The 112,595-nt window shown below is 35.2% G+C and overlaps 1 protein-coding gene across 2 annotated transcripts; it reads right to left on the reverse strand.

The window, feature by feature from the left end:
• Positions 1-20,025: 20,025 nt before the first annotated feature.
• LOC101890997 (Kv channel-interacting protein 1) lies at positions 20,026-107,092 on the reverse strand. 2 transcript variants are annotated; one of them, XM_059123368.1, is made up of 6 exons: positions 106,293-107,092; positions 41,147-42,344; positions 28,012-28,081; positions 27,517-27,587; positions 27,234-27,428; positions 20,026-20,998 (listed from the first exon to the last, which is right to left on the reverse strand). In XM_059123368.1, exons 2-6 carry the CDS (start codon positions 41,300-41,302, stop codon positions 20,870-20,872), a joined length of 621 nt encoding a protein of 206 aa, XP_058979351.1. In that variant the 5' UTR covers positions 41,303-42,344; positions 106,293-107,092; the 3' UTR covers positions 20,026-20,869. The 2 variants fall into 2 exon arrangements, with proteins under 2 accessions (XP_058979351.1, XP_005180415.1); XM_005180358.4 differs by having other exon boundaries at positions 105,803-107,090.
• Between the last annotated feature and the right edge of the window lie 5,503 nt (positions 107,093-112,595).

Genomic DNA, 112,595 nt, shown 5'->3' on the forward strand with positions numbered 1-112,595 from the left:
GCTGAATTTCAAAAAGATATACCCAAAGACCGCCCTAATGTTTACAGCATTTAAAAAGTCAATAATAAGTGTCGTTCATAGATTTAACTGAAATTATACAAACAGAAGTAAAACAAAAGAAAAAAACACAAAATTGAAATAAAAAAAAACCTTAAACTCCTTCAAAACATTTCTCACAACAGAAAAGCATAAATTACAACCAAACTCCACTAAAAAACACACACACTCATTTGCATACATTAAAAAAAGAATAATACAAGTTTATAGAATCATAAATAAATTATGGGAGTACCAAAAGCAAAAAAAAAAGCCAATATTTATAGGAAAATCCACAAAAAAATAAATTAAAAAAAAAATAAACCAAAAAACAATAGCATAAAAAAACTTAAACATATTGATTCAGATCTAAAGTAGTTTCAATGTCATTGTCGAAATAAAAATTAAAAAAAAAAAAAAAACAAATAATAAACATAAAATATATTTGAACCGCAGCAAGAAAAAAACCACATAAGTCATATATAAATTCAGACAAATATACATACATTTAATCCACCACATATAATTCAGTTCTATTTGAATTGTGTGGTGGTGGCGATTGCTACCAGAAATAAATAAAAAAACCAACCATAAATAATTCATTATAAATTATATAATAGTGAAATTTATAAAAAAAGGAAATACAACTTCATTGTAATAATAAATGGCAACTGCAAAAAAAAGAACAAAAACAATGCAAATAAATGAAAACAAAAAACATAAAACCGAATGCAAAACGAAAACTTCTTGAAAAATTTATTAAAAATAAATTTAAAAATTAAAAAATAGAATTGTAGTTTAATTTCAATTCATTTTTGGAAATTCGTACTAGAACGGTACGAAAAGTATTAAAATACTACAGGGTTAGATAAAAAAACTGCAACCAAATTCAGACTGCTGTCTATCAATTCAATCCCGAGGCGTTCTATCAGTTATGCATAATAATATTTATATTATATATGCCTCTAACCAGAGCGTACCTTGATCATATATGCTGTGAACCGAACGATGGTGAACTATACTTGATCAGGTTGAAGTCAGGGGAAACTCTGATGGAAGACCGAAACAGTTCTGACGTACAAATCGATTGTCAGAATTGAGTATAGGGGCGAAAGACAAATCGCCCTCAGGATAGATTGTCCATTTAAAAAGTATGTAAAATAATCTTATCTGGTAAAGCGAATGATTTGAGGCCTTAGCGATACTCCATTCGGCAAATATTGAAAAATGAGCTCGGGGTAAAGCCATTGAAAAGCCATCCAAAAAATGCAAGGACTTACACCGCAACAGATAGAAAATAGACTCAAAAGAGCTATAGAGTTGCCTCGCTTGGCCGAAAGTGGTGAACTGCCGAATTTGGTTTTCTCCAATGAGAAAACATTCGATGTCCAGCAGTTTGTAAACAAACAAAATGATTGTGTTTACTTGTCAAAGAAGTCAGCTGTAAATGCGCACCTTCGGTTGGCCACCAGAGCTCAAGCGCTGGCCATGGTGATGGTGTGGGCCGCCATAACAGCCGATGATCGCTTTCCGCTCGTATTAATCGACCGTTGCATCAGAATAAATGCCGAATATTATCGCGAAAATATTCGGGAGGGTGTATTAAAGCCTTGGGCGCGCAAACATTTTGGCCGCAGAATTGGGCATTCCAACAGGACTCAGCACCATCGAATTCAGCACGCGCCACCCAAAAATGGCTACAAACTGAGGTTCCTCGCTTCATTTCCAGCGCACAATGGCCACCAAAATCTCCGGATACCAATCCGTTGGACTATTGTGTCTGGAGTATTTTGGAAATCAAGGTTGGCACTAAAAAATACCAAAGTGTCGATCACCTCAAGCAAGCGCTTCGCCGGGAATGGGCCGAAATACCGCACAGCAACATTCGGACAGCGTGTGACGGTTTCATTGGCCGTTTGAAGGCCATAATTCGTGCCAAAGGTGACCAATTCGAACAAATCTAAACTTATTCTAAAATTTGATGCTTTTTCCGAAATTTTTTGTTTTCATTCAAAAAAATTAAAAAAAATGTAAAAATTAAGGCGTTTTACTTTGTTGTAGTTTTTTATCTCACCCTGTAAATAAATATGATATAAATATAGCGACATCCAGGTTTGGACTATATTGGTTACTTCTTTCACATTATATGAGATATGTAATAGCTTTTAGAAAATTTTGAAATGAGCATGAGGTTCCAGATATAGTCTACTTCATCTAATACAGATAAAAATATTGATATGGGCAAAATTGCAAGAAAATCGAAGATATTAATCCAATTTTATGCGAAGTCATAAATTCCATATTCATCTCAGATTTTGGGCTGAGAGAAATATTTAGATAAAGCAAGTTATAAAGAATCGCTGCCGTGTTTCGCAAGTTATGACAGATAAAAGTATTGAAAATTGTGACCCTTTGTGCGTCACAACAGATGTTATCTTTGTATTCGTGAAATTTGAAGAGAGTTGTATGCTTATTTCGTTTTCTTTGAGCGTTTTTTTTTTTTTCAAAATCTTGAACCCTATGAATCCAGAAGAAATTGTTCGACATCTACCATTTTTCATTCAAAATGTTGACACTTTGGGGGGAAGTACCAGAATGAGTGGGCCGATATATCCAATCTTCACAGCAGATCTTGTCTTAGTAGAAAAAATGGCATGTGTGAAATATGAAGAGAACCGGATGCTTATATCTTATTTTATAATCGTTTTGGTTATTTCAAAATGTTGACCCTTTGTGGGGGAGGTACCAGAAGGAATTGTCCGATCTCTACCATCTTTATAACAGATCTTTTGTTGATAGAAATATTAAGATGTGCCAAGTCTGATTGGAATCGGATGTTAATTTTGCGATTTGTGAGCCTCTTGGATATTCTAAATTTTGACCATTTTTAGAAGAGGTACCCGAAGGAGTAGACCGATATTTTCCATCTTTACACCAGACCTTGGGTTGATAAAAATATTGTGATGTGTGTAATTTGAAGATAATCGGACTCTTAAATCGCATGTATAAAAGTTATAATTATTCCAAATTTTTAACCTTTGGCGGAGAGGTAATTGATGGAGTGGCACTGGTGCAAATATAAGGATTTGCAAAGCTGGAGAAAAATCGGATTATCCTTTCTCTTTCTGGGCAGAAAAATATATTTTTTTAAGGTCCACCCCTGTTGGTACTAGAGGGTTGCCCATATTCGACGGACCCATGTTTTTTTTTAAATCGAAGAAAAAAGTAAAAATTTGGCGGTTGGCAATGTTAATCATTTGATTTGTTCCAAGTAGATTTGTTTACATCAATTTTTGAATATGATATCTCTCAAATGGCCACCTCTGGCGTTGATGACGTATTGTGCCCTTTTTGCTGCATTTTCCATCGTTTTTGCCAACATTTCGGCCGGAATAGCGGCTATTTCTTCACGAATGTTGTCCTTGAGCTCTTCTACGGTCCTTGGCTTGTTAACGTAAACCTTTGACTTCAAATATCCCCACAAGAAGAAGTCAGGCGGCGTCAAATCGGGCGAACGCGGTGGCCAGTCCAAATCACCACTTTTCGACATCAAACGGCCCGGAAACAAATTCTTCAGCGCCGTCTTGTTGAAACCAGAACTGCCTCATACGCTTTCGACGAATAATTTGCATCACAAAATTGGTCATCATGTCGCGATAACGCTCCTGATTGATGGTAACAGCATGGCCATTTTCATTTTGGAAGAAAAACGGCCCAATGACCGTTTTCGCACTAACGCCGCACCAAACTGTGACTTTTTCGTCATGAAAAAATAGCTCGTCATCTTCGGCCATTTCGATGACACTTTGGGCCCATTCCAATCGACAAGGCTTGTCCGCAGGCAACATTCTTTGCGTCAATTGAATTTTGTACGGGAACAAATGCAAATCAATGCGAATAATCCGTTGTATAGTGGACCGAGCCATGCCCAACTGCTGAAAACGGGCGTTTTTGGGATGTTCTTGGGGACCTCTCAACACTGGCTCGTACGGCAGCGATATTCTCGGCCGATCGCCTTGGTCGACTTTTATATGGCCTCTTCGGATTAGAAAGAGCCTTACCAGTCGAAAATTTTGCGTATAAACGCTGAATGGTGTTCTTAGAAGGCGCACTTCTCACATTTTTTAATGTTTTAAAAGCACGTTGAGTTTTCACAATTGACTTCTTCTGTTGACTGTAAATTTCAACTATTTCAGAGCGCTCGCGTGGCGTGTATTGGTTCATGATAAAAATCTGCTTGGACTGACGCTTCAAACGCGGTATGTCATTAAGCGATGTGACATCTCTGTCAAAAGTTATGGCGTTGCCACATGGGTCCGTCGAATATGGGCAACCCTGTACCTCTGCAAAAGGTATTGCCCATCTCCGAACTCGATCTAAGTTTGACAATAATATTGCGATGTATCAAGTTTGGACCAAATCGGATACTCCCTTCGAGAGTTATCTTGCCGATCCAACCTGCCAGATCGATTCCAAATGTACTGAAACGGTTTTGGTCCAAAGAGACCTTAAGTCTAAAACCGTTATTTTGATGAGGCAAGTTTTGACTGTATCAAATGTTATATTCCCTCTTTAGCCATATGACTGAGGATATAAAAATAATATTGTACATTTTTTTTGTTGCAAAATGGTCTGGCTTAATCCTACTTTTGTTGTTTAAAAAAAAACAACGTTTGTTTATTAGTGGAGAACGATGGTAATGTTTGCCAGATAGTTTTAAGAGTACTAAGACGAACTGGTGGAACGAATCTAAAATTTTAAGGTGGACTATTCGCTGACAAAGTAGTGGGCACATTCAAGTTCTTACATAAAAAGACTACAGTCAACTCTCGTCTACTGTCTTTAACGTCCATATTAAGAGTAGGTTTTTCTTAGGACCTTCAATTTAAAATTAAGATATTTTTCTAATGGACTCTTAAGTTATAATATTTTACTGAAAATACTTACTTTTAAATCTCTTGAATTATAAAAAATCCGTTTCAAAGAGAAAAGCCTTGTGAAATATTTTTTTTTTACAATTTACGTTTTATTAAATGTATTTCTTCAATAATATCAATTACTTGTCTTTTTCATTGTTGTTTGTTTTGGTTTGGTTTTTATTTTATGATAATTTATGAAAAAAATAATTCTATAACAAATATTGTACATTACTCGTAATTCAATTCTTGTTTTGTGGTAATTTTTAGTTTTAAATATTTTTTTTTGTTTTATTATTTTTTTCGTTTTATTATTTTTCAATACGAGAGTCATTGTATTTGGAGTGTTTTGGTTGTTATTTTTCTTGTTATTTAGCTCATTCGTTTTTCTTTGAAGTTTTCAAATAAAAAAAATAACTAAAAAAAGTTTAATAAACGTTTAGATACTTAAAAATAGAAAATTGTAAAAAATCAGGTATTGTTTAGTTGAATGCCAAAAGCGCTGTTTTTTATTTATGTTTTGTAGCCCAGTGTTGTGGCAGCGGTGGTTGTTGTATTTTTTTAACTTTTTTGCTATGAAAAATAGTTTTCCATTACTTTTTTAGTTGTGGTGTGTTGTTGTGGTGGTTCAGAAGTGTTCGGAAAGGAAACTGATTATACGTTTTGTTTTTCATTTTATTTTTACTAAAGGTTTACAAAATATTTTAAGTATTTTATAGAAATATATAGTTTTAAAAAATATATTTGTTTTGAAATCACTAACCACAGTTTAGGTTTTTTTTTGTATTCATAATATTTTTTTTTTTCAAATTAAAAAATTAATGAAAAAAGTAAAGAAAATATAATAGTTTTTAAAGATTCTTCACAAAAGTTTAGGTTAGAATAAATTATGAAAATAACTCCGTACTTTTCTATATTTCTATGCGTGCAATAACCACTGGTGGTGCCTTAGATCCAAAGGAAACCTTAGGAAATGAAACATTTATCAATAAAAAAAATTATCAATTAATTAAAAATTTACACAAACTTGATGCAATTCTATTGCATTCATTTTCATTCGATATAACCCTTTAGTGTACATTTCTAAAACTTCACCCCCAAAAGAAGCTCTCCACCATTTTATGTCCTAGTAGTTAGTTAGCTAGAAGGCGTCATCAGGTCTAAAATATTTTAAATTGTCGTACGTTCAAAATGGACTCATAGATGTCCTCTTATATAAAATAAGGATCTCGGACCTCATAGGAATATACGATCTGCTGCTCGACAAACAAGGTTTTCCCACCGGATTTCAAAAGTCAGATATAATTTCAATAATTGCGATCACAATTTGTTCTTTGATAGCTGCCATAAATGGCATGCCCATTAATTGCACCACAAATCTTTTACTTCAGACCTCCGTAAGTAGTACAAAATTCATTGTATATTTTTAGGCAGTATTTGATGGAGAAATTTTTAACCTAAGATTTTTTCCAAATTCGGAAAAAAAAACTATGCAAAAGTTTTCGATTGTGATGTTGAATTCGGAATGAACTCGGAACAAAATTGTGTGATATTGCCCAAGATTGTGAAGGTTTTTCGAAAAAAAAAAAAACGGAAAGAACATTAGAGTTTCCCTACAAATTCGATTAGAACTCGCAAAAAAATCGGAAAATGTTTGTATGTTTGATACGAAATTCGCAACATTTTCGAACGGTAAGAATATTAAAAAAACTCGCCTTTCTGAAGATTGCCCGGGTATTTTTCTGGAGAAACGGTAGAAAATCCACACAACAAATCGAGCCCTCGGAATAAAATGTTAACTAGCTAGTTATGTTCCCATACTTTTTACACCCTACGTCACACTGTGGAACCGGCTATTTTGTCTTTGTACATTTGGCTATAAAATACAATAAGAAACATGATAGACCTATATATAGTTCTCTTGAGTAATCTGCATAGGACAACATTCATGTCCGTTATTGAGCGATTAAGATAAAACTTGGTAGAATTTAATTTTTTGGCCAAAGGACGAACCTTATCGAAATTGAGGACAATCTTTTCAACTTCTCAACTTATGGAAAATTTGATACTACATATTCAAAAACCTTACTGTCGGGTAGCAGCTTAAGTTATATTCATGGCAGAAGAATACGGGTAGATGCATCAACGCTTGAGAACATTGATATGTCACAAAATTTAAAGCGATTTTTCAGAAATAAGTAGATTTTCATATGTTTTCTTATACGACGACATTCGGAGGTTGTCAGAGGTGCATTTTTCAATAGTTTTAACGAATTTAACTAACTTTTTATTCAAAATTTTCCATTTCAAAATTGGTTTGACAGTTCATTGTCCCATTAGCTGTGCCGATGCGACTACCTGTATTCGTCTACCATGATTATATTTTCCCGTTGAAAATAGGGCTCACTAAGATAGGAAAAGTACTTATGTACTTTACTTATGTTTTTGTATCCTCCACTATACTATGGAGGGTATATTAATTTTGTCATTCCGTTTGTAACTCCTCGAAATACTCATGTCAGACTTAACAAAGTATATATAAAATTCTAAGACGATTTAGCCATGTCCGCCTGTCTGTCTGTCTGTTATAATCACGCTATCTCTCGAACGAATTGAGATAGAAATTTTGCACACATGTTTATTTTTTCAGTATGCAGGTTAAGTTCGTAAATGGGCCATATAGGTCCACGTTTTCATATGGCCCCTATATAAGGGTACCTCCCGATATTCGATATTTTGATGATTTTAGCGACATTATTCACCAGAATTGTTTTAAATTTGGTATTTGAAGTTTGAAGTGGATACTAAAGCCGAAGACAGAAAATTATCTGTGCAGGTCCACGTCTTCGTATAGCCCCCATATAACGGCACCTCCTGATATTCGGTATTTTGATGATTTTAGCGACGTTATTCACCAGAATTGTTTCAAATTTGATATTTGAAGTTCGTAATGAATACTACAGCCTGTGGCAGAAAATTATCTGTGCAGGTCCACGTCTTAATATAGCCCCCATATAAAGGTACATCCCTATTTTCGGTATTTTGATGATTTTAGCGACATTATTAACCTGAAATGTTTGAAATTTTGTATTTGAAGTTCGTAATTCGAACTAAAGTCTGTTACAGAAAATTGTGCATGCAGGTCCAGGTCTTCGTAGAGGGCCCATATATCAGTACCTCCTTATATTCGGTATTTTGACGAGTTTAGATACAATACCACCGAAATTGTTTGAGATGTCGTATTTGAAGTTCGTAATGGATGCTACAGCCTGCTGGTCCAGGCCTTCGCACAGCTCCGATATAACGGTACCTCCCTATATACGATTTCATGATTTTAGCTACATTATTAACCGTTTATTTCAAGTTTCGAATTTGAATATGGTAATGGCTTATGACAAACAATGCCTATGTAGGTCCTCGTTGTATAGACCCCAATATAACGGCTATATTCGGTGTTTTTAAAATTTTAACAGAATTTTTTAAGGATTTTATTTTTAGAACAGTGTGGCTTGTTTGTTCGGGATACCGTAGTATTTTGTTGTTGCAAAATGTTTAGGCTTTATCCCTTTATTGTTGTTTTTATAAAAACAACGTTTGTTTATTAGTGGAGAACGATGGTAATGTTTACCTGGGGGTAAGGCAGGGAATACCTAGGTTTCGGAAAGAGCCACCAATCCTCATCAGTTCCCTTGTTTTTTGTCTGGGATATTCTCCCCAGAAGTTATTTTAAAAATAACTTCTATGATAAAAAACATTTTTGTCATAGACAAACAACAAGGGAACTGATGAGGATTCGTGGCTCTTTCCGAAACCTAGGTATTCCCTGCCTTACCCCCTGGTAAACATTACCATCGTTCTCCACTAATAAACAAACGTTGTTTTTATAAAAACAACAATAAAGGGATAAAGCCTAAACATTTTGCAACAACAAGATTTTATTTTTTGAAATTTTCCAAATTCGTTCCATATGGTGGAGGGTATTCAAATTTCGACCCAGTCGAACTTACTGCTTTTTAACTTGTTCTCTCTCGACAGAAAAAATGATTATTTTTCTCTCTATCGAGAGAAGAAATCTTCTTTATTCACTCTCTCTCGAGAGAAAAAAAATATTTTTCGCTTTTTTCTCAGTGACTTCTTACTGAGTAAGTGTTAGTGAGAAAATAATAGTAGCGAACACATAATCTCATTTATTCTAACCTAACTTTTGTGACATAAATTACGTTTACATACAAATTTTTATCCGAATGAAACGTGATAAATAAGGAATTACAATAAATTTCACAAACATAAACTTTTATTGTGATTGATTAATCATCACGGTTAACCCCTTGAAAAATGTGTATGTAAACACGCTATTACTCGTATATTTCATGCATTTTCCTTTTATGGTTTATTGTTTCGTTTCGTTCTTTCTATACAAATTTTAAATTTCATACCAATTACTCGTTCGTTTGTGTTTTTCAGTTTCTTTTATTATTTCTTTTAATAATTATTATTAATTTTTTTTTAAATTACCAATTTTAGCTAACCTACACATTTATGATGTCTTTTGTTGTTAAGTTTGTTTTTTCTTTTCATTTTGTTAATTTTTTATTAAAGTAATTTGTTTTATTTTGTTGTCAATTTCATGTTGTCGTCTGTTGTTGTTTTTTTTTTTTTTGTTCTTGGGACTTATTTTGTTTATTATTTATAATTATTAAAAACTAAATTTTGATATTCAAATAGACCGGCTAACCAAAGGGAAGAAAGTCTGGCCCAATCATAAGATTTTTCAATGATGTTTGGATAATTTTAAAATTATTTAATTATGTTTGTTTTATTTGAAATTACGTGTATTTATTTTTTTTCTTCTTCTTCTAAATTACAAACTATACACCGAAAAAATACAAATAAAATTATCATTTTTCTTTCTATTTACCAAATTTTATTATTACTAAGAAACTAAAAATATTTTTTGTATGACTAAACCTATTGGAAGGCCTTTCCTCTTATGTGATAACTTTCGTTTTAAATTTGGTTTTTTTGTGTTTTTTGTTTGGTATTGGCTTTAGACACACATATGTATTAAAAAAAAAAGAAATTAAATCATTATTTTTTTCAATTTTTTTGTCTTATACATAAATCTAATAGATATCTACTGTTAGCCAATTAAATTAGTATCGTTTTCTTTTTTTTAATAATTAAATAGGAAGGAGTTTTCTTCTTTTTTCCTTAGTTAGTTATTTGTTAATCCATAAACTAAATATAAATTTGATTTATATCGATAAGAATTATAAAGTATTTTGTTGGGGGGGCTTTTTTATTAGTTTGATTTAATGGAAAAGAAAATTCTTTTAGAATAGTTAAGACTAGTTTGGAATAAAATTTGGAGTATTTTTTGTTGTTTTTTTTTTCTTTTTTAACTTCAGTAGAAGGAATAACAATAAAAATTTAAACGAGAAAAATAAATGAAAATTACAAAATAATTTAAAATCATATTAAAAATATTACTTAACAAGTTAAAAACTATCAGTCGATTTTGCCGACAGATATATACCCTCAGCCAATGTTCGAATATTTAAATATATTTTCACTTCTGTATTGATTATTCAAATTGTTGACCCTCTAAGGAGTAGGTTTCGAGGGAATAGGCCCATCGGATCTAAATAAATATGATATACAGGATAAGATGAAAAAACTGCAACCAACTTCAGGCTGCTGTCATTTCTAAGCCACTCGTCCGACAGATATTAAAATTATTCCAGTGACAGCTCAATATATTGTTTACAAGGGTACCAAAGCATTTTGGTTAGAATTTTCCAGAAAAAAAAGTTATTCGTGTTGGAATTTAAGCGTGATTTCTTTATATTTGGACGGAAACCCACAAGTGGCTATCGTTAGAGCACTCCAGCATTTAAATGTGAATAAATCTTTTGTGTCTCGTACCATGATACTGGTAGCCTGTAGCCCGACGTCAGGGAAGTGAACAGAAAAAAACAGCAACATCAGCAGAAATGGTTCGAAAAGTAAAGAAGCCACTTGATCGCAACCCCCGTCGCAGTGACCGAAAAATGGCTCGTGAGCTGAACATATCGCAATATTCCATTCGGCAAATATTGAAAAATGAGCGCGGGGTAAAGCCATTGAAAAGCCATCCAAAAAGTGCAAGAACTTACACCGCTACAGAAAGAAAATAGACTCCAAAGAGCTAAAGAGTTGCTTCGCTTGACTGAAAGTGGTGAACTGCCGAATTTGGTTTTCTCCGATGAGAAAATATTCGTTGTCCAGCAATTTGTAAACAAGCAAAATGATCGTGTTTAAAAAGGTCAGCTGAAAATGTGCACCTTCGGTTGGCCTCCAGAATTTAAGCGCTGGCCATGGCGATGGTGTGGGCCGCCATAACAGCCGATGCTCGCTCTCCGCGCGTATTAATCGATCGTGGCATCAGAGTAAATGACGAATATTATCCCGAAAATATTCGGGAGGGTGTATTAAAGCCTTGGGCATGCAAACATTTTGGCTGCAGACCTTGGACATTCCAACAGGACTCAGCACTATCGCACTCAGCACGCGCCACCCAAGAATGGTTACAAAATGAGGTTCCTCGCTTCATTTCCAGCGCACAATGGCCGCCAAAATCTCCGGATACCAATCCGTTGGACATTGTGTCTGGAGTATTTTGGAAAGCAAGGTTGGCACTAAAAACACCAAAGTGTCGATCACCTCAAGCAAGCTCTTCGCCGGGAATGGGCCAAAATACCGCAGAGCAACATTCGGGCAGCGAGTTACGGTTTTATTGGCCGTTCGTGCCAAAGGTGACCAATTCGAACAAATCTAAACTTATTCTAAAATTTAATGCTATTTCCGACCCTTTGTGGGCGAGATGCCATAAGGTGTGGACCGATATATTCCATCTTTACACCAGACCTTGGGTTAATAAAAATATTGTGATGGGAGGAATTTGAAGAGAATCGGATGCTTATTTCGAATTTTATAATCGTTTTGGTTATTGAAAACTTTGACCCTTTGTGGTGGAGGTACCCGAAGAAATGGTCCGATCTCCACCATATTTATAACAAATCTTGTGTGGATAGAAATATTGAGATGTACCAAGTCTGAATGGAAACGGATGTTAATTTTGCGTTTTATGAGCTTCATTGATATTCAAAATTTTCACCCTTTGTGGGCGAGATGCCATAAGGTGTGGACCGATATATTCCATCTTTACACCAGACCTTGGGTTAATAAAAATATTGTGATGGGAGGAATTTGAAGAGAACCGGATGCTTATTTCGAATTTTATAATCGTTTTGGTTATTCTAAACTTTGACCCTTTGTGGGGGAGGTACCTGAAGGAATGGTTCTCTCTATATCATATTTATAACAGTTCTTGTGTTCATGGAAATATTGAGATGATCCTTTGTGGGAATGGTACTTGATGGAGTGGATCGATATTGTCTATTTTCGCACCTGACCTAGCACTGATGCAAATATTAGTATTTGCAAAGTTGAAGCAAAAGCGGATTATCCTTTCTCTTCCTGTACAGTAAAATGTTTTTTATTTTTAATTTTTGGCCGTATCAAATAAAATATACCCCCTCTAGCCATATGGCTGAGGGTATAAAAATAATATTTAAAAAAAATTGAACTATACAAAGTATTAAAAATAATAATAACTAATATTTACATAAATACAATTTGTAAATAATATGTTTTTTTTTTGTTTCGGTTTCATTTCTTTGTCTTATACAACCACATAATAAATTTCACTTTTCTATCTCTAACATACCGTAGGATTTTGTAAAGTTGTGTATTTTGCATTTATTATTTTTTTTTGTATTTTTTTTTGTTTGTTTGTATAATATGTATGTTTATTGCTATATGGTGTTAATTTTCTCATTTATTACTGTATACAATGTTGGTTATTAAAAAAAACTTACAAAAATATAGTAAGGGAATAGGAAGAAAAATGATGAGAAATAAAATAAATTTCGATTAAATTGAAGAAACATTTTTTTTGTTATTTTTAAAATAAAAAATGTATACCAATTAAAAAAATAGAATTTTGATTTCATTAACAATTTTATATAATTATTACATGTGTTTTTCACCTTTCACCTTTTATGTTCTTAAAGCATTTTATTCTGTTCTATCTTTCATTGTTGTATTTGCTCTTTATCATATGTTTTTTGTTGTTTTGTAATTGACAGATAATAAATTTTCTTTCGTTTTGGAAAAAAAAAACAAATTATATAACCAATATATATAAAGAAAATTTATTATATTGAAATCATTGAGTTTTTTTATTGCCATGTTTTGAATTTATTGAAAATGGAAAAAAAACCTATTCATGGTGTCTATTATCCTATTATTTATTAGTGTACGTTGTTTTATTTCATAATTTATTGATTTAATAAAGTAATTCCATGTTCCTTTATTTAATTCCTGTTTAGTTTTTAGGTTGGGAAATTTCTTAGTTCTCTTCACAATTCCTATGGAAAAATTCAATTGCATTTAGGGGGCAATAAAGTATTGACTATGGAGATAAAAAGGAAATTTTGGTTTATACGGTTAATTTTTCTTGTTATGCCCTCCCCATTCTATGGAGGATATATTAACTTTGTCATTCCGTTTGTAAGTCCTCTTAATATTCATAATAGATCCTACAAAGTATATATATTCTGGATCAGCGTAAAACTCTAAGACGATCAAGCGATGTCCGGCTGTCTGTTGTAAATTTTGCATACGTGCATAGTTTACCAGTAGGCAGGTTAAGTTCGTAAATGGGTCATGTCGGTCCACGTTTTCGTATAGCGCCCATATAACAGTACCTCCCGATATTCGGTATTTTCATGATTTTAGCGACATTTTTTACCGGAATAATTTCAAATCTCGTATTTGAAGTTCGAAATGGATACTACAGCCTAAGAAAAAAAGTTATCTGTGCAGGTCCACGTCTTCGTATAACCCCCATAAAACGGTACCTCCCCATATTTGGTATTTTGATGATTTTAGCGACATTATTCACCGGAATTGTTTCAAATTTGGCATTTGAAGTTCGAAATGGTTACTACAGCCTAAGACAAAAAGTTGTCTGTGCAGGTCCACGTCTTCGTATAGCCCCCATATAACGGTACCCTGTGATATTCGGTGTTTTCATGAATTTAGCGACATTATTCACCGGAATTGTTTCAAATTTGATGTTTGAAGTTTGTAATGAATACTACAGCCTAAGGCAGCAAATTGTCTATACAGGTCCACGTCTTCATATAGGCCCCATATAACGGTACCTCCCAATATTCGGTATTTTGATGATTTTAGCGTTATTATTCACCGTAGAAGTTTCAAATTACGTATTCAGATTTCGTGATGGGAACTATAGTCTGTGATAGAAAATTGTCTATGCAGGTCCAGGTCTTCGTATAGGCCCCATATATCAGTACCTTCCTATATTCGGTATTTGGACGAGTTTAGGTACAATATCCACAGAAATCGTTTGAGATGTCGTATTTGAACTTCGTAATGGATGCTATAGCCTGTGACAGAAAATTGTCTATGCTGGTCCAGGTCTTCGCACAGCTCCAATTTAACGGCACCTCCTTATATACGATATTTTGATGATTTTAGCTAATTTTTTCACCGTTTATTTCAAGTTTCGAATTTGAATATGGTAATGGCTTATGCTAAACAATGCCTATGTAGGTGCACGTCGTACAGACCAGAATATAACGGCTATACTCGGTATTTTTCAGATGTTACCAGAATTTTTGGCGAATGTTATATTTTTCGAAAATTTCCAAATTCGTTGCAAATGGGGGAGGGTATTCAAAGTTCGGTCGGGCCGAACTTACTGCTTTTTTATTTGTTTAATTATGTCTTCAGTTTTTTTTTTTTTTTTTTTTTTGAAGTACCGATGATTTTGAAAAGTAATTGCCTTTTAAATTAAAGATATTATTAATAAAAAAAACTATTTAAATTAAAAATACAAGGTGGCGAAAAGTAATCCTCCTATCAGAAAATGCTATAAATTATACGATTGGTCCCAAATGTCTTACTTACAGCCAAAAAACAGGGGAAGTTTACTTTTGCTCCACCTTGTACATGCATATGTACTTGACCGATATTCCGGTATTGTTTGGCTGTAATTAAGACATTAGAGCCCAATCGTACAATTTGTAGTATAGGAGGATTTCATTCGCGCCTTGTATAAAAGTGTATGCCTAATTACAAAAAAAAAAAAGAAGAATTATATTAAGTATGGAAGGGCTGGACCCTCGGCTTAAAAATCTCCAAAATTTACAATTTTCGTTACGGACTCGCAGTCGACTTGATTGCATTTTCGACTTTTACCTTCAAAAAAACCGCCCACTTTCCGATAAATAAATTGTGTTTGTACAGGGTAAGATGAAAAAACTGCAATCAAATTCAGACTGCTGTCATTTCTAAGCCACTCGTCCGACAGCTGTTAATATTATTCTGGCGACAGCTCATTATATTGTTTACAAGAGTACAAAAATATTTTGGTGAAAATTTTCCAGAAAAAAAGTTATTCCCATCCGACATCAAGGAAGTGGACGGAAAAAAACAGCAACATCAGCAGAAATGGTTCGAAAAGTAAAAGAGTGACTTGATCGAAACCCGCGTCGCAGTGGCCGAAAAATGGCTCGTGGGCTGAACATATCGCAATATTCCATTCGGCAAATATTGAAAAATGAGCTCGAGGTAAAGCCATTGGAATTCTAAAGACTGCAATAACTTACCAAGATCAACAGAAAGAACATAGACTCAAAAGAGCCAAAGAGTTGCTTCGCTTGGCCGAAAGTGGTGAACTGACGAATTTGGTTTTCTCCGATGTGAAGACATTCGTTGTCCAGCAGTTTGTAAACAAACAAAATGATCGTGTTTACTTGCCAAAGAGGTAAGCTGAAAATGTGTACCTTCGGTTGGCCACCAGAACTCAAGCGCCGGCCATGGTGATGGTGTGGGCCGCCATAACAGCCGATGATCGCTCTCCGCTCGTATTAATCGACCGTGGCATCAGAATAAATGCCGAATATTATCCCGAAAATATTAAAGCCTTGGGCACGCAAACATTTTGGCCGCAGACCTTGAACATTCCAACAGGACTCAACACCATCGCACTCAGCACGCCCCCGCCAAGAATGCTTACAAAATGAGGTTCCTCGTTTCATTTCCAGAGCACAATGACCACCGAAATCTTCGGGTACCAATCCGTTGGACTATTGGTCTGGAGTATTTTGGAAAACAAGGTTGGCACTAAAAAATATCAAAGTGTCGATCATCTCAAACAAGTGCTTCGCCGGGAATGAGCCAAAATACCGCAGAGCAAGATTCGGACAGCGTGTGACGGTTTCATTGGCCGTTTGAAGGCCATAATTCGTGCCAAAGGTGACCAATTCGAACAAATATAAACTTTGAAAATTAAAAAAAAATTGATGCTATTTCCGACATATTTTGCTTTCATTCAATAAAATTTAAAAAAAAAATAAAAATTATGGCATTTGACATTGTGGCAGTTTTTTATCTCACCCTGTATGAGAAAGATTCTTAATGTGAGAAAATATCCTTTACAAGAAGTTCTTTCGATGATAAGGGTGTACCCCCTATAAAAAAAGAGGAGAAAGAAAAATGGGTCCTTACAATGCGAAAGGGCGTTTCTATAAAATGGGATATTTTCTGTAAGAAGGGGTACTTTCTAGAACAAGAGGTTTTTCTCAATAAGAAAATATATTTTCTGTAAGAAAAGGTCCTTTCAATAAGAAAGGAGCTTTGATATGAGAAAAGGTAATTTCTATAAATAAGGATAGTTCCTATAAGAAAAGGTCCTTTCAATGAGCAAATGCTCTTTACATGACAAAATCACTTTGTGTGAGAAAGGATCATTCCATCAGGTGGGGGTTCTCTTTATCCTTTTTATGGCCTTTTTTTCTATGAGAAAATGTACTCTCTGTGAGATAAGCATGGACCCTTTCCATAAGAAAGGTTCTTTTCTATAAGTTTCTGCCTTATTTGTGAATGATAGTCTCATTTCTTTAAGAAAGGGCACACTTTATTAAGAAATAGTAATTTAAACTGGTAAGTCTAAATGAATCTCCTCGTTTAAAACTTCACTAGGGAGGAGGCCAACCAAATGTGGACGAGCTGGAACGAACGATGGAAGGAACTAGTTCCGGGGACACTGGCCGTTTGTATGAAAAATCTGCGTATGAGTGATGTGAAATATATAAAATCACTCATACTTTTGGGAACTGGTGCACCGAACTATGAACTAAATTGACACAACTGTAATTGCGAAGATTGCCATGAATGAAAAGGTTTTATCCGAGGGGCAAAGGGGCAGCCTAGGGCTAATCAGAAGGGAGGCTGAGAATTCAAGGCAAGAGGATCCCCTAAAAGATCCACAGCCCTCCTTCTGCTTGATTGAAAACAGCAAAAAGTATCAGATCCCCTCTGGAGAAGAGGGTCGCGAAGGTTTCTACAAAAAACAAAAACCTACCGCCAGTCAGAGTTGCAGCTAAATCTGTATATGATGACGATAAGGAACCATAGACAGGAAGCCCCAGCGCATTAAAGGAGATTTGTTTGAAAAAATAGCATGGAACGAACTTTCATTTAAGGACAATTATCAGCATCGAAAATTTGTAGTCTAAATACTAAATACTGAACATATATCGAAAGTTTATCACAGATATGGTTTATATCTCCTGACAAACTGAATCGTGGAATTTAGTTGGCAAATTAATTTTAAACCTTCAAAAAACTTTAAAGTAGGAGGTGTCCTTTTATAAAAAAAACGAACCTATCTATAATAAATAGTTTCTTACTCAAACGGGTAAGAACAATCCCACATTTCTATATTGTCATCCTCTCTTCTTGCTATCTCCTAAAAAGGATCCTTACTATAAAACAGTGTTCTTTTTTAAAGATTAATTTTTATTAAAATGTGATTTCTATAAAAAGGTTCTTTATGCAGGGTGAGATGAAAATAACTACAACCAACTTCAGACTGCTGTTTTTTAGCAAGGGTAGAAAAGCATTTTCGGGAGAATTTTCCAGAAAAAAAGTTATTCGTGATGGAATTTAAGCTTGGTAGTGTGATTTCTTTATATTTGGCTGGAAAACCACAAGTGGCTATCATTAGAGCACTCCAGCATTAAAATGTTAATAAATTTTTTTGTGTATCGTGCCATCGCTTGTTAACGTGATACTGGTAGCATAGCCCGATGTCAAGGAAGTGGACGGAAGAAAACAGCAACATCAGCAGAAATGGTTCGAAAAGTAAAAGAGCGACTTGATCGAAACCCGCGCCGCCGTGGCCGAAAAATGGCTCGTGAGCTGAACATATCGCAATATTCCATTCGGCTCATATTGAAAAATTGGCTCGGGGTAAAGCCATTGAAAAGCCATTCAAAAAGTGCAAGGACTTACACCGCAACAGAAAAAAATAGGCTCAAAAGAGCCAACGAGTTGCTTCTCTTGGCCGAAAGTGGTGAATTACCGATTTTGGTTTTCTTCGATGAGAAAACATTCGTTGTCCAGCAGTTTGTAAACGAACAAAAGATCGTGCTTATTTGCCAAAGAGGTCAGCTGAAAATGTGCACCTTCAGGTTGGCCACCAGAACTCAGGCGCTGGCCATGGTGATGGTGTGGGCCGCCATAACAGCCGATGGTCGCTCTCCGCTCGTATTAATCGACCGTGGCATAATAATAAATGCCGAATATTATCGCGAAAATATTCTGGAGGGTGTATTAAAGCCTTGGGCACGCAAACATTTTGGCCACAGACCTTGAACATCCCAACAGGACTCAGCATCATCGCACTCAGCACGCGCCCGCCAAGAATGCTTACAAAATGAGGTTCCTCGCTTTATTTCCAACGCACAATAGCCACCAAAATTACGGGGTATCAATCCGTTGGACTATTGTGTCTGGAGTATTTTGGAAAACAGGGCTGACACTTAAAAATACCAAAACGTCGATCACCTCAATCAAGCGCTTCGCTGGGAATGGGCCAAAATATCGCAGAGCAAGATTCGGGCAGCGTGTGACTGTTTCATTTGCCGTTTGAAGGCCATAATTCGTGCCAAAGGTGACCAATTCGAACAAATCTAAGCTTATTCTAAAATTTGAGGCTATTTCCGACATTTTTTGCTTTCATTCAATAAAATTTTAAATAAATTTAAAAATTATGGCGTTTGACATTGTTGCAGTTTTTTTTATCTCACCCTGTATGAGAAAGATTCTTAATGTGAGAAAATATCCTTTATACAAGAAGTTCTTTCTATGATAAGGGTGTACCTTCTATAAAAAAGAGTAGAAAGAATAATGGGTCTTTACAATGTGAAAGGGCGTTTCTATAAAATGGGATATTTTCTGTAAGAAAGGGTACTTTCTAGAACAAAAGGTTGTTCTCGATAAGAAAATATATTTTCTGTAAGAAAAGGTCCTATCAATAAGAAAGGAGATTTGATATGAGAAAAGTTAATTTCTATAAATAAGGATAGTTCCTATAAGAAAAGGTCCTTTCAATAAGCAAATGCTCTTTACATGACAAAATCACTTTGTGTGAGAAAGGATCATTTCATCAGGTGGGAGTTCTCTTTATCCTTTTTATGGCCCTTTTTTCTATGAGAAAATGTACTCTCTATGAGATAAGCATGGACCCTTTCCATAAGAAAGGGTATTTTCTATAAGTTTCTCCCTTATTTGTGAATGATAGTCTCATTTCTTTAAGAAAGGGCACACTTTATTAAGAAATAGTAATTTATATAAGACAGGGTCCTTTATGCGAAATATGATTCCTTCTATAAGAGAGGGTAATTTTGATAAAAAGAGATCCATAAAAAAATAGTACTGTATTTAAAAAATTGTACTCTTTATAAAAGCGCATTTTATACGAAATGGCTCTGAGACATATTTTTTAGAAAAAAATCTTCAACAACACCCTTTCATATGGTAAGGGTTTTCTTGAGCGTAAATTAAATTTAAAAAAATATTTAAAAACAGCTAAAGAATCTCTCCCCACTCAATGCTTCATTTCCCTTATCTAAATAACAATTTGTTTTTTTTTTCTTTTTTTTATTTCAAAAATGATAAAATAATAATTGGTTTTTAATTTCTTTCTAATTCATGCAATCATTTCACTCTTGATTATCTTGTGTTGTCATTTTTATTTTATTATTTTGTTGTTGTATTAAATTGGTGGTTTTTGTTTTCGTATAGCTGCGCGTTAAGATGATGGCGCCCAACATCATCCTATTTGAACAGAAACAAATATTCTTCTCTATCTCTTTCTAACTTCGCTTCTAAGGTCAGTTTTTCTAATCGTCCTTAGAAATCTTTCTCATAAATCATTGGCTAATTGCATTTTTTTGGAATTGATAAAAGCCAAATTCCTTTGGGGGCAAATTTTTCTCTGTTGTCGGTTTCAATTTACGAATTTATGGCAGGATTAAATGTTGTTGTTTGAATTATTTTTTTTTACACTATTTTATACCAATTCTCGTAACGGGTTTGTTTTATTTTCTTTTTTGAAAACTAAAAATAAAATATTTTTTTAATAAAAAAATTAGGATCTAATTTGTCATATTTTGTTTTTCATTGTTTAACTGGTGTATGAGCTCTCTTTTTTGTGTTCTTGTTGTTGTTGTTTTTTCATTTTTTTTTACTAAATTTTTCAATATTTCTTTTGTTTTTTTTTTTTTTTTGGATTTTACTTACTTTAAGTAACAAGTTTTTATTTATTATTAAGGGGCATTGTTGTTATTCTTCATCTTCTTTAGAGTTGTTTCTTGAATAATTACTAATAAATTGTTGTTGTTGTTGTTGCTAAGTTTTTGTTGTCATTCTCCTTAAAGATCTATTAAAGAAACTGTATTGCGATTGTTTCGTATATCATAATCAGCAGCAGCCGGTCATCAAAGGTCATTGTCGAACATTTGCAGCGATCTTGTGACTAGATCATCCTTAAGGCATGCCTCCAGGAATTCCTCGATTGTTATAATGCCATCTTGATTTAGATCCAATTTTCGGAAGACTCGATCGACCTGAACGGGAAAAAAAGAGAAAAAATAAAGAAAATTATATACTGCGGGAGAAATTTCAGAAAGAAAATTGGTTCTACATTTCTTCCTTCATAGCAAAGTAACCTAAATGGGGTGAAAGAGTTCTCTCCCGTTCACACTTTCAAAATTTTCGGATTAGGATTAATCGGATTCCATGCATTTTAGGTATATAGAGTATTCGGTAATATTGGAAATAAAAATACGAGGAGTATTTTGGTCGGAGGTTTTAACGCTCGAGCGGGTCAACAAAGGGCTCTTTTTGGTCCTGTTTTTTAAATGTGGTTAAAAAAATCCCTTTAAACAGGATTGTAGCAAGTCAAAATGACCTACAAAATTTTTTTAGCATAAATTTCTACTATGGGTTTTACAAGACGTAAACAGTCTGAATCTTAGCTGAACGCCAGGAATTCATATATATTCAGAACATATTTTAGGATTTAAACCGTACTTTATGTGAATTTGTGTGAAAATCTCCGACATTGCGTCACTTCAGAAGAATGACGTCAAAGATAAAATTATTCCTAATCAAATTTCAAGAGAAGTCACCAAAGAACAGAAACCTCTATTTCAATAGTATATCAAAATATATTTTTGCGTCCATGTTCCCAAAAAACCACGAAAATATTCCTCATTTTTTAACCAATTTTTCTTCGGACTTTTTTCGAGTTGACGCCAGAAAGTAACATTTAATTTCGTTTTAGCTACAAAAAACCAAAGAAAGAAATATTCTACACAAGATTTCACTATAAATCTCGGAATAAATCATATATCTAAGATTAACAGTTTTTAAGAAAATTACATTCCAATTGTGTTTAAGTTTTTTACTGCTTATTCAACACGTTTCTATTCTATGTTAAAATCTTCCTTAATACATCATTTTTTGGGAAAGTGTCAAGAGAAGAAATATTCTAGATAAAATTTCACTAAAAGTTACTAAAGAGAAGAGATCTCTATTTTCAGTGTATATCCAAAAAATATTTGCATCAATGTTTCAAAAAAATCAAAAAAAAAAATCTTAATTTTTTGATAAATTTTTTCTCGAAATTCTTCTGGTACCTCCCCCACAATGGTCAACATTTTCAAAGAAAATAATTCACCTTACAGAAAGAGAAAAGATCAATCGATATTGTGGATAGGATATATCGGTTCACTCCTTCTGGTACCTCCATCATAATGGGTCAAAATTTTGAATAATTATGTCTCACATAAAATGCTAAATAACCATCCGATTCTCGTCAAATTTCACACAACCCAATATTTTTACTAACACAAGATCTATTACGAAGAGGGTAGATGTTAAGATGGTAGACCCACTGCTTTTGGAACCTCCCCCACAAAGGGTCAATTTGACATTACCTATATAAAAACCAATAAGTAAAAGTCAAAAGTCGGGCGGGGCCGACTATATGATACCCTACGCCACTATGCATATTTATTAGAGCTCCCGTAACAAAATAATTTATTTCAAGTAGATCATACCACCTATCAACATTTGGCTTTATATCAGCTATAGTTTGAAGAAGGATTATATTAAAACAAGTAAAAAAGCAGTAAGTTCGGCTTGGTCGAACTTTGAATGCCATCCACCATTTGGAATGAATTAGAAAATTTTCAAAAAAAAAAAAAATAAATAAATAAATAAATAAAATCCATTAAAAATTCTGTTAAAATCTTTAAAATACCTAATATCGGAAGGTGCCGATATATGGGGGGATATACGATATTCTGGACCTATATAGACAAATCTAAGTCTGGGCTAAAGTACTCACAAAGAACTCTTTGTGTAGAATTTCAGACAATACAATTGGAAAATGTGGCTAAAATCATCAAAAGACCGAATATCGGAGGGTACCGTAATATGAGGGATATACGATATCGTGGACCTATATAGACAATTCTCTTTCAAAGGATAAAGTACCCACAAGGAACTCCTTGTGTGGATTTTCACACAATTCCATTGAAAAATTTGGCAAAAATCGTAAAAATACCGAATATCGGGAGGTACCGTTATATGGGGTCGTATAGCCCGTCTTCTTCGTGGACCGATATAGCCCATCTTCGAACTTGACCTGCCTGCAGACAAAAGACAGATCTGTGCAAATTTTTAGCTTCCTATCTTAATTCGTTTTGACTGCAGCGTGATTACAACAGACGGACGAAAATTCGTCTTAGAATTTTAAGCTGGTCGATAATATATATACTTTGTTGGGTCTAAAATGATTATTTCGATAAGTTACAAACGGAATGACGAACTTAATATACCCTCCATACTATGTATGGTGGAGGGTATGAAAATATACATCGTAGGCGAGCTGCACAAAATAGCACTCCATTGGGGCTTATATTAGCCATTTTTTGCACAATAAACCTGAGATGGCATTAAGCATATATATGGGAGCTATATCCATATCAAAATCAGAAACGATCTTGATAAAATTTAGCAGAGGTATTTCTGGTCCGTATCTGATAGCTGGTACCAAATTTCATTGTTGTCGATGGCATATTACGAATGTGAGGGACTTAAACCCCCAAGCAGATGAAACATATATATGGGAGCTTTAACTATATCTGAACCGATTTTCAGCAAATTTAATTTACTTGCTTCTAGACTGAATTCGGTCGTATATGCCAAAATGCAGGTCATTTGGACTGATATTGGCTATTTGGTGTACAATTAACGGGAAATCGGTTAGGATATTTATGGGAGCTATATCCAAACCTAAACCGATCCGAAAATTTGGTACACTTATTTCGGAGCTGTATCCCATATCTGGTACCAAAGATCATTGTTTTGGAATGCATATTACGCTTGTGAGGGACTTTTTACCCCAAATCGGCTAATACATATATACGGAAGCTAAAGCTATATCTGAACCGATTTACACCAAATTTTAACTACTGGTTTACGGGATGAATTCAGTTGTAAATGCCGAAATTGAGCTCATTTGGTCTGATATTAATCGTTTGGTGCACAATAAACCTGATACCGGATAAAGATATATATGGGAGCTATATCCTAATCTGAACCGATCTCTATAAAATTTGACAGAGGTATTTTTGAGCAGTATCTGATGACCGGTACCAAATATCATTTTTCTGGAGCGCATATTACGCATGTGAGGGACTTAAAACCACAAATCGGATGAAACATATATATATATATATATATATATATATATATATATATATATATATATATATATATATATATATATATTTTTTTTTTTTTTTTTTTTTTTTTTTTTTTCTCCAAATTTAATATACTTTCGTCTAGACTGAATTTGGTGGGATGTACCAAAATACAGGTCATTTGGGTTTATTTTAGCGATTTGTTTCACAATTAACCCGAAATCGGTTGAAGATAAATGGGAGCTATATCTAAATCTTATCCGATTATCACCAATATCAATTGGGTTCATCCTTGGGCCAAACAAATAATGTTTTGCAAAATTTCATCTAAATCGGATAATAACTACGGCCTGCATTTTGTTTACAGGAATACACGTACAGACTGTCTGACCTACATAAATCGACTCAGAATATGATGCTATCTTCTGGTACCTCCCCCACAATGGTCAACATTTTCAAAGAAAATAATTCACCTTACAGAAAGAGAAAAGATCAATCGATATTGTGGATAGGATATATCGGTTCACTCCTTCTGGTACCTCCATCATAATGGGTCAAAATTTTGAATAATTATGTCTCACATAAAATGCTAAATAACCATCCGATTCTCGTCAAATTTCACACAACCCAATATTTTTACTAACACAAGATCTATTACGAAGAGGGTAGATGTTAAGATGGTAGACCCACTGCTTTTGGAACCCCCCCCACAAAGGGTCAATTTGACATTACCTATATAAAAACCAATAAGTAAAAGTCAAAAGTCGGGCGGGGCCGACTATATGATACCCTACGCCACTATGCATATTTATTAGAGCTCCCGTAACAAAATAATTTATTTCAAGTAGATCATACCACCTATCAACATTTGGCTTTATATCAGCTATAGTTTGAAGAAGGATTATATTAAAACAAGTAAAAAAGCAGTAAGTTCGGCTTGGTCGAACTTTGAATGCCATCCACCATTTGGAATGAATTAGAAAATTTTCAAAAAAAAAAAAAAATAAATAAATAAATAAATAAAATCCATTAAAAATTCTGTTAAAATCTTTAAAATACCTAATATCGGAAGGTGCCGATATATGGGGGGATATACGATATTCTGGACCTATATAGACAAATCTAAGTCTGGGCTAAAGTACTCACAAAGAACTCTTTGTGTAGAATTTCAGACAATACAATTGGAAAATGTGGCTAAAATCATCAAAAGACCGAATATCGGAGGGTACCGTAATATGAGGGATATACGATATCGTGGACCTATATAGACAATTCTCTTTCAAAGGATAAAGTACCCACAAGGAACTCCTTGTGTGGATTTTCACACAATTCCATTGAAAAATTTGGCTAAAATCGTAAAAATACCGAATATCGGGAGGTACCGTTATATGGGGTCGTATAGCCCGTCTTCTTCGTGGACCGATATAGCCCATCTTCGAACTTGACCTGCCTGCAGACAAAAGACAGATCTGTGCAAATTTTTAGCTTCCTATCTTAATTCGTTTTGACTGCAGCGTGATTACAACAGACGGACGAAAATTCGTCTTAGAATTTTAAGCTGGTCGATAATATATATACTTTGTTGGGTCTAAAATGATTATTTCGATAAGTTACAAACGGAATGACGAACTTAATATACCCTCCATACTATGTATGGTGGAGGGTATGAAAATATACATCGTAGGCGAGCTGCACAAAATAGCACTCCATTGGGGCTTATATTAGCCATTTTTTGCACAATAAACCTGAGATGGCATTAAGCATATATATGGGAGCTATATCCATATCAAAATCAGAAACGATCTTGATAAAATTTAGCAGAGGTATTTCTGGTCCGTATCTGATAGCTGGTACCAAATTTCATTGTTGTCGATGGCATATTACGAATGTGAGGGACTTAAACCCCCAAGCAGATGAAACATATATATGGGAGCTTTAACTATATCTGAACCGATTTTCAGCAAATTTAATTTACTTGCTTCTAGACTGAATTCGGTCGTATATGCCAAAATGCAGGTCATTTGGACTGATATTGGCTATTTGGTGTACAATTAACGGGAAATCGGTTAGGATATTTATGGGAGCTATATCCAAACCTAAACCGATCCGAAAATTTGGTACACTTATTTCGGAGCTGTATCCCATATCTGGTACCAAAGATCATTGTTTTGGAATGCATATTACGCTTGTGAGGGACTTTTTACCCCAAATCGGCTAATACATATATACGGAAGCTAAAGCTATATCTGAACCGATTTACACCAAATTTTAACTACTGGTTTACGGGATGAATTCAGTTGTAAATGCCGAAATTGAGCTCATTTGGTCTGATATTAATCGTTTGGTGCACAATAAACCTGATACCGGATAAAGATATATATGGGAGCTATATCCTAATCTGAACCGATCTCTATAAAATTTGACAGAGGTATTTTTGAGCAGTATCTGATGACCGGTACCAAATATCATTTTTCTGGAGCGCATATTACGCATGTGAGGGACTTAAAACCACAAATCGGATGAAACATATATATATATATATATATATATATATATATATATATATTTTTTTTTTTTTTTTTTTTTTTTTTTTTTTTTTTTTTTCTCCAAATTTAATATACTTTCGTCTAGACTGAATTTGGTGGGATGTACCAAAATACAGGTCATTTGGGTTTATTTTAGCGATTTGTTTCACAATTAACCCGAAATCGGTTGAAGATAAATGGGAGCTATATCTAAATCTTATCCGATTATCACCAATATCAATTGGGTTCATCCTTGGGCCAAACAAATAATGTTTTGCAAAATTTCATCTAAATCGGATAATAACTACGGCCTGCATTTTGTTTACAGGAATACACGTACAGACTGTCTGACATACATAAATCGACTCAGAATATGATGCTATGAAGACCCTCAAAAGTAACTATGGGTCTATTTCGCTCCCGTCTCTCTGTTACAAACAAATGCACAAATACATAATACCCCTAACACTATGTGGTGTAGGGTATAAACATTTCGTCTTGATAAATTATTCCATTGTTAAAACTAAAAACAATAAAATTAAATTATCAATTTCTCCTCTCACCTGATCTCTTGCTTTGCGGTCATCCTCTGGCTGGTGCGCTCTCCTGCCCATCAGCTCATGAATGGCCATTATGATTTCACTTAATTCCGAACGACTGATGCGTCCATCTCCATTAAGGTCGTACAATTTAAATGTCCAACGAAGGCGTTCATAAACCGAGCCCCTTAATAATGTGGACAGGGTGACCAATAAATCCTGGCGAAATTTATGAAAATTATGAAATGCAATTAACACAAACAACAAAAGCAACAATGAAGTAGAAATATTAAAAATGGTATATTACCCGAAAACTTATGGCACCATTGCAGTTAACATCGAATGCTTTGAACACATAATGAGCGTATAAACTTGAATCTGTAAAAATTTGAGGTGGTTAATCCACAAGTATGATGAAAGAAAATGGGAGAAAAGGAAGAGAGAAAAAAACAAGTTTAACATTAAAGAGCAAAAAAATGTTGTGTCTTTTTTGCTCTTAAAATATGTTGGAAGATAGATATGAGACATGAACTATTGACTTGACTTGTGGGCCATGAGCAAATGATGTTCCTCAAATGGCAACCGACCGAAAAGCCATTGCCAAAAAAAAAAAACACACACACACACTCAAGTGGGAGACACATTTTTTTCTTCTGGAAAATAGGTATTTGAAATCGTTTTCTGTTGTTTTTTATATTTTTCATTTTTTTTTTCTGTGTTGAGCTGTCTCGTTCAGCAAAGGGTAAACGAGCAAAGAGCCATAAAATAGTCACATTATTATTTTTTATGATGATTTACTTACTGCCATGTGGAAAAAATTTTGCATAAATATCCTTGAAACAGTCTTCGTGTACCACACCTTCAGGACATTCCTAAAAAAAGAGAAAGAAACAGAAAATGAGAACAAGTTAAAAAACAGTAAGTTCGGCCGGGCCGAACTTTGAATACCCTCCACCATTTGGAACGAATATGGAAATTTTCAAAAAATAAAATCCTTAAAAAAATTCTGTTTTAATTTTAACAAGTAAAAAACATTAAGTTCGGTCGGGCCAAACTTTTAATACCCTCCACCTTAGGGTAAAATAAACATTAGAAGAAATGTGGCAAAAACCATTAAAATGCCGATTATGGGGAGGTACCGTAATATGGGGGCTACACCAAAACGTGGACCTATAATTACAATGTTTCGCCACACGAACTAGGACCCATTATGGCCCACAAATACCAATTTTTAGACAAATCAGTGAAAAAATGTGGCAAAAACCATCAAAATACCGAATATCGGGAGGTACCTTTATATGGGGGCTATATCAAATAATGGACCCATGCATGCAATGTTTCGCCACCGAAAGTGGAACCAATTATGACCAACAAATACCAAATTTCAGACAAATCCGTGAAAAAAATGTGGCAAAAATCATCAAATTACCGAATATCGGGAGGTCCCGTTATATGGGGGCTATACCAAAACGTGGACCTATAATTACAATGTTTCGCCATACGAACTAGGACCCATTATGACCCACAAATACCAATTTTTAGGCAAATCAGTGAAAAAATGTGGCAAAAACCATCAAAATACCGAATATCGGGAGGTACCGTTATATGAGGGCTATACCAAATCATGGACCCATACATGCAATGTTTCGCCACCGGAGCTGGAACCCATTATGACCAACAAATACCGATTTTCAGACAAATCCGTGAAAAAATGTTGCAAAAATCATCAAATTACCGAATATCTGGAGGTACCGTTATATGGGGGCTATACCAAATTTTGGACCCATACATGCAATGTTTTGCCACACGCTCAGGGACCTGCTATGATCTACAAATACCAATTTTAAGACAAATCCGTGAAAAAACGTGACATAAATCATCCGTACCGTATATGGGGACTACACCAGAACGTGGACCGATATATCTCATTTTCAATACCAACCATCCAAGACACAATGCAAATAGCTCTGCTAAATTTTGGAGCTCTACGTCAAATAATGTGGGCTGTATCGTGATTTCAACAGACAGACAGACGGACAGACAGACCGACGGACAGACAGACAGACAGACAGACAGACGGACATCGTTAAATCGATTTAGAATTTTATGCTGATTATGAATATATATACTTTATGGGGTCTAAGACGAATATTTAAGGATGTTACAAACGGAATGACAAAGTTAATATACCCTCCTTTCCAAGGTGGAGGGTATAAAAATACCGAATATAGCCGTTTTATTGGGGTCTATACGAAGTGGACCTACATAGGCATTGTTTGTCATAAGCCATTACCATATTAAAATTCGAAGACTTGAAATAAACGGTGAATAATGTTGCTAAAATCATCAAAATATCGTATATAGGGAGGTACCGTTGTATCGGAGCTGTGCGAAGACCTGGACCAGCATAGACAATTTTCTGTCATAGGCTGTAGCATCCATTACGAAGTTCAAATGCGACATCTCAAACAATTTCGGTGGGTATTGTACCTAAACTCGTCAAAATACCGAATATAGGGAGGTACTGATATATGGGGCCTATACGAAGACCTGGAACTGCATAGACAATTTTTTTTTTTGTCAGAGACTGTAGTTCCCATTACGAACTCTAAATACGTAATTTGAAACAATTCCGGTGAATAACGACGCTAACATCATCAAAATACCAAATATATGGAAGTATCGTTTTATGGGAACTATACGAAGACGTGGACCTGCATAGACAATTTTCTGTCTTAGGCTGTAGTATCCCTTTCGAACTTCAAATACCAAATTTGAAACGATTCCGGTGAAAAATGTCGCTAAACTCATCAAAATACCGAATATCGGGAGGTACCATTATATGGGGGCTTTATGAAGACGTGGTCCTCACAGACAATCTTTTGTCTTAGGCTGTAGAATCCCTTTCGAACTTCAAATATCAAATTTGAAACGATTCCGGTGAATAATGTCGCTAAAATCATCAAAATACGGAATATCGAGAGATACCGTTATATGGGGGCTATACGAAGATGTGGAGCTATATGGCCCATTAACTTAACCTGCCTACTGGAAAAATAAATATATGTGCAAAATTTTAGCCGTCTATCTCAATTCATTCGAGCGTGATTACAACAGACAGGCGGGCAGACAGACAGACAGACGGACATCGCTAAATCGACATATAATTTTATGCTGATCAAGAATATATATACTTTGTTGGGTCTGAAATTAATATTTCGAGGTGTTACAATTGGAATGACAAACTTAATATACCCTCCATACTATGGTGGAGGGTATAAAAATATTTATTGGAGCAATAGATATGCCGGACCGAGTTTCACCAAATGGGTTGAATATTAAAAAAAACCTATGCAATTTAGGCTGATATTACATATATGGGGAATAATAACCGAAAACTCGGATGAAGATCGGATGTATATCGAAAGTATATAAAAATCTCGATAAAATTTGGCAGAGGTACTTTCCAGCTGGACCAGCGGTATCAAATATCATTGGTGTGGAGTGCATATTAGGCATGTGAGAGACTTTAGCACCAAATCGAATGAAACATATATATGGGAGCTTTAGCTATATCTTAACCAATTTTCACAACATTTTAAGTACTTGTTTCAAGGATTAAATTAGTCCGAATTGCCAAGTTCCAGGTAATTTGGACGGATATTGGCCATTTGGTGCACAAATAAGCCGAAATCGGATAAAGATATATATGGGAGCTATATCAAATCTGAATTAATTTTGATAACATTTAAGACACTTATTGCTGAGCTGTATCTAATATTGTTGTGGAGTTCATATTACGAATGTGAAGGACCTAAAAGCCCAAATTTGACGCATTTGCTTCTACACTGAATTCGGTCGGATGTGCCAAAATTCAAGTCATTTGGTCGGATACTGGCCATTTGGTGCACAAATAACCTGAAATCAGTGCAAGACATATATGGGAGCTATATCTAAATTTGAACCGATTCTCACCTCTGGGCCATTAAATAAAATAATAAATTATTTGTGCAAAATATCACATCAATCGGGCAATAAATGCGACCTGTACTTTGTTTACAAAAATACATGGACAGACGGACGGACATGTATAAATCGACTCGGAATGTGATTCTATGAAGATCATCAAAAGGAAGTATGGGCCTAACTCGCTTCCTTCTCTGTGTTGCAGACAAATACACAAAGACACTGAGCTCTGACCACACATAATCCCCAGAAGGAAAACAAGGTTAAAGTTGAGTCTTTCAAAAATTTGCTATATGTGCTGATATCTCTTGTAGTTCCGAAGATATTGACCTTAAAATCGAAGGTCGGCTACTTATAAAAGTTATAAACTCAAAAAAAAAAAAAAAAACTATGGATGAAGCTAATCTCAAGACACGACCGAAAGCCGGTATGATTTCTTTATATTTGGCTGGAAAGCCACAAGTGCCTACGTTAGAGAACTCCAGAATTTAAATGTAAATAAATCGCATGTGTCTCGTATCATCGCCCGTTACCGTGATACCGGTAGCGTAGCCCCATGTCAAGGAAGTGGATGGAAGAAAACAGCAACATCAGCAAAAATGGTTCGAAAAGTAAAGAAGCGACTTGATCGAAAACCGCGTCGGCATATGCGTCAAAATTTAGCAGAGCAATTTATATTGTGTCAAGGGTGGTTGGTATTGAAAATGAGTTATATCGGTCCACGTTTTGGTATAGCTTCGATATAACCGTACCTCCCAATATTCAGTATTTTAATGGTTTTTGCCACATTTTTTCACTGATTTGTCTTAAAAATTGTATTATTTGGGCATAATGGGTCCGTATGGTATAGCTCCCATATAACGGTACCTTCGGTATTTTCATGATTTTTGGCACATTTTTATACGGATTTGTCTAAAAATTGGTATTTGTGTGTCATAATGGGTTCTAATGTTTCCTTTATCCTAAAGTGAAGGGTATTAAAAGTTTGGCCCGGACGAATGTTTTTTAATGTTTTTTTTTACTTGTTTTTATCTTACCCTGCATATATTCATAATCAGTATAAAATTTTAGGGAGATTTAAAGATGTCTGCCTGTCTCTTGAAATCACGATACAACCCACATTATTTCACTTAGATCTTCCAAATTTGGCAGAACAATTGAATTGTGTCTACGATGGTTGGCATTGAAAATGTTCCACGTTTTGGTATAACCGCCATGTAACGTTACCTCCCAAATATTCTATATTTTCATGGTTTCGCTGCATTTTTTCACGGAATTGTCTAAAAATTGGTATTTGTATTTCGTAATTTCTTCTAGCTCCTGTGGCGGAACATAGTATATATAGGTCCACCTTTTGGTATAGCCTCCACATAATGGTACCTTAGGATATTCAGAATTTTGATGATTTTTTGACAATTTTCCCCACGGATCTGTCTAAAACCTTGTATTTGTAGTTCATAACTGGTTCTAGCTCCAGTGTCGGTGACATTGAATATTTAGGTCCACGTTGTTACACCTAGTCACATTTACCCACGAAATTGTTTCAAATTTGGTATTTAAGAAGATTTGGTAGATGCCAATCGTTGAAGTATAAAATCAATAGAGGTTCCCGTTTTGGTATGTCCCGCATACAACGTCCTCACCCACTTTGTGGTTTTATCCAACCGGTCTTGTTGGTATTTGTAGTTTAAAGTGGAACACGTTTGAATTCAGATTCTTTTATATAAAATATTTTCGTTACCCAATGGCGGTATTAAAATGGGGTATTTAAAGTTCGGCTTGGATTACCTTCTTAATTCTACCATGCTAAAAAAAAGTAGAGGTCCTTGGGACCTTACACAATATATTCTATTCTTAGATTACTTTATTGTATTATATTTCGCTAAGAAACGTAACGTAACTTTAAAAAGATTTCTTTTTTTATGGGTTAATTCACAATGCCAAATAAACAAAACAAAAACTTAACAAAATTCACGAATTTCTATCCTCCCCGCCCTTTCACAGCATGTGGCCGTCATCATGTCTCTCGTATTATTTTTTTCCACAATTCGTCACATTTTACTTTTGCTGACGACTGACTGTGCCTTGACATGGCACACCAACCAACCAGCCATCCAACTACTCTGCATTGAAATGTCAAGAAAACTTTTCTACAATTTCAATTGTTTTCATTTACTTATTCAAGTAGTTGCGATTGTTCGTTTATTTGTCTCTCTCTCTATGTGTGTGTGCTCTTTGAAAAATAGGAAAAAAAAACTTTCCAGATATCGTCCTTTTTTCTTGCGATTTATGCGATATGACATGCATATGCATGCATATCGAGCACCAGCTAAGTGTTGGTATGCAAATATTTTCTCCATATGCACGTTCAGACATGAATCAAAATGTATGCAAGCGAATGTCTTATAAACTGCAGAGTTTTGAATATCAATTCGATGGTAGTAGTTTTAAACAGTATGCTTCCGATATATTATGGAGAGTGGAGGAGGATAATATTTCATGCATAGAAGATCAATTTTTAGACAAATCTGTGGAAAAATGTGACAAAAATCATCAAAATGCCGAATATCGGGAGGTACTGTTATATGGGGGTCATACGAAAACGTTTACCTGTATATACATTGTTCCGCCTCCGGAGCTAGCACCCATTACGAACTAAAAATAATTTTTTTTTGGTAAATCGGTGGAAAAATGTGACAAAAATCATCAAAATGCCGAATATCAGGAGGAACTGTTATATGGGGGCTATACCAAACCAACTATCCCAGACACAATAAAAATTATTGTACCAAATTTTAAAGCTCTACGACAAATAATATGGGCTGTATCGTGATTTCAACAGACAGACGGACATCGTTAAATCGACTTTATATATTCCATTTGGCAAATATTGAAAAATGAGCTCGGGGTAAAGCCATTGAAATTCCAAAAAGTGCAAGAACTTACACCGCAACAGAGAGAAAATAGCCTCAAAAGAGCTAATGAGTTGCTTCGCTTGGCCGAAAGTGGTGAAGTGCCGAATTAGTTTTTTTTTTTCGATGAGAAAACATTCGTTGTCCAGCAGTTTGCAAACAAACAAAATGATCGTGTTTACTTGTCAAAGAGGCCTGCTGAAAATGTGCACCTTCGGTTGGCCACCAGAACTCAAGCGCCGGCCATGGTGATGATGTGGGCCGCCATAGCAGCCGATGGTCCCTTTACGCTTGTATTAATCGACCGTGGCATCAGAATAAATGTCGAATATTATTGCGAAAATATTCTCTATGGTGTATTAAAGCCTTGGGCACATTTTGGCCGCAGAACTTGGGCATTTCAACAGGACTCAGCACCATCGCACCCAGCACGCGCCAAACAAGAATGGCCACAAAATTAGGTTCCTCGCTTCATTTCCAGAGCACAATGGCCACCAAAATCTCCGGACACGAATCTGTTGGACTATTGTGTCTGGAGTATTTTGGAAAGCAAGGTTGGCACTAAAAAATACCAAAGGCCGTTTGAAGGCCATAATTCGTGCCAAAGGTGACCAACTCGAACATATCTAAACTTATTCAAAAATTTGATGTTATTTCCGACAATTTTTGCTTTCATTCATTCATTAAGGCGTTTGACTTATTGCCGTTTTTTATCTCAACCTGTATGTACTATAGTTGTACCAAATGATATTAAATTTTGTAATGAGGAAAATTAAAGAGCTGAAATCCTGAGATTTAATATTAAGGTTATTGTTGGTATCTGAGGTTGAGATATGGAGGTGGTTTGGGAAATGTGTACTATATTTGTACGAAATGTACTGAATGGTACTATATTTTATATTGGGTGAAAGAATAGGGCTGGAATCCCGAAATTTGGTATTATGGTCTCTGTTGGTATCTGGGATTAGGATATGAAGGTGGCTTTGGAAAGGTGTATTATAATTGTACGAAAAGTAGTAAACAGTTCATAATTCGGTATTGGGTAAAGGTATAGAGTTGAAATGCAGAAATTTGATATGGATGCCATTTTTGGTGTCTGTGGTTAAGATATGGAGATGGCTCGAGAAATATGGACTATAATTGTTCCAAAATTACTAAATGGTACTAAATTAGGTATTGGGTGATGGGATAGGGCTAGAATCCTCAAATTTAAAATTGATATCTCCGTTTCTACCTGGAATTTAGATACAGAGGTTTTTTTTTTTGAAATTTGGGGCTTTGGGTTGGTCTTTGTGGTTTTGGAAATGTGTACTATAATTGTTCGAAATGTACTAAGTGGTACTAAATTGGAAATTGCTTCAAGCTGAGCTAAAATACCGAATTTTGATATTGAGGTCTCAGTTAGTATCAGTTAGTAAAATTACCAAATAGTACTAATTTCGGATCAATGTTGGTGTCTAGGATGGAAAGATTAGATTAATTTGGATACGGGTAGTAAATGTTACCAAATTTGGTATTAGGTGAAGGAATAGAGCGAAAATTGTAAATTTGATATTAAGGTCACTGTTGGTTTCAAGGGTGAACATATGGAGACGTTGAATTATATTTGGATAGATAAATTGGATGTGAGTCCACTGTGCAATGGTGTAACTAATATCCTCCAGAACTAACTTCAAAGTAAAATATTTTGAAAACTTTTGGTGTTAAATGTAAACATTTTTTTATTATTTTTACCGAAGGAACTTGATAATTGTTTAAAAAAAATTGTCGAGAAATACCGTTTAATTGAAAACCATTATATTGTGCTATACGAAGACGAGGATCTGCATACACATTTTTGTAATAGGCTGCAGTAATCATTAGGACGAAATTTAAATTCCGGTTAATAATGTGGCTAATATTATCAAAATACCGAAAAATGGAGGTACCATTAATTGTGTGGTATACGAAGACGTGGACCTGCATAGACAATTTTCTGCCATAGGTTGAAGTATCCATTACGAATTTCAAATAAGAAATTGCACAACAATTCCTGTGAATAACTCCGCTAAAATACTTAAAATACCGAATATCAGGAGGTACCATTATATGGTGGCTATACGAAGACGTGGGCTTGCATATTGAAATTTTTGTCGACTGCTGTAGTACTCATTACGAACCTTGTAATTCGAAAATTGAAACAATTCAATGTCTCTGATACCATAAAAATACCGAATATTGGGAGATACCGTTATATAAGAGCTTCTAGCTGAACCCGGTGCGCTTCGCTACCCTACCATGCATTAAAAATTTTATATACGATTATTTTGAAGTTGAGTGGCATTTCTGTTGCATTAAGTGAATTCGAGGTAGCAACTTCACGGTAATAATCGTATCCTCAATAAAATTGTTGTGAATTTTTTTACTGTTAGCCCAATACCATTGCAGAGGCAATGCTGCTTAATAAAATCATATTCCAATCTGAACGGATTTCAATATAATTTGACAAAATTTACTTTTACACCAAATTCCGTCACACCTTCCATATTTCATTGAAATTGATGTGTCAAATATGTGAAATCGGCCGGGAATAGATATATATGGGAGCTATATCGAAATCTTTACCGATTTCCAATTAATTTGGCAAATTTATTATTGTAACCAAATTCCGCCACACATTCTGAATTTCATTGGAATTGTTCATATATATCGTGTTTGGTGCATAACACACATGAAATCGGTTTGGGAGCTACACACAAACCTCAACCGATTTTAATATAATTTGGCAATTTTTTTTTTTTTTTTTTTTTTTTTTTTTGATACCAGATTTCGTCTTTCTGTGCGAATATCATTGGAATCGGACATACATATCGCGTTGGGTGCGTCAAATATGTGAAATCGACCGAAAATATATGGAAGCTACATCCAAATCTGAACCAATTTTAATATAATTTGACAAATTTATTTTCTGATCAAAGTCCCGTCACGCATTCCAAATTTCATTTGAACCGAACATACATATCGTATATGCTGCATCAAATAAACGAAATAGGTCGAAAATATATATGGGAGCTATACCCAAATCTGTACCGATTACAATATAATTTGGCAAATTTCTGTAGTCACTCATGCCGAATTTCATTGGAATCGGATATACAAATCGCTTCTGTGCATCAAATATGTGAAATCGGCCAAAAATATATACGGTAGCTACATCCAAATCGGAACCGATTTTAATATAATTTGACTTATTTATTTTCAGATCAAAATCCCGTCACACATTTCAAATTTCATTGGAATCGTAAATACATATCGTGTTTGGTACATCAAATAAACGAAAACGGTCGAAAATTTATATGGAAGCTACATCCAAATCTGAGTCGATTTTAATATAATTTGACAAATGTATATTCGTTTTAAATTCCGTTACACATTCCAAATCTCATTGAAATTGGAGATACATAGCGTGTTTGGTACATCAAATATGTGAAATCGGCCGAAAATATATATGGAAGCTACATACAAATCTGAACGGATTTCAGTATAATTTGGCAAATTTTTTTTCCTTTCAAATTCCGTTACGCATTCTAAATTTGGAGGCTGTATCTGTAGTCGATCAATAGATATGTGCAAATAAAATCAAAAATTTTGGGATTCTGATGATATATCTCGAAATTCTCCGATTCTGATGATATATCTCCAGTTCAAGCAGAATTTCAAAAATTCTATAGCCAATGTTACTTTCAGGCAATGTTGTAATATACTTGGAAATTTTCAGGAAAATCTGTTCAGCGGTTGTCTAGTCCATAAATTAAAAACAAACAAACATCCAAACATTTTCCTCTTTTATAGATATAGATACGAAAACGTAGATCTGCTTAAGCATTTTGTTTTTTTTTTTTTTTCCATTTGAAGGCCACTTTTGAAATATCGTCCATCCAAAAAAGACATTTTAAAAACAAGTAAGCAAAGGCTATAGTCGTGCGGGGCCGACCATGTGATACCCTACAACACTGCAATATGTTAGAAGCACCCTTATGTCCAAGTCCATTTTGGAAGATTTCGCTTTTGAAATTTTGTCATGGAACACTGCCCAGATATTGCCCTTACCATTTTGACCAGGGATATTTGCGCACTCCGTCGTGCTGTTAGTTGTTGTGGTACATTTTACAGCTAAATATAATCCAATGGTCATCCAAAAAGCTAGAATTCTTCCCTATCCTTAACTCTCTTCTCAGGCATTTTTTTCTGTTTTGGTTCATTAGAGCCCCTTAATATTTTGTGATCATCTCCAAAAGCAAGAAGCCGTTCTGCATCTACAAATTTAGACCCATCTATATGATTTGCTTGTCTACGATATTTTGCTATATTCTTCAACGAAATCAGCATAAAAAAGCCAGATATTCGCCTTTTGTGTATATCGCCTGTAAGTAATGTTGGTATTTTTTTTACACAAAAGTAGTGGTCCATTCTACCCGCTGTCCTTTGGTTTCTATTTGCGACCTTATAACGGCTGCAAAATCAGGAACATTTTTCGTGGTTGGTCCATTTCAACCCCTAAATATATTGCGGTCATCTTTGAAAACAATAGCTCTTCTGAGATTAACCTACCCTTGTGAAAATTTTCGTGAAGATCGGACGATAATTGCAATCTGTATATAATAACCCTAACGTGTGTTGTAGGGTGAAAAAAATATTACAAATATACAATTCAATATTAGAAGTAAAATTAAAAAAAATCGCATGCGATAAAAAATTTGAAAAAAAAACTAGTAACAAAGCTGTAAGTTTGGCCGGGCCGAACTTTTAATACCCTCCATCATTTGGTACAAATTTGGCAATTTCCAAAAAATAAAATCCGTTAAAAATTCTGTTAAAATCTTAAAAATACCGAATGCTTATACGACGACGTGGGCCTGCATAGGCAACTTTTGTCATAAGTTATTACAATATTTAAATGCGTAACTTGAAGAAAAATCTGTTTATAATGTAGCTAAAATCATCAAAATACCGAATATGGGGGTACCGCTATATGGGGGCTACACGAAGACGTGGACCTACACAGACAATTTTCTGGCATGGGCCGAAGTATCCATTACGAACTTCACATGCGATTTGAAACAATCCCGGCAAATAATGTCGCTAAAATCATCAAAATACCGAATATCGGGGGTACGGTATATAGGGCTATATGAAGACGTGAACCTATATGACCTATTTTCTGTTTTATGGTACAGTATCTATTACGAACTTCAAATACCAAATTTGGAACGATTCCGCTAAATAATGTCGTTAAAATCATCAAAATACCGAATATCGGGGGGTACCGTTATATGGGGGCTATATGAAGACGTGGACCTACATGGCTCATTTTTTGACTTAGTATGTAGTACCCATTTCGAACTTCAAATACCAAATTTGAAACGATTCCGGTAAACAATGTCGCTAAAATCATCAAAATACCGAATATCGGGGGTACCGTTATATGGGGGCTTAACGAAGACGTGGACCTGCACAGATAATTTTCTGTCTTAGGCTGTAGTATCCATTACGAACTTCAAATGCCAAATTTGAAACAATTCCGGTGAATAATGTCGCTAAAATCATCAAAATACCGAATATCGGGAGGTACCGTTATATGGGGGCTATATAATAACTTGGACTTACATGGCTCATTTACGAACTTAACCTGCTTACTGGCAAAATATACATGTGTGCAAAATTTTAGCCTTCTATCTCAAGTTGTTCGAAAGATAGAGTGATTATAACAGACAGACAGACGGACAGACAGACAGACAGAAAGACGCGCAGACAGACAGACGGACATGGCTAAGTCGTCTTAGAATTTAACGCTGATCAAGAATATATATACTTTGTTGGGTCTGACATGAGTATTTCGAGGAGTTACAAACGGAATGACAAAATTAATATACCCTCCATAGTATGGTGGAGGATATAAAAATAAAAAATGTCACAAAATACTACAAAATCTATATTAACATCATTATTGGCATATTTTTATGCGATTTTTTTAAGATTTGATACTTTTATGCCAAGATGGCATTCAGAGTTGACAAACAATTTATCAAAATCGGTCCAGACATTCTTGAGATATAAGCATTCTATCTAACATCCCCTTCCTGTATATATACATTGTATATATTTCGCTATATATATCCGATATATTTATTTCAGAATTGACCTGTTCGTCTATTTATGATTTCGTCGGGATTAAAACTATTCGCGGTTTAATGACAAATTATACTTTTATTTAACACAAATGTTATGGTCTATTTCACCCACTAAATATTACCCGATGACCATCAAAATTGGAAGGCTTCTTCCCAGCTCTAAGCTCTAGCCCCATGCTAACTTCCGCTTTGATTGGTCTATAATTGCGACCTGTAGAGCAACTGCAAAATCAGAATTTTTTCAGTTTTTGGTCCATTTCAACCCCTAAATAGTATGCGATCATCTCCAAAAGAAATAGGGTTCCATTCTGACCCTTGACCCACCTCCATTCTAAATTTCGTGAAGATCGGGCCATAATTGCGACCTGTAGAGTAATTACAAATTAACATGGACAGAGGGACGGACGGGCATACATAGCTTGATCGACTCAGCTCGGCGAGATAGAAAGATCCATACATACTTTCCTTTGTGGGAAACCGATATTTCGAGGTGTTACATAATTTTAGGCCCAATCAAACCAACACATAGTGTTGTAGGGTATAATAAACCAATCTGAAACATAAAAATATCCTCGATTGTGGATCTTCAAAAACCAAAACAGTGAATCTTAAAAGTCTCCGGTTGAATCTTGAAATGTCCACAATTGTGGATTTTAAAGAATCCAAGATTGAGGATTCTAAAAAATCCACGGTGGTGCATCAGAAACAATCTATGATTATTAAAAAAAAACACGCACACACAATTGTGAATCCGTTTCTTTCCCCTCAATCCCAAATTGGAAAATTTGTAAGGAATTTAATAATTTTCTTTGTAAGTACCCCCACTTACACCTTAAGTACCCCACTTGGCCATATTATTGCCCAATATCGTCCTGCTTACAAAACTTACCGTTTTAAATCCTCGATACATAACACGTATTTCCTGTTTTGTAAATTTCGTTTGACGGCACAAATCCTCCAGGGCAACTGGTATTGGTTTAGGCACTCGTGTTTGTTCTAATTCGTAGACAATCTCCTCGATGGGACTTTCGGGTGGTGAAGCCATTTTTGCTGTTGGCCAACTGCAGTTTTAACAATGTTGCACTGGCGGCTGGGGTGTGTGTGTGAGAGAGAGGGAGAGAGGGGAGAGGCTGAGCTGCAACTGCTGTTGCTGGTTGCTGGTTGCTTGCTTGCGGTTGATTTAGTCCACTTCCGTTTTCCGTCTTTGTGTTTTTTTTTTTTTTCAAAAAGTTTGTGATAAATGGTTTTTGTTTCGGGTGGTTGGGGGCATGTGGGTGTGTGTGTGTGGACTTTGTTGTGTTGATAGTGCGTGGGAGCCTTAGTTTGGTAAAAAAGGAAGCTTAGTTTCAAAAGTTTTCTTTTTGGCGGCTTTAGTTTTGTTGGTGTTTTTCTATAGGTCTTTGGTGGTTTTTGGCTGCGTTTTGTTGCTGCTATTGCAACTTTTGCTTTGTAGTTGTTGTTGCTAAATTCGCTGCTGGCAAATGCAAATATCAAACGAGATTCTAATCTTTGATTTATCGATGCTTAAAATTTATTGGCATGTTTTGTAATTTCGGACTTTCGCTCCGGGCATTCATCCTTGGAAATAAATTCTGAATTTTTTTCTGCTCCTCTCCTTCTCCTTCTTCTGGGTGGTCTTCTATCTTGTGGTTGTGTTTATTTTTTTTCTTTTAATTCGATTTGTTTTTTATTTAAATACTAATTCTATGGTGTTTTCCTTTTACACCCCTCAGAAATGGGGGCGGGGTGAAGGGGGTGGTCTGTAACTATGATTGTATTTGTAAATTTATTTAAGTTTGTTTTTGTGTTGCTGTTGTTAGCTGCTCTGGTATTCGCTTTTTAGTTTCGGTTGGTTAGTTTGGTGGCTGTTTGTTGCTGTTGCAGTTGTTGTTGCCGTTTTTTTCAGACAACTTTTGTTAACTTTTTGTTTTTGTTTTAATTTCTACATCGGTGTACTTTTTTTCCTTGTTTTCTTTTAGTATGTTTTGTGTGTTTTTCGCTTTTTTTGGAGTTTCTTTCCTTTGTGGTTGCTGTTGTTGTTATCCTTGTAAATGTTACAATTCCTTTGCTTGTCTCTCGGAAACTTTCTGCAAATAAAACGAATAAAAAACAGCTAGTTAAACAACTTGAAGCATTAAATTACTGAAAATAATTTAATTTTTTTCCAAAAAAAAGAAGAAAAAAGGACAACAGCGTCAAGGACGCCATGCAAATTGATGCCCCTTGCATGACATTTATTTTGTTGTGGAAAACCATTGAAACCATTTGATTCACTTAGGAATTCGTTTCCATCAGCTTCCTAAAAATTTTGTTAATTAAGTTGATCATAAAAGAGAGTGCGTCATATGTTTTGCATGACCAGGATAATGGCCTAGGATGTCGACCAATAAAAATTATACAAAAAATACAATAAATGCATGTAAACGCTGTAAAAATTACTTTTATCGATTCTTTAAGACAGCAATCCTAACTTCGTTACAAAAAAAAGTTAAAAGTAAATGTCCTTGAAATAGCGTCAACAAGAATTCATAAAAAAAGCTTTGAAAAGCTCTTCCAAGAAGCCCTTTAAAAAAATTTTTTTTTTGTATCCACAATTTTTTTTGGCCAGAAAGACCTTAAATAACGTAAGAACTCCAAAATAAACGGGTTTTTACTAGGAAGACATTAAAAAAAAATCAAAAGTTGTTGACAAAAAATCCTTAAAAAAATATTTTTGAAATATTCTCAAATTTTTGCGTAGATGTCCTTAAAATGGCGTTAGTAAAAATGAATAAAAATGCGTTGAAAAAGTTTTGTTTCTGCTAAAATTCATTATTTTTTCGCCAGAAAGTCCTTAAATAACAAGAGAACTCCAAATTTGGAATCGAAACTCCTCCTTGGAATCAAAACTCATTTTTTTCTAGGAAGGTATTGAAAAAAAAAAAATGCCACAACTTCCTTAAAAAATATCTTTAACAAATTCCCAATTTTTTATAGATCTCCTTCAAAAGGCGTCAGTAAAAATATTTTTGAGAAATTGAGGATTTTTTGGGTTGATGTCCTTAGAATGGCATCAGTAAGAATTCTCAAAAAAGCTTTCTTCCAGGAAGCCCTTGAAAACATTTTTTTTGTTAAAAATACACCAAAAAGCCAGAAAGTCCTTAAATAAATAAATAAATAACAAGACTACTCCGAGTTTCGAGTCAAATCTCATTAAAAAATATTTTTTTTTACTACCTTCCTACCTTTTGCCACAAAGTCCTTAAAAAATAATATTTTTGAAAACTTTCCAATTTTTTGTGGCGTCAACAAGAATTCATAAAATGTTTTGAACATATTATTTCAGGAAGACCTTTAAAATATTTGCTCATTAAAAATCTATCATTTTTTTGGCCAGGAAATCCCTGATTGACATAAGAAATTCAAATTTGAAGCCAAAACTCCTTAAAAATATCAAGTATTGAAATAAAATCAATTTTTTGCCACAGTCCTTAATAAATATTTTTGAAAAAATTACATTTTTTTGTGTAGATGTCCTTCAAAAGGCGTCAGTAGAAATTCATGAAAAAGCTTTGAAAAAGTTCTTCTAGAAAGCCCTTGAAAATATATTTTGGTAAAAATCTACCATTTTTTTGTCACGAAATCCTTAAATAACATAAGAACTCCAAATTTAAAGCCAAAACTCCTTAAAAAATCAACGGTTTTGTACTTGGAAAGTGTTGAAATAAAATCATTTTTTTGTCACAGTCCTTAATAAATATTTTTGAAAAAATTACATTTTTTTGTGTAGATGTCCTTCAAAAGGCGTCAGTAGAAATTCATGAAAAAGTTTTGAAAAAGTTCTTCCAGGAAGCCCTCGAAAATATATTTTGGTAACAATCTACCATTTTTTTATTTTGTCATAAAATCCTTATATAACATAAGAACTCCAAATTTAAAGCCAAAAACTCCTTAAAAATCAATAGTTTTTTACTAGGAAGGTATTGAAATAAAATCAACAATTTTTGCCATAAAGTCCTTTAAAAATAATATTTTTGAAAAAAAATTTGTGTAGATGTCCTTGAAATGGCGTTAGCAAGAATTCATGAAAAAAGCTTTGAAAAAAATCTTCCAGGAAGCCCTTTTAAATATTTTTTTATAAAAAATCCAATTTTTTTGGCCTGGAAGTCCTTGAATAACTTCAGAACTCCTAATTTGCAAAAACTCCTTAAAAAAATATTATTTTTGACAAATTCCCAACTTTCTTGTAGATGTCATTGAAGTGGTGTTTTTAAGAATTTATAAAAAAGTTTTGAAAAAGTTCCTCTAGGAAACCCTTGAAAGTATATTTTTTTAAAAACAAATTCTCCATTTTCGTGTTATTTAAGGACTTTTCTGTTGACCAGAAAGCCCTTAAATAACACAAAAATTCCAAATTCCTAAAAAAATACGTTATTTATTTACTTAGAAGGTTTTGAAAAAAATCTTAATTTTTTGCCACAAATAATATTTTTGAAAAATTTGCAATTTTTGTGTAGGCATCAGTAAGAATTCATAGAAAAAAAAACTTTGAAAAAGTTCTTACAGGAAGCACTTTGAAAAAAAATTATTAAAAATCCACAATTTTTGGTAGCCAGAAAGTCCTTAAATAACATTAAAACCTCAAATTTGGAGTCAAAACTCCTTAAAAAATCAACGGTTTTTTTACTAGGAAGGTATTGCAAAAATCAAAAATGGTATACCACAAAGTCCATTAAAAAATATTTTTTGAAAAATTCACAATTTTTTGTGTATTCATATTCAATTTAACATTTTGTTAGGCAGAAATTCCTTAAATAAGATAAAAACTCTAAATTTGGGGCTTAACTCCTTTAACAATAAATGTTTTTTGCTAGGAAGTTCTTAAAATGAAATCAAAAATTGTAGCCATAAATCCTTAAAACAATATTTTTAAAAAATTGCGATCTTTCCTGTAGATGTCCTCCAAAAGGCGTTAGAGTGTCCTTTTAAAATATTCTTAAAAAGGTTAATGCTTAATGCGAGTTTTGGCCAGGAGGTACTTGAAAAATATTAAAAACATTGATCTTAAGCCATGAAGGCCTCAAAGTATATTTTAAGAAAATATCTTTCAAAAACTCGCAATTTTTTGGTGTAGATGTCCTTAAAAAGGACATGGTAAAAATAGCTTCGAAAAAATATTTTTTTGGCCCGAAAGTCCTTCAATTTTTTTTTTCAAAAATTTACAATTTTTTATGTCTTGAAAAACCTTTTTAAATAATACGCGATTTTTGACCAGTATATATCAAGAAGTCCTTATGAAAGTCTTTTAGCTTTTAGGGCGTTCTTTGAAAAGTTGTAATAAATATTATTTTTAACGATTCTTGGCCAGAAGATCCTCGAAAAAAAAAATAAAAAATTCGATTCTAAGCAAAAAAATTAAAAAAAATATTTTTCAAAGACTTGCGATTTTTTGCACAGACACCCCTGAAAAAACGTCAGTAAGAATTAATAATATAAGACTTAAAAAAATTAACACTTTTTTGGCCAGAGAGACCATTAGAAAAATTTACGATTTTTAACCAGGACATCCTCAAAAACTTTTATCAAAGAGTCGAAGAGACTAAGAAGACTAGTCAAGAAGTCCTTATGAAAGTCTTTTAGGACGTTCTTGAAAAATAATTTCTAATTAAAAAATAATTCATTTAAAAAAAAATAATTTTTAAAAAATTCACGGCGGTCCTTAAAAATATTTAAAATAATTGTATCTAAGCCATGAAGGTCTCATTTTTTTTTAATTCACGATTTTGTTGTGTAGATGTCCTTGAAAAGGCGTTAGTAAGAATTCATAAAAAAAAATTAAAAGATGGGAGTTTTTGGTCAGAAAGTCCTTTTAAAAAAATTCTTGAAAAAATTATTTTTATTTTTGGTACTTGAAAAGTCTTTTTAAAAATACGATTTCTATAAACTAAATGTCCAAGAAAGTCTTCTAAAAAATCCCGAATTTAAACATGTCCATTAAATAATTAAAAAAAATACCTGCAAATGTTTTAAAATGAGCCACTATTCATGGTGATAAGGTTCTCGAAAAATTCGATTGAAAAATGAACCCGAATATCCCTGAAGAATATTTTCGGGAAACCGCTAAGTGACTAAATATCTGTTTAATAATCAGCTCTACCTCTTAACAAAATACCAAATTCAGTACTATTATCTACTTTTTGTACATTTATAGTACACACTTCCAAAACCCCCTCCATATCTGAAACACAGATACCAATTACCAATACCAATTTCAGGATTCCAGCTCTATTCCTTCACCCAATACCAAATGTAATAACATTTAGTACTTTCCGAACAATTATAGTACACACTTTCAAAACCACCTCCATATCTTAACCACAAACACCAACATTGACATCTGTAACAAATTTCAGGACTTCAGCTCTATTCCTTCACCAAATAGAAAAATTAATACTATTTTGTACTTTTCGTACATTCATAGTACACATTTGCAAAACCACCTACATATTCCAACCAACAGTGACATCTATATCAAATTTCGGGATTTTAGCTATATTCCTTATCCCAATAGCAAATTTGGTACCATTTCCAAAACCACCACCATATCTCAAACGCAGATACCAAAAGTTAACTAAATATCAAATTTCAGAATTTTATCTCTATCCCTTCACGCATTACCGAATCGCACCAAATATAGTACAAATTTCCAAAACCAGCTCGTTATCGCAAATTGTATCTCTATCCCTTCATGCAAAACCAAATCGCACTAAATATGGTACAAATTTGGTACTTTTGTGGAAGACATTTCCAAAACCACCTCATTATCGCAAACCTACCATCAACAGGGACTCCAATAGCAACATTTCAATTCCAATACCTTCTTCCGTTTCCCCAAAACGGACTGGTACCAAATTGAGCACTATTTAGTACTGTTCTTACTTTTAGTACACATTCCTAAAACCACCGCGTTAAGATGGGAATATATAAAGCGCTTATTTGTCTGGCTTAAGTCATCGGCTGGCTTATTCGGAAATGAACAAAAACTGATTCTAATGGAAAATATTAGAACTTTAACACAATGTTTTCCCCAAATACCACATATTGTACCATTTAGTACGATTTAAAACGTATTTCCGAAATCACCTTCAAATCTCAGACCTACCCACCAAAAGTGACCTTAATGAAAATTTTCAGATTTTGAGGTGTACCATTTGTTCCAAATTTAGTACCATTTAGTATCTTTCGTATGCATGCTGAACGTATTTTCAAACCCAACTCTTTATCTTAACCCTACACACAAGCAGAGACCCCAATACCAACATTTTAAATTTCCAGATCAATCCGTTTAGTACAGTACCTATACCTAGTACACATTTCTAAAAACACCTACTTCCCAAACTTAATTTTTACATCAAATGTCAAGAGTTTAGCTGTCTCCGTCCACACTTTTAGTAGACTTCTTGTCCGAACTTTTTAAAAGCTCAGCCTAATTTCACCAATACTCACCAAACTTTGATTCAAAAGTAAAACTCATTCCGTAGCTGTCCTATCGTTTTTTAGTACAATCAACAATGACTTCGTACTAAAAAGGCATTCTTCTAAGCCCTTTCTTAGACATTGAGCTCTATATTTTGTTACACAGTGTAATTTCAGGTTCCCCCCCGGTGAAGGATGTTAAATTCGAAAATAAATGCTGTTTTTACTTGTTAACATTTATTTTGGTATTTCCCTTATGTTTACGACATTTTCACCCACCCGGACAATTCGCATTAAATGATGACGGAAGGAGCTTCTTGCTTAAGATGCAAGAAGGACTTTTATAAGGACTTTTATATCCAACATCAGTAGGAACCCGCCGGCCCCCCACAAAAAAAAATTGCAAGGTTTAATCGTTTTCTCACTTTGTTTCATTACTCTCTTTACTATGCTCCAGTAAAAGATGTTGTTGTTGATGGTGTTTTTTTTTTTTCTCTTTTTTGGTTTCTTATCAGGACGAAGGATTTATATGCTGTGGTGGTCGCCCTGAATGGATGGCAAACAATGTTGCCACTTTTGTCATCTGGCCATGAAGTGAAGATTTTCCGTATTTTTGGTTTTTGTTTTTTCATTTTATTTTTGGTAACATTGTATTAAATATTACGTTGTTGTTGTTATTTTTACAGTTTCTGTGGTTATGCTGTATGTGCTTCCGTCTTCACAGAATGTGCTGTGATATAATGAAAATAAAATCTATTTTTTTTTCTCTTCTACTTATGTTTTTTCTTACTCCACATATATTTATGAGTATATATGTAAGTATATATGTATGTATGAATGAATATATGTATGTATCTATGTATGTCGTGTCGAGCTGTTATCGCATTTAATATCCTTCCAGATGGCTGGTTATTTTGATCCTTGATGTGCATGCTTGCCAAGTTGCACATCCGTGTATGTGAGTACGTATGGGTGTTTCACGGTTCAATGCAACTGAAGACGGAAGAAGAACATTTTTTTTTTTTTGATTTTTTTCGAATACCAAAAGGTATGAGGCCAAGGAGGGCTGGAAAAAAATTACGGCAAGAATAATTTCAAAGCTATATTTTAAAAATTTTTCTTAGGTTGGAAATTAATCCAACAAAATTTCAACACTTTTCCTTTTCCCCTTCCCCAATTGATATAATTAAGCATTCTATGGGAAATATGCATCCTCAAATCTGTACATATAACAGCTAAGACCCATAATTCGACTTCGATGACATTCTAATGCCCAACAGCAATTAACACCCAATCACATTTCAGATATTTATCCTTCATGTAACATGTTTGTAGGGCAGCAACAACAACTACAACAACAGAAAATTCAAAATGTTTACACTCACCCTCACTCCCACACCCCCAACACAGGACACATGACTTTATTCAAATCCATCTAAAGTCCATCCCCCCTCCCTGCTTCATCAATCCTCCCTTCAGTTTGTCATTTTAAACAAATGAAAAAAGGATTTGTGTTGATTAGTGAACAAGAGCAGAGTTTGAAAGTGAACAAAATTGTTGAATGGAAGATACACACATATGCACACACATCCACATGGATGGATATCCTTCAATGGTAAAAGGACAGATTTCTAAATTTATGTAGTTTTCTAGTGACATAGTTCGGAGTGGATTTCATATGAAAAATGTCGGAATAAATATTTAAATTTCATTCATTTGTTTGAACATCGTTTGGAAAAGTGGAATTGATTGGATTCGTAAAGGATACAGAGATGAAACTCGGAGGAGACCAAGGATTTCCAGAGAAAATTGGAGAATCTTCAAAAAAAAGAAGAAAAAAAAAAACTGATGGAGACCCCATATAGTTGATGCGGAAATTTCACCGCCAAAAATTAATTGGAAACCATGGTTTTCTACAGAAAAGTTTGTGGAGACCAAGATTTTCTATAGAAAAGTTTTTGGAGACAAAGGTTTTCTATGAAAAAGTTTGTGGAGACCAGGGTTTTCTATAGAATAGTCTGTGGAGACCAAGTTTACCTATAGAAAAGTTTGTGAAGACCAAGTTTTCCTATAGAAAAGTTTGTGGAGACCAAGTTTTCCTTAGAAAAGTTTGTGGAGACCAAGTTTTCCTTTAGAAAAGTTTGTGGGGACTTAGTGGAGTCCACCGTTTTCCATAGAAAACTTGGTGGAGACCACCATTTGCCATAGAAAACTTGGTGGAGACCACCGTTTGCCATAGAAAACTTGGTGGAGACCACCGTTTTCCATAGAAAACTTGGTGGAGACCACCGTTTTCCATAGAAAACTTGGTGGAGACCACCGTTTGCCATAGAAAACTTGGTGGAGACCACCGTTTTCCATAGAAAACTTGGTGGAGACCACCGTTTTCCATAGAAAACTTGGTGGAGACCACCGTTTTCCATAGAAAACTTGTTGGAGACCACCATTTGCCATAGAAAACTTGGTGGAGACCACCGTTTGCCATAGAAAACTTGGTGGAGACCACCGTTTTCCATAGAAAACTTGGTGGAGACCACCGTTTTCCATAGAAAACTTGGTGGAGACCACCGTTTTCAATAGAGAACTTGGTGGAGACCACCGTTTTCAATAGAAAACTTGGTGGAGACCACCGTTTTCCATAGAAAACTTGGTGGAGACCAAGGTTTTCTATAGAAAAGTTTGTGGAGACCATGGTTTTCTAAAGAAAAGTTTGTGGAGACCAAGGTTTTCTATAGAAAAGTTTGTGGAGACCAAGGTTTTCTATAGAAAAGTTTGTGGAGACCAAGGTTTTCTATAGAAAAGTTTGTGGAGACCAAGGTTTTCTATAGAAAAGTTTGTGGAGACCAAGGTTTTCTATAGAAAAGTTTGTGGAGACCAAGGTTTTCTATAGAAAAGTTTGTGGAGACCAAGGTTTTCTATAGAAAAGTTTGTGCAGACCAAGGTTTTCTATAGAAAAGTTTGTGCAGACCAAGGTTTTCTATAGAAAAGTTTGTGCAGACCAAGGTTTTCTATAGAAAAGTTTGTGCAGACCAAGGTTTTCTATAGAAAAGTTTGTGCAGACCAAGGTTTTCTATAGAAAAGTTTGTGCAGACCAAGGTTTTCTATAGAAAAGTTTGTGCAGACCAAGGTTTTCTATAGAAAAGTTTGTGCAGACCAAGGTTTTCTATAGAAAAGTTTGTGCAGACCAAGGTTTTCTATAGAAAAGTTTGTGCAGACCAAGGTTTTCTATAGAAAAGTTTGTGCAGACCAAGGTTTTCTATAGAAAAGTTTGTGCAGACCAAGGTTTTCTATAGAAAAGTTTGTGGAGACCAAGGTTTCTAATGGAAAACTTGGTGGCAGCCCAGGTTTTAGTTGTCCATAGATTACTTATTGGATAACCAGGTTTTCTATTTGAAGCCTTTTTTGAAATATGTCCTCCTTATTAACCTGGTCATGTTAGTTACCCATCATTTCCTTGTACTTTCCGTTGCCTATTTCAATTTCATTTAAGTTCAGCACACTCCCAATGAACTCGCACGTACGAAAAACTATTTTCATGTAAGAGCGTTAACAGACTTTCGAATACATTTTCCGGTGAATTTCAAATGGGCTCACATTTATTAATACAACGTGTGCAGCACACACTTGGAAGGAAGGGAGAGAGAGGGCAGAAAGGGTAAACATCAGTACCAAACACCCAAATACTCTTTTGGATTATTTTTAAGTAACTAGGCTGGCTATTATGGACCTTAAACCACAGTTGATGTTTTCGTTTTTTTTTTTTTAATCTGAATATTTCGTTATTTCCCCGCTTCAGTGGTGTGTCGGTATGTGTGTATTGCCTATTTTCCTCCATTTTATTTGGAGGTTTTGCCTGTTTATGACCGCCAAGCCAGAGTTTCATTTTTGATGGGGTTTTTGCCATTGGCTTTACTGTTTATTTGTGTTTTCTGCCATTGTTGTGTTTATTTTTTCACAACCACCACCATCAACAACAAAAACAACAACGATGAATGCAATAATAACGACAATAATAAGTGCTCGTTTTCCCATTTCGCATTGTGGGACGGTCGCCTCATTATTTTCGCAAGCATAAATTTTTCCATTAGCCAGAGTTGAGGATTTTCTCATGGGAGGTTTTCGTGATCTCAATGTTTGTTGTTGGTTGGAATATATGAGTTGCCATTATTTTTGGCATTTGAAATCATGGTCAAGTGCGGAGCCAAGTAGAAAATTAAATATATGTGTGAAGGATGTTAGAAAGGATTGAGTCTCTAACCATTTTTCTATGGAAAACCTGGGTCTTCACCGTGTTCTCTATGGAAAACCTGGGTCTTCACCAAGTTTTCTATTGAAAACCTGGGTCTTCACCAAGTTTTCTATTGAAAACCTGGGTCTCCACCAAGTTTTCTATTGAAAACCTGGGTCTCCACCAAGTTTTCTATTGAAAACCTGGATCTCCACCAAGTTTTCTATTGAAAACCTTGGTCTCCACCAAGTTTTCTATTGAAAACCTTGGTCTCCACCAAGTTTTCTATTGAAAACCTGGGTCTCCACCAAGTTTTCTATTGAAAACCTGGGTCTCCACCAATTTTTTTTATTGAAAACCTGGGTCTCCACCAAGATTTATATTGAAAACCTGGGTCTCCACCAAGTTTTCTATTAAAAACCAGGGTCTCCACCAAGTTTTCTATTGAAAACCTGGGTCTTCCCTAAGTTTTCTATCGAAAACCAGGCTCTTCACCAAGTTTTCCATGGAAAAACTGGGTCTCCACTAAATTTTCCATGGAAAACCTAGGTCTCCACCAAAATTTCCATGGAAAACCTGGGTCTCCACCAAATTTTCCATGGAAAACCTGGGTCTCCACCAAATTTTCCATGGAAAACTTGGGTCTCCACCAAATTTTCCATGGAAAACCTGGGTCTCCACCAAATTTTCCATGGAAAACCTGGGTCTCCACCAAATTTTCCATGGAAAACCTGGGTCTCCACCAAATTTTCCATGGAAAACGGTTGTCTCCACAAAATTTTCCATGGAAAACGGTGGTCTCCACAAAATTTTCCATGGAAAACGGTGGTCTCCACCAAGTTTTCTATTAAAAACGGTAGTCTTCACCAAGTTTTCTATGGAAAACGGTGGTCTTCACCAAGTTTTCTATGGAAAACGGTGGTCTCCGCCAAGTTTTCTATGGAAAACTATGGTCTCCACCAAGTTTTCTCTGGAAAACGGTGGTCTCCAACAAGTTTTCTATTGAAAACCTGGGTCTTCACCAAGTTTTCTCTTGAAAACCTGGGTCTCCACAAAGTTTTCTATTGAAAACCTGGGTCTCCACCAAGTTTTCTATTGAAAACCTGGGTCTCCACCAAGTTTTCTATTGAAAACCTGGGTCTCCACCAAGTTTTCTATTGAAAACCTGGGTCTCCACCAAGTTTTCTATTGAAAACCTGGGTCTCCACCAAGTTTTCTATTGAAAACCTGGGTCTCCACCAAGTTTTCTATTGAAAACCTGGGTCTCCACCAAGTTTTCTATCGAAAACCAGGCTCTTCACCAAGTTTTCCATGGAAAACGGTGGTCTCCACCATGTTTTCTATTGAAAACCTGGGTCTCCACCATGTTTTCTATGGAAAACCTGGGTCTCCAACAAGTTTTCTATGGAAAACCTGGGTCTCCACTGTGTTTTCTATGGAAAACCTGGGTCTCCACCAAGTTTTTCATGGTAAACCTGGGTCTCTACCAGTTTTTTTTCTATGGAAAACGGCGGTCTCCACCAAGTTTTCCATGGAAAACGGTGGTCTCCACCATGTTTTCTATTGAAAACCTGGGTCTCCAACAAGTTTTCTATGGAAAACCTGAGTCTCCACCAAGTTTTCTGTGGGAAACTATAGTCTCCACCAAGTTTTCTATGGAAAAGCTGTCTATAAAAAACTTTTGTCTCCGCCCAGTTCTTAACTGATTCATTCATCAAATGAAGGAACACCTCTGGCTTTGCCATAGGTGTTTACGGCTTTTAAATAAACACAACAACCACATTTGCTTTGTGTGCCAGAACAGAGGCCAAAACCACACACACAAACATAGGAGTGGCCGCCTGAATGTTTTACACGAAAGGATTTATGGTACAGTGGCTCTCAGCTAAATCGAACCAAAAAATATCTTAGCTGGGATTTCTAGGTGTGTTGAAAGGGTAGAAATCTCATACCCCAAATCCTCAGGTGTTAATGAACTCTTGAAAAGCTATGAAGTATGGGATGAAGAGCTTTTTCATTCATTCATGGAAGTTGTTTAGTTCCCTCTTTATCCTCCTCGTTCTTTTGAAAATTGCCCAGAATGATAAAGAGCTGTCGAAGAGTGCCCAGGGCAAGGGGACTCCATGTAATGGGACCTGTAAATAGTTTACATGTGTAAATCTCCCCTTTTGTTCTCTCTCTCCGCTCTTTGCCAATTTTTTTGTTGTGGTAACACTTTTTGGCATGTTTTGTGAATTTGTTCTCACAGGGAGGGAAAATTCTCCAGCCAACAAAGCAACCACAATTATACAATGGAGACTTTAGTGAACAATGTAGTGCCTGCCTCCATGTGAATAGCAATTTTAATATATTTGATATTTGTGTGTGTGTGTGCATGTGTAAATATGAAAAGTATTACATGTGAAATTTACTTAACAATGGCATGGCATCATTGCATCGCTTTTGCCATTCTCTTGCCGATTTTTTGGCAAGCATTGCAGTCCCTTCTTTTCTGTGGCATATTCTCCGAGTTCTTTTCAATTGTCTAGGATTTCATTGGCTTTGGGGGATTCATGAAGACGATCGTCATAAATCATTGGCAATTATATATTGGAGTATAGTTTATTTTATTATAGACCACATACCCATACACATATACATGCTGACACACACACACATGTCCCACATATCTGATTTCATGTCATTGTCAAACAAAGCGCGCCATTGCTAGTCTGCCAGACAACACCCTTTATCGCCAAATCAACACAAAATCAACAGCCAACAAATGGTTTTCCAATTTAGTTTATAATAACAATAAAAAAGTATATATGTATGAGCAATAAAAATATTTATCGCCATCAGCTATGATAAGCGAGCGTAACTCGTTCGTCATAAATTTAATTTTTTTTTTCTTTTATTTATTATCCCAAAATAATGGCAAATGGGTGGGCGATTGCGAGAGAGAGAGAGAGACAGAGAACAAAAAGAATGAATATTTAAGGAATATTTTTTTAAGGATCAAACAAAGCGTGAATTTTTTAAAGAGAAGTTTTTAGGAATCAACAATAGACGTGGATTTTTTAAAGAATATTTTTTCAAGGACCAACAAAAGGCGTGGACTTTTTAAAAAGAATATTTTTTCAAGGACCAACAAAAGGCTTGGATTTTTTAAAGAATATTTTTTCAAGGACCAACAAAAGGCGTGGACTTTTTAAAAATAATATTTTTTCAAGGACCAACAAAAGGCGTGGATTTTTAAAAGAATATTTTTTCAAGGATCAACAAAAGGCGTGGATTTTTAAAAGAATATTTTTTCAAGGATCAACAAAAGGCGTGGATTTTTTAAAGAATATTTTTTAAGGGTCAACAAAAGGCGTAGATTTTTAAAAGATTATTTTTTAAGCATCAACAAAAGGCATGGATTTTTTAAAGAATATTTTTCCTAGGATCAACAAAAGACGTGGATTTTTTAGAGAATATTTTTTCAAGGATCAACAAAAGACGTGGATTTTTTAAAGAATATTTTTTAAGGATCAACAAATGGCGTGGATTTCATAAAGAATATTATTTAAGGACCAACAAAAGGTGTGGATTTTTTAAAGAACATTTTTTTCAACGATCAACAAAAGGCGTGGATTTTTTAAAGAATATTTTTTACGGATCAACAAAAGATGTGGATTTTTTAAAGAATATTTTTTAAGGATCAACAAAAGGCGTGTATTTTTTTAAGAATATTTTTTAAGGATCAACAAAAGGCGTGGATCTTTTAAAGAATATTTGTTAAGGATCAACAAAAGGCGTGGATCTTTTAAAGAATATTTTTTAAGGATCAACAAAAGGCGTGGATCTTTTAAAGAATATTTGTTAAGGATCAACAAAAGGCGTGGATCTTTTAAAGAATATTTTTTAAGGATCATCAAAAGGCGGATCTTTTAAAGAATATTTTTTAAGGATCAACAAAAGGCGTGGATTTTTTAAAGAATATTTTTTTAAGGATCAACAAAAGGCGTCGAAATTTTAAATAGTATTTTTAAGGACTAAAAAAGGCGTCGAATTTTTAAATAGTATTTTTAAGGACTAAAAAATACGTCGAATTTTTAAATAGTATTTTTAAGGACCGTCAAAAGGCGTGGATTTTTTAAAGAATATTTTTTCAAGGACTAAAAAAGGCGTGGATTTTTAAATAGTATTTTTAAGGACCGTCAAAAGGCATGGATTTTTAAAATACTTTTTTTTCAAGGACCGGCAAAAGGCGTGGATTTTTAAATAGTATTTTTTCAAGGACCAACGAAAGGACGCATATTCAAAATATTCTACATCTCTCCATCCTAGACACCAACAGTTATCCAAAATTAGTACCTTTTAGAACTTTTCGAACAATTATAGCACGAATTTGCAAAACCAAAAGGGACCTCAATATCAAATGTCGAATTTCCAGCTCAAATAAATTCAAAATAAATGCAAAACAACAGATAACAACAGTTTCCTTACAATCAAATTTCATGATTTCGGCTCTGTAATTATCAAATTTAGTACAAATATAGAACGCATATCCAAAAACCAGCTCTATCTCTCAACCACGGACACCAGCAGTCAAATTTGAGGATATCCGGTCTATGACATCATCCAATACTACATTTGGTACCATTTAGTACTTTTCGAACAAATATAGTACACATTTCCAAAAACACCTCGACATCTCAAAACCAGATACCGACAGAAAGCACAATATGAAATTCCTGGATTCCAATTCTACTCCTTCCCCCACTACCAGATTTAGTACAATTTAGTACATTTCGAACAATTGTAGTACCTATTTCCAAAACCACCTCCATATCTGAAAATTACAGGATTTCAGATCTATTCCTTCACCAAAAATTCAATTTAGTACTTTTCGTACGATTATTGTTTACATTCCCAAAACCACACCCATATCCCAATTCCAGAAACCAACAGAGATTTCAATATCAAATTTCGCGATTCCAGCTCCATCCTTTTACCTACTACCAGATTTAGTATATTTTAGTACCATATAGAACTTTTCAAACAACTATAGTACCTACTTCCAAAACCACCTCCAAATCTCAATTCCAAATACCAACAGAGACCTAAATTACAAATTTGAGGATCCCAGCACCACACCTTCACCCAATACAAATTTAGTACCATTTAGTACTTTTCGTGAAAATATAGGACGCATTTCCAAACCATCGACAAATCTCAAACATAGATAACATCAGTAATCTAAATATCAAATTTCAGAATATTATCTCTTTCCCTTCACCCAATACCAAATATAGTACCATTCAAAACTTTTCGAACAATTTTAGTACACATTTCGGAAACCAACCCCATATGCCCAGGCTACACATGTACATCGACTCTAATACCAAATTTCAACCTCTACCAAATATAGTACTATTTAGTACTTTTCGTATGTTTGGAGTACCCATTTTCAAAGTCACACCTCTTTATCCCAAACCTACCATCAACTGGGACTTCAATAAAAACATTTTAAATTAACAGATTCTGCCACTCTTTCTAAACCAAACTGTTCCAAATTTAGTACAGCTCTCACAATTAGTACACATTTCTAAAACCACCTCCTTATACCAAACTTATTTTACAACCTTGATTCTCATACCATATCAGCTCGCATAATACCAAATGGTACCATTTTAGAAGTTTAGTACCATTTTAGAACTTTTCGTAACCATAAAGTTCCAAAAAGCCCTCGGTATATCTATCCAGCACTCCATCAGTGACTCTCATTGCTCTTTTCAGTATTCTAGCTTATTGAGTTCATTTCAATTGTTTGTATATTTAAGTACTTTTCGTAATCTTTTAGTAGGAATTCCCAAGACTGATCCTCATGCTTAATTTCAAGATTCTAGCTTTTGCCGTTTCGCCTGGGAGATGATTCTCAGTCAGTCAGTTATGTCTCCACTCTTTTATGTAGATATGAATAACCGTAAAACGTTATTTACGTTCTCGTTAGAATGTCATCCGAACTGTTTACCAATTTAGTAGACATTTTCTAGAAATCCCTGTGGAAACGATCTTTTGCAGACCCAAGATGGCCACCCATTCGAAGGGGAACTCTGAATAGCCGCTTACACTCAAAACGATTTGATTGCACTATGGACACCATTGCGTATGATTATTAACAATACTCATACGCCCCAAAGCCTTAATTAATAACACTTATAAGCTGATGGTGGGTCAATGATTAACCCATCAATTATAAAATGATACGGAATTAAATAAATTATCTTCTACATCCAGGTAATTCTGTTGGAAAACTTATTTCATAAATTTTTGTGGGTATCTCATAGGTCATAAAAATTATTGAAGGTTTAAAAATAAGTTAATAACGAGGGGGTTTTAGATAGATTCATAAACTTACAACGTTTTTTGGTTCAATTTATATTGTCATCTAAAAATGTTTTTTTTTTTTTTTTTTTTTGATTATTAACAATACTCATACGCCCCAAAGGATTAATTAATAACACTCATACCCTGAAATCGTGTGGATGGGTCATTGATTAACTCATTAATTATAAAATGATATGTTGTTGGAAAACTTATTTCATAACGTTTTGTGAATGTCGCATAGGTAATAAAAATTATTGAGGGTAGTAGATTCATAACCTTAAAACGCCAATGATTAACTCATTAATTACAAAATGATATGAAATTAAATAAATTATCTTTCACATTCATCTAAGCCTGTTGGAAAAGTTATTTAATTAATTTTTGTGGGTGCCTCATAGTTCATAAAATTACAAAAGGTTAAAAAATAAGTTGATAAATAGAGGGGTTTTTATAGAAACATAACCTTAAAAAGTTATTTGGGTCTTCGCTAGAATGTCATCTGAAAATGTTTCAAATTTAGACGACTTCTTGCAGAAAACCCATTTGGAAAAATCTTTTGAAGGCCCAAGAAGGCCATCATTTAAATACACTACGCACATCGCTGCGTATGATTATTAACGACACTTATACGCCCCAAAGTCTTAATTTATATCCCCCATACACTTGAATTATGTAGGTGGGTCCATGATTAACTCATTAATTACAAAATGATATGGAATAAAATAAATTATCCTCCACATCCACGTAATGCTTGTGGAAAACTTATTTCATTAATTTTTTTGTGTCGGTCTCTTATATCATAAAAATTCTTGAAGGTTAACAAATAGGTAAATTGATTATTAATTATTTTGAACATTAAATACTATGCCCTCAAAGTCCTTTCGAAAAAAAAATCAATGAACGCTTTTACCTAAGTTAATCATGGGTTTCAAATAGTATTGGATAATGTCTTAATCACAACGATAGATTTTCCAATATTTTTATAGATTACTCCTTGGTAATTATAGGGGGTTAAATATCTAAAAATAAATTCACTTGTCATTACTTGGATATTCTAGATGGCGGCCGTGACAGTCAACTGTCATTTATCACCGATAACCGATCTTCCTGTATCGGTATTGAATTGGATATCATACATTGTTGTGATTAGAAATCACAGGTGTTCCAAGTGAATTGTAATAATAATGGCAGTATATTGTTGTAGCCCTCCCTCAAACTGACCAATAAGATGGAGGCATGGCTGACATACTCACCCACCCCCTCTAACAATATCAATTATTAGTTCATTATTTCGAAATTGTTTTCAATGCTGATATTGATTTTTGACAAAAATATACAATCAAGTAACATCAAAAATGTTTTGAAAAATTACACTGTGCTGCAAAATTAATTTTATTCAATAATTACGGGGAAAATCAAGTAACCTAAATAAAGGGGAATAAAGAAGGTTTTAATAAACAATAGTATATTACATTTTTTATGGTACATATTGAATATACAGGGTGAGATAAAAAACTGCAACAAAGTCAAAAGACATAATTTTTATATTTTTTTAAAATGTTATTGAATGAAAGCAAAAATGTTGGAAATAGCATCAAATTTAAGTATAGCTTTCCATCTGTTCACCTTTGGCACGAATTATGGCCTTCTAACGGCCAATTTAATCGTCACACGCTGCCCGAATTTTGCTCTGCGGTATTTTGGCCCATAACGGCGAAGATCTTGCTTGAGGTGATCGACACTTTGGTATTTTTTAGTGCCAACCTTGCATTCCAAAATACTCCAGACACAGTTGTCCAACGGATTGGTATCCGGAGATTTTGGTGGCCATTGTGCGCTGGAAATGAAGCGAGCAACCTCATTTTGTAACCATTCCTGGGTGGCGTGTGCCGAGTGCGATGGTGCTGAGTCCTGTTGAAATGTCCAAGGTCTGCGGCCAAAATGTTTGCGTGCCCAAGGCTTTAATACACCCTCCAGAATATTTCCGCGCCATAACAGCCGGTGGTCGCTCTGCGGTCGATTAATACGAGCGGAGAGCGGAGAGCTTTTTTGAGCCTATTTTCTTTTTGTTGCGATGTAAGTTCTTGCACTTTTTGGAATTTCAATGGCTTTACCCCGAGTTCATTTTTAAATATCTGCCGAATGGAATATTGCAAGTCATTTTCGGCCACTAAAACGGGGGTTTCGATCAAGTCGCTTCTTTTCTTTCGCTTCCCCATTTCTGCTGATGTTGCTGTTTTCTTCCATCCACTTCCTTGACACCGGGCTACGCTACCAGTATCACGGTAACGATGGAAGATGCGAGACAAAAAAAGATTTATTCACATTTAAATGCTGGAAAGCTCTACCGATAGACACTTGTGGCTATCACGCTTGAATTCAACCACGAATTCTGGAAAATTCTCACCACAATGCTTTTGTACGCTTGTAGATAATATAGTGAGCTGTCGCTGGAATAATTTTAACAGCTGTCGGACGAGTTGCTTAGAAATGACAGCAGTCTGAAGTTGGCTGCAGTTTTTCAGCCTTCTATACATACTTATATTTTTAGGGTCTATTCAGAATATTTCGAGGAGTTACAAACGGAATAAAAAAAGTTAATATACCCTCTATAGAATGGTGGAGAGTATAAAAATAGGAAATATTTTCGACTATTTTTTGTGATATTTGATATCTATAATTCTTGGAATGCATGGAAATAAAATATAAATTATTTGAAATTTGATAAAGAATATTTTTGTCTTTGATGTCATCCTTCTCAAATGATGTTATGTTGGAGATTTTTCCACAAACTCTGCCGTTTAGGTAAGAACTACGCTTTTGGCGTCTTGTAGAACCTATAGTAAATTTTGATGAGAAATATTTTGTAGAATATTTTGACTTGCGGGTATACCCATTTAAAACAGTTGTAGCCAAACATTTCTCGAGGTTTAATCTGAAAAATTGATGAAGGCACTATATACCTAAAATGTAAGGATTCTAAGGAATCTTAGTTCGAAAAATTCAAAAAGTTGTGGAAGAGGGTGGGGGGACTTTTCCCCTCTATTTCGGTTACTTTGCGATGTAAACTTTCAAAAGGCCGATACGTGTGTTTTCTATTTTTAGCTCTACGTTCATAATCAGCTGGATTTTCCCGATGACAATAATAAAATCATGATATACACGACGTATGAGTATGATTAGCAATCATACGCCATGATGGCAAATATTATGAAAATTATTATAAAATATACTACAAAATTGCCATTGAATTTAATATTTTTTTGTAAGAACAAAAAATAAATCACATGGAATTTTAATTTATTTAAGTTGGAATTGAAAAATAAAGTCGCACATACATTACAAATAATTTTTTTTGCACACGCTTGACCACATAATTTATGAATTATGAATTGAAAATTAATAACATCATTGACAATATGCTTTTAGGGATATTGACAATAAAACTAACACTTATTATATAAATATCCATGTACACACACACACACTTGCCAATAGACCCACATCCTGTAATGCATATTTATAAAATTTTAAAATTTCCATTTCAATTAATTGTTTGCCATTAAATCCCTTTTGGCCAACTAAAGTACACACGCATGTATCATAAATGTGCACTTTTAGTACACATATGTTTGTAGCCATGTGAATTAATTATCCCATTTCCTTGTGAATTTTCAAATTGACAATTTCATATGCATTTAAATTTTCCACATGGGGGATATTGTTGAAATATTTAATTTTCAAATAGGAATGAAATCGCTGTTTAGAAGAAGAGAATTACAGAATTTTCAATTGGTCCTTCAAAAACAATTAAAAAAAATATCATCTGGTTCTTTTAAAAAAATATTTAGAGTATTTACGGCTGTCTTGGGTTCTTGAAGAAAAAAATAATTCTAGAAACAAACAGTGAACTGAATATAAAATTTAAGGATTCAATCGAAAAAAAATATTAAATTTCAGAATGCCTAAGATCCAACTCCAAATTTATGTCCATACTTTTCATTCTCTCCACCTTAGACACCAACAGACCTTAATATGATATTTCAGGATATCAGCTCTATTCCTCCGACCAATACCAAATTTAGTACCATTTAGTACAATTATTGTACGCATATCTAAAACCAGTTCTTTCATCCAACCACAGACACTAATAGTGACATCTATATAAAATTTCATGATTTAAATTTTTCACGCTTTTAGTGAACTTTGAAAAAATATTCATTTAAAAAATCCACGCTTTTGGTGATCTTTGAAAAAATATTTTTTTAAAAACTCACTCTAAAAATTCACGACTTTTGTTGGTCCTGGAAAAAGTATTCTTTAAAAAATCCACGCCTTTTGTTGTTCCTTGAAAAATATTCTTTAAAAACCCACGTCTTTTGTTGGTCCTTGAAAAAATATTCTTAAAAAGTCCACGCCTTTTATTGGTTCTTGAAAAAATTTCCTTAAAAAAATTCACGCTTTTTGTTGGTCCTTGAAAAATATTCTTTAAAAAATCTATGTCTGTCTTTGGTCCTTGAAAAAATAATTTTTAAAAAATCCACGTCTGTCTTTGGTCCTTGAAAAAATAATTTTTAAAAAATCGATGTCTGTCTTTGGTCCTTGAAAAAATAATTTTTAAAAAATCCACGTCTGTCTTTGGTCCTTGAAAAAATAATTTTTAAAAAATCGATGTCTGTCTTTGGTCCTTGAAAAAATAATTTTTAAAAAATCCACGTCTGTCTTTGGTCCTTGAAAAAATAATTTTTAAAAAATCGATGTCTGTCTTTGGTCCTTGAAAAAATAATTTTTAAAAAATCCACGTCTGTCTTTGGTCCTTGAAAAAATAATTTTTAAAAAATCCACGTCTGTCTTTGGTCCTTGAAAAAAAATTTAAAAAATCCACGTCTGTCTTTGGTTCTTGAAAAAAATATTCTTTAAAAAATCTACGCCTTTTGTTGGTCCTTGAACAAATATTCTTTAAAAATCCACATCTGTCTTTGGTCCTTGAAAAAAATTTAAAAAATCCACGTCTGTCTTTGGTTCTTGAAAAAGAATTAAAACTCCACGTCTGTCTTTGGTCCTTGAAAAAAAAATAAAACTCCAGGTCTGTCTTTGGTTCTTGAAAAAAAATTAAAACTCCACGTCTGTCTTTGGTCCTTGAAAAAAATAAAACTCCACGTCTGTCTTTGGTCCTTGAAAAAAATAAAACTCCACGTCTGTCTTTGGTTCTTAAAAAAATAATTTTTAAAAAATCCACGTCTGTCTTTGGTCCTTGAAAAAAAATTAAAACTCCACGTCTGTCTTTGGTTCTTGAAAAAATATTCTTTAAAAAATCCACGTCTGTCTTTGGTTCTTGAAAAAATATTCTTCAAAAAATCCACGTCTGTCTTTGGTCCTTGAAAAAAAATTTTAAAAATCCGCGTCTGTCTTTGTTTCTTGCAAAAATATTCTTTAAAAAATCCACGTCTGTCTTTGGTCTTTGAAAAAATAATTTAAAAAATCCGCGTCTGTCTTTGTTTCTTGAAAAAATATTCTTTAAAAAATCCATGTCTGTCTTTGGTCTTTGAAAAAATAATTTTTAAAAAATCCTCGTCTTTTGTTGGTCCTTGAAGAAAATATTTTTTAAAAAATCCACGCCTTTTGTTGGTCCTTGAAAAAATATTCTTTAAAAAATCCACGTTGTTTTTGGGCCTTGAAAAATATTCCTTTAAAAAATCCACGCCTTTTGGGTCCTTGAAAAATATTCCTTTAAAAAATCCACGCCTTTTGGGTCCTTGAAAAAATATTCTTTAAAAAATCCACGCCTTTTGGGTCCTTGAAAAAATATTCTTTAAAAAATCCACGCCTTTTGTTGATCCTTGAAAAAAATATTCTTTAAAAAATCCACGCCTTTTGTTGATCCTTGAAAAAATATTCTTTAAAAAATCCACGCCTTTTGTTGATCCTTGAAAAAAATATTCTTTAAAAAATCCACGCCTTTTGTTGATCCTTGAAAAGAAATATTCTTTAAAAAATCCACGCCTTTTGTTGATCCTTGAAAAAATATTCTTTAAAAAATACACGCCTTTTGTTGGTCCTTGAAAAAATATTCTTTAATAAATCCACTCCTTTTGTTGGTCCTTGAAAAAATATTCTTTAAAAAATCCACGTCTTTTGTTGGTCCTTGAAAAAATGTAAAAAATATTGTTGGTCCTTGAAAAAAATATTCTTTAAAAAAACACATCCTTTTGTTGGTCCTTGAAAAAATATTCTTTAAAAAATCCACGCCTTTTGTTGGTCCTTGGAAAAATAATTTTTAAAAAATCCACGTCTGTCTTTGGTCCTTGAAAAAATATTCTTTAAAAAATCCACGCCTTTTGTTGGTCCTTGGAAAAATAATTTTTAAAAAATCCACGTCTGTCTTTGGTCCTTGAAAAAATATTCTTTAAAAAATCCACGCCTTTTGTTGGTCCTTGAAGAAAATATTCTTTAAAAAATCCACGTCTGTCTTTGGTCTTTGAAAAATATTCTCTAAAAAATCCAAGCCTTTTGTTGGTCCTTGAAAAAATATTCTTTAAAAAATCCAAGCCTTTTGTTGGTCCTTGAAAAAATATTCTTTAAAAAATCCACATCTTTTGTTGGTCCTTGAAAAAATATTCTTTAAAAAATCCACATCTTTTGTTGGTCCTTGAAAAAATATTCTTTAAAAAATCCACATCTTTTGTTGGTCCTTGAAAAAATATTCTTTAAAAAATACACGCCTTTTGTTGGTCCTTAAAAAAATATTCTTTAAAAAATCCAAGCCTTTTGTTGGTCCTTAAAAAATATTCTTTAAAAAATCCACGCCTTTTGTTGGTCCTTGAAAAAATATTCTTTATTAAATCCACGTTGTTTTTGGACTTTCAAAAATATTCCTTTAAATGTCCTGCATTTTAAAGTCCCTGAAGTGAAAATTCCTTTAAAAAATCTAGAGCAACCACAAGGAGTTTTTTTCTACAGCGAAAAAAAAACTTTTTTTTCAAAATTTATGGCCTGCCTTAAATTTATTGCCTCAACTTGGCCGACAAAAAGCGGATTTAATTTATTTTCTGTTTGTTGTTGGTCGTTGGGGCGCAATTAAGTGTTGCCATTCAAATCAAAACTTTTACAACAATAACAACAAATCAACTTCAATATGGCAATTCAAGCTAAATTTGCCAATTCTAGTAACGCCTTCGGCTATTGTTTTCCTTTTTTTCTGCGAGTCTCTTTTTTGGTTGGGCGCCACTCTCCGTCTTTTTGTCCAAAATAAAATGGAAGGGGAAAATAGAGAGGCAAAGCGAAAGATTACCAAAAATAGAGGAAAAGAAACTATATAATTTATGCCTTTCAATGGGTGGCAAAATGATTTCGACAACAGCGATGACTATGACAATAATGGCATTTTATGAGTTTGTAATTGTTATCGGACAATGGCATGAAAGAATATCAGAGGCAGAAGATCAAGTCAGCCAGCCTAGCCTAGCCTAAAGGAAAAAATGGAAAATGGTGCAAAAAATATTAAAGAATTTGCCAAAAAAAAAAAAAATCACCCCTCCGAACTTTAAAGGCCTAGCAACAATTTTTCAAATCCCATTCGAAAGCCATCACAACAATACGACAGGCCACCCAATGATTGTCACAACGACGACGATGATGATGGTGGTGGTGGCGGCGGCGACGGTGGTCACAACAATAACCATAACCATAAAAACCAATGAACTGAACAAACTATTGGCCAAGCAAAACAACAAAAACAACTGTGGGATACACACCCAAACTCAGAACTGGTTACATGATGTCCACATAGACGTAATTCCCTCCAACGTTCGGTGCATTCGTAAAACCATGACCGAACCGAATTAAAGCAATCAAAAAGAGGGAAAAAAATGGAAAGACAACAACAACATCAACAAAATTGGCTTAGAAACCTTTGCCAAAAATTCAAATTCATTATCAAACTCTTTGGTCTCTCTCTCTCTTCTACCCCTTTTGCCTTTGACTTCCGTTTTGGTATCTTCTTCCGTTTCCGCAAACAAAAAATTTTATATACTTAGCCAAAATTGTCAGTCAGCCAGCCAGCCAACCAGCCTGCAGACCAGTCACTCACTCAGCCACTCATTCATTCATTCATGGACATTCATAGACAAATTGTACTGGGCCAGGATGATAGATTGTCGGGTCTTGGCAAGAAACGGAAGTAAAGAGGTTGCCTTCGTTTTTTTTTTTTTTTTTTTTGGATTTGAGAAGAGGACTATGTGGATATAAATTATCCTCAGGACTAACATAATTATTCTATAATGGGCAATGGTTGGATTTTGCAAAACCAAATTATACCAATGAGGACAATTCAATTTGGGAGAATTTTGTACAATTTTTTTTCTATTGCACAAGGACATGGAGACGTCAGAGCTATGGAGCAGGAAATATAAGGTCAATGATTTGCAAAGAAAATATATTTAAATAAGAGCTTTTGACTGACCGACAGACTTATGCCTAGACGACGCAGCTGAAGCTAGAATCTTGAAATTTTGAGTGAGAGTCACTCTTGGTCCGAAAGGAGTCAGATAAGGCTGGATTCTTGAAAGTTCGTACAAAAACGGTACGAAATATAACAAAATATGTTACCCTTCGTATCTGACTAATCAATAGAGCTAGAATTCTTAAAATTGAAATGAGGGTCACCGATGGAGTGTATGATGGATGAACCAAAGGGTTTTTGGGAATTCGAACTATAAAAGTACGAAAAGTACTAAAATGTACCATTTGGAAAGATTTTGACAATTTTCAAAAAATAAAATCCGTTAAAAATTCTGTTAAAATCTTAAAAATACCGAATGTAGGCGTTATTTTAAAGTCTATACGACGACGTGGACCTGCATAGGCAGCTTTTGTCATAAGCCATTACGATATTCAAATGCGAAACTTGAAACAAATCGGTGAATGATATCGCTAAAATCATCAAAATATCGACTATCCGGAGGTTCCGTTATATGGGGGCTATACGAAGACGTGGACCTGCACAGACTATTTTCTGTCATAAGCTGTAATATTCACTACGAACTTCAAATACCAAATTTTAAACAATTCCGGTGAATAATGTCGCTAAAATCATCGAAATGCCGAATATCGGGAGGTACCGTTACATGGGGAATATACGAAGAAGTGGGGCTGCATACAACATTTTTTGTCATACGCTGTAGCACCCATTACGATCTTCAAATACGAAATTTCAAATAATTCCGGCAAATAATGTCGCCAAAATCATCGAAATATCGAATATCGGGAGGTACCGTTGTATGTGGGCTATACGAAGACGTGAACTTCCACAGACAATTTTCTGTCGTAGGCTGTAAAATCCATTACGAACTTCAAATACAAATTTTGAAACAATTCCGTTGAATAATGTCGCTAAAATAATCAAAATACCGAAAATCGGAAAGAGCCGTTATAAGGGAGCTATACAAAGGCATGGACCTGCACAGACAATTTTCTGTGGTAGACTGTAAGATCTATTGCGAACTTCAAATACCGAATTTGAAACATTTCCGGTGAATAATGTCGCTTAAATCACTAAAATACCGAAAAAAGAGAGGTACCATTATATGGGGGCTATACCAAAACTTGGACCTACATGCACCATTTTCAATACCAAAAGTTCTGCAAACATAGTATACATTTGAGTACAATTTTATCAACCTACTTCATTTTGTTCGGAGCCTATAGTGATTTCCACATACGGACGGAACTTGAAATTTGGAATGGGAATCAAGGTTGAAGAGAAGAATCGATGTAAGGAGGTAGTTTTGGAAGTGTGGAAGTTTGGAGGTTTGGAAGTTTATACGAAAAGTACTAAACGGTACTAAATTAAGTACAAATTAGAATTTGCAATAACGGATGGAACTGGAAATTCTAAAATTTGGAATTAACTTTACGGATCGAAGTGTAGGATTGGCATATGGAGGAAGTTTTCGATATTTGTACTTATGTGCACGAAAAGTACTAAATTTGGTACATTTTAATTTTTGGGAGAACCAATAGATTTAGAATCCTGAAATTTGGAAATAAAATTACTATTACATTGTAGGACTGAGGAATGTAAGTAGTTTTGGAAATTCGTACTTATGTGTACTAAACGGTACTAAATTTAGTACAATTTAAAGGAGAAATGAAATCCCAAGGAGAAATGGAATCCCGGAATATGGAAATAAGATTACTATATAGGACTGGCGTAGGTAGTTTGGGAAACTCGCATTTATGTGTACTAAATGGTACTGAATTTGGTACAATTTAAATTTTGGGCGAACCTTTAGCGTTGGAATCTTGAAATAAAATTTATATTGGACTGTATGATGTAGGTAGTTATGCAAGTTAGTATTTAGGTGTACTAAGTGGTACTAAATTTGGTCCAATTTGGATTTGGGTAAACCAATATATATGGTAACCTGGAAATTGGAAATATGATTACTGTCGGAGCATACGATTGGAGTTTTTTTAGGGTGAACGGATAAAGCTGGAATTTTGATATCTTGTATTGGGGTCCCTGTTGGTGATAGGTTTGCGAAAAACAGATTGTTTTGGAACTGTGTTCTACAATTGCACGAAAAGTACAACATAGTACCCTAGGCATAATGATGTGGTTTCGGAAATGTATACAATATTGTACAAAAAGTACTTATTGACACCTTATTTGGTAATTGGTGAATGGATAGAGATACAATTCTGAAAATATATATTGAGGTCTCTGTTGGTACCTGGAATTGAAATATGAAGGTGGTTTTGAAAATGTCTACTACAGTTGTACGATAACTTCCAAATGGTACTAAAATTGATCTAAGGTAAGAGAATAGAGCTGATATCCTAAAATATGACATGGATGTCACCGTTGGCGTTTGTGGGTAACATAAGGAGATGGTTTTGAAAATGTGTGCTATAATTGTTCGAAAAGTAGTATGTGGTACTAAATTGGGTATTGGGTGAGAGTATAGACCTGGAATTCTCAAATTTGATATTGAGGTCTCTGTTGGTATCTGGAATTGAGACATGGAGATTTTATCGGAAATGTGTACCATAATTGTACGCAAAGTACTAAACGGTATTCGTGAAGAAATAGAGCTGGAATCCTCAAATTTGATATTGATCCATCTGCTGGTATCTGGAATTGAGATATGAAGGTGGTTTTGGAAATGTGTACTGAAATTGTACGCAACGGACTAAATGGTACTGGCCTTCAGATTGTCGGCTATATGGACCTTCTGGCCCTCAGGTCGACCGCTCGCCTCTAGAGACTCCCTGACCTTCAGCTCGCCTCTAGAGACTCCCTGACCTTCAGCTCGCCTCTAGAGACTCCCTGACCTTCAGCTCGCCTCTAGAGACTCCCTGACCTTCAGCTCGCCTCTAGAGACTCCCTGACCTTCAGCTCGCCTCTAGAGACTCCCTGACCTTCAGCTCGCCTCTAGAGACTCCCTGACCTTCAGCTCGCCTCTTGAGACTCCCTGACCATCAGCTCGCCTCTAGAGACTCCCTGACCTTCAGCTCGCCTCTAGAGACTCCCTGACCATCAGCTCGCCTCTAGAGACTCCCTGACCATCAGCTCGCCTCTAGAGACTCCCTGACCATCAGCTCGCCTCTAGAGACTCCCTGACCATCAGCTCGCCTCTAGAGACTCCCTGACCATCAGCTCGCCTCTAGAGACTCCCTGACCATCAGCTCGCCTCTAGAGACTCCCTGACCATCAGCTCGCCTCTAGAGACTCCCTGACCATCAGCTCGCCTCTAGAGACTCCCTGACCATCAGCTCGCCTCTAGAGACTCCCTGAACTTCAGCTCGCCTCTAGAGACTCCCTGAACTTCAGCTCGCCTCTAGAGACTCCCTGACCTTCAGCTCGCCTCTAGAGACTCCCTGACCTTCAGCTCGCCTCTAGAGACTCCCTGACCTTCAGCTCGCCTCTAGAGACTCCCTGAACTTCAGCTCGCCTCTAGAGACTCCCTGACCTTCAGCTTGCCTCTAGAGACTCCCTGACCTTCAGCTTGCCTCTAGACACACCCTGACCTTCAGCTCGCCTCTAGACACTCCCTGACCTTCAGCTTTTCGAAATTTGTACTATAATTGTGTACAAAGTACTAAAAGGTACTGGCCTTCAGCTTGTCGCCTATATAAACCCTCTGGCCTTTAGCTCGCCTCTATAGACTCCCTGACAATCAGCTCGCCTCTAGAAACTGCCTGACCATCAGCTCGCCTCTAGAGACTCCCTGACCTTCAGCTTGCCTCTAGACACACCCTGACCTTCAGCTCGCCTCTAGACACTCCCTGACCTTCAGCTCGCATCTAGACACTCCCTGACCTTCAGCTCGCCTTTAGAGACTCTCTGGCCTTCACATCGCTTTCAGAGACTTTCTGACCATCAGCTCGCCTCTAGAGACTCCCTGACCTTCAGCTCGCCTATAGAGATTCTTTGACCTTCAGCCTGCCTCTGACCTTGAGCTCGCCTGTAGAGACCATCTGGCCTTCAGCTATCCTCCAGAGACTGGCTGGCCTTCAGCTATCCTCCAGAGACTCGCTGGCCTTCAACTCGCCTCAAGAGACTCCCTGACCTTCAGCTCAGCTCTAAAGACTTCCTGGGCCTTCAGCTCGCCTCTTAAAACTCTCTGCCCTGCAGCTCACCTCTAAAAACTCTCTGCCCTTCAGCTCTCTGCCCCACAGACTCACTGGTTTTTAGCTGTCCTAAATATACTCTCTCTCATTCATCTCTCTGGCCTTCATCTGGCTGTTGTTGATTTCCTGATTGTCTGTACAGCTTATCTTTCTGATTCCTTCATATCCATCACTACCGACGGCCTACATATATGGCAGGGAGTTTATAACGTCTCCTTAACTTTTACTTATTTTATTTAATTGGTTTTATCTTCGAGTCTAGAATTTCATGGTAATCTAGTCTGAGCCCATTTGGCCTGGCCTTCATGTTGCTACTGGTGGCTCCTTGTCTTCCTTTTGCTTCTTCGTTCTGTCTGTTTTTTGGGGGGGGGGGGGAAATTTTGTCGGCTTTTAATTATATTATCGCCATAAAACAATCTCTGCTAAGACGAAACTAGGCAAATAATGTAAAACAAGAAACACGAAACTTCCCCCTCCTTCCTACATGACGACTCCAATGACGACCATGTTAGCACTTACATTGTTGTAGTTTATGTTGTTGTTTTGGTTATTACAATTGTTGTTTTTGTGTTTTTTTATTTTTAGTTTGACGCACTGCCGTTTTAGCAAAACAGCAAAAATAAAACGAAAACGAAACTTGCCAGCCATTTGTCCTAGAATGGAAGCAGTAAATTTTCCGTCCATCCGAATTCATTGTTGCTTATTTGGCAATTCCAAGCTCCGAAAGTATAAAAGTCCAATAAAAATATGTTAATTTTCCGCCAGTAATGGAAGCGAAGAGGGAGCATGACATCAAATGGGTCAAATGGCCAATAAAATGTTATGCGTCGCTTGGTTTTCATTTTTTTGGTGGGATGAGTGGGAAGGGACCCCCTCCACTACTTCAAACTGGGATACTTCTGATAATCCTGCAATTCACCTCTCCCCGAACTCGTCTACAAAAAATATGATCTGGTTATCTATAAGGAGACGCTTCAGATATTCGTCAATTTTGCTGGTTAGTTGGTAATCTCTGCCCGGTTATAGAGACTCAATGGCCTTCAGGTTCATGGGCTCGTCTATAGGGATATCCTGGTACTCAGCTCATCCGTGAAAACTCCGTGTTCTCGCCCCTAGAGGCTTCCTGGTCTTCAGCTCGCCCCTGACCTTCAACTCGCCCGAAGCGACTCCCTGGCCTTCAGCTCTCCTCTAGAGACTCCATGGTCTTCAGGTCTTAGTTTGTAATTTCTTTCCGTTTATAGAGACTCGATGGCCTTCAGGTTCATGGGCTCGCCTATGGGGATATCCTGGTACTCAGCTCGTCCGTGGGAACCCCGTGGTCTCGCCCCTAGAGGCTTCCTGGTCTCCAGCTCGCCTCTGTCCTTCAACTCGCCGGTAGCGACTCTCAGGCCTTCAGCTCTCCTCTAGAGACTCCATGGTTTTCAGGTCTCCTGTAGAGATTCCCTGGCTTTAAGCTTGCTTATAGAGACTCCCTGACCTCCAGCCCGTCTATAGAGACTCAACTGGCCTCCAGCTCGCCTTTAGAAACTCCCTGACCTTCAGCTCGCCTCTAGAGAATCCCTGGCTTCCTGGTCTTCAGCTCGCCTCTGACCTTCAACTCGCCCGTAGCGACTCTCTGGCCTTCAGCTCTCCTTTAGAGACTCCATGGTCTTCGGGTCTACTGTAGAGATTCCCTGGCTTTAACCTTGCTTATAGAGACTCCCTGACCTCCAGCCCGTCTATAGAGACTCAACTGGCCTCCAGCTCCTCTATAGAGACTCTCTGGCCTCTACAGATTCCCTAGTCTTTGGACTCGCCTCTTGAGACTCCCTGGCCTTCAACTCGTCAAGCGACTCTGTGGCCTTCAGTTCGCCTGTGGAGACTTCCTGACCTTCAGCTCTTTTATAGAGACTTTCTGGGCTCCAGGTCATCTATGGCGACACCCTTGCCTCCAGTTCGTCTCTAGAGACTCCCTAGCCTTTAGCTCGTTTATAGAGACGCACTTACCTCCAGATCTCTGTTGCGACTCCCTGGCCTTCAGCTCGTCTTTAGCAACGCCCTGGCCTCCCGCATAGAAAACCTGCTCCATCTGTAACGTTTATCTCATGCTTGCTGACAAATTTCATTTTCTATCTTTTGTCACCTTCTTGGTAGTGACTACCAGCCATGGTCGTCATAATTTCCAGTCAATGCAGTTGATCATTAATTTCTACCCCCAACCACAAAGTCGTATATCAAGATAACACAAAAAACTAACTGAAAATAGAATAGTTGTAGAATAGGAGAAACAACAACAACAGAATAACAACGTCTAGTTACAAACAATTACCGACACCTCAACGGGCCACCTTTTGACCCCCCTACCCATTAAGTTATTTAGCCATCGGCCCATTTTAACGTTTTTTTTTTGTCAATGGTGGAACTTTTTGGCCATGGCCAAACACCGGCCAGTCAGGTATTTAGGCAGCCATTAAAGGTAGCAAAGCTAACTCGAAATAAGACCGGAAATACAAGTGAAACGAGTGTAAAGGGAAATGATTATTGCAGAAACTTAACAGGTCCGGGGGGTGGAGGCAAGAGGTGGTTACTGGCATTTAGAAATGAAAACGGAATTGCTTGGCCGAAAGAAAATTGAAGACCAACGAATTTAATGTTTTACGCATTTCCTTCTCCCAATGATTTGCCTATAAATAGCAAATCATTTCCGGACTGATAAAGAAAGTGCGTATGAGGAAAAAGATCCGTTTATACACCAACTGGAGGAGGACCGGAGATTATATTGGCAAGATGGGGGAGAGGGAGTCTTCACTGATGAGCTGTGGACCCGAAAGTTACCACTTGCGAGTTTTGAACCAGGGGGTCTCTAGAGGCGAACTAAAGATCAGGAAGTCTCTAGAGGCGAGCTAAAGATTAGGGAGTCTCTAGAAGCCAGTTGAGGACCAAAGAGTGTCTACAGGCGAGCTGAGGACCAGGATGTGTCTAGAGGCGAGCTGAGGACCAGGATGTCTCTAGAGACGAGCTGAAGGCCAGGGAGGCTCTGGAGGCAAAGTGAGGGCCAGGGAGTCTCTAGAGGCAAGCTGAAGACCATGGAGTCTCTAGAAGCGAGCTGAAGACCAGGGAGTTTCTAGAGGCGAAATGAAGACCAGGAGTCTCTAGAGGCGAGATGAAGACCAGGGAGCCTCTAGAGGCGAAATGAAGATCAGGAGTCTCTAGAGGCGAGATGAAGACCAGAGAGTCTCTAGAGGCTAGCTGAAGACCAGGAAGTCTCTAGAGGAGAGATACAGACCAGGGAATCTCTAGAGGCGAGATGAAGACCAGAGAGTCACTAGAGAAGAGGTGAAACCCAGGGAGTCTTTAGAGACAAGCTGAAGGTCAGGAGTCTCTAGAGACGAGCTGAAGGCCAGAGAGTCTCTAGAGACGAGCTGTAGGTCAGGGAGTATCTAGAGGCGATGTGAAGGCTGGGGAGTCTTTAGAGGCGAGCTGAAGACCAGGGAGACTCCAGAGGCGAAATGAGGGCCAGGAGTTTCCAGGGCGATATGAAGACCAGAAAGTCTCTAGAGGCGAGCTGAAGACAAAGGAGTCTCTTGGGGTGAGGTGAAGGTCAGGGAGTCTCTACAAGCGAGTTGAGGACCAGGATGTCTCTACAGGCGAGCTGAAGGTCAGGGATTCTCTAGAGGCGAGCTGAAGGTCAGGGATTCTCTAGAGGCGAGATGAAGACCAGAGAGTCTCTAGAGGCGAGATGAATACCAGAGAATATCTAGAGGAGAGATGAATACCAGAGAATCTCTAGAGAAGAGGTGAAAGCCAGGGAGTCTTTAGAGGCAAGCTGAAGGTCAGGGAGTCTTTAAAGGCAAGCTGAAGGTAAGGGAGTCTCTAGAGACGAGCTGTAGATCAGGGAGTCTCTAGAGGCGAGGTGAAGGCTGGGGAGTCTTTAGAGGCGAGCTGAAGACCAGGGAAGCTCTAGAGGCAATCTGAAGACCAGGGAGTCTCAAGAGACAAGCTGAACACCAGGGAGGCAAGCTGAAGACCAGAGAGTCTCTAGAAGCAAGCCGAAGACCAGGGGGTCTCTAGAGGTGAAATGAGGGCCAGGAGTCTCCAGAGGCCAGATAAAGACCAGGGAGCCTCTAGAGGTGAGATGAAGGCCAGGGTATCTCTAGAGTCGAGTTGAAGACCGGAGATTCTCTAGAGTCGAGCTAAAGGCCATAGAGTCTACAGAGGCCAGATGAAGACCAGGGGCCTATAGAGGCAAGCTGAAGGTCAGGGATTCCAGATGTTCAGGAATCATCAATTGACGACTTCGTGTATGCAGACGACTTCATAGACAGGAAGTCCCCACCGGCGAGCTATGATCCAGAAAGTCTTTATAGACTTAAGGTCAGGAGTTCAGTATAGACGAGCTTATGAGTTGGGTATTCTATAAAGTTAGTCTTTATAAAAGGCCCAGAGAGTAGCCACAGACCATTTTTGGGTCAACAAGACCCTATAGACGAGCTCGAGAACAAGGAAGTTGCTCCCGATCCAGGAATTGTCAATAGGCAAATTGGAAAGCTAGGGAGTATCCCAGATGACTTCATGGCCTAATGATCTGTTCACGAGCTTGTGGCCTAAGGAAATATTAAAATCTCGCAGGTGGCCTTGGAAATGGTCCAGGGCATTGTATAGAAGAAATCCTTTCTCAAAGAGTCGTTATTTCTAAAGCCGGTGCAGTGGAGACTTTATAGAAGAACTAGGAGTAAAAAATAAATACTTCTAATATTTATATATTTTTATTTAAATATAAAAATATTTTTAATATATTTTTTGTCATCTGCCAAAACTTTCCATCCGATTAGCTCTCTTCCACTTCGCTTGACAAAGTGTTAATCTGGCTGTCACATTAAGAACGCTCAGCACTCATTCAACTCGTTTCGAAATGGTAACGGTTGTTGATTTCAGTTTTTATTAAAGAAAAGTTTTCAATGTTGTTTCTTGTGGCTACAAAAATACGCCACAAGAACGACAACAATAAAAAATAAATTTTCAAAACTTGTCATTTTTTATGAATATTAGCCATTCACATTGGAACACAAAACGAAGGAAGCTGTAGCCGGCTGCCAACACAGCGTCGCAAGTGTTGATGTTCGGCTGTCACGACTGTTTTTTTGATGAGAATTGAAAAAGGATGTTTGTCACTGCCAGAGGAGAGACGAAGAGGAACAGGTCTTGGTTGGAGAAACTTCTTCTTGAGATATTTTAAGCAGGCTCTACTAAATGTGGTTGCCGAGAGGAAGCGTGTGTGTATGTGTTTGTCACGGATTTTTTTATTACTGATTTTTTTTTATTTTAATATGAAAACCTAGCAAAAAAAGACTACAACAAAGTTTGGTGAATGAAGTGGAAATTTTCTCTTTGAGCAGCTCTTTTTTTTGCAGCGATGAAAATAAATGTTCTCTCCCCTCGTTTAGAACAAAGTTTAAATACAAAGGGTCAGCAGGCATTTATCTTTCCCTCCCCTAAAAGAAAAGACAAACAATGTCCAACCTCATCGTACCCCCTGAGTTTGGACACCAAAAAAGAGGTTTCCATTTCACTTGCTTGCTGTTAAAGTTTTAGGATGCTCTTGCTCTTAAATTGTAGTTTGGAAAGAAGTTTTCTGCCAAAGTGGTCTTTAAGTAGTTGAGGAGCAGCAAAACAAAAAAATGTTCTTTGCAAAGTTAAGCGTTTATAGTCGTCTCCCCTTTTTGGTTTCATGGCTTGAGCCGATTGGCCTCTACAAAAGTTATTCTAGTTTCCATTTAAAAAATTAACATGGCTAGGCAATTTAGCTACCCAAAAAAAAAGAAACACGCACACACACACAGAGAAAAGAGAAACTATCTTTTAATTGCTTTAAGTAGGCTCCTGCCTGTCTTGGTGATTATACTTTATGCACTTCTCATTCTGCTGCTTCTTTTTTTATTTTTATTTTGTCTATGACTGCTTGTTTGGGAATGTATGAGTGTGCGTGTGTGTGTGTATTTTGTATCCTCATAAATTTCGCCAAAAACATCCGCTTGATTTTAATTCAGTTGAGTAATTCATGCTCATAAAATATGCTATGAATGGAAATATGTTGTTTTTTCTTGGTTTTTGTATTTTTTTTTATAGAGTGGACGAAAATGTACCACTTTAGGACACAAATATACATTTTTTCACCAATAAAAGGACATTATCAACAGCTATACAGATATAAAAGAGAAAGGTGATGGCAGAATCATGAAATCCAAGGGGAAATTTCGAAAAAATGGGACTTTTGGAAATGCGAACTAGACGGGTATGAAAAGTACCAGAAATATTGAACAGTAAGTCCACCTTAAAGTTCGTGTTAGGTCTTTTTATGCCCTCAGACATATGGCTAGAGGGGGTATATAACATTTGATACGGCCAAAATGTCTCTCATCGAAAAAAAGTTCTAGACCCTAGGACTCTTTAGACCATTTGAAGTCGATCTAGGGGTATCCGTCCGACTGTCTGTGTGTGTGTGTGAAGGCTCTCGAAGGCAGTATCCGATTTGGTCCAAATATCATTATTAAACTCTGTGGAAGTGACTCTAGCTTCCGAACGAATTGAAGTAGATTGATAAAATTTTACTCAAATGTATATTAGACTAAAGGAAATGGGACACGTAGGTCCACGTTTTGGTATAGCCCCATATAACGGTACCTCCCGATATTCGATATTTTGATGATTTTAACGACATTATTAACCGGAATTGTTTCAAATTTAGTATTTGAAGCTCGTAACGGATACTACAGCCTATGAAAGAAAATTGTATGTGCAGGTCGACGTCTTCATATAGCCTACATGTAACGGTACCTTCCGATATTCGGTACTTTGATGATTTTAGCCACATTATTTACCGAAATTGTTTCAAGTATGGTTTTTGAAGTTCATAATGGATACTACAGCCTATGACAGAAAATTGTCTATTTAGGTTTAGGTCTTCGTATAGCCCCCATATAAGGGTACCTCACGATATTCGGTATTTTGATGATATTAGCGACATTATTCACCGGAATTGTTTCATATTTGGTATTTAAAGTTCGCAATGAATACTACAGCCTACGACAGAAAATTGTCTGTGCAGGTCCACGCCTTCGTATAACCCCCATATAACGGTACCTCCTAATATTTTGATGACTTTAACAACATTATTCACCGATTGTAATAGCTTATGACAAAAGTTACCTATGCAGGTTCATGTCGTCGTATTGACCCTAATATAACAGCTACATTTCTAAGATTTTAACAGAATTGTTAACGGATTTTATTGTTTTTGAGAATTGCCAAATTCGTTCCAAATGGTGGAGGGTATTCAGCTTTTACAGCTTTTTTATTTGTTTCTTTTTATTTTAGTTTTTCCTTCGATTTTTAAATGGAACAATTCGAATTACAATTGGAATTTTCAAATTACAATTCGATTCATTCGAATTAAAAAAAGGTGTAAATCTAGAATTTTAAAACTTTCGACAGAGGATTAAGACAGAACTGCTTTTTTGGAAATTCGTACTACACTCTTTTCAGTTGTAATTCGAATAAGTTTTGATTTAATTATAATTCGAATTATTTCAGTAGTAATTCGATTTTTTTTCCATTTGTAATTCAAATTAATTCTATTGTAATTCGAATGGTTCCAATTGTAATTCGAATTATTCTATTTGTAATTCCAATTATTCAACTTGAAATTAAATACTGAAACTTTTGAATTATAATTAGAAAATATCGAATTACAAATGAAATAATTCGAAATGCGATTAGAATAATTCGAATTACGATTGGAATAATTCGAATTACATTTGGAATAATTCGAATTACAACTGGAATTGCAATTCGAACGAATCAAATTACAAATAGAATTCTAAAATTACAATTTAAATGTTTCGAAATACATCTGATAAAGGTTGAATATATTGCAGAGTTGCCAGTTTCGTTGAATCGAATCAACGAATCAAGAATCCTGAAATTTTGCACGAGGGTCAGCTTTGGTTCGCGAAAAAAGGCTGGGTTTTTGGAAATTGGTTCAAAGAAGGTACGAAAACTACTAAAATGGTACAAAAATCATTAAAGGGAAACGAAAAGCACTAAAAATACTGAAAACTGAATATGTTGTATTGGGCAAATGGAATACCGAAATTTGAAATGAGAGTCACAGATGATGTGCAGGTTAGATGTACCAAAGAGTTTTTTTTTTTGGAATTTCGATCTTAAGGGTACGAAAATTTCTAAAATGTAACAAGACTTCTTAAATGGTACCATTTGGTATTATGTGAATCAAGGTTGGAAAGTAAGTTTTATATATGCAGGTGGTTTTGTAAATGTGTACTAAGTATGTGAACTGAACTAAATGGTACAATTCCGTTTTGAGCGAATGGAAAAAGCTGGTAATTTAAAATTTGGTACTGGGATCTCCATTCTCCGTAGGTCTGTGATAAAGAGCTAATTTTGGAAATGTATACTAAAAGTGCACGAAAAGTTCTGAATGGTACTAAATTTGGTACAATTTGGTATTAGGTGAATAAAAATCTAAAATATTTTATATTATTATATTATTATCATATTAGGGTCGCAGCTTATATGTGGCCTTGACATATGGAGGTGGTTTTAGGAGTGTGTACCATAATTGTACGAAAAGTACTGAATGGTACTTTATGTGGTATTGGGTGAAGGGTTGGAGATTAGAGATTTGAGAAAATTACAAAATGGTAAGAAATAGTACAAAATGGTACTAATAGTGCATAAGGAAGAAATAGAGCAGGAATCCCGAAATTTGAAATGTATGTCACTGACGGTGTCTGCAGTTAAAATCTGGAGTTAGTTTTTTGGAAACATTTACAACAAGTGCCCGGAAAGTACTAAATGGTATTATATTTGTCACAATTTGGTATTGGGTGAACAGGTAGTGCTTGAAATCTGAAATTTGGTATTTGGGTAGCTTTTCATGTGTAGCCTGAACATATGGAGTCTCGAAAATGTGTTCTGGTTTCGGAAATGTGTACTATAATTATACGAAAAGTACTGAATGGTACTTTATTTGGTGTTAGGTGAAGGAATAGAGATAAGATTCTGAAATTTTATATTCAGATTACTGATGGTATCAATGTTTGAAATTTAGCGGTGGATTAGAAATTCTCCTATATTTATACGAAGATTACAAAATGGTACTAAATGTGGAATTGGTTGATGGGACAGGGCTGCAATGTTCAAATTTGATATAAAGTACCACTTAGTCTATTGGTATCTGGAATTAACATATTGAGATGGTGTTGGAAATTTTTACTATAATTGTACGAAAATTACTAAATGGTACTAAATTAGGTATTTGGTGAAGGAATAGAGCTGAAATCCTAAAATTTGATATAGATGTCACTTTTGGTGTCTGTGGTTAAAATATGGAGGTTGCTTTGGAAATGCGTCCTATATTTGTCCGAACAGTACTTAATTGGACTTATTGTGGTATTGGGCGAAGGGATAGAGTTTGAATCCGGAAATTTGATATTTATGTCACCTTAACGTTCTGTGTTTAAGATACGGAGGTGATTTTTGGGAAATGTGTACTATAGTTGTACGAAAAGTACTAAATGGTACTAAATTTGTCCTAAAAGTTCTGTTATTAAGATATGGAGGTAGTTTTGGAAATTTGTACTATATTTGTGCAAAAGTACTAAATACTCTATTATTTTTTATGATAAACTTTACAAAACTAAATATGTGAAAAATATATAAGACCTCAAATTTTGTAAACTCCATTATTTCGCCAGGAGGTTTTTGAAAGACCTCGAAAAAAACCTTTTTAAGAAATCTGGGAATTTTAGTCAAGACGTCCTTGAAAATATTTTTTTTGTTTTTTTTTTTAATGTGCGTGAAAATAAATTTAAATTTAAATTCTACTACTTTGATTTTTCGCTTACCAACACTGGTTTTCTCTCAGAGATAAATTTAAATTTAACTACATTTTCGTGAGAGTAAATTTAAATTTAACTCAAAAGTGCTTGTTGTGAAAGAAAATAAAAGTTAAAATTATGAAAATAATATAACAATAAAATGTTATATGAATTGTATTAAAAATTAATAATTATAAGAACTTTGGCCAGAACAAGAAAAGTGGCCAGACTTATATTTCCTATGGTCACTGTAGGATAAATGGGTTTGGACCCACTGTGGGAAAATGGTTAGGGATGCACCTTTATGGTGTTCATTTTCGGAAAGAGCATCGAAAATGCTCATAGATCACTTATTCTCATAATCCAAACCCATCTGGAATTCCCACTGTGGCCAGACTTATATTTCATATGGTCACTGTAGGAGAAATTGGTTTGGACCCACTGTGGAAAAATGGTTAGGGATGCACCCTTATGGTGTCCATTTTCGGAAAGAGCATCGAAAATGCTCCTAGACCACTTGTTCTCATAATCCAAACCCATCTGGAATTCCCACAGTGGCCAGATGTATATTTCATATGATCACTGTAGGAGAAATGGGTTTGGACCCACTGTGGGAAAATGGTTAGGGATGCGCCTTTATGGTGTCCATTTTCGGAAAGAGCATCGAAAATGCTCCTAGACCAATGATTCTCATAATCCAAACCCATCTGGAATTCCCACAGTGGCCAGATTTATATTTCATATGGTCACTGTAGGAGAAATGGGTTTGGACCCACTGTGGGAAAATGGTTAGGGATGCGCTTTTATGGTGTCCATTTTCGGAAAGAGCATCGAAAATGCTCCTAGACCAATGATTATCATAATCCAAACCCATCTGGAATTCCCACAGTGGCCAGATTTATATTTCATATGGTCACTGTAGAAGAAATGGGTTTGGACCCACTGTGGGAAAATGGTTAGGGATGCGCCTTTATGGTGTCCATTTTCGGAAAGAGCATCGAAAATGCTCCTAGACCACTTATCCTCATAATCCAAACCCATCTGGAATTCCCACAGTGGCCAGATTTATATTTCATATGGTCACTGTAGGAGAAATGGGTTTGGACCCACTGTGGGAAAATGGTTAGGGATGTCCTTAAAAATATTTTGATTAAGAAAAATTGTATATATTTTGAAAAATTCACAATTTCTTGTCCCAGAAATTTTCTGAATAATATCAAAATTATGATTTTTGGGCAAAAAGTCCATGAAAAGCTATAACAAAGCTCATGATATTTTACCAGAAAATTATTAAAAAAAACCACGAACTTTTAGCCACTTCCTGAGATTTGTTCATTTATATCCTCCGATAAAATGCTTGAAAAAAAATTAAAAATTCTTCGTTTCATGGCTTAGAGAATTTCAATAAATATTTTTTTGAAAATCTCATTATTCTTTGTCAGAAACAACTTAAAAAATATTTCCAAAGTCGTACGATTTTTGAACAATCCATGACTTTTTACCTGGATGTTATTGGAAAATCCAAGATTTTCTGATCAGGAAACCTTAAAAAATTAAAAATAGTCCATAAAGGGATGTCTTAAAAAAACTTAAAAAACTGGTTCTATTGCAACAGGAGGATTCCAAGAAAAAATTTTCGATTTTTACCAAGGAAGTCCTCGTAAACCGCATTCTTAAAAAAATTACTAATGTTGGGCCTGGAGGTCTTTTTGCCAAATTTGCAATGTTTGTCCAGAAGATCTTGTAAAAAATACTTGGAAAAAATTCTACGATTACTAATCAGCTTTAAACATATTTTTTAAAATTCCCCTACTCCTGATCAGGAAGCCCTTTACACATATTTTTAAAAATACAGGATTCAATCCACATGGTTACAAATCTCAAGATTTTTGCCTCCCATTTTTTTCTAGGCGTTGATAAATCAAGTCACTCAGTCACTAAGTCAATTACAGATTTCCTCTATTTTCTTCTTCGAGAACATTTCCCTGCAAACATAAAGGAAGGATTTTCACTTTCAAAGCAGGATTTATTCTCCCGCAACATATTTATGTGACATTATTGTTGTTTCTGTAATAATAATAATCACGGTGACAGTTGTTTGTTATTGTCACGACGATTGTCAGCGTTTGCTAATGTAAACAAATAAGCCACAGACACACAAACAAATACTCCCAGCGAGGTAGAAGGACCCATTATGGTCATAAATTATAAAGATATACCGTTATAAACATATTTGTTGTGTCGTGCATGTTTTGTTCGGCAAATGGCTGCAAGGACTGCTACTTATGAACGACTCTCCTGTGGGTGATGTGTTGGTATTGTTGTTTTCCTTTTTTTTTTCTTTTCTTTTTGTTTCTTGTTTTTGTTGGTGTGATTTCCACCATCCATAAAAGTGTGTTTACATTACCTCTTTGTGCAAGGGTGCGTATGACGATGATGGGTGGGTGTGTGTGAGAGTCTGTCACTCTCAGAGAAATACTCTTTTGTGCGAATGCTAGAATATCTCATTGTGTGCCAACACAATGTTGGGGCTTGCAAAACATTTGCCTTTTTTGCTTTGCACAAAGGAAACAAATAAAGCAACACAAGGAGATAAAACAAAATAGACACACACACACACCCATATGTAGGTAGGTGCTTTAATACATGAATATAAATATGCTTTATAGCAGAGTAACATTTGTATTATCTTCTTCTTCATCGGCACCCACATTTGCTTTGTTGTGGTAGAAGTTTTTGTTTGGTGAGTGGGGAAAGCAGGGGTGGATAATTTCAAGGGGAAGTTTCTACGGGTCTCGCATATATAGACTATGAGCTATTCAAACGTAGAGGACCACAGCTCTTCGGTGAAGATAGGGCCTTCTACCAGTCTTCTAGGGATAGAAGGCACCACAGTGAACTTTTGTGGAAATGGGAACAAGACAAACAACAGTTTTTTTTTGTGGAGAACAGACTCTGAACAGTTCTCTTATGCATGAAAAGAAGAACTTCTACAGGTCATCTATTTAGACTTCCACATATCTTCTTTGGAGAGAAGACCTTCTGCAGGTCATCTATAGAGAAAAGATCTTCTAGATGTTTTCTATGTAGCGAAGAACTCTTACAGATATATTAAGGAGAGAAGATCTTTTATAGGTCTTCCATGGAGGGAAGACCTACTGCTGGTCTTCTATGGAGAGAAGGCCTTCTGCAGATCTTCTATGTAGAGAAGACCTTCTACAGGTCTTCTATGTAGAGAAGACCTTTGCAGGTCTTCCATAGAGAGAAGACCTTCTGAAGGTCTTCTATGGAGTGGAGACTTTCTGCATGTTTTCTATGGAGAGAAGACCTTCTACAGGTCTTTTATGGAGAGAAGACCTTCTGCAGGTCTTCCATGGAGAGAAGACTTTCTGCAGGTCTTCCATGTAGAGAAGACCTTTGCAGGTCTTCTATATAAAGAAAACCTTTGCAGGACTTCTATGGAGAGGAGACCATCTACAGGCCTTCCATGGAGAGAAGACCTTCTGCAGGTCTTCTATGGAGAGAAGACCTTCTGCAGGTCTTCTATGTAGAGAAGGTATACAGGTCTTTTATGGAGTTCTCTTCTGCAGGTCTTCTACGGAGAGAAGACCTTCTGCAGGTCTTCTATGGAGAGAAGACCTTCTGCAGGTCTTCTATGTAGAGAAGGTATACAGGTCTTTTATGGAGTTCTCTTCTGTAGGTCTTCTATGGAGAGAAGACCTACTGTAGGTCTTCCATAGAGAGAAGAGCTTCTGAAGGTCTTCTATGGAGAGAAGACTATCTGCAGGTCTTCTATGGAGAGGAGACTTTCTGCAGGTCTTCTATGGGGAGAAGACCTTCTGCAGGTCTTGTATGGAGATAAGACTATCTACAGGTCTTCTAGGGAGAGAAGACCATCTGTAGCCCTTCTGTAGAGAGAAGACCTTCTGCAGGGCTTCTATGGACAGAAGACCATCTGTAGCTCTTCTAAGGGGGTAGCCTTTCTGTGGCTCTTCTATGAGAAGTAGACCTTCTACGGGTCTTATATGGAAAGAAGACCTCCTAAGGATTTTCTATGGAGATAAGTCCTTTTACAGTTCTTCTTTGGAGAGAAGACCTCCAATGGACCTTCCACAGGTCTTCTATGGAGAGAAAGCCCTTTTCAAGGTTTTCTTTGGAGAGGAGATATTTTTTCTAAAATTATTTTTTTGGATAAAGGTCTTCTATAGATTTTCCAATCTTGAGAGATTTTTTTTTTGTAACACCAACACCCCTTCCCCCTCCCTCCACAGACATAACAACATTTGTTAAACTTTTTGTCTATTCACCGAATTCGTATTTCAAAACTTTAAAACAAGGATAACAAGTGAATAAATTTTTGGAGTTTTGATTTTCTTTTTTGTTTTCTTTTATTTTTTGATCCTTTTTCTTATTCTCCTACTTTCGTCGATGAAAATAGAGTTCTTTTGTTTCAATGTTTATTATGCTTGGGATTTTGGGGAGGGACGAAAAGTTTGAGGTTATTTTGGTTGTTGTATTCCTTTATCCTTTTTACTTTTTTGGCGATGCCATTGGTATTTTTGTGCCATGGTGGCTGATTTCAATGGGAAGTCATTAAGAATTCCTCATATGTGCTGGGGTATTTATGTTTATGTGTTTGTGTGTGTGTGTGTGCGAGTATTTTATATTGCCATGGCGTCCCAATGGCTGAGAAAGTTACTTTTCATTCATTCATTTATTTGAGTTTTTAGTTTAGTTTTATTTGCAATTTGAATTCTAAATAATATCCTTTGCGGAGAATTATGGGTGTGTGAGTGTGTGTGCATCTAGTAAATTAAGTGGTTATAAAGAAATGAAAAAAAGTAAATTGTGTCATTGGATATTTGCATCGAAAAAAAGAGGTCAACAATAAGAATAAAAACACAAAGGTCAAATTAGATAATTTTGAATAAGGCAAAGAAGGAAGAGGGGTAAGGTCTTTTTCCGCCCACTCAAGGGAGTGGAATCAGTTTAGTCATGTGAAAATACTTCAGAGGGAAGAGCTGGATAAATCCAGCATATTATGAGCTAAAAATAGAAGATTCGTGTATCGGCATTTTGAAAGGTAACCAAAATTGAGGGGGCAAATTCTAACCTCTTCCACACTTTGGAAATTTTCAAATTAAAATTCCTCGGAATGTGTACATTTTAGGCATATAGTGTCTTCGGCAATATTGCAGACAAAAATTCGGGAAATATTTTAATCACAAATTTTAACCCTCATGCGAGCCAAGAAAGTGGTCTCTTTGCTACTTTTTTTAATATATGGTTAAAAACTGTCTTTAAACGGGATCGTAACAAGTCAAACTTGTCTACAAAATTATTTGTCATAAAATTCTACCATAGGTCCTAGAGGACGTCAATGGTCTAAATCGTACCTAAACGCCAGGAATTCATATATATTAAAAAAAACACATTTAAGGGTTAAAGCCATAGTCTTTGTGAGTTTGTGAAAAAGTCTCCAATAAAGCGTGATTTTAGAAGGATGACGTCAAAGACAAAAATATTGCTCATGAAATTTTATTATAAGTCTCCTAAGAAAAGAAATCTCTATTTCCATTGTATACCAAGAAAATAATGTTCCCAAAAAAAAAAAAAAAAACGAAAATATTCCCTCATTTTTTTTATTAACTTTTCGTCGGACTTTTTTTTGAGTTGACGCCTGAAGGTAACATAAAATGACGTCTTAGGCAGAATGTGTCAAAAGAAAAAATATTCTACACAAAATTTGACTATAAATTTCGGAATAAAACATATATCTGGGTTTAATAGTTTTGAAGAAAACTAAATTCGAAATTTTTATATTTCAAGAGAAAATTATGTGTTAACGTTTTTTACTGCTAATTTAATACCCTTCTATTCTAAGTCAAAATCTCCCTTAATACTTCAGTTTTTGGGGAATCTTTCAAAGGAAGAAATATTCCAGATCAAATTTCACTATAAGTTACCAAAGAAAAGAAATCTCTATTTCCATTGGATACCAAGAAAATATCTGCCTCAATGTTCCCAAAAAAAAAAACGAAAATATTTCCTCATTTTTTTGATTAATTTTTTCTCCTACTTTTTTCGAGTTGACGCCTAAAAGTGGCATAATATTCCATTTTAGACAGAAAGTCGTAAAAGAAGAAATATTCTACACAGAATTTTAACATAAATCTCAGAATAAAACATATATCTAGATCTAATAGTTTTTAAGAAAATTACATTTAAAATTTATATATTTCGAGGGAAAATTATGAGTTTAGTTTTTACTGCTAATTTAATACCCTTCTATTCTAAGTCAAAATCTCGCTTAATACTTAATTTTTTTTGGGGAAAGTGTCAAAGGAAGAAATATTCCAGATCAAATTTCACTATAAGTTACCAAAGAAAAGAAATCTCTATTTCCATTGGATACCAAGAAAATATCTGCCTCAATGTTCCCAAAAAAAAAACGAAAATATTTCCTCATTTGTTTTGATTAATTTTTTGTCGGACTTTTTTCGAGTTGAGCCTGAAAGTGACATAATATTCCGTTTTAGACAGAATGTCCTAAAAGAAGAAATATTCTACACAGAATTTCAATATAAATCTCAGAATAAAACATATATCTAGGTCTAATAGTTTTTAAGAAAATTTAAATCGAAATTCATATATTTCAAGTGAAAATTATTTGTTCACGTTTTTTACAAGTCTTGTATAGCCAAAAGGGGATTAAAATACCTTCCCCAAGCTGAAAACAAAAGAAACGTCTTCTCCTGGCAGAGGTGCTTTTAAAGATCATCTAGAAGACCTTTTAGACAACTTGCTAAACAGAAGATCTTATAAAGGCCTTTTGTAGCTAGAAAATCATCTATGGACCTTCAATACCCAGAAAACTTTCTAGAGCTATTTTTTGTCCACAAGACCTTTTAAAAATCTTCTGTAGCTGGAAAACGTTTTTGAACTAGAAGAGCTTTAGGAGAAAAAACTCTTAAGGCTCTCTTAAGCCCGAAGACATCTATGGACCTTCAATACCCAGAAAACATTTTAGAGCTCTTTTTTGTTCACAAGACCTTTTTTGTCCCTTAGAAATCTTCTGTAGCTGGAAAACGTTTTTGAACTAGAAGAGCTTTAGAAGAAAAAACTCTTAAGGCCCTCTTGAGCCCGAACACATGTTAAGAGTATTTTGGAACCAGAACACCTTTTAGTAGAAAATATTTGGATCTCTTTTGTAATTTCTATGGATAGTCTAAACTTAAAAAATATTCAAAAAAACTTCTAATCCTAAAAATGTCTTAAAGAACTCTAGATTTAGATTTAGAGGTCTCCTGTAATCAACAGACCATTAAAAAGAATTTCAATAGTGAGAAGACTTCCTAAAGGATTTTCATTGATACAATAAATTTTAGAGTTCCTCCATTGCTAGAGAAGTCATTTGGGGCATTTTAAAGCCAGAAAAGCCTTTAGATGTCCTCTATAGCCAGTCTAATGATAGACAAATATTCAAAAAAAAAAAAATTCTAATCCTAGAAAATGTCTTAAAGCACTGTAGATTTAGATTTAGAGGTCTTCTGTAATCAACAGACCATTAAAAGGACTTCAATAGTGAGAAGACTTCCTAAAGGATTTTTATTGATACAATAAATTTTAGAGTTCCTCCATTGCTAGAGAAGTCATTTGGGGCATTTTAAAGCCAGAAAAGCCTTTAGATGTCCTCTATAGCCAGTCTAAAATTAGACAAATATTCAAAAAAAAATTCTAATCCTAGAAAATGTCTTAAAGCACTGTAGATTTAGATTTAGAGGTCTTCTGTAATCAACAGACCATTAAAAGGACTTCAATAGTCAGAAGACTTCCTAAAGGATTTTTATTGATACAATAAATTTTAGAGTTCCTCCATTGCTAGAGAAGTCATTTGGGGCATTTTAAAGCCAGAAAAGCCTTTAGATGTCCTCTATAGCCAGTCTAAACTTAGAAAAATATTCAAAAAAAAACTTCTAATCCTAGAAAATGTCTTAAAGCACTGTAGATTTAGATTTAGAGGTCTTCTGTAATCAACAGACCATTAAAAGGACTTCAATAGTGAGAAGACTTCCTAAAGGATTTTTATTTATACAATAAATTTTAGAGTTCCTCCGTTGCTAGAGTTGCCATTTGGGGTATTTTAAAGCCAGAAAAGCCTTTAGATGTCCTCTATAGCCAGTCTAAAGATAGACAAATATTCAAAAAAAATTCTAATCCTAGAAAATGTCTTAAAGCACTGTAGATTTAGATTTAGAGGTCTTCTGTAATCAACAGACCATTAAAAAGAACTTCAATAGTGAGAAGACTTCCTAAAGGATTTTTATTGATACAATAAATTTTAGAGTTTCTCCATTGCTAGAGAAGTCATTTGGGGCATTTTAAAGCCAGAAAAGCCTTTAGATGTCCTCTATAGCCAGTCTAAAGTTAGACAAATATTCAAAAAAAAATTCTAATCCTAGAAAATGTCTTAAAGCAGTCTAGATTTAGATTTAGAGGTCTTCTGTAATCAACAGACCATTCAAAAGAACTTCAATAGTGAGAAGACTTCCTAAAAGATTTTTATTGATACAATAAATTTTAGAGTTACTCCATTGCTAGTGAAGTCATTTGGGGCATTTTAAAGCCTGAAAAGCCTTTAGATGTCCTCAATATCCAGAAGATTTTTATGAAGCTTTCAATAATCAGAAAGTCGACTGTAGGCAGCATAAATTTTAGAGATATTTTGCAGCCTCTCGTCCTTAAAGGAGTCCTTTCAGATCAGAAACCTGTTAGAGGACTTCGGAATCTCGAAGATCTTTTAAGTTTGTCTGTGTCAATTTTCTATAGTCAGAAGATGACTAAAACGTCGAATACACTTTAGAATTCTTTAGTTGCAAAAAAGGCTTTTATTAATCTTTTAAATGTCTAATAAAGCTAAAATAACTTTTATAGCTCTTTAGTAGCTTGGTAGGGCTTTCAGAAGTCTTCTATAAACAGAATACCTCTGACCGGGACTTCTGAAGTCAAAAGACGTTTTATAAGACTTTTGTGCATATAATATATTTAATAGTTCAAGCTTGCAATGCATGGAAAATTTCACAGCTCATACTCATGCCTTCCCAGGTTGCGTATGGGTATTGACAACCATCATACGACCCGGTGTATTAATAATTGTTTGATATCCGATTTAACAAACAATTCCGTTAATTCGTAGCTTACGTTTTTACTTGTTGTTTTTGTTTAATTGTTTGTTTTAACAACAATATGTTTATGGCTGTATATCTGTGTGTCCATGTGTGTGCATAAGGACATGCTAGACAAATATGACTTTACGATATGTTGATAATAAAAATATGACAAATTAATAGTAAAGTGATTTTTTCTGTTCGGTAATTTAAAAACAAACACAACCAAAAACACAACCACACATACACACCGATACAATAAAAAAAATATTTATTTAATTAAATCTACACGACAATGTCATTAAAATGTTGTGTAGCCTGTGAGGCCGGGTGGTGGTTAGGGGAGAAAGGACACACAAAAAATGTAAACAATGTGAACAACTCACGTGATGTTGGTAGACACACGCACACAAACTCAGACTTGCGCTCGAACACCAAATGACACATGAGGAAATAATTCAAAAATTATTTTGAGGAAATTTTCCGTTCAAGGAAGTAATTTTTTTGTAATTTTCGTAATTAATTATGTATTCCTTAATGTCCTTACGAGATAAATGGGGAAATCAATTAATTAGGGGGGCCATCAAGAGACTATCATCCTAAATTTTTTTGCTTCCTCTCTCCCTCTCGCTCTCTATTTCTCTCTCTTAAGGTAATTTAATATCATATCAACAACACAGAGTCTGGAATTGTTATATCCTCGGCCATATGGCTATATCAATTGATACCGCTAAAACGGGTCTCATCAAAATATTTTTTTGGTTTTTTGGACCAAACCCGTTTCAGGACATTTGAAGTCGATTTAGGGGTGTGCGTCAGTCTGGCTGGTTCACACGACAACTCTCGAAGGGAGTATTCGATTTGGTCCAAACTTGGTATATCGTAATTTTATTGTCAAACTTAGATCGAGCTCGAAATTGGACAACATCGGTCCACTTCTTCTGGTACCACGACCACAAAAGGTCAACATTTCCAAAGAAAATAATATATCTCATGGAAAGAGAAAGAATCACTCGATTTTGAGCAAACTCTGCAAATCCCAATATCTATATCAGTGCTAGGCCAGGTGTTAAAATGGACAATATCGGCCCACCCCATCAAGTACTCCCTCCCCACAAAGGCTCAAAATTTTGAAATGATTATAAATGTTATAAAATGTGATGTAAGGGGGCAATAGTCTTTAAATTTCACACATCTCAATATTTTTGCCAACGCAAGATCTGGTGTGAAGATGATAGATATCGGGTCATTTCTAGTGATACTCCCCTACAACGGATCAAAATTTGGAGTAGCCATGAAACTCATGAAACGCAAAATAAGCATCCAATTGATTTCAATCTCGCACATCTCAATATTTCTATCAACACAAGATCTGATATGAAGCTGGTAGATATCGGTTCACCCCTTCTGGTACCTCCCCCACAAAGGGATCAACATTTTGAATAACCAAAACCGATAATAAAATGCGAATTGAGCATCCAATTCTCTTAAAGTTTCGCACATCCCAATATTTATACTAAAACAAGATCTGGCGTGAAGATGATAGATATCGGCCCAATCCTTCTGATACCTCTCCACAAAGGGTCAACTTTTTGAATAACTTTAATCATCATAAAATGCGAATTGAGCATTCAATCCTCTTCAAATTTCACACCTCGCAATATTTTTGTCAACGCAAGATCTGGTATGAAGATGATGAATATCGGCCCACCACTTCTGATACACCCTTCACACCGAGTCGATATTTTAAAAATTTATCTCTCACAAAATGCGAAATTAACATCCAATTCCCTTCAAAGGGTCAACATTTGGAATAGCCATGAAGCTCATAAAACGCGAAATGAGTATCCGGTTCCTATCAAACTCGACACATCTAAATATTTCTAGCAGCACAAGATCTGATGTGAAGATCGTAGATATCGGACTACTCATTCTTGTACCTCCCCCACAAAGGGGTCAACATTTTGAATAACAAAACTATCATAAAATGCGAATTAAGCTTCCAATCCTCTTAAAGTTCCGCACATTCCAATACTTTTATTAGCACAAGAACTTGCGGGAAGATGGGATATATCGGTTTCCACCTTCTGGTATCTTCCCACAAAGGGATAAAAATTTTAAAACACCAAAACCATCGTAAAAGGCGAATTCATCATCCGATTCCTTTCAAACTCGACACATCCTAACACAAGATCTGGTGTGAAGATGAAATATATAGGATCACTCCTTCTGGTACCTCCCCCACAAAGGTGTAAAATTTTGAATAATTGTATCTCCCATAAAATGCGAAATAAGTATCCAATTCACACATCTCAATATTTTTACTAACACAAGATCTGATGTGATGATGGGATATATCGGCATACTCCTTCTGTTAACTCCCCCACAAAGGGTCCAAAATTGTTAGTAACAAAAAACGATTAAAAATGCGATTTGAGCGTCCAATCCTCTTAAAGTTTCGCACATCCCAATATTTGTACTAAAAGAAGATCTGGTGTGAAGATAATAGATATCTAAGTACCTCCCCCACAAAGGGGTCAAAATTTTGAATAATTGTATCTCCCATAAAATGCGAAATAAGCATCCAATTCAAACATCTCAATATTTTTACTAACACAAGATCTGATGTGAAGATGGGTTATATCGGCATACACCTTCTGGTACCTCTCCAACAAAGGGTCCAAATTTTTAATAACAAAAAAGCGATTAAAAATGCGAATTGAGCGTCCAATCCTCTTAAAGTTTCGCACATCCCAATATTTGTACTAAAAGAAGATCTGGTGTGAAGATGAAAGATATAGGATCACTCCGTCTGGTACCTCCCCCAACTAGGGTCAAAATTTTGAATAATTATATCTCCCATAAAACAAGATCTGCTGTGAAGATGGCTTACTCCTTCTGGTACCTCCCCCACAAAGGGGTCGAAATTTTGAATAGTCATGAAGCACACCATGAAGCTCATATATAGTACAGGAAGAAGTCGATATACCCCAAATCTGGCACCTTGCAATATTTAAATCAGATTTAGGTCAGAAACAGAGTGGACAATATTGGTCCACCCTTTCGGAACCTCCCCTATAAAGGATCAAAAGCTTGAGTAATCACATAAAACAAGTCAGTACAGGGTTGCCCCTATTCGACGGACCCATTTGGCAACGCCATAACTTTTGACAGAGATGTCACATCGCTTAATGACATACCGCGTTTGAAGCGTCAGTCCAAGCGGATTTTTACCATGAACCAATACACGCCACGCTAGCGCTCTGAAATAGTTGAAATTTACATTCAACAGAAGAAGTCAATTGTGAAAACTCAACGTACTGTTAAAACATTAAAAAATGTGAGAAGTGCGCCTTCTAAGAACACCATTAAGCGTTTAGACGAAAATTTTTCGACTGGTAAGGCTGTTTCTAATCCGAAGAGGCATATAAAAGTGGACCAAGGCGATCGGCCGAGAATATCGCTGACGTACGAGCCAGTGTTGAGAGGTCCCCAAGAACATCCCAAAAACGCCGTTCTCAGCAGTTGGGCATGGCTCGGTCCACTTTACAACGGGTTATTCGCAGTGATTTGCATTTGTTCCCGTACAAAATTCAATTGACGCAAAGAATGTTGCCTGCGGACAAGCCTCGTCGATTGGAATGGGCCCAAAGGTCCGTCGAATATGGGCAACCCTGTATATGTAAACAAATAGACATTGGCTGAGAGTGGATATACATTTGTCGGCCAAACCGACTTAAACTCTTTGACTTCTTTTTAAAATATCCTTTGTCGACAGATACTCTGTTTTAAAAGGTTTCAATGGGTCTCTCACGGAAAGAGACTTCTCGAAATATAGTCCAGGGAAAGAAGAACCTATCAAAGGACTTCCGTGAGAACCATACCTCTCCAAAGGCCTTCTATAAAGGTGATCTTCTTGAAATTGGTTAAAATCCTTGGGGTTCTGAATTTGGTGGACTTCTGGAAGGTTCTCTATGAGCTCTTTTTTATATCTTGAATATATTTCCCAGGCCTTATAAGGTCAACAGATTTTCTTAAGGTCCTAAGCGTTACCATTTGTTGTATACAAAGTCCCAAGTCTGTTTTAAAAGGTCTTCAATGGATGTCTTATGGAAAGAAGACTGCTTGAAAAATATTCAATGGAAAGAAGAACCTACCAAAGGACTTCTACGTCTCCCCTAAGGGCTTCTTTAAAGGTGATCTTCTGGAAATGGGTTCAAATCCTTGGGGTTCTATATTTCGTGAACTTTTGGAAGGTTCTCCATGAGCCCTTCTTTTTCTGTGTTGAATATATTGAAGAGGACCTGTAAGGCTAAAAGATTTGCTTAAGATCTGCGTCAACATTTCTTGTATACAAAACCCCAAACGATTTTAATATTGTTCCTTGCCATGACACTGTTTACCCTTCTGCCTCCCACCCCCTCCTCACATGGCGTTATAACATCTCATTAAGAAAATATGAAAAAAGTACCACGAAATAGCAGAAAAAATAACAAATATGTTGAAAGTTTCAAGAATGTGCTTAAGCTAAGTTTATTTGTTTGTGTAACGGTGTAAGGTGTATGTGTATAAGTTATATAAATTTACACGCGATTATCTCCCGACAATATTTTTGGTGAAGAGTACTTAAGTATTGTCATTGTCACAGGCATGGGACATTCACAGAGGAAGGGGAGAAAAGGGGAGATTATGTAAAGGAATATTATAAAAATGAAGATCATAATCTCCCATCAAAGAATAGTGAAAAATTACCCCTTACAAGGGTGCAAAAAATACTAAAGTGTTCGAAATAAATACCCATCAGTAGATAAAATTCCAAAATTTGAATGGTGAGTAACTATTTGTGGATAGATATAAGATGGAGTTGAGTTTTGGGAACTTTGAGTTAAAAAGAGTACGAAAAGTACCAAACACTGTTCCATGGTATTTAGTCAAGGAATAAAATAGTTAAAAAGTTTCAATAAGTTTTGCCGACAGATCTATACCCTCAGCCAATGTTCGATGACTTAAATATATTTTGACTTCTGTTACCTCCTCTGTGGAGGAGGTTCCGAAGGAATGGGCCAATATTGTACATTTCGTATCGAACCTAAATAAATATGATATAAATATTTCGACGTGCCAGGTTTGGCCTATATCGATTGCTTTCTTCACTTTATATAAGATATGTGATAATTTTTGAAAAATATTAACATATGCCTGATGTAACAGATATAGTCGACCGAAGAATTCCATTTTTATACCCTCCACCATACTTTGTAACACCTCGAAATACTCATGTCAGACCCAACAAAGTATATATATTCTTGATCAGCGTACAATTCTAAGTCGATTTAGCGATGTCCGTCTGTCTATCTATCTGGGTGTTCGTCTGTCTGTCTGTCCGTCTGTCTGTTGTAATCAGGCTATCTTTCGAATGAATTGAGATAGATGGCTGAAATTTTGCACACGTGTTTATTTTTCCAGTAGGCAGGTTAAGTTCGTGAATGGGCCATGTAGGTCCACGTCTTCATATAGCCCCCATATAACGGTACCTCCCGATATTCGGTATTTTGATGATTTTGGCGACATTATTCGCCGGAATTGTTTCAAATTTGGTATTTGAAGTTCGTAATGGTTACTACACCCTAAGACAGAAAATTGTCTGTGCAGGTCCACGTCTTCGTATAGCTCCCATATAACTGTACCTCCCAATATTCGGTATTTTCATGATTTTAGCGTCATTATTCACCAGAATTGTTTCAAATTACGTGTTTAGAGTTCGTTATAGGAACTACAGTCTGTGACAGAAAATTGTTTATGCAGGTCCAGGTCTTCGTATAGGCCCCATATATCAGTACCTCCCTATATTCGGTATTTTGACGATTTTAGGTACAGTATCCACCGAAATTGTTTGAGATGTGGTATTTGAAGTTCGTAATGTATGCTACAGCCTGTGACAGAAAATTGTCTATGCAGGTCCAGGTCTTCGCACAGCTCCGATATAACGGAACCTCCCTATATACGATATTTTGATGATTTTAGCTACATTATTCACTATTTATTTCAAGTTTCGAATTTGAATATGGTAATGGCTTATGACAAACAATGCCTATGTAGGGTCACGTCGTAAAAAAACCCCAATATAAAGGCTATATTTGGTATTTTTAAAATTTTAACAGAATGTTTTAAGGATTCTATTTTTTGAAAATTTCCAAATTCGTTCCAAATGGTGGAGGTTATTCAAAATTCGGCCCGGCCGAACTTACTGCTTTTTAACTTGTCATACTTCATCAAATACAGATAAAAATATTGGCGTGGGCAAAATTACAAGAAATTCGAACATTTATATCCAATTTTTTATAGGAAATTTTAAATTCCATATGCATCTTAGGTTTTTCGTTGAGGTAAATATTTAGATATAGCAAGTTGAAGATAAATCGTGAAATTGTGTCGAAAGTTATGACAGATAAAAGACAGATTGGAAATTGTGACCCTTTATGGGTGAGGTACCAGAAGAGGTTCGCAGATATATATCATCTTCACAACAGACCTTGTGTTAGCAAAAATGTTTGAATGTGTGAAATATGAAGAGAGTTGGATGCTGATTTAGCTTTCTTTCTTGAACCCTATGTGGGACAGGTTGCAAAAGAAATGGTCCGATCTCTACCAACTTTATAACAGATCTTGTGTTGATGGAAATACTGAGATGTACCAAGTCTGTATGGAAACGAATGTTAATTTCGCATTTTATAAGTTTCATGGATGTTTAAAATTTTAACCCTTTTGTGGCGGAGGTACCAGAAGGAGTGGACCGATATATCCCATCTTCACAGTAGATTTAGTGTTGGTAGAACTATTGAGATGTGTAAATTATGAAAAGAGCCGGATGGTTATTTCGGATTTTATAATCGTTTTGCTTCGTCAAAACTTTCACCCCTTGTGGAGGAGGTACCAGAAGAAATGGTCCGATTTCTACCATAATTATAAAAGATCTTGTTTTGATGGAAATATTGAGATGTGACAAATCTGAATGGAATCGTATGTTAATTTCGTTTCATCAGCTTCATGGATATTGAAATTTTTGACGCTTTGTGGAGGAGATACCAGAAGGGGTGGATCGATATATTTCATCTTCACACCTGACCTTGTGGTTATAAAAATATTGGGTTGTGTGTAATTTGATGACAATCGGGATGTTACAGCACATTTTGACCCTTTGTGGGGAAGATACTTGATGGAGTGGACAGATATTATCCATTTTTGCACCTGACCTCGTAGTGACGGAAATATTAGGATTTGCAAAGTTGGAGCGAAATCAGATTATCGTTTCTCCTTCTGTGCAGAAAATATATATATATTTTTTTTTTTTTTGAAAATTTCAATCTTTTGTGGGGAGGTACCACAAGGAGTGGTCCTATATTGCCCATTTACGAACTCGCTTAAATTTTGATAATAAAATTACGATGTACCAAGTTTGGATCAAATCGGATACACTTTTCGAAAGTTATCGTGCACACCAGCCAGACGTATAGACGGATGGACGGACATCACTAGATCGACTCCAAATGTCCTGAAACGTATTTGATCCAAAGAGACCTAGGTTATAAAACCTTTATTTCAATGAGGCACGTTTTGGCCGTATCAAATGATATATACCCCCTCTAGCCATATGACTGCGGACATAACTAGGATTCCGAAATTTAAGGTGAGGATCTCTGAAAGGGTATTGGTGTAAAGTATGGCTGAAAAATCGTACTAAAAAGGTACAAAATGTTGTACAATTTTGAAAATGTTTTTCTATAGTATTTGGCTGGGGAATTGGGGATGGGGATGGGAAACTGGGGATGGGTTATTGGAAGTGCTACCTGGAAGGATACGATTTTTGAAAAATAGTACGAAAAGTACTCAAACATATTTAATATTGGGCACCATAGGTGCAAGTGGTGAGTTTTTCGGTATCTAGTATGAAAACTGTCTGGAAAGTACTAACATGTACTAAATAAAGAGCAATTTTGGAATTTGCCATATGGATGACTATTAATTTATGTAGAAAGGGGATTGAGCAGGGTTCTTGTAATTGTAAACAAAAAGAGTACGAAAAGTACCAAAAATGTACTAAATGCTGGGCAATGCTATTAAAAATAAAGTTCTAATCTTAAACATATAAGGTTTAGAGGTTACAAATGAGTGGTTTCCTTTTTTTTTTTGGAATTCGAAAAAGTTCTAAAAAGTACAAAGTGCATGGCATGGTATTAAGCGAACGGATTCTAATATTTGCCATGCCATGATATCCTTTTTGGTTTCGTTGTATCTTCAATTCGATTGAATGTTCATGTGCTATTGTCTCCCATTTCTTCTTCCTCCTCCTCCCGCTAATCTTATTGCTTCTTGTTGACAGTATTACTCCAAAGACAAAGAACATTTCATTATTTGCTGCCATTGTTTCGACAATTGCCAGTGTGAGAGGGAGTTTCTCATTAGTTTTGTTTACGAGTATCTATATGAATATGTTAACAATTCTCTCGGATGAGAATAACAATAACAACAACAAGAAATCATTGGAGACTAATATGTAAATGTGTGTGACATTACAATTCTATTGTTTATTATGCACTCTAAAACCAAATGGGAAATTGCAAACTACACCATTGCAAACAAGCTGTAAATGAGCTGATGAGATGGGGGATTTGAAGAGGGAGCATTGACGAATGAAGAGAAAATTGTGGAAATGAAGAATTCTATAAAGATTTTTAGAGATATTATTTTGAGTCAAAAGTTCGATAAAGGTTCGACAGAGGTTTAAATGGCCAGAAGAGTTTTTAAAGGTCTTAAATGGCGAGAAGACATTTTAAGGACTTATGTCGCTAGGAGGCTTCTGTTACTGAAAAAGCTATAAGAAGTCCTCTATAATTAAAAAACGTTTTGGAAGATTTTTAGTTTCCATAAGAGCTTTTAAAAACCAACCAATCAGAAGGTTTTTTGAGGACGCTCTAAGTCCGAAAGACCTGTCCAAGAACAAAATATCTTTTAAAGACCGTCAATGGCCAGATGAAAGTTGGTATGAAATCTATAGCCAGATCTCATAGTAGTTCATAAAAGGACTCTTGTAGCTGGATGGCCATTAAAAGTTCTTCTTTAGGTAGAAAAGTTTTTAAACCTTTTCCACAGCCAGAAAAACTCTTAGGTCCTTCTAAAACCTTTAAAAAATTTTCTAAAACCAAAATGTCTTGTAGAAGTGTTTCTGAGCCAGAAGAGTTTTTATTACGTAGACATAATTTTACCAATATATCTAAAAGACCAATTAGAAATTCTTTGTAGCTGAAAAAAGTTTCGAAACTATAAGGGATTTAGACGAAAAACTCTGAAGGTCTTCTTAAGCAGAAAGACATTTTAAAAGTATTCTATAACCTTTAGATGTTTTGAATAGCTAGAAGGGGTTGTAGTAGCTAGGATATATTTTAGAGCTCTAATAAAAGGACTTCTAATCCTAGAAGATATCTATAAGGACTACAGTAGTTTTAGAGTTTTATTTTACAGATAAAATAAATTTTCATGTTCCTTGTAGAGGAGTCATTGGAGGTTTTTAAAAGCCAGGGATGCTTAGGGATGCCCACTATAACCAGACAATTTTTATGGGGCTTTCAATTAGTCGACTATAGGCATAATAAATTTTAGAGATATTTTGCAGTCTACCGACCTTATAGAAGCCGTTTCATTGCTTATGTAGCCCGAAGAGCTATTAGAGGTCTGCTTTAGGCAGAATACTGTATAGAGTTCTTCTTTGACTAGAAGATCTTTTTAATGTCTTTCAAAGCTAGAAAAACTTTCAAAAATCTTCTAAACTTTTTAGAGGACATCAAAATAGACTTTTATAGCTCTTCGGTAGCCAGAAGAACTTTTGCGAGTATCCTTTTAGAGGTCCTCCGAAGGACAAACAGACTTTAAGAGCTCTTCTAAAGTCAGAAGAACTTTTGTGAGAGCTGCCAGGCGAGCTTTCAGAGGTCTTCAAAATTCAGAGAATCCATGACAAGAAGAAAACTTTTACCCAGAAGTTATCTGAGATGTCTTCCAAATATTCGGAACCTAGACCTCTCTGAGGTTAAACATGACTAAGATGTCTTTTAGGGGTCTTATATAGTTAGGAACTTCTAAGAAGTCTTCCGTAGTTAAAATAACATGTAAGGGTCTGAGCTGGAAAGATGTAGAAGATATCCGTATCAAAAGAACCCTTTTCGCGGCTTGATTATCTGTTAAAGGTCGTCTACACCCAGAAGTGCTGTTTGGCCTCTGAGAAGTTCTCTATGGCTAGACTTTATTTTAAAGATTTGCATATTTATAAGAGCTTCTAGAGGTCGCATATACCCAGAACACTTTTTAGAGATTTTCTATAGTTAGAAGACCAACGAGAAAGATGGTCTAAACTAAAAGGGTCAGAATATCCCTGCTGAGTTTTTTGGATCTTGGATCTTAAAAAGCTTTTAAAGTTCTTCTATATAGCCAAAAGAGCTTACAGGATTTTTGGCAATATTTCAGGCTATTTGTGGCTACAATACACTTTCGAGTTCTTGTCTAGATTGAAAAGCTTGTCAAGTTCTTCTATATAGCCAAAAGAGCTTACAGGTTTTTTGGCAATATTTCAGGCGTTTTGAGGCTATAATACACTTTCAAGACCTTGTCTAGCCTGAAAAGCATTTAAAGCTCTTCAATATAACTAGAAGAGTTTTTACGGGGTTTTGTAGATCTAAAAAACTTTTTGTAAGCCTTCAATAGTCAGAAGACCTTTTGTGCATCTTCTATTTCCTAAACACCTCTTTTTGTAGTCAGAAGAACTTTCAGAGGACATACAGAGGTCTTCTGTACCGAAAATAACTTTACAAGGTCCTCTATACCTTTCAGAGGCCTTTAGAAGCTTTGCATATATTTCGGAGCTTCTGGAGGTCATATAGGCCCATAACACTTTTTAGAGGTCTTCCATGGCCAAAAGAACCCTATTTAGAGGTTTTTGTGGCCAAAAGAGCTTTTAAAGATTGTGTAAGCCCAAAAAGGATTTTTGGGGGTCAACAATGGGCAGAAGACCTCTCCGAAAATTTTTGTAGCTACAAGACACGTTCTAAGTCTTCTGTAGCTTGAAGACCTTTAAAAGGTGGTCTGCATCTTGAAGAGCTTTCAAATGTTTTGTATAGCTAAAGAAGCTTTCAGAGGTCTTCTATATATCCCAATGATTTTTTGAAGTTTCTCAAAAGACAGAGGACCTATAAAACGACTTCTGTAGCCAGAAGAAATTTCAAAGAGTCGTCTACAACCAGGAGTTCTTTAAAAGGACCTCTGGCTACAAAAAGAATACTCAAAAAAGCCTTCTGGATATAGAATATTGGCCTTCCATGACTAAAAGATTTTTTTCAATTCTTCTACAGCTGGAGATAATTTTTCAAGGCCCTTTTTTGTTTCCATTTGTCTACCTCACCCATCCCCCCTCATCCGTTCTCTAATCCAACTCAAAAAAGTCTTCTGTTTACAGATTAACTTTAAGAGGCCTTCTATGACCAAAAGACTTTACAATTCTTCTACAGCTGGAGATAATTATTCAAGCTCATTTTTGATTTTCTTTGTTTCCCTCGTCCATCCGCCTTTCAACCTTTTCCTCATCCGAAACAAATATTTCCACTGCAAAAATTAAATAAATTGCCGATAAGAACGTTGATGAAATGAATATTGAGAAAACGGAAATCTATTCCAAAATGAAACGGGAAGTGAAAAGTGACAGTGACACATAACAATGTAGCACCTCAAAATAACACAAACAACAATCACAACAACAGAAAACTGGATGGCAAGTTGGATTCTAAATTCCAATAAATTTGTTTGTGTATCTGTGATTGTGTGTGTGTGTGTATCGGTGGCGATGGCGATGGCCATACTAAGAGGGAGGCTAAGTTGTTGTCCTTTTTTTCATTTTGTTTTCTTTTGTGCTACTCGTTTATCGTTGTCGTCTTCTCTTTAACAACAAATATTCCGATGACAGTTATGTCAAAGTTAAGCCAGAGTAAACTCAGCAGCACCAGAAGCAGAGACATCAGGAATAGAGAGGTAACAGCCAGCCAGCCAGCATCGGCATCATTCATCCATCATCTGGTCTGGTAGACTGCATGTCTGTGTCGTGTTAATGTTTATTGCATGAACGTATGTATGTATTTGCGTATTTCTTTGTGTGCGTGTATGTGTGTGTTCCTTCAAATTACATTTTATTTTCATTTATCTCCCAACCGAGCGAGCCAACGACGAAGAGCAAGGAGAGCTAAACAATTTACATTGCCGCTTGAAGTTTTGCAAATACCCACAACAACGACAACAATAATAATAACTGGCGAGTAAACTCTGGGTGTTGTAAGTCCACATGTATGTGTGTGTGTATGTGTGAGAGTCTGTGTATTACTCTATCTTTCTCTAACGCATCATAACACGAGAGAAGGCCGACCTCAAACTCGAACTCATTTACATGTTGTTCGTGTTGGGTGTTTATTTTTAGAAAAGCCTCCCAGCCAACAACAAACATTTCAACTTTTCTGCCACGCTTCGTTGTTGGTTAAGGTTGGCCGGTTCGTTTCCCCAAAACTCTGATTAGAATTCGCATATACATTTTCATTTAATTTTTATTTCATATTTTTTTCGGGGGAATTATCAACTCAATTTAAATTTTTAATTGAATCAAAGAGAGACTCCCAAACACATACACACATGCGGATGTAAAACTGCAGGGCACACACTCACACATTTGCACTTTTGTTTCCTGTATTAATTGATGATCCCCGAAGTAGTTGATGACAGCGTGCATGGGAAATTGATTTGTTAGCAAGTTGTCCATGAATACGAAAATTTTCCATTTCATAATAGATTTATAAAACGGGAGGAACTTTTCGGGGATCTGTGTGTCAAATGGATTGAAAGAATCATTAATTTTTCGTTCTTTTACTCGAATGGATCAATTTAAATTCTAGAGTTGAAGGATAAATCTGCAAATTGTGGGAGGAGTATGTAAACAAAATTTACAGTTTCATTATGGCGCCCAACGGATTTTCACAGATGTTTGTTAAAATTCTCTTGGGAAAAAGAAAAACTGCTTTGGGAGGTGGATGTGTGACTGACTGATATAGACAAAGCCCAGATGAAATTAACAAAATCCGAGCCTTAAAATTATAGTCTTGGCGCTGAGTTTGTGGAAATTTGACCTCAGGGGTAAGCGCAAACCAGATCAATTCTTTCCAACAGAGCTGTATGAAGTAGAAGTATTTGAAGAGCATTAAGAATTCCTTCAAGTAGTAATTTAGAGGTCTTCTGTATCGAAAAGAACTCTTCAAGTTCCTCTCCTTCTCTATATTTTTTGGAGCTTTGCACAGCTTTTGGAAGCCGTATATACCCGTAACACTTTTTAGAGATTGTCCATGATCAAAAGAACTTATTGAAAGGTTTCTGTAGCCAAAAGAGCTTTTAGAGGTCGTCGAAGCCCAAAAAGGCTTTTAAAAGGCAACTATGGTCAGAGGACCTCTCCGAAACCTCTTCTATTGCAAAAGGTCTTTAAACAGAGGCCTGCTGCTTAAAGAGCTTTCAGACGTTTTCTTTACCTAATACCTAACCACACGATTTTGTTTAGAGGTCTTCCGTATCGAAAGGCTTAACTCTAGTTCAGTAAAAACTCTTCCATTTTTTCCAGTGGTATGTATTTTTACCCTGATACCCGGATACTATTTTTTCTTGGGAGACGAAACCGGACGCCAGAAAAAATTTAAAAAAAAATCGAAAAAATTGTAAAGTATTTACTAAACTTGAGTTGTTCCTATCGAAAATATTATTTTAAGTTTCTCTCCTTTGAGAGGTCTTTGGAGCTTTCCACAGCTTTTGGAGGTCGTATAAACACATGATCAAAAATACATTTCCGTAGCGAACAAAAACATTTAAAGATCGTCTAAGCCTAAAAGGGCTTTTTAAAGGCCAACTTTATTCAGAAGACCTCTTTCAAATCTCTGCGACAAAGGCCTTTAAACGGTGGTTTGCAGCTCTAAAAGACCCTTCAGACGATTTCTTTGGCTAATATATACCTACGCCATTTCACTTAGAGGTCTTCTATATCGAAAATAACTTTTCAAGGTCGTCAATATATTTGAGAGGTCATCTCTATATATTTTGGAGCTTTACACAGCTTTCAAAGGTTGTATACACCCATAACACTTTTTAGAGGTCGTCCATGATCAAAAAGCCTTTTCTGTAACCAAAAGAGCTTTTAAAGATCGTCTAAGCATAAAAAGGCCAACTATTGTCAGAGGACCTCTCCGAAACCTCTTCTGTTGCAAAAGGCCTTTAAACGGTGGCATGTAGCTCAAATTACTACTAGATCTTACACGACGTCAAGAGTTTAAGTCTTACCTAACCCCAGAAATTTATATATACAGGGTGAGATGAAAAAACTGCAACGAACTTCGCACTCAGCAAGCGCCACCCAAGAATGGTTACAAAATGAGGTTCCTTGCTTCATTTCCAGCGCACAATGGCCACCGAAATCTCCGGATACCAATCTGTTGGACTATTGTGCCTGGAGTATTTTGGAAAGCAAGGTTGGCACTAAAAAATACCAAAGTGTCGATCACCTCAAGCAAGCGCTTCGTCGGGAATGGGACAAAATACCGCATAGCACCCGTTTAAAGGAAGTTTTTATCCATATTTTAAAAAAAAGTACCAGAAACATCCCTTTTTGACTCGTTTGAGTGTTAACATTTTTAATCAAAATATTCCTCGTATTTTTATCTGCGATACTGCTGAAGGCACTATATACCTAAAATGCACGGATTCCAAGGAATCTTAATTCGAAAATATTCAAAAGGGAAAATAAGGGGGAATCCGCTTTCTCTATTTTGATTCCTTTTCGATGTAAATTTTTGAAACGCCGATACACGTGTCTTTTTTAGCTCTACTTTCATAACTTGCTGGATTTTCCCCGTAGATCTTTTTTTTGGACAGTGTAATTTACACCTCGTTTTTTTCCTCTATTTATTTTCATTTTTTTATCTCTACTTCTTAAAATATTATCTAAACCCCTTTGAAAAACACTAAAAATAATAAATATGAAAATATTTTCTCAATTGTCGATGGACCTACGTAAACACATATTTTTTATATCATTCCAAGCGATATGTTGTTTTTGCTTGCCCACAAGTGGTACTCACAATAATAATAATTCACTTTTTTAATATATTTTTATTATTACATAAATTGTTTTTATACATTTTTTATAATTTTTTCCCATTTAAACCCATGTTGTTTTTCTATTTCTTCTCCTTTCCTACAACGGCAAACACCATTTGTGATGACACTCTTTAACTTGATTAGTGTTCATCTCAGAGTATGTGTTATGTGTGTGTTTCAACCTGTGTCCGGGACTTAAAGAGAAGAGCATAAATGTGTGTGCCTGTATGTGAGATTAATCAAAAAAAAATAGCGGGTAAATGGTCAAACTGATAAGAGAGAGAGAAAAAGAGCAATACACACACACAAACAAATCATTGCTCAGTGGGCAAGGATGAGTGAGGTTTGACAAAGCAACGGTTATTTGATTTGATTTTTTGTTTTGTTTGTTGTTTTTGTTGTTTCATAACGGATTTGGCATTTAATTTTAAATGGCTGTTACTTTATATTAATTTAATATTCACATAAATTAATTGATTTCTTATTAGAATTATTTGATCATCACAAATGATTAGAGATGGACAGGGGAGAGGTAGAGAGCAAAATGGGAGAGTAGCAGTATGTACTTTTCTTTCGTTATTTTGTTTGTATGTTTAAAAAAAGAGCTCGTTTACCTTTAAAGTGGCGGTTATTCTTATTGTTGTTGCTACTGCTGCTGCTTTCTTTTACTTCATTAGAAGGAAGAATAAGAAGACCGTCGTCGACAGTGAAATGTGGGTGAGTTGTGTTCAATGGAGAATAAAGGTAAGCGCACAATGATGGTTGTTAACGTTGACGTCGCCGCTGCTGTTACCGTCGATGCCGAGATAAGGTGGTTTGCGTGTTTAATTACAATTCGTTATAATTTGTGGCTGTTAAATATGTGACTGCAGTCGTAACCCTATTTAGACATTTCATTGGTAATTAATTCGTTAGCATATTTATTTTCATTAATTCATTACTTCTTTATTTGTTTACGTTTTTTTACTGGGTTTTTCTTATTTTAATAAATAAAACGGTGTTAAAACTTGTTTGAAATATGGCCAGATGAAAGCTTTTTGCGTGGCATTTTGCTGCTACGTTACAAACGGAATTTACTTCATCTCTGGGGAATTCAAGACTTACGATTTATTTCGGAACGGGGACCTTCACAAGTTATGGCCACTGATATACCAGCACATTTAATTTAATTTCGATACACAAAATTATTTTTCTTTTGTTTTGTAAAAACATTTTATTTTTTTTTTAAATTTTCTTCTTTTTCTCAATTTTTTTCTTTTCTCTTTTTATTTACAAAAAATATTTTGTTGGCATTTTTCTTTGGGTTTTAGTTTTGAATTTATTTTTAAAATTCACACTTTCACAGTAATATTTCACTTGAATTTCCATCATCCGTTGCTGGTGGCAGCAGGCCCAATCATAACTTAGTGCTTGGTGCGAGCAAAACGAAACGTAACGAAAACGGGAAAAAAATCTGCGCACGTTATGTGTATCTTTTCCTACTTTTTTGCTTTCTTTGCTTTCGCCTTTACATTTTTGCTTCACTTTCCAACTTTCAAGTTATCCTATCCTGGATTTCTTTGCCTCCATGTTTTTTTTTTCTTGTTGTTTTTGTTGTTCCTCCTAATGGTTTCTTATACTACTGCCATTATCATTACCAAATATCTTCAGTAGCAGCAGCATCAGCATCCCATCATCAGCTGCTAGCAACAATATCCAATTTTTTTTCCTTTTTTCTACTTTTCCGTTTTCTATCCTAGCCAAATTTTTCCAAAAAAAAGCCTAGCATAAAAATAACTGAAATTCCGAATTCCGTAAATCGCGAGTTAACCGTTTGTTTTCAATTTTATTTTGTTTCCCATACACACAACAGTTAACATTCGCGTTTTGTCTACAACTGAATTGTGTTAGCAGTGAATTCCTTTTGAAAAGCTCTCCCAGAGCTCCCTGTTTTTGTAGTAGTGGTTGCTGTTGTTTTTATTTCTTGTGGAAAGGCTTTCTTTCATCTCTGTGTGTGTGACGTTGTGATATTTTGTTTTTATTCCTTCTTTACTTGTGTGTATGGGTATTTTTTTTATTATTGCTGCCTCCCAAAAACCGAAATCCCAGCCAATACATACACACACACACACGAATGTACACCACCTTCCGCAAAATTCCGTTATTGTTGTTATTTGTTTTTCTTTTGGGATGAGTGGTCGTGAGAGCGAACAGTAAAGTGAGTAACTGAGACAATGCCGTTACAGTAGTGGGTTATTTCAAATGGAAATAAATTCTTATTGGAGACATAAATGGGAGCCCTAGAGGGCAAATGTAAGCGGGGAAAATGACCTAGGGGTCCTATAAAACTGAAAAACGACATATTTTGAAATCTTCTATGTTTAACATATGATTTTTACTGCTAGTATAGCTATTAGAAGACCAAGAGGACTTCTATAGCCAATAAAAAAGAAATGGAGATCTTCTTTAGCCTAGAGAAAACTTGGAAATTATCTCATTCGAAAATTTTTGCGAATATAAGGGTTTCACAGAACTGTTATACAACATGCTGCTAACTAAAGTTATTTTTATTAAAAAAAAACGATATTTATGGAATTTTTGTTTGTAACAGTTTTACAAAACTGTTATGCTGCAATGTTTGCATAAATAATAAAGAAATTTTCGTTTCTTTTAAGAAAAATGTAAAATGCTGGTTACGAACAATTGTAGGTATAACAGTTTTTAGAACTGTTATACTATTTTAAATTAAAAAAAAAATAAAGTTTTTACTTAAAAAAATATATGTTTATCCTGTAAGAGTTCTGTATAGTCTTTTATTAAAAATAATGAAGCGCATGATTTAGAAAACTGTTAAATTACATCTTTTTGTATAAACAAAATTAATTTTCAATTGTGCTCATTTTTTCTTTTCTCCATAATTTTTCTTTGTATAACAGTATTTAAAAACTGTTATACTACAATTTTTACATAAATAATAATGAGATATTCGCTTGGTTAAGAATATGACATTTTCGCAATATTTCGAAAGTATAACTGTTATACTATTTTTTACAAAAAACGGCTTTTATTTTTTGCTTGAATGTTTATGTTTAGTTTTATAACAATTTTCACAGCTGATTTACTACAATTTACGCATTTATTGCAATTATAACAGTTTAACAAAACTGCAATACTAAAAGTTTTGTGCAACAACTAAAAATATATTCATTTGCTTTTGAAAATACATTTATATTTATGCAATTATTGTTAGTATACCAGTACTAAAAACTGTTATACTAAAATTTTTATATTAAAATTAAAATATAAAAAACTGTTATACTACATTTCTGTGTATTTTTTTCTATAATTTTTATTTGTTTAAAAAAAAGTTGTGATACTGATGCAATTTTTGTTAGTATAACAGTTGTAACAAATTGTTATACGGTTTTTTATAAAAATTGGAGACATCGTTTGTTTTTAAGACAATATGTGAGTTTTGCACAATGTTTTATAAGTATAACAGTTTTTGAAACTGTTATACTGAAATTGTTTTCACAAAATAATTAAGTGTTTGCCTTTTCTAGAGCATAAAATTTATTTTTAAAACTGGTTTTCTACAATTTTTGTTGTCCTTTCGTGTCTGTAGAACACCACCTCTAACTGTTCTCTTTTGCGACAAAAAATATTTTGATCTACCAATTTTCAACATCACTGTCCATCTTACTGCTTGTTAGCGTACATACATACACGTTAATGTGTATGTATGTATGTGCGTGCGATTGTCTGTACACATTCAAGGATACCAAGCATAAATGTATGCGTACACATTGTTATTTACTCCCTCTCAATGTAATCGTACACAGCTACCACTTGTTTGCCATTTTACTGTTATTTTACTTGAGTTTCATAAATGCTCTCAAGATCTTTTACAACAACAACAACATCAAATATTGCTAACACAGAAAAAAATGCCATGCAAAAGTAACACTTGTTTTCTCAAGAATCAACATCATCATTATTATCGTCATTGTCAAGAGCACTAATATACAGTTATTAGACATGCATTACACACACACTCACTCACACATACACATAATTGTCCACTTTTTTCTTCTTCATAGGTTCACATTTTTACAGAAAAATCCAATCTAACGCCTTGTGGGCACAGTAATGTGGCATGGAGAGAAACACTTTTACTCTTCATTGTTGAATTATTTCGGTCTCTCTCCTACTCTTTCTCTTGCTCACACTTGTTGGGTCTCCAGGAATTTGCCGTTATACTCAAAATATTAATGGTTGGAGAAGGGGTTTACTTTGCGTGTGTGTATATGAGAGAAAGTGAACGAAAGAGAGAGGGAGAGAGACCGATGTGTATTGTTGAGTATTTCATTTGCCTTTAAGCACATAAAAGCTTTCCATTTCCTTTTTGCCTTCCTGACTGCCAGTGCGTTACATTTTTCAAGCGGAAACAGTTGTTATCCACTAACGTTTTGCAAAAATGTTAAAAATTGAAATTGTCATTTTGGTATTTGCCACAGCAAAGAGTGTGTCTCCGAGTGTCCATGTCTTTTCGAATGCTCTGCCCGGCAATAGGCATTCATTCGAACAAATGCCTGACTGCCTGCCTGCCTGTTTGCTTGCTGTACATTGGAACGTATGCGTGTTATAATGCGCTGGCTAAATATTTGTCATACGTTTAGGCGGCAATTTCCATGAATAGTTGAGGCAGGGAAATGCATGTCATATTCTCATTGTAGCTAAAAGGCGGCGTGTGTGTGTGCGTGTATCCGTTTGTTTACTTTGCTTTGGTATGTGGCGAAAACAATCTTACGCCACAAGCGTGTAATTACAAACAATTAAATGCACGTCGCAACGTTTAGCTGTCCTCAGTCACATTACATGTAATCATCAACTGTTGCGCCTTCCAAGCAATCAGCCAGCCAGCCAGCCAGCCAGCATGGCAGGCATAAAGACAGACAAACGGTTGTTATGTCCATTTGCATGCCAAATTATTTCACATTGACAGAGCAGCGCACAAACACACACACACACACACACCCATTATATTTTCAAGTTCAAAACACTGCAGCTGTAAGAAGAAAGTGAGAGGCCTACCAGAGGGGCTGAGGGAATGGGTTTATGGCAAATAATTGTGTAAACCGTTATATCTGACACAAAGAATTTTTATATCCAATTAATGATTTAAGATTCTAAACGGATATATCGATCGAAATGGTATTAAGGTAATCGACGAGGAAATGCACTAACACGCGTATATAAATTTGACATAGGAGACTAATGTGGGCTTTATAGCCACTTAATTTTCGATATTTGAAAATAAAACTTGACAAATGTTGCCAAACGATTTGGCGAAATATAAAATAGTTTCTTATGAATGAATTCCGTTTAATTACAGTATTCCAGTATATTAACTTTTAGTCTGTGAAATGAGAAGGGCTTTTTCAATAATTAATCAATATTGTAAAAATCGTGTATTTTTACCAGTATAACAGTTTAACAAAACTGTTATACTGTAATTTTTGTGTCGAAACTAAAGTTATTTTCAAGCGTTTTAACACCATTTACATACTTATTAAATTTTTGTTAGTATAACAGTTTTGCAAAACTGTTATACTAAATTTTTTTCGTTAAAACTTAAGCCATTTTCGTTTATATTTTAAAAATTGTGATGTTTTCGCAATTTTTGCAAATAAACGGAATTGCAAAACTGTTATACTACATGTTTTGTTTATAAAATCAAGTAAGTTTCATTGGTTTTTAAAACCACAGTTTATGCCAGTAAAATGGTTATACAAAACTGATAGTATACCAGTTTTGTATAACCATTAACTGGCATAAACTGTGGTTTTAAAAACCAATGAAACTTACATGATTTTATAAAAAACATGTAGTATAACAGTTTTACAATTCTACTATATTTGCAAAAATATTTCCATACAAATTAAATATATTATGCAATTTCTGTAAATATAACAGTATTGCAAAACTGTGATACCAGCAGTTTGTGCAAAAAAAATAAATACATTTCATCGATGTCTAAAAACGAAGTCATACTTATTCAATTTCTACAATTATGACAGTTTTACAAAACTGTTATACTGCATATTTGCTGTAGAAAATAAAGTATTTTTCATTAGTCTTTAACAATGTTGCCAGATGGAAGAAATTTCAGCAAGAATAACAGTCTTACAAAACTGTTATACTGCAATTTTTTGTAGATATTTCAACTATTTTCAACTTTTATAAGAGAAAAAGCTTATATTTCTACAATACTTGTAAGCAAAGCAATTTTGCAAAACTGTTATACGAAACTACTAGTTCAAAATAATAGTTTTTTGTTTTGTAATGAAGTGTATTTATGAAAATTGTAAATGGACAAAACTGTTATATCACAATTTTTATGTGGAAATAATAAGAATTCCCAATTTATTTTTAAAAAAAATATCATTCTCAGGCAATTTTTGCAGGTATAAGAGTTTCACATAACTGTTATACCATTATGTTAGCACACAAATTAAAGACATTTTCATGTGTTTTTAGTGTAGTTACCATATTTATGCAATTTTTTGTAAGTATAATAGTTTTGCAAAACTGTTATACAACTATATTTTCATTAAAATTCAACTTAATAATATTTGTTTATTAAAAACGGTTGTCATATGTATGAAATTTTCGTCAGTATAACAGTTTTACAAAACTGATATACTGTTATTTTTTCCGAAAAAAATCCTGTAATCTTTTATTTTTTTCAAAATTTTTTCATCGTTGTACCGACGTACGACACATATAAAACTGTCCATAAACTGTTATATCAACTCTTTGGTTGAAATATTAACATCGTTGTTTATAAATTGTCTGTTTCCAGCAAATTTGTAACAGTATAACAGTTAAACAAAACTGCTATACCAAACTTTCCGATTGGAATTTTATATTATTTAAATTTTCTGTGACTAACGTAGGCAATTTTTTTCAATTTTCACAAGTATAACAGTTTTACAAAACTGTTATACATATTACTCAAACTAATTTTTAGTATACAAAATTATTTCATTTTTTTTAAAGTATTTTTCTATAGAAAATCATACTTGCCTTTTAGGAGTCTTTTGGAATTCTATTAGCTATAGCGAAAGCCACATCTCCTCTTGACTATAAAATACATCTACTATAGAATTTGCATATATAATGCATCTTGGTCTCCTATTGACTACTGAAGCCTTCTAGGTATTCTGTCGACCATATAATACCTCTAGGTCTCCTTTTGCCTCTAGGCCTTCTTTTGCCTACAGAGTATCATAAAGGGATGCCAGAGCCGCCTTAAAATCCTGCCGTCGTTGTTCCTTATAATTTGGCATTAAAATGCCTAGCCATAATTCCAAGCTTCTTATATGCCCTCACCTTTCTTTCATTGACTAAAGATGACCTCTCAGC

This window comes from Musca domestica, unplaced genomic scaffold (assembly GCF_030504385.1).
Source record: "Musca domestica strain aabys unplaced genomic scaffold, Musca_domestica.polishedcontigs.V.1.1 24, whole genome shotgun sequence".
Classification (NCBI taxonomy): domain Eukaryota; kingdom Metazoa; phylum Arthropoda; class Insecta; order Diptera; family Muscidae; genus Musca; species Musca domestica.

Coding starts and splice junctions, on each gene's coding strand:
- LOC101890997 (XM_059123368.1), bottom strand. CDS start 41,302: ATGGCTTCACCACCCGAAAGTCCCATCGAGGAGATTGTCTACGAATTA. Junction 27,429..27,516: donor ATGGTGCCATAAGTTTTCGG/GTAATATACCAT, acceptor AAATTTCGCCAG/GATTTATTGGTCACCCTGTC. Junction 20,999..27,233: donor ACCGCAAAGCAAGAGATCAG/GTGAGAGGAGAA, acceptor TTTCCCGTTCAG/GTCGATCGAGTCTTCCGAAA.